This window comes from Acipenser ruthenus, chromosome 11 (genome assembly GCF_902713425.1).
Source record: "Acipenser ruthenus chromosome 11, fAciRut3.2 maternal haplotype, whole genome shotgun sequence".
NCBI lineage: Eukaryota > Metazoa > Chordata > Actinopteri > Acipenseriformes > Acipenseridae > Acipenser > Acipenser ruthenus.
The window spans coordinates 3,907,347-4,045,594 of NC_081199.1; the positions used below are offsets into that span (position 1 = coordinate 3,907,347).

General features: G+C 42.6%; 18 protein-coding genes and 1 non-coding gene across 22 annotated transcripts in view; 4 read left to right on the top strand and 15 right to left on the bottom strand.

The window, feature by feature from the left end:
• The first annotated feature begins 670 nt into the window (after positions 1 to 670).
• Positions 671 to 9,881, top strand: LOC117426248 (P2X purinoceptor 2-like). 2 transcript variants are annotated; one of them, XM_059032925.1, is made up of 12 exons: positions 671 to 1,098; positions 2,434 to 2,569; positions 3,268 to 3,339; positions 4,533 to 4,608; positions 4,698 to 4,794; positions 5,303 to 5,383; positions 5,788 to 5,920; positions 6,352 to 6,482; positions 7,071 to 7,156; positions 7,265 to 7,330; positions 7,784 to 7,861; positions 8,340 to 8,453. In XM_059032925.1, the coding sequence occupies exons 1-11, from the start codon at positions 959 to 961 to the stop codon at positions 7,825 to 7,827; spliced, it is 1,062 nt and encodes a 353-aa protein (XP_058888908.1). In that variant the 5' UTR covers positions 671 to 958; the 3' UTR covers positions 7,828 to 7,861; positions 8,340 to 8,453. The 2 variants fall into 2 exon arrangements, with proteins under 2 accessions (XP_058888908.1, XP_033899546.3); XM_034043655.3 differs by having other exon boundaries at positions 673 to 1,098; positions 7,071 to 7,161; positions 8,340 to 9,881.
• A 2,234-nt stretch (positions 9,882 to 12,115) lies between these two features.
• On the bottom strand, positions 12,116 to 33,813 carry LOC131739368 (DNA polymerase epsilon catalytic subunit A-like). The gene is made up of 49 exons (XM_059032926.1): positions 33,418 to 33,813; positions 32,314 to 32,449; positions 31,962 to 32,042; positions 31,785 to 31,829; positions 31,546 to 31,638; positions 31,238 to 31,392; positions 30,882 to 31,026; positions 30,418 to 30,498; positions 30,102 to 30,209; positions 29,784 to 29,894; positions 29,384 to 29,469; positions 29,126 to 29,245; positions 28,913 to 29,045; positions 28,475 to 28,588; positions 28,056 to 28,268; positions 27,730 to 27,837; positions 27,277 to 27,405; positions 27,077 to 27,179; positions 26,542 to 26,688; positions 25,936 to 26,081; positions 25,400 to 25,545; positions 25,138 to 25,230; positions 24,709 to 24,853; positions 24,474 to 24,631; positions 24,102 to 24,297; positions 23,765 to 23,979; positions 23,425 to 23,527; positions 22,997 to 23,077; positions 22,771 to 22,893; positions 22,178 to 22,402; positions 21,256 to 21,468; positions 20,768 to 20,911; positions 20,323 to 20,463; positions 19,812 to 19,965; positions 19,610 to 19,716; positions 19,329 to 19,505; positions 18,713 to 18,936; positions 18,218 to 18,438; positions 17,875 to 18,079; positions 17,453 to 17,626; positions 16,917 to 17,042; positions 16,666 to 16,798; positions 15,931 to 16,141; positions 15,251 to 15,382; positions 14,384 to 14,577; positions 13,964 to 14,164; positions 13,578 to 13,703; positions 13,192 to 13,281; positions 12,116 to 13,064 (listed from the first exon to the last, which is right to left on the bottom strand). Exons 1-49 carry the CDS (start codon positions 33,489 to 33,491, stop codon positions 12,942 to 12,944), a joined length of 6,909 nt encoding a protein of 2,302 aa, XP_058888909.1. The 5' UTR covers positions 33,492 to 33,813; the 3' UTR covers positions 12,116 to 12,941.
• A 431-nt stretch (positions 33,814 to 34,244) lies between these two features.
• LOC117426574 (peroxisomal membrane protein 2-like) lies at positions 34,245 to 37,735 on the top strand. 2 transcript variants are annotated; one of them, XM_034044278.3, is made up of 6 exons: positions 34,374 to 34,479; positions 34,770 to 34,879; positions 35,855 to 35,971; positions 36,230 to 36,392; positions 36,979 to 37,098; positions 37,213 to 37,735. In XM_034044278.3, the coding sequence occupies exons 2-6, from the start codon at positions 34,875 to 34,877 to the stop codon at positions 37,279 to 37,281; spliced, it is 474 nt and encodes a 157-aa protein (XP_033900169.1). In that variant the 5' UTR covers positions 34,374 to 34,479; positions 34,770 to 34,874; the 3' UTR covers positions 37,282 to 37,735. The 2 variants fall into 2 exon arrangements, with proteins under 2 accessions (XP_033900168.1, XP_033900169.1); XM_034044277.3 differs by lacking the exon at positions 34,770 to 34,879 and having other exon boundaries at positions 34,245 to 34,479.
• Positions 37,736 to 39,345: 1,610 nt separating this feature from the next.
• On the bottom strand, positions 39,346 to 41,558 carry LOC131739371 (polyubiquitin-B-like). The gene is made up of 2 exons (XM_059032930.1): positions 41,302 to 41,558; positions 39,346 to 40,508 (listed from the first exon to the last, which is right to left on the bottom strand). The coding sequence occupies exon 2, from the start codon at positions 40,486 to 40,488 to the stop codon at positions 40,018 to 40,020; it is 471 nt and encodes a 156-aa protein (XP_058888913.1). The 5' UTR covers positions 40,489 to 40,508; positions 41,302 to 41,558; the 3' UTR covers positions 39,346 to 40,017.
• Positions 41,559 to 43,990: 2,432 nt separating this feature from the next.
• On the bottom strand, positions 43,991 to 46,090 carry LOC131739369 (polyubiquitin-B-like). The gene is made up of 2 exons (XM_059032927.1): positions 45,950 to 46,090; positions 43,991 to 45,153 (listed from the first exon to the last, which is right to left on the bottom strand). Exon 2 carries the CDS (start codon positions 45,131 to 45,133, stop codon positions 44,663 to 44,665), a length of 471 nt encoding a protein of 156 aa, XP_058888910.1. The 5' UTR covers positions 45,134 to 45,153; positions 45,950 to 46,090; the 3' UTR covers positions 43,991 to 44,662.
• Positions 46,091 to 48,438: 2,348 nt separating this feature from the next.
• LOC131739370 (polyubiquitin-B-like) lies at positions 48,439 to 50,528 on the bottom strand. The gene is made up of 2 exons (XM_059032928.1): positions 50,371 to 50,528; positions 48,439 to 49,565 (listed from the first exon to the last, which is right to left on the bottom strand). Exon 2 carries the CDS (start codon positions 49,543 to 49,545, stop codon positions 49,075 to 49,077), a length of 471 nt encoding a protein of 156 aa, XP_058888911.1. The 5' UTR covers positions 49,546 to 49,565; positions 50,371 to 50,528; the 3' UTR covers positions 48,439 to 49,074.
• A 3,884-nt stretch (positions 50,529 to 54,412) lies between these two features.
• LOC131739372 (polyubiquitin-B-like) lies at positions 54,413 to 56,716 on the bottom strand. The gene is made up of 2 exons (XM_059032931.1): positions 56,358 to 56,716; positions 54,413 to 55,562 (listed from the first exon to the last, which is right to left on the bottom strand). Exon 2 carries the CDS (start codon positions 55,540 to 55,542, stop codon positions 55,072 to 55,074), a length of 471 nt encoding a protein of 156 aa, XP_058888914.1. The 5' UTR covers positions 55,543 to 55,562; positions 56,358 to 56,716; the 3' UTR covers positions 54,413 to 55,071.
• Positions 56,717 to 59,530: 2,814 nt separating this feature from the next.
• LOC117426288 (polyubiquitin-B-like) lies at positions 59,531 to 61,365 on the bottom strand. Its single transcript, XM_059032929.1, has 2 exons — positions 61,105 to 61,365; positions 59,531 to 60,307 (listed from the first exon to the last, which is right to left on the bottom strand). The coding sequence occupies exon 2, from the start codon at positions 60,285 to 60,287 to the stop codon at positions 59,817 to 59,819; it is 471 nt and encodes a 156-aa protein (XP_058888912.1). The 5' UTR covers positions 60,288 to 60,307; positions 61,105 to 61,365; the 3' UTR covers positions 59,531 to 59,816.
• A 3,778-nt stretch (positions 61,366 to 65,143) lies between these two features.
• Positions 65,144 to 67,387, bottom strand: LOC131739375 (polyubiquitin-B-like). The gene is made up of 2 exons (XM_059032934.1): positions 67,082 to 67,387; positions 65,144 to 66,288 (listed from the first exon to the last, which is right to left on the bottom strand). The coding sequence occupies exon 2, from the start codon at positions 66,266 to 66,268 to the stop codon at positions 65,798 to 65,800; it is 471 nt and encodes a 156-aa protein (XP_058888917.1). The 5' UTR covers positions 66,269 to 66,288; positions 67,082 to 67,387; the 3' UTR covers positions 65,144 to 65,797.
• A 2,484-nt stretch (positions 67,388 to 69,871) lies between these two features.
• LOC131739373 (polyubiquitin-B-like) lies at positions 69,872 to 71,922 on the bottom strand. The gene is made up of 2 exons (XM_059032932.1): positions 71,665 to 71,922; positions 69,872 to 70,859 (listed from the first exon to the last, which is right to left on the bottom strand). The coding sequence occupies exon 2, from the start codon at positions 70,837 to 70,839 to the stop codon at positions 70,369 to 70,371; it is 471 nt and encodes a 156-aa protein (XP_058888915.1). The 5' UTR covers positions 70,840 to 70,859; positions 71,665 to 71,922; the 3' UTR covers positions 69,872 to 70,368.
• Positions 71,923 to 74,484: 2,562 nt separating this feature from the next.
• LOC131739374 (polyubiquitin-B-like) lies at positions 74,485 to 76,479 on the bottom strand. The gene is made up of 2 exons (XM_059032933.1): positions 76,267 to 76,479; positions 74,485 to 75,472 (listed from the first exon to the last, which is right to left on the bottom strand). The coding sequence occupies exon 2, from the start codon at positions 75,450 to 75,452 to the stop codon at positions 74,982 to 74,984; it is 471 nt and encodes a 156-aa protein (XP_058888916.1). The 5' UTR covers positions 75,453 to 75,472; positions 76,267 to 76,479; the 3' UTR covers positions 74,485 to 74,981.
• Positions 76,480 to 79,097: 2,618 nt separating this feature from the next.
• Positions 79,098 to 81,314, bottom strand: LOC131739376 (polyubiquitin-B-like). Its single transcript, XM_059032935.1, has 2 exons — positions 81,059 to 81,314; positions 79,098 to 80,252 (listed from the first exon to the last, which is right to left on the bottom strand). The coding sequence occupies exon 2, from the start codon at positions 80,230 to 80,232 to the stop codon at positions 79,762 to 79,764; it is 471 nt and encodes a 156-aa protein (XP_058888918.1). The 5' UTR covers positions 80,233 to 80,252; positions 81,059 to 81,314; the 3' UTR covers positions 79,098 to 79,761.
• Positions 81,315 to 83,818: 2,504 nt separating this feature from the next.
• Positions 83,819 to 85,932, bottom strand: LOC131739377 (polyubiquitin-like). The gene is made up of 2 exons (XM_059032936.1): positions 85,760 to 85,932; positions 83,819 to 84,960 (listed from the first exon to the last, which is right to left on the bottom strand). The coding sequence occupies exon 2, from the start codon at positions 84,938 to 84,940 to the stop codon at positions 84,473 to 84,475; it is 468 nt and encodes a 155-aa protein (XP_058888919.1). The 5' UTR covers positions 84,941 to 84,960; positions 85,760 to 85,932; the 3' UTR covers positions 83,819 to 84,472.
• A 3,337-nt stretch (positions 85,933 to 89,269) lies between these two features.
• On the bottom strand, positions 89,270 to 91,294 carry LOC117428251 (polyubiquitin-like). Its single transcript, XM_034047126.3, has 2 exons — positions 91,139 to 91,294; positions 89,270 to 90,339 (listed from the first exon to the last, which is right to left on the bottom strand). The coding sequence occupies exon 2, from the start codon at positions 90,317 to 90,319 to the stop codon at positions 89,849 to 89,851; it is 471 nt and encodes a 156-aa protein (XP_033903017.2). The 5' UTR covers positions 90,320 to 90,339; positions 91,139 to 91,294; the 3' UTR covers positions 89,270 to 89,848.
• Positions 91,295 to 94,642: 3,348 nt separating this feature from the next.
• LOC117426989 (serine/arginine-rich splicing factor 9-like) lies at positions 94,643 to 98,868 on the top strand. Its single transcript, XM_034045287.3, has 5 exons — positions 94,643 to 94,778; positions 96,535 to 96,711; positions 97,078 to 97,253; positions 97,500 to 97,672; positions 98,189 to 98,868. Exons 2-5 carry the CDS (start codon positions 96,554 to 96,556, stop codon positions 98,405 to 98,407), a joined length of 726 nt encoding a protein of 241 aa, XP_033901178.1. The 5' UTR covers positions 94,643 to 94,778; positions 96,535 to 96,553; the 3' UTR covers positions 98,408 to 98,868.
• On the bottom strand, positions 98,466 to 102,570 carry LOC117428506 (glutamyl-tRNA(Gln) amidotransferase subunit C, mitochondrial-like). The gene is made up of 5 exons (XM_034047600.3): positions 102,229 to 102,570; positions 101,913 to 101,963; positions 101,110 to 101,279; positions 100,776 to 100,879; positions 98,466 to 100,543 (listed from the first exon to the last, which is right to left on the bottom strand). The coding sequence occupies exons 1-5, from the start codon at positions 102,415 to 102,417 to the stop codon at positions 100,482 to 100,484; spliced, it is 576 nt and encodes a 191-aa protein (XP_033903491.3). The 5' UTR covers positions 102,418 to 102,570; the 3' UTR covers positions 98,466 to 100,481.
• Positions 102,571 to 102,751: 181 nt separating this feature from the next.
• trnak-uuu (transfer RNA lysine (anticodon UUU)) lies at positions 102,752 to 102,824 on the top strand. Its single transcript has one exon. It is a non-coding gene; the product is annotated as a tRNA-Lys (tRNA).
• Positions 102,825 to 103,023: 199 nt separating this feature from the next.
• Positions 103,024 to 105,368, bottom strand: LOC117428507 (TP53-regulated inhibitor of apoptosis 1-like). Its single transcript, XM_034047601.3, has 2 exons — positions 104,753 to 105,368; positions 103,024 to 104,462 (listed from the first exon to the last, which is right to left on the bottom strand). Exons 1-2 carry the CDS (start codon positions 104,897 to 104,899, stop codon positions 104,385 to 104,387), a joined length of 225 nt encoding a protein of 74 aa, XP_033903492.1. The 5' UTR covers positions 104,900 to 105,368; the 3' UTR covers positions 103,024 to 104,384.
• A 2,445-nt stretch (positions 105,369 to 107,813) lies between these two features.
• The window catches only part of LOC131739378 (small G protein signaling modulator 1-like), a 36,221-nt gene continuing 5,786 nt past the window's right edge, over positions 107,814 to 138,248 (bottom strand). The window contains exons 3-26 of one of the 2 annotated variants that reach the window (XM_059032937.1): positions 131,925 to 132,000; positions 123,579 to 123,741; positions 123,139 to 123,291; positions 122,902 to 122,969; positions 122,323 to 122,468; positions 121,745 to 121,876; positions 121,295 to 121,419; positions 120,776 to 120,843; positions 119,422 to 119,585; positions 118,567 to 118,696; positions 117,391 to 117,606; positions 116,704 to 116,830; positions 116,002 to 116,066; positions 115,688 to 115,833; positions 115,336 to 115,464; positions 114,873 to 115,055; positions 114,349 to 114,420; positions 112,784 to 113,455; positions 112,413 to 112,537; positions 111,967 to 112,049; positions 111,754 to 111,863; positions 111,343 to 111,439; positions 110,820 to 110,987; positions 107,814 to 110,423 (exon numbers count right to left, since the gene is read on the bottom strand). In XM_059032937.1, the coding sequence (XP_058888920.1) occupies positions 110,335 to 110,423; positions 110,820 to 110,987; positions 111,343 to 111,439; positions 111,754 to 111,863; positions 111,967 to 112,049; positions 112,413 to 112,537; positions 112,784 to 113,455; positions 114,349 to 114,420; positions 114,873 to 115,055; positions 115,336 to 115,464; positions 115,688 to 115,833; positions 116,002 to 116,066; positions 116,704 to 116,830; positions 117,391 to 117,606; positions 118,567 to 118,696; positions 119,422 to 119,585; positions 120,776 to 120,843; positions 121,295 to 121,419; positions 121,745 to 121,876; positions 122,323 to 122,468; positions 122,902 to 122,969; positions 123,139 to 123,291; positions 123,579 to 123,741; positions 131,925 to 132,000 (3,507 nt within the window). In that variant the 3' untranslated portion in view covers positions 107,814 to 110,334. The remainder of the gene's footprint in view (positions 110,424 to 110,819; positions 110,988 to 111,342; positions 111,440 to 111,753; positions 111,864 to 111,966; positions 112,050 to 112,412; positions 112,538 to 112,783; positions 113,456 to 114,348; positions 114,421 to 114,872; positions 115,056 to 115,335; positions 115,465 to 115,687; positions 115,834 to 116,001; positions 116,067 to 116,703; positions 116,831 to 117,390; positions 117,607 to 118,566; positions 118,697 to 119,421; positions 119,586 to 120,775; positions 120,844 to 121,294; positions 121,420 to 121,744; positions 121,877 to 122,322; positions 122,469 to 122,901; positions 122,970 to 123,138; positions 123,292 to 123,578; positions 123,742 to 131,924; positions 132,001 to 138,248) is intronic. The other variant, XM_059032938.1, reaches the window with a different exon arrangement.

Consider the following 138,248-nt stretch of genomic DNA (forward strand, 5'->3'; position numbering starts at 1 on the left):
TCGTATGGAGGTGATTTCTAGTGCACAGTCTGAAGAGAGTAAAGTAAAGCAAATGGGTCTTTATTAAAACAGAGGCTTGAGCACCTTGAAATCTGACACATTTAGTGCGGCTCTTTGAGGGCTATGCTCCCTTCCCTGGATCCTGCTGTGATTAGCTGATATATATATATCAGTGTTTATTATTAAAAACAGTTTTCTCTTATGTTCTTATTTTTAAATGATAAAATGGAGCTCCGAACAATTTCCAGATTAAAAACAACAGCAGAATCTGCAGATTTAGATCTACACATAGAGACTGGTGTGCTGCAGTACTGCCTTAATCATTTAAATACAAAAACACAACATTTTTAGGCTAAATGTGTGCACTGGTTTGACAATAGCATCATTACTCGTCTGTGTTGCGTTGCTCAAACTGTACACCTGGCCTGACAATAAGATTACATTTGTTGTGTGTGTGTGTGGAAGTGAGTAAGACATTTCTCTGTAGAGTCTCATAGAAGTGTGTGCTCCGTAACTAGACCCCTCTAAGACTAATTGTAATTTATTACAAGTGGATTATTATTATTAAAAATGACTCTTTTGATTGCACATTACACATCATTTATGGACAGCCTCAATACTTTCGATATGTTTGTTTTATGCTTCACTTTGATGTATAATCAGACAACATGTTTAAACAAAAACCTAGACTATTAGTGCTCCCTGAGGATCAAGACTGGGAACTGCCTTAATGGAAAAAAAGGATGCCTTTCATGTCATCAAACCCTTAAATAGAGCTGGGAGGAGTGGTGGTGGGGAACCACAGGCCAATCTAAGTGGGGAGGAAAGGAAGGAAGAGAGAGAGAGAGAGAGAGAAGGGAGGGAGTGACACACACACTTTCAGAGTACCTAAGAACCATCGACACAGCATCCCCACTGTTGGATAAAACAAGAGGATTTGAAACAAAACGCAGCAAAGATGGGTCTGAAGGGCGTAGTTGTGGAATGTTTTGTGGGATTTTGGGATTATGAGACTGCAAAGGTAATGGTGGTGAAGAACAGGCCCTTAGGAATTATCTATAGGTCTGTGCAGTTCCTCATTGTCACCTATTTCACATGGTAAGTGAGCTTGTTTCATTACTTCAGAGGTTGAGGAGAATCTACCCAACGCTCGCATTGTCACTTCAGGAGACTAGCTGCCACTCTGGGGTACCAACTGGTAGATAACTATGAGAAACTTCTGGAAGATACAGCTACTGAGCAACAACTGCAGTGCTTTTTAATACAGGTCGTGTGGTTTATTTTTATTTAATGGTTCCCAATAGAGGGCTGCTGGTTTATACTAGTCTGGTTAGAAATTGTATTAACTGGTTGCCCTGCAAGCCTTGAGTGGATTATGTCTTGTTTTTAAACTGGAAATGGTCTCCGATGAGATTCTGTGAAGTTGGTTACCATGGCTACAGTTATTTTCCTTTGTTTACACGTATTTCCAGTTCAGTCCCAAGTGTGCACATTAATAAAGTCGTTTTATTAAATTACTTTCGGTTCGTGTTGTGTACTCCTTTTGGGTTATATCTTCAAATGCTTCATTTTCAAATCACTGTGAAGTCCTGAACCTTCAAATGTCATTTGAACCCATTCATGCATGGTGACCTCACATGGGGACAGATACGAAAAAAAACCTCTCTCCTAGTCTTTATATGGGGACACATGGAAGACGCGAATGCACGATGGATGCCATCTAAAGCAATGGAAAAAAATTGAAAACATTTTTAATGGAAAATACATTTATTATGTGTCCAAAGCTACTTTTTTATCAGCAATTTTCAATATTTCATGCATGAAAGGGTCCAATTCCCTTTTTTTTTAACATTTCCCAAACTATTGTTTTTTGTATTATTATTATTATTATTAATTCTGTTCCTCCAATAGTGAGTTATCATTTTGCTTTGAAATCTGCCTTTACCTGGCTTTGAGCCGCTTTGAACTAAGTGCCTAAGTGCCGGGACTGCTCCATTCAAATCATGTGACAATGTGACCTTTGAAAATAAAAAAAAGAAATGAAATGGCTTTTGAAACTACTTTCTCTTTAATGAGCTAAAGTGGGATGTTTTGGCAACAGAAGGGAATTGAATTCACTTTCTGACTGTAAGGAGTCTGAAGAGAGCGGGATTGTCACTCAGAGTTTGGAAGGAAGATCATTCTTAATTGCATTCTACCTGATCTACATGATGTATACGACCTCATACAGAATTCCATTTGGGTTTGTGCAATGCTCCCCATTAGACCTGCCACTGACTTAGGCATGTTTTCACTGATTACAGTAATGCAGCTTAATGAAGTATTGAAACAGGGAGGAGGAGGGAGGCAGTAAGGAAGAGACTGAAACCAATTTAAGGTTGAACCCCTGTCTACACGCCCTCGCCCTCAGTCAGACTGTGCCTCCCCTCACAGGTACGTGTTCATCATTCAGAAAGCCTACCAGGAGATTGAGACGGGTCCCGAGAGCTCTATCTACACCAAGATGAATGGGGTCGCCTTGTCAGGGGACACAGTGCAGGATATGGTGGAGTATGTCAGACCTTCAGAGGTGAGAACGCTGACCCGGTCGCCATGTATTACATGTTTTGCTCCATGAACAGCTGAAGTACATTGTACTGTATATCACGTGCACATGCATGTTTCCCCTGTATTTGAACGTCAGTCGACTCGTATTTGTTTTGCCTCTAGTTTCTTTATAATTAAAAGCTTTCTCGGCGCATGTGTGTTATTTAAGATGCACATGGCTGGCTTTGTGAAGAGTCTACTCATTGCATCATTCTCATCAATAATTACCTTTAAAGGATATTGCTCGCTGATCACACTTCTACAGGGATTTCTCTCCATCTTTAACAGTCTCCATCACTGGGCATATACTTATGGCCAGATTTACACCAAAATCAAACCTTTCTTTTATGAAATAAATTAATCTGTTTTTATTACAGTAACAAACAATCATCTTGACTTAATTCGTTAGCTTCTACTGGTTTTGTTACGGAAGCAAATTGCACTTTGGGGAAGTGATTTAGTTAAGGTGCTTTGAGAGCTCATTTCACTGATAGGCAAAGAGGTGCAACAGCCTCTCATTTCAGTGATTGCGAGCTCCATTTAAAGGGAAGTGGGCATTAGAAAAGGCAATCTTACATTGTAATTGCTTGAAGCAATATTAATTCATATTACATGATCAGAGACAAATTCTGCAGAAACGCTTGATAATGCTTTCCTGCTTTCGCTGTGTTTCAATCTCAGGGCGGTGATGTCATCAGCGCTATTCTGCGGAAAGAAGTGACTCATAACCAGAGACAGGGTGTGTGTGCTGAGGTGAGCTGCCCGCGGTGAAGCTAGTGTGGCAGTCCAGCCAAAAAGACATACTCTATATCAACTACGTTCCCCTGATATTCATATTGTATTATTATCAGTTGTTGATTTTGCTTAGATCCTCGTTTGCCATGCCTACCAGCTATTACAGCAAACATTGTGTCTGAAATATAAGCATTGCACTCTGCACACAAGCCCGTAATTGACAATTAAAAAATGTAACACATGGTGGACACATGGTAAAGCATAGGTAAGCATTATAAAGAGGGGTATGGTAAAGGATATCAAAAACATGGTAAATCATTCTAAACTATAGTAAATACTGTGCTAAACTTTTTAACATACTTTTCAGAAGCAATAGTTGGTAAGCCAGGCTATTGATCTAAGCAAACAGCAATAGAGAGTCATTGTTTAGCCCCTCCAGCGCTGGTCTCAAATGACTGACTGTGTGACCTTTGCACTTCTGAAAGGGCTGACATGGTAACATGGGTTCCTACCGCTCCCTGATCCCACGAAGCTACAGGTGGAGGTGCTGACATCACCCTCCAGCTCCTCAGAACAGCAGCTTTCTCAAAAATCCTTTTAGCCAGGATCGAAGTGCATTTCACAAAACCCACGGCTGAAACTCAATCTTAATGATCCAACGATCAGGGGCTAATCAGATTCTCTGAACACTCCTTGTGATCTGATTTAGTGTTTAACAAGAGAGGGTGGAGATCATATTAGGGCTCTCTTTCCACTTTCTTCAAGCAAGTCTTTACACTTTCTGTTTGAAAATAGACAGCGAATTTAGTTGGACACTGTGAAGACCACAGTAACTCTTTCACTTCTGGATGATTTGTCCTGCTGGGATAAAACACATCGGGCACTCTAATAAATCCAGCTGTGACTTTTCCAAAATAACCTCACTTCTCAGTTGCTGGTTGAATGTTTCTTATTCAGCATATTGTGTTGCATCAATATGTGGTTAGTCACTGGATCAGCAAAACTAATTCCCAATTCTATAATAACTATAAAACTAAATTAGCCTGATATAATGCATTTTATTTGCTAAAGATTTATCGTGGAGTACTACTACTACTACTAATAATAATATACCATGCATTACACAGCACTCATCTGACTATGTACACCTTTCTGGAAACAAAAGCAGCAAACAAACGGTTTAAAATGTAGCGAATGTTTTTGTTTTTCAGCATTTTAGTGTTCCGGGTGCTAACTGCACCGAGGACTCGGACTGCACCCCTCAGGAGATCGGCATGCAGGGAAACGGTAAGGGCCTGAGCCCCGCATGAATCTCAGATGCCAGCCTGAGAACGCGCTCCTTGGTGTAGCGCTGCTAACAGTCTTTGTGTCCTCAGGTAAGAGGACTGGGCTCTGCGTGCCGTATTACAATCAAACCTTCAAGACCTGCCAGATCAAGTCCTGGTGCCCCATCGAGGAGTTTGCAGCTGTCAGGTAACTCCTGGACTCAGACCCCAGCTCTGCCCCTCTCTCAAACCCTGTCTCCACTGACACAAGCACAACCCCAGGCCCTCCCCGTGCACTGCATTTCCAATTACTTCATTGCAGACTTACAGGTCAGCCTCCCTGCGTGACCCTGTGTGCAAGCCTGAGTCCGGGACACGTGCCACAGGACCCCACTGAAAATGAGGTGTTGTACCTCTGAGGGCTATCCTGTCGAAATAGCAATACATTGCTATGGACTGTATTGCATGTATGAGTTACAGTACACCAGTAGCTATAAATAAATCAATAAATAAGATACAAATACCTACTTAAAACGCAAAGCAATGGACCTTTTTAGGGTGGTTCCTTTCTCATTATTCCAATGCAATCCCTAAAGCTGACGCAAGCTGATTACCACAGGTCCAAGCGGCCTGTGCATATTATGTGGCCTTTTGTAAAACTCAGTAGGCCTGCATCCCTGCAAACTCCTTGCTAATGCCTCTTATTTCCCTCCCAGGGAGCCAGCGCTGAAGGAGGCGATCAACTTTACTGTATTCATCAAAAACACTGTCCACTTCCCCAAATTCAGAGTCCTCAGGTGGGAGGTTCGCTTGATCCTTTGGGTTTGAAGGGGTTGCTGTGTGAATGAAATGCATGTACTGGCAACAACAGTTCCAGGATGGTAATGGGTGCTGTATTGTGTGTATCGTATAGTGAACCTGTAGAGGATCTCATAGTGATATGGACGAGACTCAAAACACATACAATAAGTTTATATTATGTCAGTTTTTGTTATCAATTACAAGCGCTTTTCATCTGTACTGGAAATGTCCCACCAGCTAACAGATCCATTTCCAAAATAACACCTAACATAACATACAGGAGCTTATAGAGATGCTGATTGTGAGCTTGCTGTAATATCGTACTCAACATGCCAGTTCAACAAGGTCTCAGCTGGTAAGACAGCTGGCACCCTGCCTGACACTGACTTTCTTTCTCCAGAGGAAACACCAAGGGAAAAAAAAATCTGCATTCCTGCACTTACAACGCAGTCACTAACATCTACTGCCCTGTCTTCACCCTGGGGTACATTGCAAAGCAAGCGGAGGAGAATTTCACTGAGCTGTGTGAGACGGTACGGTCTGTCATTCCCTCATCTTTCCCAATCCAAATACAGACAGATACACTGACAGAGGTCTTTAGTCAGTCAGCTCCTTACCCTTGACAGGGAATTGGTCACCTGCCCTGCAGGCTGATGGACAGACAGACAGGACTTCACTCTCCAGTGAAGTCTACTAGAAATTGTGATCGTAGACTGTCAATGCAGTCAGTGTTTTCGCCAATTACTATAAAAAATGGTATCTGATATTATATTATAAAGCTATGCACCATGCTGCATCAAATCAAAAAGCAGTCAAGAGTCTTACGACAAAGATATTGTGAAACATGAATTTGGAATGGAAAGAAATGAAGCTATACTGTTGAACTTCAGCCAATGGAAATCCAGGATACTGTCCCTATTGAAATGGGGTCTCTGCCAAACTCACAGCACGTTGTGTCCCGCAGGGAGGGGTGATCGGCGTTTTCATCAACTGGAAGTGTAACCTAGACCTGGACCCCTCGGAGTGCTACCCCCAGTACGCCTTCCGACGACTGGACCTGCGCAAGGACCTGATCTCCTCTGGATACAACTACAGGTGAGAGCCTCGCCAAGGCCCAGGCAAATCCCAGGCAAGGAGCTTCGTTAATAATTCAATCAGTGGAAAGGGCCTTGAGGCTGCAGATCAGAGCACTTAGTTACATTTAGACTGCCGTCTTAAAACAATGTCAAGGAAGGTGCTGACTTAAGCGAATTTAGAATTAAATGATGCACAGAATTCAAAGGACCAATGGACTTCTTTTCTGGGCCATTTGGTTAATTGGTGTGTCACAGCAGAGGAGTTCGGTTTTAAGAACATGGTAATCTGCTTTTGCCTGCATCTTACAAGAGCTTATGATTTTTAATTTCTCTGTTTCTAGTCAGTTCATCTCACTGAGGACGTGACATTTTTTTTTTTTTTTTGATGTCTAGATCCTGAGATCATTTATCTCATGATCTCAACATAATGGTTTTAAATGTTGAATTCTTTAGTTAATTTAGCTCCTGATCTTTACATAACACATTTTTTATCCCTTTATGAGCCACTGCATGTTCCTCACTCTGTTCCACGGCTGTTGGCGATGGTTTAGTTAGCCCAGCTGGCTGATTGTCCCGTTGGCTGATGTTTTCGGGGTTGCGTCCGCAGGTTTGGAAAGTACTACAGCCGGAATGGCAGCGAGTACAGATCTCTGGTCAAGGCTTTTGGGATGCGAATTGATGTCATTGTCCATGGTGAGGTATGCATTTTGAAACATTTTGGGTTGAATTAAACACAGTGCTATGTATTCACTAATTGAATTTGAATAATAGATTTGAATTCCATTCTTTTTCTTCATTTAGGCTGGGAAGTTCAGCATCATCCCAACAATCATCAACATGGTCGCCGCTATGACATCTGTAGGGATTGTAAGCTTGCTTTCTGCTGAATACTTTTAATATCTTAGTTTTAGAATGGAAGTCCCTCGTGATGTTGTGCCCTTATTTATTATTTCATTAACCCTTTCATGCATGACGACCTCATATGGTGACGGATAAAAAATCTCTTCTAGATGCAAATGCATGATGACCTTATATGAGGACGTCATTTTTTCCTCATATAAAGCAATGGAAAATATGTTTATTATCTGTCTAAAACTACTTTTTTCAGCTATTTGCAATATATCATGCATGAAATGGTTTAATAGGGTACTGTATATTAACTAACCATTCACAAAAAAAGCAACCCACATTTATAAATGTGTTTGTTCTGTAAGCTTGTTGTTAGCGGTTAATAAACTCAAAAAGTGACTTTTAAAATATAGCATGCCCTTGGGTTCAAAGTCCTGGGTTGACATCACAGTCCTCTTTGTTTTTGTACAGTGCTCCTTCCTGTGCGACTGGATTTTACTGACATTTATCGATAAGAACGAGATTTACAGCGACATGAAGTTTGATGGGGTGAGAAACTGCGTCACTGTGTGCGTTGTGATGTTTCCAATCCTACAGAAAACACACAACTCTAAAATACCAGACTGCTGCCCAACCACCATATAATCTATTGACATTGAAGTGCCGTGTGTCCCTGTGGAAATTCAGCTTTCTGTTTTAGTGTTCTATGACAGATCTCCTGTCAAATTGGTTTCCTTATTAAGCAGTTACTGCAATGTTAGATTAAAAATAAATAGCAAAGAAAAAAATCCAGTTTGTTCAGTTATCTTTCAGATTTATTCATTGCTGGTTTTGTAAGATCAAGACTTTTCTAAGTTCTTCTAAGAAGCAAAAAAAGTCCTTATAAAAGTTTAGTATAGTAAAAGCATAGCAAAGTGTAACAAAGCATAGTAAAAGCATGGTAAAGCATAGGGAAAAATCCCAGAGGGTTGGTGTCTTTGGATTTCCAAATTGAACCCCTAAAGCTGCCGTCTCTCTCCCCTTGCAGATCACCAGTGACCCCAGTCAAGAATTGGCCACAGAGAACACAACAGTGAGCCAAGACTCGACCCACACAGACCTCTCTGATAACGTCCAGCTCTGATCACCCCATGGAGACCTCTGTCTGCTCACCTGGACCCTGCTTAACCCTTAGAAATCCCTAAAAACAGGTAGCAAAGAGCGGACAGGCACAGGAGTCAGGAGGGCACAACAGCAGGGTGGGACAGCGTGGGCTGATTCCTGGGGGGTGTCTTGGTCCCATAAAGGGGAAAGGGTCCAGGACAACGCTAATGAATCAGGGAAGACGTCCCCACGTCTGATTAAGAACTTAAGATAATGTCCTGTTGGACTGTCAGGTATTTCTGAATTGTGTCCCTCCACTTCAGTAATTTTATTGTGCTACAAATGTATTAATAACAGGTGAAGTTTGGGAGACTGTAGCTTTCTAATAGTGTTTTCGGCTCGTTGGACATTCTGTTTTCCAATCCGTAAACTCGGTAGTCACAATACTTTGGGCACTATGGCGGATATTGTGCCATACTTTAGAGTTGAGAATGTGTAAAGGCTCGGATTTTAAAGGCTTTTGGTCCACATTCAATCAAAAACTATGCAAAATATATAAAAAGATTTGGCCCCTTTAATTTTGTCTTTAGTGCATGAGTGCGTGTATTATAAATACCTGTATTCTGAATGTTTCATTGTCCAGAGTACTTTCTGCATATGAAAATGAGACATTTATACAGCAAAATGATCAAGTGAAAGATACATCTGTTCTGTAAGCATATTATTTATTATATATGTTTTTTTGTACAGTTGATTGTAAAATCAAGCAACTTGTACTGTATGTTGGGTTCAGTTTTCTTGCGCCGAGTCAATAGAAAATATCTGCATGAAAAACTGAAATGTTTGGGCTCTGCAGTGAAATACTGGAAATTGCCGAGCCCCTCCCCCAAACTAACTCTTCAGAGAGCAGATTCTGTAAAAAGGTTTGATGCGCTCCGTGGGCGTCCAGCCAGAGCTAATGCAATAAAGAAGACATTTTTCCAACCAAATGAGTCCAGATAATGTGATTTGAGAGAAGTGAAAATCTGTTCGTGCAAACCTGATTAAAGCCAGGGGAGCAATTGATAACCACTAACCCAGGTTTAATGGACAGGGTTTGATTTCAGCCCAGGCTCCGATGACTATTCACCGAACAGGGGAACAAGACGGACTTAACCCCTTGTGGGCCACTAACCATTTTAACCTGGGGAATATTTTTCAATACTTTGTACTGCCACTACCACATTTGTAGCACAATAAGCCATTTGAAAAAAAAAAAAAAAGTTTCTCATTGTGTTTATTATTAAGTTCTATATAATGAATAAAGATAACACATACTAGAAATGATTATTCATTTTAAGAGACATTGCCTAATTGAGTAAGTCGTAGCCAAGATCACTTAATAAATGACAAGGTTCTTTATCAATCAATAATGCCTGCTTCTGAATATTGCTGTTAGTACATGCACACATTGCAATGGAAACTTCATTAAAAAAAAAAGTATTATTTTAAACATATTTGAATTGTGTGTTCTTTTTCTATGCAGTACATAAAACAGTGCCGAGGAACAGAGGTGCTTGGTGGCGTGGAAAACTCATTTTAATACAGAATGCAAGGATCTTCAGTTATACTGCATGGGTGGACTCCTATTGCATAGCAGTTTGATCCATTCCTGGTTTTACTAGGCATTTAATAAGACCCACCTGAACTTGTTCCTGATACACTGTAGCTAATCAAGCTACCTCGAATGGGTGAAACTGCTATGCAATAGGAGTCTTATTTCCATCCCTGTACTGTAAGGAACTAAGTACTGATAGAAATGTCATTGCCAAGGCACACACCATCCCAGCTCCAGAATGCCCTGCATCCATTTAGAGGGGTTGTGAAGGACTCTGAGCTTCTCAGGGCATGGGGTTAGACTTGATGTGTGCACTAACCCTGTTATTGAAAGGTATTGCTAGGAGACTATGGTAAGGTAATACAGAGGTGTGATTTGATTGCTGGGAATTGATGGCTGTAATGGAGTTGTAATTCACTCACTCAATGCCTCTCTTCCCCAAGCTGGCCTGGGTATAGGATGGACTGGCATTAGAAAAACAGAAAATCGACTTCACAAATGAAAATAAAATATCTTGTTTCAAAGAAGAAGAATCGTGTCTCTTCTCAAAAACAGTTTCCCAGGCAGCTCATCTGTGTCTTAGCTGGTCTTGGCAATGAAGCAGCATTCTCTAAACGGGCTAGCTAGACCAACCCAAACCTTTAACATCCACTACCTGTCTGGCCATTGGATTACATTGGATTTGGCATCACCCATGTTCTTATGGCATTCCCTGGGTGCCTTCATTATTCTCGATAGCTGAACTAATACCGTAAAAAAATTTTTACTATACATACTCAGAGACGGAAATAAGACTCCCATTGCATAGCAGTTTGATCCATTGCTGGTTTCCCTAAGAGTTTAATATGACACACTTGTTACCTATACACCGTGGCTAATCAAGCTCATAGTAAAATCTGGAGTGGGTGAAACTGCTATGCGATAGGAGTCTTATTTCCATCCCTGCTTACTTACTCTACTTAATTAAGCTACTGCTGTGAATATTCAAAGGGATCACACCATTATGTCACAATGACAACCAGAAACTGCACAACTAGCACACTTCATACTGGTATTGCAAGTGTTGTTCAGTTTTACCAAACGCTAGGCAGTGTCTGAATCACTCAAGAGCTAATCACTGCATTGATCTTCCTATGTGAAGCTCTGGGTCACTACAGCGATGATTTAAACATAGTGGGTGGATGGAGTGGTTAGACGAGGATAAGGATACAAACCAGACAGCAGTCATTCTTCTTCTCTTTGCTAACCACCTGTGGGAGGCTGTGTTCTCAGCCCTAGCATGCCAATGAGACAGCTCACTCAATTGATCAAACGCAGCATGCTGTGTCACATGTTAGTACAATCACATTATACCCTCTTTAATAATTAACGTCGTAGGGTTTCAGACATGTAGGATAATGTATTTATTTATATCAATTTATAGATAAAGATAAAGTTAAATGTAATGTAATGTAAATGCATAAATTCAAGACAGCTTTTTATTTTGCTCCCCTGAAATGTATTCTATGTGATGAAAATGATCCTGTTGAGATCCACTGTTGAACACAAAGTGTCAATACAGGCAGCCTAACCCACAGCGCAGGTGATAAGAGTGCCCCCCGCTGACCAAACACTGCAATATCAGAGCAGAAGAAGCCTTTTCATTCATTGAATCCCAATAGACAATATGTACACCATGGCCCAAGTACAGGGGTTGGGCAATAAACATGTGGCATGTTTAAATTATTGTGTCACCCACATGACAAATAAATGTGTAAATACAATTCCTGACACCACAAGAACATTACAAGAGTTTGGGGATGAGAAAAGGCCATTCGGCCCATCAAGGCTCGTCCCTTGTTAACACACCAGTCTCCCTTACTGGGGGAACTCATTTAAAAAGCACAGAATCTCGTCCTCTTTTAATAAATGTTCCCTCTGTTTTAGATTCTATGACATCACCCGGTAGGCTATTCCATGCATTTATAACTGTTTAAAAAAAGTGCTTCCTACCTTTCTGTTCTAAACTTCCTTTTACTCTGCTTCCATTTCTGTTCCTTTGTCCTCCTCTCTGCTAAATCTGAAACAGCGTCAGGAGCCCTTGCAAGTTGCACTTACAAATCACCATGGAAAACAACGATACATGCATTTATTTATTTATTACTCAACTTCAAAAAAATTACAAAGTACTAAACCCGTCCACACTGCGAATCCCAGCAGTCCATCCTCTCTCGCCTGGCACTGCTTCCTCCGGTTGAGAATATTGGTACCCAAAGGGAATGTGTCGTATTTATCACAAATATTATGTTTACTATGAAACATTAAGTGCAGTTTTAAAAAGTTGCAAGATTATTTAGAAATCTTTACAGGTATGTTCAACAAAATATATTGTTTTTGTCTTTTTTTTTTTTTTTTTTAAACACACTGCTTCAGATTAATTCTGAATTCAATATAAAAGGTTGGAGTTTCTTTCAAAAACATGGATCACAAATACAAAAATAAATAAAACAGGTACCCACATTGGAAGCCTTACCAGTGAAAGCTGTTCAATTTGGATAAAGCAGCAAGGCCAGTTACTTAAGGCTTGTACATACAAGCATACATACACAGACATACACACACACACACGTACATACAAGCATACATACATATACACACACACACACACACACACCTTTACATAGAAAACTAGACAGAAATTCCTGCGATAACCCCAGCCTAGGCACTTCAGTCAAGTCTGAACCTCTCCCTTCACCTCAAACCACATTGTACACAGTTGCCAGTCCTGCGCCCAGAAACCAACAATACAAAAAAACATCTGCACCTGTGGTGCTGTGCTTTACACAGATTAGAGCCAGCAGTATTGGCGAGAGCCTCTAAAAAGGGACCAGCTTGCATTACAGGGAAGCAGAACCCCCCTTTCCCAGTTCCAGGGGGCACGCAGCAGTTCCAGGCTGCTCTGTTTGGGGGTCACGCCTTCTCCTTGCCCAGCTCAGGGTTCATCTGCAGCATCCAGTCGATGTTCTCCCGCAAGAAGGGCATGCTGTAGTGAGCAGCGATGTTCCGGAAGACGCCGATCTGCTCGGAAAATCCCTGTGGAGAGGAGAGGAGAGGGGGGAGAAAGGTAGGAGACAGCTTGTCATGACAGTCGCAACTCTACAACCACTGGAAGCAGTTTCACTGTTCAAACTGACAACACCCTGCAAGGTCTGGGTCTCACCTTAATGGACAGGCTGAGGCTGAAGTCTCCGGCACAGCTGCAGTAGATGGGCATGTTGGCCTGCTTGACCCCTTTACACTTCGTGCAGATCTGAGGGAAACAAAAGCACTGGGCTAGCTAGAGTGGAAGTGGTAACTATCTCCGTCTCGCATTCCCCCTCAGTAGACATGTAATGACCTCCAAGTTCTTAATGGGTTTAAATTCCTGGAAGCGAGCAGCCAATTCTCTATTTGTGAGACTAACAGCAGTTTAAATTGACATGGTCCTGTGATGAGTGTCAACTACGGAGCTGGAGTGCGGTATAGCTCAGGTAGTGTGGAGTTGTGCTGTGTGTGGGTGCACAGTGCAGTCCCTGTGTACAGTCTGGCTATAGCTGTGTGACTCACCAGGTCCTGCAGGGTGTAGGTCATGAGCTTCTTCTGCAGAGCCTCCACCAGGGCAGTCTCGATGGCGTCCGTCTCGTACTGCGCCTGGCAGTTAGAACAGAACCACTGCGGAGTCACAACACCATCCTGCACAGAGAAAGAGAGAAACGATAGAGACAAAGGACAAATCAGGAATTGTGTGTAATATTTTATAGATATATTGGTATTTCCACATCACTACAGCAGTGGTAGCCCCTCCCTCATCATCATCATCATCATCATCATCATCATCATCATCATCATCATGATTGGTCTGTTAATAGTGGGTGATCAGGCATGGGGGGTGGGGGGGGCAAGAAAGAAAAAACGGATAGGCAAAGTGAAGGCCGCCCATCTCTGCGCCTCACCTGCACCACCGAGGGGTCCTTGCACAAGTCCAGATCTCGGCAGAAGTTGCAGTGCCGGCAGATGACTTCGGGTAGGATGTAGGACTGGCAGGGGTCCTTGAACTGGGCGTGCTCAGAGAACTCACCCACGTCCACCAGCCGCAGCAGGTCCCTCTTCAGCTTGTTCACCTGATTGGTGATGTTGGAGTCTAAAGACAGCACCTGGGGAGACAAGGAAGACAAACTGCTGTTTTTAACCTTTCAGAAGAACGCATTCTGCAATGTACTGACACTGCATCTTGAAAACAATCCCTGTTATTACTGAATCGAATTAAAACAAATCTCTGGCCTGTCCATCCTGGTTCTATTCTCCAGGTGCACAGATGGTGCTGTGCTGATCTGCTTGTCACGTGTATGGAGCGTTTGTGTGCTGGGCTGTACCTTGCAGACGTATTTGATGAACTCCAGCGCTGGGTTGTTGAGGGGCAGGTGGGATCCCGGCAGCACTGGGAACATTTCCGAGGTCTCTGTGGTGTTCCTGGAACCCGTCACCTTCTTCTGGATCTTCTGGGTGATGGTGAAGAAGTTCTGGGTGAGCTCGCTGGAGACATACTCCTGGGAGAATGTGATCATCCCTGAAGTGAGAAAGAGATTAATTTCACAGTATTGCTACAACATTCACATGCTCCCTATCTTTCAATTCATTAGCATTTTGCTTTAGAGAGCAAGTAGCCTAAAATGTCTAATTTTTTTTTCATTTTACAGTTCCATTACTATTATTATTATTATTATTATTATTTATTTCTTAGCAGACGCCCTTATCCAGGGCGACTTACAATTGTTACAAGATATCACATTATTTTTTTACACATTATTTTTTTTTTTTTTACATACAATTACCCATTTATACAGTTGGGTTTTTACTGGAGCAATTTTAGGTAAAGTACCTTGCTCAAGGGTACAACAGCAGTGTCCCCCACTGGGGATTGAACCCATGACCCTCCGGTCTGGAGTCCAGAGCCCTAACCACTACTCCACACTGCTGCCCGGAGTTTGCAATCAGCAATGTTTATTGGGATGGAACACCCCAATAAGCGGAGCCTCAGGAAGATGAATGTCCAGCATTATATTGGCTACTAAAGGTACACTTCAATTTGGTTCTGTTTAGATTTCCGTTTGAATGAGTGTCGCTTGAGCTTTGAGGTTCAGTGTTCCAGTTCCTCTGCAAAGGAAGGTCTCTGTGTGCCACAGCTCTCAGTTCAGGTTGGTGCTGACTGGCTGATTGCCTGGAAGGGGGGTGTGTCTTACCAGGCAGAGCGTTGCTGTCACCCACGGCCTCCTGGGAAACCTGGCTGCCCCCCCTCCGCTTGATGGGCGTGGCTCCCGGAGCATTGCGGCGTAGCTCCTCCCTCATGCTGTGATAGACAGCTGCGATATAGGCTGGGGTGGGGAGGGGGGGCGAGGAGAGGAGAGGCAGGCAGAGGTTAGGAAATGGGCTCTTTGTTTTGGGTTTTTATTTTGTTAATCACAACATTTTATTTTGTTAATCCCTTGGAAAAGCGTCGATTGTGAATCAAGTTCACTTTAGTTTTCTCCTGTAACTTAATTGAGACTGATTGTTTCATTGATAGTGTAAAAAAAAAAAAAAAATTAAAACCAAAACGCAACAACGAGTGAAGATAAATTGCTTTAATCATAATTAAGAGGAAACTATTTGCAGAACGGGTTAGAACATTTATGCAATGAGTCATTAAGATTTTAAAACCAGGAAAAGCAATTTATCTGAACTTGCTTTTTGTGTTCAGTTTGAATTAAAAATAAGGAGTTGCCTTTTTTTATATTTCTTTTTTTACACGATCAATAAAACACAATCCTAGTCTCAATCAACTTACAGGAGAAAAAAAAAGTGAGTAAGTGCCGTTCACGTTTACATCTGGATTGTTTCATCTAGGTAAAGGGGATGGTTCCAACAGTTGCTGGCAGCCTACCGGAGACGATCATTAGGAAGTAGCTCTGGCAGGACGCGGTCTGAGGCAGGTACTGCATGATGTTCCAGTTACTCTCGATGAGCTCCTCCACATCCTCGCTCTCCAGCTGCTCCTCCTCCTCACCACCAGGCGGCGCTGTCTCTTCATCTTCATCCTCACTGCCCTCCTCCTGCTCCTCTCGCTGTCGGCGTGCTGAGCTGCTCTTGTCCTCCTGCACACCAACACACCAGTCAAACACACACACACTGCCTGCCTGCCTGACTGACTGAGTACAACACCACTGCTCTGTATGCTGTACAGGACAGCGAGGCTTGAACAGCAGGCAATGCATTCAAAAGGAACTAAATTAGGTGCTATACACACTGATTATTATATTGGGATCCTATCGTTTTCTACCTTACCACATTGGCATGATAGACAGTACTGTATCGAGGTTCTCCATATATACATACACACAAAAAAAAGGTTTAGAAATGACCCCTGACATTGCATTCTGTTGTATGCTACCTCTCAATTGGCAGAGAACTGGATTGTACTGTACTGTGTTTTATCGTAAAACGTCTTTCAATTATATGAATTCCAGTTCAGGAACTTGCTTATTGAACTGAACATTCCAGAGGCTAGTTCCAACTAGGTGTGGAATGGAATCTCGCGGTTTGATCAAAGTAAAACGGAGTCCTGAATCAGAACACTCAAACAGCGCCCGGTGCGCCTCAGTGCTCTGCGGTACAGTACCTCTCCGTAGTGCACGCTGGACGGCAGTTTGCCTTTGATCCCCCCGTAGTTTGCCAGATCCATCCAGAGCAGGAACTCCCAACAGCGAGAGAAGGAGATGGAGAGAGAGTGGAAAATCTCCCGGGAATGAATGCTGGGAGAGAGAGAGAGGAAACAATGGGGAAGCTATGTGTCACAAATCAGGAAAAAAGCAACAACCACCCCCAGACCAGGGAGAACTAGCCACGCTAGGTCTTCTGAAGAAGCTGCACCTGTTGGTGATGTAGTCCACGTACGCGATGGCGTCCTCAATCCTTCGTTTCTTGGTGCATAGGATGATGCGGTTGAAGTTGGCATAAACCACAGAGGAACCCAGGCGCCTGAATTCAGCTACCAGCCTGAGAGAGAGAGAGGCTTAGGACAATGCACTTCATCATTACTTCATACATTAAGCTTGCTTCACATGGAATTATCTCCCAGGGTACAGGTGAGCAGCCCTTCCCTCCATCAGCACAGCAATCTGTGTTAGGTGGAGCAGTAACAGGAAATGGACACTCTTGCAAAGCATGGAAGAACCCTCAGCTGTGAGGAGGGAACGCTCTTGAAGAATTTAAATGCAGAAATGGCACAGGGAGCAGAGGTACCGACAACAGAACTACTTTAGAGCCCACCTCACTTCCTCTTACTTAAGTCTTATGGCACAGTCCTGCAACGTGACCACCTACAGTTGAGATGACTAGAGACTAGAAATCGCCCTCAGACCCGACCCCCTCAAGCCCCACTGTTAATAAGGGACCCCTCTACTCACTGCAGGAAGACCTTCTTCATCATGTTGTGCAGGGTGCGGTGCAATGCCGGGTCGTACAGCAGCGAGCTGGGGGAGCGTAGCCAGCGGTAGAAGTGGATCACCTGATTATCAGCGTAGACGTTGTGAAACTGAGTGATCTCCTTCACCCAGCCCACCACCATGCTCTTCAGAATCCTGCAGGCAACCAAGAGAGTGTGCTGCTCAGTCACTGCATACACAGAGGGGTCTGTCTGTCTGTCAGTCAGTCAGTCTAGTGCTTACTGGGTCTACTTTCATAATTGTGAAGGAGATCCATACCCCTCTGGAGTTAATGTAGTCAATGCAGCATCCTCAAACACTATAAAGAAACGTGTGTGTGTGTGTGTGTGTGTGTGTTCTACGCTGTTTCCATGCCTCCCCAGTCCCGTTCCCCAGCTCAGTACCTGAAGGTGTTGGAGCAGAGGGCAGTCTCGTCGTAGCTGGCCAGCGAGCTTGCGCCCTGGTTGCCTGACATCATCTCCTCGAGGGAGGCCTGCTGGATGACGTCGAAGCTCACCCCCATGCTGGCTCCGCCCTCCATGTCGTTGACGTGTTGAGACTGCAGGATGGTGTTGACAGCCAGGCTCTGCAGGTCCAGCTCCACGCACACTTCAAAACACACACACAATACACCAAGCATCAAATACACCATTTAAACATGTCCCTAACAATGCACGCAGAAACAAACACACAGCTATGCAGGCAGGCTGGTAATTAGGCAAGTTGGTAGGTAGGTGTTTGTCTGACCTGTGGAGTAGCAGCCTTGAGTGTTGAGCTCCACAGAGCTCCTCTCCTCGTTCTCCATCACCAGACGACTGTCGTCTGCCTCCTTGCCCCCCAGGTCAGGCCTCGCGGTGGGGGAGAGCCACAGCAGGTGGTTGTGGCGGCGGAGGTGCCGCGCCAGGAACAGGTCCGACCCGAAGGTGGACACATCCTCGGGCAGGTTACCCACCGGCAGGTGAAAGTACCTGGCAGACAAGAGAGGGGACGTGCATTTTCACTTGGGTTTGTTTTTCAAATTCTATATAAAAAAAGGCAACCAACTTTAAAATTGAAGCAAAGAAGCACTTTGATTTAACATACAATAGGTAGCAACAGCTAAAAAAAAAATATGAACATTCAAAAAGAACAGTAAGATCCTACTCTACCGATTCAGATTTCCTTTCAACTCTGTTCTCCTCGATTGTATTTTTCACGGGACGCACTGAAATGAATTGCATTCCTGTCTCTGTTCCTGGTTACCTGGCCATATCAAAGGCCTGCGAGAGGCAGCTGTCCAGGTTGAGGTAGTGCCGCAGCATCCTCCGTGCCCCGTGGCGCTGCCAGTCCAGCACGCTGTAGCTGATCTCGTCCACCACGTGCACCGGCACCACGGGGAACTCCTCCAGCACTGGCATCCCGGCCGCCAGCCGCCGCAGCTCCCAGTTGGACTGCACCGCGATGAGGGTGGGCCCGCGGCGCTCGTCCTGAAAGAGTCGGAGCAATCACCCGTCATGCTGACAGTACAGATCATTCGTTTAGGCTTCTGTGCTGAAATGATTAACGATAGCCGTATTTGGTTTCTGAAAGTCATCAAAAGTAAAATAGGATGTAGTGTAGAAAACCCTTTGATCCACAAAGAGATGCTGGGAGGAAGGGAGGGAGGGGCAGGGGGTTGTAAGAGCCATCAATTAAACTGTGCTTGAGGGAGAGAACCTTGGCTTTATTTTTTTTTTTAAATAAAGCCAGAAAGCAACAGGAAAAAAGAAAAAAAAGAGTTTGTGAGAGAAAGAACTACTAACTAGGTTAAAGTCACAATCAACCAGAGTTAAGACATGATTTAAGAGGATTGTGTTTTATCATGCTGCTGTGCGAGTACCTTGTAGTTGAGCAGTGCCCTCTGCAGAGCCCGGTAGACGGTCTTGGGGTCGCTCTCAGCCCGCACCTCGAAGGTGTGTTTCTCGGGGGGCAGCAGGTCCTCCCCCAGCTTCTCCAGCAGGGCGGCACGCTCCGCAGCGTACAGGGCCGTCAGGCTGGGCATCTGGTTACTGCGGACCTGCGGGGAGGTGAGGAACACACAGGGTTCATGACACTGCCAGAGTCAACTCACAAAATCACCTCCCAACTCCCTTCACTGAGCTGGGGAGAGTTCACACTCACCGTGTCCAAGACGAAGATGCTGGCCTTGCGCTGGGACGGAATGAAGAGTCCAAACAGAGCCTTGTTGCCCTGGCCGTGGTGGTACAGGTAGATGTGACGCACACTGCCTGCAGACACAGAATTATAATGAGCGAGTGAGTCTGGAGTCTTTCTCCTATATCATGCTATTTTAATCCCCTTGTAGTGCCTTGGTCGTGCTCACCTGGCTCCAGGTAGCTGAACTGGGCCAGTGACCTCATTTCAAGGTGCTCTAGGTCAAAGGTGTCAGCCTCCCGGCCGGCCATCTCTCGGGACAGCTGCTTGTTGACCATGCAGACGCAGCCCAGTTGGACCAGGGCTCTGAACAGCAGGGGAACCTGAGAGAAATAACTGAGAGAGTTAGAGAGCCCCCGGAGTACAGAGAAGGACAGACAGAAGCACCATCACAACTTCTTTAGTCCCACTAGAAACGAGCGTCACAACAGAACGACTAATGGTGCAGTGGTGGGCAAGTTCAAGTAAAATACACAAGTGTTATAAAAAGTTTTTGTTTAAATGTAGCAGCTGAATACAAATGTGAAGATTTTGTTTTGAGCCAAATCCTTTAAACAATATACTTGAGGCCAGTTCTGAAACCCAGGCTCTGAAATGTAATTTTCTATCAAAATTGATACAGAACTTTCTTTCCATGCCACAAAACACGTCAAAGATGGACTCCTCCCTGCTGGGCTGACCTGTGTCTCATAGACCCCCTCGATGTCGGGCGCGGAGAGGTCTGCGTTGATCTCGTTGATGTGCTCCTGGTACATCTCCTCGGGCACAGAGTACTGGTACAGGTTATACACCACGTTGGAGCGCGGCAGGATCCGGCTCACCTGAGCGAGACAGCAGCATTGTCACTCACCAGCACCACAGGGTCAGTTCAGAAAATGCAACATTCCATTACTAATTAGAACCCTGCGCATGCGTAATCACTTAAACACAGTAGGAACTTTTCCAATGAATATAGTGACATAAATCACTAAATAAAGCTGTTCTGTATGTGGTCAAGTGTTCATTCTATGCTCCGTCAGTTAGCATGCTTTACCCACATTTTCATCTGCTATGTTGGTAGCACTGCATTTACTATTTATTTTAGTTTTTAGTTCCATGCTGTGTATTCTCGCTCTGCAGGTTCACCTTCTTGTACAAGGCCCCCTCCTCTTGCTTGGGCACTCGCTGGTTCACGTAGAAGACTCTCGGGATATTGAGCTTCATGCAGTGCAGGTCAGAGCCGACCACCGCCCAGAGCTTGAAAAGACCCGGCCGACTCGTCTCTGCTATCTGAGAGAGGAGAGCAAAGACAGAGAGGTTCTGGAAGGGACAAATCGTGAAATGTGCTGAATCTGGGAAATAATCCTGTTTTGAGTCATTAGGAATAAAGATTATTTCGACACCAGTTCAACGCTTTGGGGAGGTTTTGGTAAAGTAGTCCAAAAGTACTGCTAAATCTGGTTGTCAAACCACCATTGTTCAGGGACGGAAATGACTCCCGTTATAACTGTTTGATCCATTCCTAGAAGCTCATATTAAAACCTGGAAGGGGCGAGACGGCTATGCAATCGGGATCTTATCTCCATATCTGTAGTTTATGCGTTGCTCGATAGAAGAGGAGCAGGTAGACGAACCTGCACGATCTGCCAGGGCAGGTCCAGCATGCTGCGGGCGGTTCTCCTGAGGAAGCCGCCCAGCCCCGTGGTCGGGCCGCCCCGGATGGCTCCTCCCCCCGCGGGCTGCACCTCCCCGTCCGCCAGCCTGCGCTTCTTGGTGCGCTCCCGCCGCTGCCGAGCCTGCAGCTCCCACTTCTTCTTGTGATAACGAAGCCAGACCAGCCTGTCCTCCTGCAGAACACACAGAGAGACACAGCGTGAACCACCGACATGCTTCCAAAACTCCATTCACCAATGACCTCTTATTGCATCAGGACTCTTCATGTCTTTAAGCAGATCACCATCTCATGCTAGCAGGTTCCTGGTCGCTAATATATAAAACATATATAAAAGCTAATATATATTTTCAAAGCACCACCACTGCTTCTGAAAGGGAATTTCAGCTTACTGGGCTATATTTTCAAAGCGTCTTTGATTAACTCCTATTTTTTAAAAGAGGTAAAACATCTGTTAATTTTACAAAACCAAACAACTAAATAATATCACCCGAGTTCTGTCAAGTTTGTTTCTCATTTTGCAACATTAAGATACATTTTTCTCCTTTTAACTTAAAGTTAACTAAAGAATGGAAGAAAACGCACAAAAAACATGGCCCTTCGGTTCCTACTAGTGCAAAGAGAAAGGTGACTTTCCCAAGGAAAGTCAAAATCATTTAAATTGTAGGAAAGTAGAATAACTGTTTCTTTAGCTTTATTCCTTTTAGAAAATGTGCACTTGCTTCCAAAAACTTTACCAGACTGTCTGCCTCCCCAGCTGGTGAAAATTTTGTAACCGAACGAAAACGGGTACTAAAGCTGCTTTAGAAAGCAAGGCTCAAGCTTATCGGCGGTGATGCTGACGCTCGATGTCGTGGCCTGGACGGCGGGGCAGGGCTGGTTACCCGTGTGTTCCCGCTGGGCGGGGGTGGCCCCAGGACCTCCCTCCAGGACTGCGTGAGCTCCAGCTCCTGGGACTCCGCCTGGCTCTCCTCCCCCAGAGAGACGCGCTTCCGCTTGGTGCTGATGGGGATGGCGGGCTGCAGGGGGCCCCGCTTCACCCCAAAGTCTTCCACGTTACCCACCCCTCCGCCTTCACTGCTGCTGCCTGCCGGCTGGTGAGACACCACCTAAAAAAAAAAGAAACAAATCTCACAATCCGGCATTCATTTGTACATTGAGTTAGTGCTTGATCTACCCATTCCACCAGGATATTCCGGAACATTTAGTTTTAACCACTGATATATCTGAAATCACATTGGTCAGATCTTACTGTGGGCAGACCCAATTAGTACTTAACCGCAATGGTCAGATCTTACTGGTTCAGCTTCACAATGTAAGCATACCTATTTAAAAAAAAAAAAAAAAAAAAACACCACATGAAAAAAATAACACCTATCACAGACTTTACGTCTGAAGCCGCTTGTTACGGCTAGCTGTGTTCTCAAGACCGCCTGGCTTCCTGTCTTTGCTCTCCAGGTGATGCGGGGGGCTGTACCTGTTTCTTTCCCTCACTGCTGAACAGCTCGCTGATCTTCTTCTGCTTGTAGATGTCATTCTTCTCCAGAAGCTTCTTGTGCAGCCAGTCGGGGTGCCTCACCCTCGGAACGGGGTTCTTTACCTGGGGTCAGAGTGCAAAGGTCAGAAAGGCCCTCAAACTGCTGTGTCCACGCAAGAGCACTAATGAAGGGTTAGTGTTCGAGACGGTGTCCCGTATCTGTTACCTGCTGCAGGGCGGCAGGGATGGTGATGATTTTCTGGATGGCACTGCCCAGCCTCTCAATGTAATAGTTCCAGTCGAGGATCTGCAGGGAGATTTAAGCGATAAGGCATCTGGCCATTGTACAGTGCAGCAGTGCTAGAACCACATCGTGCAAATGAAGGCTTGCAGAGAGTCAAAATAGCATTAGATTGTTTTATATGCAGTTATTTGTTATTGCTAAACTAATTTTGCACTGTATGCATTTGTACACACTGTATGCATGTGTAATTTATGCACTTTATGTAGTGTATGCTTTTTAAATATTACATGCACTTCACATGTGGTTTTAAAGGTTTTTAGTAGGGGAGCTTGTAGGTTGACTAACTGGACAATACATTTGAAAACAAATAAAAGAGATGGGTGGGGAGGGGGGGTGATGAGAGGACTCACAGTGCGGATATCCATTTCATGCAAGGCAGGGGTCTTCAGCCACTTGCGCAGATAGTGCTTGCGGACGCTGGGCTCTGCCTGGAAGATGGCCAGCGGAATGGCTCTGCAAGAGACACAAAATCAGCACTTCAGATACCCCCCACCGGCACACAACTTTCATGAGAAAAACATTTGAGAGAGACCAGACGGGTCAGATAACTATCTACCGTTACCCGCAGCATCCCAAAAAAAGGGCCATTTAAAAACAAATGGAAAAACAAAATCGTCAAGCTAATCGAAAGGAGCCTGACTGCGTCTGTGTCGGCATGTTGGCAAAGAAGGGCCTGGCAGCAAGCCTTGCCTCTCTGTGACGGGCGAGCCCTCCGGTTTCCTGGCGATGATGTAGCGGCAGCTCAGCCCGGCGTCCTTCACCATCTGGTCACCCAGGAACTCCGCCAGCCGCTTGGCCGTGCTGATGGACGTGGACTTCTGCTCTCCGTAGTCCTCCAGCCGGCGCGACATGGAGCGGTTCTCTGAGATCAGCTCGAACAGCTCCGCGTCCGGCATGTTGGCACCCTGGAGAGAAACGTGCCGTTAATAAAACCAGGGCTTCCACCCGCCGACGGGATACTGTTTCACAGCTCCAGCGGCCCTCGTCTGACTAACCCCCCCAGCCCCGGGTCGCTGTGCCGGGATACCTTGCTGTAGAGCACGTCCAGCCAGTAATCTGCCACCATGGCCACGGAGGCGTAGACCTCCTCCAGCGTGGTGCCCTTGAGGAAGGCCTCGAACACGGAGGACTGGAAGATCTTGATAAGCTGCAGCTCCCCCCTGCGCTTCACCTCGAAGCCCTTGAGCTCAGCCAGAGAGCCGTCCTCGTTGAACACAGCGTACCTGTGAGGAGAAACAGCAGAGACTGACAGCCCACTTCACCCACGTGTAATGGGCAGTGTTGTACGATGCACCAGAAGATCAACCACAACAGTGACAAAGAAAACCTTTCAGGTCTAAGCACTGCGCACCTGTGTACAGCCCCCCCCACTCTCCAGGTCAATGCATCAGTTTCCTACCTCTTCTTCAGTTTCTTGCCCTCCTCCTTGGAGGCAGGTAGGATCATGGCTAGGTAAGGCCCGTCCACCTCAAAGAAGATGCTGTTCTCTGAGCGAGTCTCGTAAGTGAGCGAGGCCGGGTCCTTCAGTTCCTGGTACTGGTGATTGGTGAAGCCCTCCTGAGAACGACAGAAAGCGGGTAAGAGAGGGGGCAGAAATTGATCCTTGCTGACACTAAAAGAGGTGGTCTACCTACCTTGACCATGATGTTCAGCATGGCTCCAGGGTAGGAGATCGTCACCTTGGGCTTCTTCTCGTTGGTCGTCTTGACAACGAAATTCTCAGGGAAGGTGTTGGGGAGGACGCACCAGATCCCGTCTGTATCCAGCTCCAGGGGTCTCCTGGCAGGCCGGGGATTGAGAAAGCGAGAGGTCAGAAAACCCATCCATTTATTTCAGATGTTATTTTGAAGAGGGGACAGTCATCTGGCTCAGGTCACACTTTTCACATTACAACTGAACAGCAGTGTAATCTGCATAGAAAACCACCTCCACACAATTTGGGACAGTAGGCACGGGTATCCTTTTTAAATTTAGTGCATTCAGCTGACCTAGGAGGAGATACAGAATACAGGATTGCTTTCCCACCTCCCTCCCAGCAGGGGCGATGCCGGACAGCGCCTTACCCAATCTGCTCCACCAGCTCCCTAGCCTGTGTGATGATGTTGGCTCCAGTGTGGCACACAATCCCAGCCATCTCCATGGAGTACCAGCGTGCCCTAGGGAACAAAACACACAACAGCAACTTCAGTGCAAAAATCTGAAAACAAAATCGCATGCATTTGTTTTATACTGTAATGCTGGACCGTGTGATGGGGCGAGTATATTAAGTGTGTAGAATTGTAATTCTCTGTGTGGGAGCAGTTCTAGCCATCACAATCCCCGTACCCCTTTCTCATGACGTAGCCGTAGAAGGAGTTGAGGATGCACTTGTGAGCGAGCTGCAGGGACTCGTAGAGGATCTCCATGTTCTTGCAGCGCTTCACCTCAGCAGCGTCCCCGCTCTCCTGGGCCACAGACAGCTTCTTCCACACCTGAGGAGTGGGGCACGGACAGGGTTCAGATCAGTCAGACAGACAGGCAGGGTTCAGATCAGTCAGACAGACAGACAGGCAGGGTTCAGATCAGACAGACAGGCAGGGTTCAGATCAGACAGACAGGCAGGGTTCTGATCAGACAGACAGACAGGGTTCAGATCAGACAGACAGAGTTCAGATCAGACAGACAGACAGGGTTCAGATCAGACAGACTCACAACTACAAAACAGGACACCAGCCCAGCAGCCTAATTGGTTCTCTCATCTATTTTTTTTATTTGTATTAAGTAATTATTCAAAAAAAAAAAAAAAAAATCACAAGAACTAACTTTTGAAAAGGTGTTTTCTGCCCCTGTGAATGCTCTCTACCGATCTGCCCCGGCAGTACCTTGTGCAGCCCCTTGAACTCGTAGCGGCGGTCTCTGAAAGCGCGCACGGTGTCCACGTAGAAGGAGTTCTCCCGCTGGCAGATGGTGGTGACGCGCTCCTCCAGCCGCGTGGTGCGCACCTTCTTGTAGGCCTTGCGGCAGTAATCTGGTAGGAAGAAGCACAGATCATATCAAACTGCTGACAGGGGCCCATACAAGGAATCCGTTTGAAATAAAAGCACAATGTAGTACTTGTTACTTCAGAAAGAAAACGACTTGTTAATTGTTAGTAAATTTCAGTAACTGTGCCAGCATGTCATGCCGGTTTAGTTGGAGTTTGTTTTGGCAACCAATAAAAATACTGGATATTTTAACGTGCCTGCTAAGAATAATAATAGTCAAGGTTAGTTTGTTAAAGCAGATGTTTCTGTCCTGAAAATACATATTAAAAAAAAAATATTGTATAACTTAAGAGCAAAAAATATATATGTGTAGTGCAAAATTTAAATGTGATATTAATGCCATGTCCATGTACACCCGACTTTACTCAAGGTAAGATATATTGCACACTGTGACATTGTTATAAATGATGGGATTTGAAGTTTACAGGATTCCCAGCGTCTCACCTCCCAGCCGCTTCTTCTCGTGCCTCGCCTGCTCCTCGCGGTTCAGCTCGTGGAAGGCCCGGGGGCGCCCGTTCGGGAAGAAGGGCGGGAACTTCTCGGACTCCAGCTGCTGCTGAATGCGGTGGTACTCACTGCGTGACGCGGGCACTGAGCGCAGGGGAGAGGAAGAGGACAGGGGTGAATTACAGTGCTCTGGAAACACACTGGACAGCAGGGCCTGGAGACTGCAGTGCTCTACACACACACACACACACACACACACACACACACACACACAGGCAATGTTCAGACTGCCTCAAACATGAAGCAGTTGAGACTCAATGCTCACGCTACCCTTGTGATAAGACTGCCTTGAAAGGTGGTTTTGAGTTACGGACACCAGAAACAGGACAGAGATCTTCGCAACAGCCACACTGAAATTTGACAGTGTTTTCGTTTGTGCAGCTTATGAAGAGGATCTTACCCCCACCTTTAAAAGTGTTCCTGGCCCACGGGTGTGTCTTACTGTGTGGATTAAAGCTCTTCTGGCACTTACTGTACTCTCCTCTCCATTGCCATGCCATCTTCCTCTGGCAGTTGGCTCCAGGTTTGTTGAAGTCACAGGCGGCACAAGTGGCCTCGTCCACCATGGCAGAAGGCTGTGGAAACAGGAAACATTGCAACGAACCATTCCCCAGCGGTGAGAAAACACAGCTCCCCCAGCCCCCGTCACTCCACACCGACACCCTGCCCTACCTGCAGCCGGTTGGTGAGGATGATATTGGGGTACATGGCCCCCACGTCGAGATGGTAAATGAGGGGACACTCGATCCTGTTGGGCACCTCCTTCAGAGAGACCAGCTTCTTCTTAATCTCCTCGCACACCTGCGAGGGGGAGCAGGAGACCCAGTTTAAACACACTTTACAAATCAAACTTCTCAACAGCAGCCCCCTGACGCTCAGTTGTCAAAGAAAACATGTATTATTTCAAGATTAAGGTTGTATTGTCACTTTTTATTTCTTGATTAGAAATGTCACTCACAAATATTTTTTTCACAAACACCCATCAGAGTTTTTACTTTATTACAGCTCAGAGTTGAGGGTTCAGTTAGGGTCCTGTACTAGGTGGGGTGCTGTATTAACTCCAGTTTTGCTGGTTCTGGGGCGGGGTCCTGATCAGGGCCGGGTGTTATTTGGGGTCTCACTCGCCTCGTCCAGGTTGGTGACCTGCTCCATGGGGATGCTCTCCTCCTCCTCGATGGCGTGCCGCAGGGTCTGCTCCACTCGCTGCAGCAAGAAGTCGAAGGCGGCCGGGTTCTGAGGGACAGGAAACAGCTTTTAAAAATCAGTGCTCTGGAAACCAGAGCCAGACCAGGCAGTCCGAGCACCGTGAAGAGGGAACTGCCTGCTCATACTTTACTAATGTCGTTCAACAGATGTACAAAACACAAAATGTTACAGTTTCACAGACGAACACAGTAACTGATCAAGGGTATCAAAGGTACAGCGATGGGTTTGGGGGCTTGGGGAGCTACCATTTTGAAGCGGCAGGGGATGTCGCTGCGGAAGACCCCGGACTCCAGCGCCTCCACGTGGCCCCCCACGTAGGTCTCAGAGTCCAGCACGTGGCCGTCGTCCGTCAGCTTGTTGAAGACCTGCTCCTGCTTGTTGGGGAAGACGATGTTGGCGTGGAAGGCCTGGACCATCAGGAGAGCCTCACACAGGGTGCCAGAGCCCTTCCGCAGGACCTGTGAGGGACCAACAGGGACACGGTCACAACACAGCCCTGTGCGCTTTCAGCACACTGGAAAAACCAGGAAACGTGAGAGTGCTTTCAACCCCATCAGGAAACGTGTTGGATTTTTCCCCCACCCAATTGCTTTGGTGCATTCAATCAAGTGCCCCCTGATTATTCTTCTGTTCTGTGCATGGATACAGAGGGACCAAGCGTTACCTCATCAGGCTCCATAGGAATGATGGTGCACAGCGCGAAGATGAAGGGGTGCACGTACTTCATGTACAGGTAGTAGGTGGCAACAGCATCTGACACCGAATAGGTCGCCAATGTCTGAAGGGGAGAAATTCAATAGGGAATTAGGAACTCTCGAGCAGGGTTCCAATTCTAATTCCTTTTTAAAATAAATTCCAAATTCCAATTCCTATTCCTTAAAATAATTTTAAAAAAAGTTGGAATTATAAATTTTATTTGAAGCCAATTTAATTGACTGACAGTGACTTCAAGTTAAATAATTTGTTGCCACTGTGAAAAGCTCATTTGAACAGAATACTACCAATTGCAGTTTTGATCAGTGATGTGTTGGAATTGATTAAATGGGAATGGGAACTGGAATTGAAAAGGAACTGGAAAATAAAGAAGTCTCAAACCCCCTACCTGCGGCTGCTCCGTGGCCATGCGGCACATTTCCTCCGGGTCCAGCTCCACGGGGTCGTAGCTCAGCTTGGCCTTCGCTGCCGCCTTCAGGTTTTGACTGCCCACCGGCAGATAGCTGTCTCGCTTCACCCACCTGAGACACACAGCAATTGCATTAGAGAAACACAGCGGAGCTACAAAGCGCTGATCCAGCCCCAGGCTCTGGGACCCTACCTGAAGCAGTCCATGTGAATGGCTTGGCTGGCCTTGTACTCTCCCTGGCTGTCCTTCTGAAAGCCGATCTCGCGGTACATGTCAAGGCCGTGCTGTGCTGCCCGCGTCTCCACAAAGGGCCTGAGAGAGAGAGAGAGGCAGACAGAGGCAACGACCACCATTAACAGCACAGTAACTGATGCTTCCCAAGACCTCTTTCTAAGCATCTGATTCAACACAGTAGATATATATAGACAGGATTACAACCAGCCTGCTCACCAGTCGAAGAAGTCTCCATTGTAGGTGACGAAGATGTTGGGCTTGGTCTCGTGGATGTGTTCAAACCATCTCTGAATCAAACGGGCCTGAAACCAAAAGGACAGGAGCAGAGGTTATACTGCACTTACGCATGAAGGCCTACACAGTGTCCATTGGACCCAATGTAAATACACTGCAGCTTCTCTCCTTTGCATTGCTCTCTGCCCTAACATCGCTGTACGAATAGCACCAATCCCCCGGTCAAGTTTCGATTGAACTTTACTAGCAAGAATACCGTCTTTGGGTAATTGAATTAGTATTATTTATTTATTTATTTTTCCCCAGACAGAACACAGAAATATGAATAAGGAATCTTTAGCACACCACAGGACTAACAACATCATATGTTGTCTAAACTCACCTCATCAGGCTCATTAAACACAGTGAAGGGGCCCTCGTACTCTGGTTTGGGGGTGAACTCAAAATCCTCAATATCCTCCGACACAATCTCACGGTTTGTGATCAGGTAGCCCTGTCAAAAACAAACACACATGAGTTCCCTTGTTATGTATAGATAGCTTTTTAGACAGCTGACTTGTGACTCTATCCTGGAGTTCTGACAGATGGAATGGTGCTGGTTTCACTGTACCCAAGAACTCAACAGTGAGTCGTGCCACATTAGGAGCAGGGAAGAGGCTGCATTGAAAGCAGTGATGTGAAGTGGCTGACCAGCGTTTACCTGTCCATCAATCATGTATGACATCATCATGATCTGGTCGCTCTCCGCGTCGGGGAACTTCAAGGGCAGCTTGGTGGTCTCAATATCGAACGCCAACACGACCGGGTCCTGCAAGGGGCGACACGCAGTACCAATCTCATTCAAAAGGGCACGCTCCCGCCAACTTTAAAATCTGTATTATTAACTCCATCTCATCCAGATTACAAAAACGATTTGTTGAAAATCTCAGCTGAACATCCAACATTAGTCATTCGCTCAGTAGCTCTTTATCATGCAGTCAGGGAGCAGCTGACTCTGTGATGTCATAAACACTCACCGGCCGCTCCACCAAGTCATCCCTGCGCACAATCTCTGGGGGGTAGGCGCTGCCACGGTAACGCACGTTATACCAGTGAGCCTGCCCGAGACAACCGAGAGTTAATCACACTGCAATGAACAATTTCCTTAGCTCCTGTTAACACACCAGTTCATATGCAGTGAGATCCTAATACCTGCTGCACAGGGACTAACAGTGTAGTACTGTGGTAAGATAAGTGGGCTTTAGAGTGAAAGGGACATGACAAAATAAAAAGAACAAACAAAAAAAATACTTCATTAAGCTAATGAGATGTAAGAAAATGTAATTAGGTGTAATCAGTCATTTAGTATACTCCTACAGTTTGCTATCTGAAACAAAGCTCTTTCATTCGACGTCATTTCAAAGTAGAAAAGAAGTGGGGTTCTAATCCGGTGTGGCACCGCTACGGGCATCTCGTGGTTGTTTCTGTGGAGTCCTCTCACCACGTGGATCTTCAGGTCGATGGACAGCCGCACGTGGTAGGGCACGTCGTACTCCCGCAGGTCCACAACGTTGTCCAGCTGGTCGGTGATCTTTTTGGAGGGGCCATCATCGTCCAGGGTAGTCATGCTGCCCCCTGCCAGCGCACTGAATAAACACAGGACACGATACAGAGAGCGAGTCAGGGAGGGCTGGACTTGGATTCCAGTTAATCATGCCACAGTCGTGTTTTCATACCGCCAGCTGGAAACGTACATTAAAAAAACCCTAACATATTGAGTAACCTCAATCTTGTACTGGTGTTAACCGCGCAATCCTTACTGGTCTTGTGAATAAGAAGCAGCTCCTCGCTCTGTACCTGGACAGCATGGCGGTGTAGGCATCGTTGGATTTCTCGCGCTCCCGGTTCTTCCTCACGGCTGGAGAGATCTCGCGCCTCACTTTGATGAGGTCGTCGACGGTGTTGAAGGACAGCTTGACGTAGTTCCTCTTCAGACCCACCAGGTGATTGGGCTGCGGGGAAGCGACAAACAATCGTCATACCGAGTAAGGCACTGCCTACGAGGGATGAACTGCTCCCTACACACCCTACAGCAGGGGGAAGTGACTATAGCCAGGTCTGTGTCTAATATAGTTATTTAGTGACACACAAAAGCCCAGACTCACCAGATCCAGGTCCTCCTTGGGCATGACCTCCAGCTTGGCGATTTTCCCCTGGTACTTCTTAGAAAGGAAGGAGATCACCTCTCTCTCGCAGCCCTGCAGACATTTAACCTCTGTAACTTACTGCATACAGTCATGAAAAAGCAATGACAGGAACAGAGAGAAAACATAACAGGGCTCTGAGATTTATCAGTATGATATATAAACTCTGGAGTGAATGAAAAGGGATGAGCGACACTCACCTTCTTAGTTGCTATGTAGAAATAGGGTTTAAAGGGAAGTGCAACCTAAAAAAAGAGCAGACACTGTCAGCACACAGAAACTCTTTACAATGGAAACAATTAGAAATACATTCGGTAGCACTACACCACTTAAAGAGAAGTAGAAACAGTGTCACTTGAAGAGCAGTGATCAGTTACCTTAAACCTGCTGCCGTCCTCCTGAATGAAGTAATAATCGACGGCACTGACCATGCGTTTGTCATCGTCTAGGATCTCCGTCTGAAAGGAAACAGAGAAGCTTGATCAGGGACGAGGATCTCTCAGTCAGATCTAAGAATTCTGAACCAAACTCCAGATTAACAGCACTGTACATTCTCAGATCCTGATTCAGACAGCAGGGACGGGTCAATACTTTACTAGGAGATGTACAAGTAATGCCAGCTGTGGTTGTAATAACTCAGTAGCAGGCACTTATACTACATCAATGATCCAGCACTGTGTCAAGGGGGCATCGGAGGTTGTAAAGGCCAGACTATAGAGCTCAGTGTACCGGGTGCATGTTGATGAGCCAGCCTGTCTTCTCTCCTGGATCTTTCATCCTCTCGAAGCCGAAGCGAGCGTCCATCTCGTCTGTGAACTGACTGCGCTCCAGCCGCTTAAGAGCGGACATCGCCGAGGCATCATCCCTGCAGGGGGGGGGGGGGGGAGAGAGAGAGAGAGTGGAAAGGGTTAACCTACCTCTGAGGTCATCTTCACATCACATACAGCACATCACAGAGTGGAGTGGACCTTCCCTGCAGGAATCATTCTTATTGGGTGCATCTATACACCTTTATGGGCCAAATGGGTGGAGTGGGCATTTGGTGGTACTGTTGAACTAGTGATGATAGACCAAACATATGAATAAAATACATTAAAAAAAGATGGAGATTGCAAGCAGTTTGACTCATTGCAGGTTTCAATACGAGCTTGATAAGCCACAGTGTATAAGTAACAAGCTGAGAAGTGTCTTATTAATCTCATAGTAAAACCAGGAATGGATCCAACTGCTATGCAATGGGAGCCTTATTTCCAGCCCTGTATTGTACACACACCTGCTGAAAGTGTTGCCAATTTTCCAAAACAACCAAACTTTATTCATTTTCAACTTTACTGTCAGGTTCATTCCTTAAACGTGTATCTTTACTGTAAGTGAACTGCTCTTAGTCAAACTCGCTCTTAAATTGAACTGTATTCTTTATTTTGCTCTTATTTGAATTTGATCTTTTTTTTTTTTTTTTTTACTGATTTTGCTGTACTTTATAACTGCTCTTATCTGTAAGGTGAGATTGTGTAATGTGACACTTTGTAACAACTGTAAGTCGCCCTGGATACGTGCTTCTGCTAAGAAACTAATAATAATAATAATAAAACACCATACGTTTTTAAAATGAGTCTGAATAATTTGCTTTCTGGCTCAGGGTGACAGGCAGTGTTACAGCTAAAACAGCTTTGTGGGACTGTAAACCAACTGGCCTGTCAACAAGGTGGCGTGCACTACAGAAGAACAATGAATTATGTTTTTGTATTGTAAAACTTGCAGAAGCATGACTAAAGTACACAGCTACACATAGTCTGCAATTCGGTTATAAACAAATAAACGCTGGTCACGTACTGCTGGTTTTCCTGGTCTCCGCTCTGGCCCCTGTCCCGGTCCGCTTTGAATCTTCCGCTGTTTTGCAGAACCATTATGTGTTGATGTTAGCCTCGCTGCCCTGTCCGGATTCTTACTCGCTGTATCCTCAGCAAGCGTCGTTATCATCCGTGCTCTGTATATCTGCCAGTATGTTGGGGTCACACAGCACTATACCAGGCAATGCTCCCGATCTACCAAATACTGTTATAGTCTGTTATAGCGGAATGGTGGCATTCCACAAACCCACGTCTCCGACCCCAGCTCTAGAACTGTGGTACCGATTCGACAAGCAGCTCTTTTTAAGTTTTGCACTCTGACTCTCTCTTTGCAAAACTTGGCGCGCTTGTCATCACTTCCCGCGAGAAGCGGTGGTGCAAGACCGCGCGAGTTTTGTTCTAAGCACCGCCTAACCGCACCCAATCCCGCCTCACGCGCCGGTTCTATGACGTCAAACCAATGGAGATGAAGAAAATCAACGCTGAATCTCCAAATCCCACCCACTTTACTCTCTGACGTCAAGAGTCTCCGCCTTCTGTCAAATCATTTTAAGTCACTGGTATTTACGATTTCAGTTTTTAAAGAGATAGAGACCTATTTAGCACCAGCAAGGTTTTGAATATAATAACGCCACGCAACCCCAAACATTATTTAGTGATCATTTTGTTTTTTATTTTGAATATTAACAACAATAAAACAGGAAACAATATAAATGACCTAATTTTCAAAATGCCTGGAGTTATTTTGCTGCAGATATCGAGCAGGGTGCTTAGTATTGGTAATTACGGTAAAGGTTGCTGCTGTATCTGAAAGTGTACGGTTGAGTGGGCGTGTGTTCCCTGCTCGCATTTCCGAGTGACCAGCACCAGGCTGCCCGACTTGAATTTGACTTTTTCAACACTGTTGTTTATTGTGTGATCCGAGAGCCCGGACAATGCCCGTGGAGTCGATACCGGTGCGCGACCCTGCCTTCTACCAGCGACTGCTGCAGCAGTACCTGCTTTTGCTGAAAAAGTACCCGATCCTCACCAAATCTGTAACCAGGTGAGGATTTTGGGGGGGGTCTGGGTTTCGTTTGTTTTGTTTGTGTTTAGAGTGGCAACCCGAGATTGGAAATAAGAGCATATTTATAAGGCAGCGTTTTTTTTGTCAAATGCCTTTTCTGTCTCTAGTACCGTGTGTGTTCACTTTTCCTTTGAGTGTACCATTGCACGTGCTGTAATTGCTTTTTTGATCGAGTTTAGAGGATAGGCATCGTGGGTGCAGTGCATCCAGGAGCTCTGCCTCGGCTGTAGAGTCACACTACAGTGACACATTCTCCTGTGTGTACCCAGCACCGACTATACAGCAAACAGAGATACGTGGCAGTGCTGTCCCTGTGGATCTAGCGGTTCAAACAGTCGAGGTGACGGCTTTCCTGAAGCATATAGAAGGATGCAATGGGGTGAGCTTGGTCACACACACACACAAAACCTCCTACCCATGGGACACTTGGGGCGCTGATGCATTGCATGCAATGTACCAAAAAAAGGTACATAACTAGGCTACGGAGGCCCCACGCTAAGTTGTCGCATTTTCCAGATTGAAGATTGAAATAATATATTTTTTTTAATATCAGTTTAGACTTGGTCTTTGGGTGTTCAGTTATGGCATTCCAGCAGCAGGGTGTTTAAGCCTACCTGGGCGCTGTACTCCACATGCCCAATCAGATCCCTCATTGAGATCCGCCTCGCTCTGTTAGCTTAACAGCGGTTAGTGATTCACCCGAGGAGGGGTAGTTGAGCGCAGCACACTCTAGGTCATGTTCACGCGACTTTTTGTCTAGTGCAAGAAATCTGTGTTAATTATTCAATTAACGATGTTCACCAACCTATTTTCTTACTTCTGCACAGGAATGGGTTTCTCTGCGTGTTTCTTACAATTTCTTAGACTAAAGAGAAGGAGATGTGATCCCTTTTATTGGACTAACTGAACAATAATTAATCACAAGCTTTCAAGACCTCAAAGGTCTCTTCTTCAGGTGAAAGTAGGAAAGAGAGATTGGTGTTACAGTTTATTATAATTTTGGAAATTCCAATGTTCACTCACAATTGCTTTGCTGGTTCAAGACGATGAAACAAAAAAAGAATTGCTTTAAACTTTCAAAAGCATTTGAACCCCTCCCCTAAAGCTTTCGAAATTGTAGCTGAGCCATGTGTCTGCCTGGGGTTTAGCTGCTCTATCGGGGAGAAATATCATTGATTGCAAAGATCAGGTAGGATCAGTGAACCTGGCGTACTCAGACTGCTCACAATGGAAGTCTTGTTTGCATCCCTGTCTCTTTATACACAGAGGGCTTCACTGCCCAGTGGGTCAGTCCCCAGCTTTTCCCTGTGCTACGGAATAAATAATCCATGAAAGCTGTGCGTTGTCTCCCCAGCGGGATCCTTTCGGCTTTGGGAAACCTGCTGTCGCAAGGCTTGCGGAGGAGAGGCAAGGGGTCCAGTTTGGGGAAAGGCCTGGAATGGTTGGGACCGGCCCGCTTTGCAGCCTATGGGTAAGGTATTAGACGTTGATAACATCAATTAATTGATTGTTCAGTCTCCAGTGGGCAGGCTTGGTGGTTGATGGGTAATCCATGACCTATACTGCTGACTTTCAATTTTAAAGCGTGTTTTATTTGTTCAGTGTCTGTTATTGTATAAGATGTCATCTCGTGCGGTTTGTATTTCTAATGAAGCTACATTTTCAAAGTGAATATGGGATTGCTCCACGCATCAGTCTGTGCCTCTCTCTCCCTTCCCCTGTCTCCCAGACTGTGTGTCACCGGGCCTGTCAGCCACTATTTCTACCAGTGCCTGGAGCTGCTTGTCCCCTCCTCGGCCTCGCACTGTGTCCTGAAGAGGCTGCTGCTGGACCGGCTCATCTTCGCCCCCGCCTTCCTCCTGGTCTTCTTCCTGGCCATGAACTTCCTAGAGGTGAGACGCCTTCCTCCGGGAAACAAATTCCACGCAGACATCCTACTCGTCTAAATAGTTCCCCATAAACGAGGCTTTGCTTAAGAATCAAATAAAAACGCCAGTCTTGTTTTTCCTTAACTTTCGTCCTTGATGCCTTTGGGGTTAAGAATAATACATTATAATTGTATGGGAGAGAGAGAGAGAGAGAGAGGAGGAGGAGGAGGAGGAGGAGGAGGAGGAGGAGGGGCTCACAGCTACAGTGTGGGATCCTGTAGTTCTCCCAAGGGAGAGGGGTCTATTGGCAATACAAACTGTGTACATTCAAAGTCCACTGAGATTGGGAAGTTTACCCTCTATCTCAAAGAAAAAGTACACAGTGCAACAAACTAGGAATGTTATTGTGCAAGGGTTGCTATTCCAGAAGGAAGACTTCTGTTTTATGTGTGTGGAGTACCTGTACCATTTTGGCCAGGCTGCTTGTGTAAATGCGTGTCGCAATGAGTTATTGGACTTTGTTAAAAGGGTTTATTGATTTTGGACTTATCCTCTGGTTGCCCTGTGTCTCTCGGGCTGCAGCCTTCCTGACTGTGTCACTGTGTTACAGGGTAAGAGCTGGGCTGCATTCCAGAACAGGGTCAGGACTGAGTACTGGTCAGCCCTCAAGATGAACTGGAAAGTGTGGACCCCGTTCCAGTTTATCAACATCAACTATGTACCTGTGCAGGTAGGCACTGCGGTAGGGGGAGGGAGGGCCATGGGGTCCTCTTATTTTGTGAGAGCCCACGCTGTTCAGTAATGGCTCACAGAACGTGACAGCATGATTCTCTTTTCTGTGCAGTTCCGGGTCCTGTTTGCCAACCTTGTGGCCTTGTTTTGGTACGCCTACCTGGCCTCAGTGAGGAAGTGATGTCACCAGCACCTGCACCAATCAGACGGAATAGAGGTTTTGAAGCGTTTGTGCAAAGCCTGGTTTTAACAGCCAGCTCTCCGGGGTTGAAGGGTATTAATACACAAGACAGCCAAGAGCCTGGGGTACCAGCACGCTATCAGAAACCTAGCAACAGTAACTAACGACAACTGACTGTGATGGTGAAGTGGGCCGTTCTCTCCTGAATATCAGGGGTATCAAACTGGCCCAATTAACACTATGGGCAGGAACAGAAACCTGGAGGGGAATGTGGAATTGGAAAAATCATTAGATAAACTAAATATGGTTTTGTGCCATACTGAAGAATTATGGGAACTGTAGTTAACTGACTGGCTAACAAAGATGTCTGGTATTTACAAATGTAAGTCCCCTCTTTCTATTTTTTAGGTAGGTGTTTCTTATAAAATGTTAATAAAAACAGTGACTGCCTATACATTGCAGATTTCATTTAATATCTTCTACGGACGTTTGGAAGCAGGTTAAAAGTGTTGCGTGCCCCGTGGCTAAAACTACCTTTGAGATATAAATCAACTATATAAACAAGGACTGCCTTATTACTGTATGAAAAGGTAAACTAAACTATGTAGGGATAATTAAACTACGCCCAGTCATATAGTATAAGATTTTTAATGATGTTATGGTGTTACAGCTGTGAAATCTGACTTGTATATAGTTTACTTGCACCATGTTTCAGTGTGCTCACACAGGCTCTCCACCAGCTCCAGCTGCAGTTTACCATCCAACCTGCAGCCAGGTGTGACACGAAGGTCACACATCATGATGTCACAGGAAGTGTTTGTGTGGAACTGTGTTTGGAGAATGCAAACTGCTGTCTTCACATCACGCTCACCGATGTTTCAGCTTTGAGTTTCATACTTTACTGCCGTTTCTTCTCAAACTTCATAAATACACAAATACAGGTAGCTAAACCACTGTTATTAAACTAGAGGCTCATTTAGGCTGATTTGCGTTCATTCCAAAAAGGTTAATAAGGTTAGCCAATGAGAGGTTTAATGTCATGGGGTTTCAAATATCCCTTGTTTACCAGGTGACGTGTGAAAGTTTCTGTTTTCGTTGTGGGCGGCGCTGTGTAAAAGGTTCATATTTGTTGTTATACTGAGATTGGAAAGTCAGTTTGTGTTTCTCTGTAAAGGTCAGGCCAGGTAAGCAGCATGAATCACACTCAAGAGCAATCCTCTGGTCCTACCAGGGAGTTTCCACACTTAGATTGGAACATTTCTGTTTTACATCTTTCAAATTGTTGTCAATGGTATAACACATCTTCCTAATGTATGCACTCTACTGTGTTGCAAAGTTACTTTGTCCAATATATATATATATATATATATATATATATATATATATATATATATATAGAATCATACTTTACTGCCGTTTCTTCTCAAACTTCATAAATACACAAGTAAACACTCCTGCTTCTGAGATAGCGTGTGTGCTGAAGTTGTTGCTTGAACTACCACAAAGCGACCACAGGGTGGCAGTCATTTTCTAGAATTGAGAAAGATAATGCGTGAACACACAGGCATTGATCATAACATAACTCTGCGTTTGAGAAGAGCCCATCTTGAACTCAAGCAGTGCTCCATTTTATGTGATACTAAATATACATTTTGATTTGGTGATGCTATTAGTAGTAGTAGTAGTACTATTATTATTAGTAGTAGTAGTAGTTGTAGTAGTAGTATTTTAAATGGTAAACTTTAAAGAGTGGTGTTCTGATACATGACGTATCAGGTTGTAATTCAATATTACATCCAGGGCTCTGTTCACTTTAAGGACTATTTTGTTAAGAGCTGTTTATCTAAAGATTACTTAAAACCAGGTTTACAGTTCATGACCACCTTTTCAACGAGGATAGATGAGAAGTTAATTCTGATTTATAAAATTAACCATTCAACAAGTTCTGTGTATACCCACCCCACCCCCCCAGACACATACACCCCACCCTACCCCACACACCCACCCACCCCACACACCCAGACACTCAGTCACATCAGTAAGAGTCAACCCTGATGAAACAGGTTCAGCCTTTTTAAATTTTTAAATAGTTTTTTTTATTTAATTGCAAAGCTATACACAAATAAAACGTTACACACTCAAAAGATATCATTTTTAAAACAGGGACACATTATTAATTGTTACGATCTTTGACACCCAGCAGATGAGCCACGTTTAGGAGAGCTGCATGGCCCTGATCAGCTGAATCTCTCAGTAGTGAGAGGCGAAGGCGCTGACATCACAATGCAGTTGGCGTCTGTCCAAAGCTCTAGTTGTGCCTGCTTTGGGAAGTGATACATCAAGACAATCTTCTGATTCTGCATTAGAGCCTGGGGCTGCCATAAGAGTAGAAAAGGACAATACCAAGATTGCCTCCCCTGGAAACTGGCTGCCAGCCCGGCCAATGGGATTGTGCAAACTAGCAAGCATTCACAACTTTTTTTTTTTTTTTTTTTAAGGTGATCTTTTTAAACGGTTGTGCTGGGGGATGCCAACCACATTATAGAGCTCCTTAGCTTAGGGAATGCATCAAGTATTTTAATACACAAACAATAACTTAAAAAAAACAAGAAAAACAAATTGTCATAAACTTAAGGATAATCAGTAGTGCTGTAATTATGCTTTTATAAGATCAGGTCCATGGTGTAATTCAAACATGATAAGCATCTCTGGAAGGCACTGGACGCAGCGCTGCGCTTAGCCTCCTCTCAGACGCAGGTTCAAGGTGATGGTAGTATTGGGGCTGATGTTGTAATCCTCCAATTTCCTGCCGTCCTGAAGTGTCTTGGATTGACAGACGAGCACCTGTTGCTCCGGTGGAACCCTTTCCACCCGATAAACCTTCTGCCGGAACTCGGTGACCGTCTCCCCCGGGAAGATCTCGTATGTATGCGTCTGGCCCTTGTCATTCCGCAAGAAGACTTGCATGGACTTGGGCTCGGTGACCAGCACCAGCACGGTGTCTCCGTGCTCCAGCCCGCACTCGCTCAGCCGCCTCCCCTCGTCTTCCAGCTCTTTGCGCCCGTTCTTCTGCATCGCCAGTTTCTGCCGGAACGCTGGAACACTGACCCGACGCTCGATCTCCTGCTTCAGCTGCCCCACTGTGGCGCTGGGATCCATTTCCACGGGGTAACAAGTCCCCGTCAAGGTCGTGACTTTAATCTGCATCTTCACTTCGAGGATAAGCGCTGCGGATGGGAGAGAAAGAGAATGAAGATGCGTTCATTATTTAGATCTGCGGAACGGGCGATCAGTTGCTATCATCTCATTTAGTTTAGGTTTTTCAGTTCAGGAGAAAATATGTTTACTATTACACTAGCCTGCCTCCCAGTCTCTCAGATCGAATCCCTATTACATTCCGCCTCCCAGTCCCTCAGCTCTACCAATAAGAGCCAGTCCCTTAAGTCTACGCAATAAGTCACACTGCTTCCCAGTCCCTCAGCTCTAAGCACTAAGCCAAACAGCACCTCAGCCTCTCTCTTCTGTAAAATCATCTAAAGGAAGAGCGCACAGGACCGCGCTGCCTCCGCTATAGTGACTCCCGGACTGTATTACATGTTCTATTCGGATTCAGGGACACTAGTAATTGACAAAGGCTTTGATTTTAGAGTTTAACCCGATAAAAAACGATTCAACCCCAAAATATAGCTATTAGTATTATAACGTATTTAATGTGTAACTATTATAGAACAAAGTTGCTTCATAGAGAGATATATTACAGGTAATTACATCATCATTCAAAATACGTGAATCGATATAGCACATTCAAATCACATTGTAATTATAACTAATATTGTGATATTTTGAAATAAATGTAATGGTGTAGTATAGGCTACTTTTAGACACATCTACTCTTTTAGTGCACATGCCCAGCCTACTGCCTTTCCAGTTTGTTAACTCTAAGGTGTTACAATACATACTTTAAGAATACATTTAAAATAATAATAATAATAACGGTAATAAAAATCTCACACTGCATACCTTCGAGTTAGACGGTGTTGTCTCTCGTGCGGTAATGTAATATTGACGGCGGGTTGTATTGTTCTCTCTCTTAGTTTTTCTGCTCCCAGTTCAGTTCAGGTGCGCTGTTTCAGGTCCTTCTCTCTGCCCTGTCCGCTATTCGCCTCTGGGTTTTAAACAGTTGAATTCCTCTTAGCTCCGCCCTCTTGTTTGCATCACGTGCTGGAAGATTCGGTTTTCAAACGCAGCAAAGGCTTTCGGTTTCCAATTCCCCGGCCGCTCTGTGTCTGAAGTCCGGGATAACGTTATGACACCTGAACAGTGGAAATGACGCAGAAGATAGCTGAGGTTTTCAAACACTGTATTTCAGCTTTACTTTTTAGTGTTATTATTATTTTTTATTTTTCATTACATGTATTCATTTAACTATACACACGATTTAATTATTATTATTTATTTCTTAGCTGATGCCCTTATCCAGGGCGACTTACAATTGTTACAAGATATCACATTATTTTTACATACAATTACATTATTATTTTTACATGCAATTATCAATTTATACAGTTGGGTTTTTAATGGAGCAATCTAGGTAAAGTACCATGCTCAAGGGTACAGCAGCAGTGTCCCACACCTGGGATTGAACCCACGACCCTCCGGTCAAGAGTCCAGAGCCCTAACCACTACTCCACACTTCCTTTCTTCAAAACGAGTCCACTATTTCAACCTAGAACAGGGTCCCCGACACCAAGGTGCCAAAGGTATGAACAGGCTTTATTTTTAGCCATAGTGTTTGTCTGCTTGACTGTGTCATAGTTTGATCTCATATTTAAAAGCAGTATTGAGTCGATGCAGCTGTGTGATGCATCATCATAGTGGAGAGGACTGATCTGTACTCCAGTATGATCAAGATGCATTTCCCAGCTTATATAGAAGCTCTCAGGGCACCTGACACAGTGCACAGGTTTTTTTTTTTCCACAGACTACATTTCTTTTAGTATTCCTGGCTATTTTATGACTGAGGATTTGAAGTTTTTAAAGGTTTTCCGACACAGAGAGGAAATGCAAAACAGCCAAGAGGGGAATTCCTGATGCGAGCCGTCACAAATACCAGCAGATACCTGCTGAGCAGAGGATGACGTCATCGTGCACGGAGCCCTGATAAGCAGGAGAAAGAAAACGGAAACAGAACGTGCTGAAGAAGCAAGCTGAGACTTGTACAGGTGAATGCTGAAGTGGATATGAGTCTGCAGCTGATATCAACTTATAAATATATATGGTGGTGTCTGATTAGCTCAAAAACTCCAGGGTGTTAAAATATGGTCTATTATACTTAGTAGATATTTGCATGACATGTCAAGTAGTACTTTACAATTAGAAGGAAAGTGTTAAATTGATGCCTATAATTGTTATTAGAGTTTCATGCAGTTTTGCATTGGTCTTATACCCCACGCCACTAGTATTCATTGTGTACCATTTACCTTTAGTCAGAGATAATACGTGTATCACCACTTGTTCCAGGACTCCGGGTGACCCTGGGGTATGCAGGGTAGGTGCAATCCAGGGCTATCCCCGCTCTGTAAAACACTGATCACATCCAGTGTCTTTACCCCTGTGCGGAGGTTCCTCAGATCACCCCTCAGGTAGCTAAACCACTGTTATTAAACTAGAGGCTCATTTAGGCTGATTTGCGTTCATTCCAAAAAGGTTAATAAGGTTAGCCAATGAGAGGTTTAATGTCATGGGGTTTCAAATATCCCTTGTTTACCAGGTGACGTGTGAAAGTTTCTGTTTTCGTTGTGGGAGGCGCTGTGTGAAAGGTTCATATTTGTTGTTATACTGAGATTGGAAAGTCAGTTTGTGTTTCTCTGTAAAGGTCAGGCCAGGTAAGCAGCATGAATCACACTCAAGAGCAATCCTCTGGTCCTACCAGGGAGTTTCCACACTTAGATTGGAATATTTTTGTTTTACATCTTTCAAATTGTTGTCAATGGTATAACACATCTTCCTAATGTATGCACTCTTTACTGTGTTGCAAAGTTACTTTGTCCAAAATATGATATATATATATATATATATATAATCATACTTTACTGCCGTTTCTTCTCAAACTTCATAAATACACAAGTAAACACTCCTGCTTCTGAGATAGCGTGTGTGCTGAAGTTGTTGCTTGAACTACCACAAAGCGACCACAGGGTGGCAGTCATTTTCTGTAATTGAGAAAGATAATGCGTGAACACACAGGCATTGATCATAACATAACTCTCTTCATTTGAGAAGAGCCCATCTTGAACTCAAGCAGTGCTCCATTTTATGTGATTCTAAATATACATTTTGATTTGGTGATGCTATTAGTAGTAGTAGTACTACTATTATTATTAGTAGTAGTAGTAGTAGTTGTAGTAGTAGTATTTTAAATGGTAAACTTTAAAGAGTGGTGTTCTGATACATGACGTTTCAGGTTGTAATTCAATGTTACATCCAGGGCTATGTTCACTTTAAGGACTATTTTGTTAAGAGCTGTTTATCTAAAGATTACTTAAAACCAGGTTTACAGTTCATGACCACCTTTTCAATGAGGATAGATGAGAAGTTAATTCTGATTTATAAAATTAACCATTCAACAAGTTCTGTGTATACCCACCCCACCCCACCCCACACACCCAGACACTCACTCACATCAGTAAGTCAACCCTGATGAAACAGGTTCAGCCTTTTTAAATTTTTAAATAGTTTTTTTTATTTAATTGAAAAGCTATACACAAATAAAACGTTACACACTCAAAAGATATCATTTTTAAAACAGGGACACATTAATTGTTACGATCTTCGACACCCAGCAGATGAGCCACGTTTAGGAGAGCTGCATGGCCCTGATCAGCTGAATCTCTCAGCAGTGAGAGGCGAAGGCGCTGACATCACAATGCAGTTGGCGTCTGTCCAAAGCTCTAGTTGTGCCTGCTTTGGGAAGTGATACATCAAGACAATCTTCTGATTCTGCATTAGAGCCTGGGGCTGCCATAAGAGTAGAAAAGGACAATACCAAGATTGCCTCCCCTGGAAACTGGCTGCCAGCCCGGCCAATGGGATTGTGCAAACTAGCAAGCATTCACAACTTTTTTTTTTTTTTTTTTTTTTAAGGTGATCTTTTTAAACGGTTGTGCTGGGGGATGCCAACCACATTATAGAGCTCCTTAGCTTAGGGAATGCAGCAAGTATTTTAATACACAAACAATAACTTAAAAAAAACAAGAAAAACAAATTGTCATAAACTTAAGGATAATCAGTAGGGCTGTAATTATGCTTTTATAAGATCAGGTCCATGGTGTAATTCAAACATGATAAGCATCTCTGGAAGGCACTGGACGCAGCGCTGCGCTCAGCCTCCTCTCAGACGCAGGTTCAAGGTGATGGTAGTATTGGGGCTGATGTTGTAATCCTCCAATTTCCTGCCGTCCTGAAGCGTCTTGGATTGACAGACGAGCACCTGTTGATCCGGTGGAACCCTTTCCACCCGATTAACCTTCTGCCGGAACTCGGTGACCGTCTCCCCCGGGAAGATCTCGTATGTATGCGTCTGGCCCTTGTCATTCCGCAAGAAGACTTGCATGGACTTGGGCTCGGTGACCAGCACCAGCACGGTGTCTCCGTGCTCCAGCCCGCACTCGCTCAGCCGCCTCCCCTCGTCTTCCAGCTCTTTGCGCCCGTTCTTCTGCATCGCCAGTTTCTGCCGGAACGCTGGAACACTGACCCGACGCTCGATCTCCTGCTTCAGCTGCCCCACTGTGGCGCTGGGATCCATTTCCACGGGATAACAAGTCCCCGTCAAGGTCGTTACTTTAATCTGCATCTTCACTTCGAGGATAAGCGCTGCGGATGGGAGAGAAAGAGAATGAAGATGCGTTCATTATTTAGATGTGCGGAACTATAGGGCGATCAGTTGTTATCATTTCATTTAGTTTAGGTTTTTCAGTTCAGGAGAAAATATGTTTACTATTACACTAGCCTGCCTCCCAGTCTCTCAGATCGAATCCCTATTACATTCCGCCTCCCAGTCCCTCAGCTCTACCAATAAGAGCCAGTCCCTTAAGTCTACGCAATAAGTCACACTGCTTCCCAGTCCCTCAGCTCTAAGCACTAAGCCAAACAGCACCTCAGCCTCTCTCTTCTGTAAAATCATCTAAAGGAAGAGCGCACAGGACCGCGCTGCCTCCGCTATAGTGACTCCCGGACTGTATTACATGTTCTATTCGGATTCAGGGACACTAGTAATTGACAAAGGCTTTGATTTTAGAGTTTAACCCGATAAAAAACGATTCAACCCCAAAATATAGCTATTAGTATTATAACGTATTTAATGTGTAACTATTATAGAACAAAGTTGCTTCATAGAGAGATATATTACAGGTAATTACATCATCATTCAAAATACGTGAATCGATATAGCACATTCAAATCTCATTGTAATTATAACTAATATTGTGATATTTTGAAATAAATGTAATGGTGTAGTATAGGCTACTTTTAGACACATCTAATCTTTTAGTGCACGTGCCCAGCCTAATGCCTTTCCAGTTTGTTAACTCTAAGGTGTTACAATACATACTTTAAGAATAAATTTAAAAAATAATAATAATAACGGTAATAAAAATCTCACACTGCATACCTTAGAGTTAGACGGTGTTGTCTCTCGTGCGGTAATGTAATATTGACGGCGGGTTGTATTGTTCTCTCTCTTAGTTTTTCTGCTCCCAGTTCAGTTCAGGTGCGCTGTTTCAGGTCCTTCTCTCTGCCCTGTCCGCTATTCGCCTCTGTGTTTTAAACAGTTGAATTCCTCTTAGCTCCGCCCTCTTGTTTGCATCACGTGCTGGAAGATTCGGTTTTCAGACGCAGCAAAGGCTTTCGGTTTCCAATTCCCCGGCAGCTCTGTGTCTGAAGTCCGGGATAACATTATCACACCTGTTTGTTTCACAGTTTCAATGCAATTAACATCAACACCATAACGCATAATCATACTGAGCCCTAACCACTACTCCACACTTCCTTTCTTCAAAACGATTCCACTATTTCAACCTAGAACAGGGTCCCCGACACCAAGGTGCCAAAGGTATGAACAGGCTTTATTTTTAGCCATAATGTTTGTCTGCCTGACTGCGTCATAGTTTGATCTCATATTTAAAAGCAGTATTGAGTCGATGCAGCTGTGTGATGCATCATCATAGTGGAGAGGACTGATCTGTACTCCAGTATGATCAAGATGCATTTCCCAGCTTATACAGAAGCTCTCAGGGCACCTGACACAGTGCACAGGTTTTTTTTTTTTCCACAGACTACATTTCTTTTAGTATTCCTGGCTATTTTATGACTGAGGATTTGAAGTTTTTAAAGGTTTTCCGACACAGAGAGGAAATGCAAAACAGCCAAGAGGGGAATTCCTGATGCGAGCCGTCACAAATACCAGCAGATACCTGCTGAGCAGAGGATGACGTCATCGTGCACGGAGCCCTGATAAGCAGGAGAAAGAAAACGGAAACAGAACGTGCTGAAGAAGCAAGCTGAGACTTGTACAGGTGAATGCTGAAGTGGATATGAGTCTGCAGCTGATATCAACTTATAAATATATATGGTGGTGTTTGATTAGCTCAAAAACTCCAGGGTGTTAAAATATGGTCTAATATACTTAGTAGATATTTGCATGACATGTCAAGTAGTACTTTACAATAAGAAGGAAAGTGTTAAATTGATGTCTATAATTGTTATTAGAGTTTCATGCAGTTTTGCATTGGTCTTATACCCCACGCCACTAGTATTCATTGTGTACCATTTACCTTTAGTCAGAGATAATACGTGTATCACCACTTGTTCCAGGACTCCGGGTGACCCTGGGGTATGCAGGGTAGGTGCAATCCAGGGCTGTCCCCGCTCTGCAAAACACTGATCACATCCAGTGTCTTTACCCCTGTGCGGAGGTTCCTCAGATCACCCCTCAGGTAGCTAAACCACTGTTATTAAACTAGAGGCTCATATAGGCTGATTTGCGTTCATTCCAAAAAGGTTAATAAGGTTAGCCAATGAGAGGTTTAATGTCATGGGGTTTCAAATATCCCTTGTTTACCAGGTGACGGGTGAAAGTTTCTGTTTTCGTTGTGGGCGGCGCTGTGTAAAAGGTTCATATTTGTTGTTATACTGAGATTGGAAAGTCAGTTTGTGTTTCTCTGTAAAGGTCAGGCCAGGTAAGCAGCATGAATCACACTCAAGAGCAATCCTCTGGTCCTACCAGGGAGTTTCTACACTTAGATTGGAACATTTCTGTTTTACATCTTTCAAATTGTTGTCAATGGTATAACACATCTTCCTAATGTATGCACTCTTTACTGTGTTGCAAAGTTACTTTGTCCAAAATATGATATATATATATATATATATATATATATAATCATACTTTACTGCGGTTTCTTCTCAAACTTCATAAATACACAAGTAAACACTCCTGCTTCTGAGATAGCGTGTGTGCTGAAGTTGTTGCTTGAACTACCACAAAGCGACCACAGGGTGGCAGTCATTTTCTGTAATTGAGAAAGATAATGCGTGAACACACAGGCATTGATCATAACATAACTCTCTTCATTTGAGAAGAGCCCATCTTGAACTCAAGCAGTGCTCCATTTTATGTGGTACTAAATATACATTTTGATTTGGTGATGCTATTAGTAGTAGTAGTAGTAGTAGTAGTACTATTATTATTATTATTAGTAGTTGTAGTAGTTGTAGTAGTAGTATTTTAAATGGTAAACTTTAAAGAGTGGTGTTCAGATACATGACGTTTCAGGTTGTAATTCAATATTACATCCAGGGCTCTGTTCACTTTAAGGACTATTTTGTTAAGAGCTGTTTATCTAAAGATTACTTAAAACCAGGTTTACAGTTCATGACCACCTTTTCAACGAGGATAGATGAGAAGTTAATTCTGATTTATAAAATTAACCATTCAACAAGTTCTGTGTATACCCACCCCCCCCCCCCCCCAGACACATACACCCCATCCTACCCCACACACCCACCCACCCCACACACCCAGACACTCACTCACATCAGTAAGAGTCAACCCTGATGAAACAGGTTCAGCCTTTTTACATTTTTAAATAGTTTTTTTTATTTAATTGTAAAGCTATACACAAATAAAACGTTACACACTCAAAAGATATCATTTTTAAAACAGGGACACATTAATTGTTAAGATCTTTGACACCCAGCAGATGAGCCACGTTTAGGAGAGCTGCATGGCCCTGATCAGCTGAATCTCTCAGTAGTGAGAGGCGAAGGCGCTGACATCACAATGCAGTTGGCGTCTGTCCAAAGCTCTAGTTGTGCCTGCTTTGGGAAGTGATACATCAAGACAATATTCTGATTCTGCATTAGAGCCTGGGGCTGCCATAAGAGTAGAAAAGGACAATACCAAGATTGCCTCCCCTGGACACTGGCTGCCAGCCCGGCCAATGGGATTGTGCAAACTAGCAAGCATTCACAACTTTTTTTTTTTTTTTTTTTTTTTAAGGTGATCTTTTTAAACGGTTGTGCTGGGGGATGCCAACCACATTATAGAGCTCCTTAGCTTAGGGAATGCATCAAGTATTTTAATACACAAACAATAACTTAAAAAAACAAGAAAAACAAATTGTCATAAACTTAAGGATAATCAGTAGGGCTGTAATTATGTTTTTATAGATCAGGTCCATGGTGTAATTCAAAGATGATAAGCATCTCTGGAAGGCACTGGACGCAGCGCTGCGCTTAGCCTCCTCTCAGACGCAGGTTCAAGGTGATGGTAGTATTGGGGCTGATGTTGTAATCCTCCAATTTCCTGCCGTCTTGAAGCGTCTTGGATTGACAGACGAGCACCTGTTGCTCCGGTGGAACCCTTTCCACCCGATAAACCTTCTGCCGGAACTCGGTGACCGTCTCCCCCGGGAAGATCTCGTATGTATGCGTCTTGCCCTTGTCGTTCCGCAAGAAGACTTGCATGGACTTGGGCTCGGTGACCAGCACCAGCACGGTGTCTCCGTGCTCCAGCCCGCACTCGCTCAGCCGCCTCCCCTCGTCTTCCAGCTCTTTGCGCCCGTTCTTCTGCATCGCCAGTTTCTGCCGGAACGCTGGAACACTGACCCGTCGCTCGATCTCCTGCTTCAGCTGCCCCACTGTGGCGCTGGGATCCATTTCCACGGGGTAACAAGTCCCCGTCAAGGTCGTTACTTTAATCTGCATCTTCACTTCGAGGATAAGCGCTGCGGATAGGAGAGAAAGAGAATGAAGATGCGTTCATTATTTAGATGTGCGGAACTATAGGTTGACCAGTTGTTATCATTTCATTTAGTTTAGGTTTTTCAGTTCAGGAGAAAATATGTTTACTATTACACTAGCCTGCCTCCCAGTCTCTCAGATCGAATCCCTATTACATTCCGCCTCCCAGTCCCTCAGCTCTACCAATAAGAGCCAGTCCCTTAAGTCTACGTAATAAGTCACACTGCATCCCAGTCCCTCAGCTCTAAGCACTAAGCCAAACAGCACCTCAGCCTCTCTCTTCTGTAAAATCATCTAAAGGAAGAGCGCACAGGACCGCGCTGCCTCCGCTATAGTGACTCCCGGACTGTATTACATGTTCTATTCGGATTTAGGGACACTAGTAATTGACAAAGGCTTTGATTTTAGAGTTTAACCCGATAAAAAACGATTCAACCCCAAAATATAGCTATTAGTATTATAACGTATTTAATGTGTAACTATTATAGAACAAAGTTGCTTCATAGAGAGATATATTACAGGTAATTACATCATCATTCAAAATACGTGAATCGATATAGCACATTCAAATCTCATTGTAATTATAACTAATATTGTGATATTTTGAAATAAATGTAATGGTGTAGTATAGGCTGCTTTTAGACACATCTAATCTTTTAGTGCACGTGCCCAGCCTACTGCCTTTCCAGTTTGTTAACTCTAAGGTGTTACAATACATACTTTAAGAATAAATTTAAAATAATAATAATCTCATTTAAAAAAGGTAATACAAAATCTCACACTGCATACCTTCGAGTTAGACGGTGTTGTCTCTCGTGCGGTAATGTAATATTGACGGCGGGTTGTATTGTTCTCTCTCTTAGTTTTTCTGCTCCCAGTTCAGTTCAGGTGCGCTGTTTCAGGTCCTTCTCTCTGCCCTGTCCGCTATTCGCCTCTGGGTTTTAAACAGTTGATTTCCTCTTAGCTCCGCCCTCTTGTTTGCATCACGTGCTGGAAGATTCGGTTTTCAAACGCAGCAAAGGCTTTCGGTTTCCAATTCCCCGGCCGCTCTGTGTCTGAAGTCCGGGATAACATTATGACACCTGTTTGTTTCACAGTTTCAATGCAATTAACATCAACACCATAACGCATAATGATACTGAACAGTGGAAATGACGCAGAAGATAGCTGAGGTTTTCAAACACTGTATTTCAGCTTTACTTTTTAGTGTTATTATTATTTTTTATTTTTCATTACATGTATTCATTTAACTATACACACGATTTAATTATTATTATTTATTTCTTAGCTGATGCCCTTATCCAGGGCGACTTACAATTGTTACAAGATATCACATTATTTTTACATACAATTACATTATTATTTTTTGCATACAATTACCCATTTATACAGTTGGGTTTTTAATGGAGCAATCTAGGTAAAGTACCATGCTCAAGGGTACAGCAGCAGTGTCCCCCACCTGGGATTGAACCCACGACACTCTGGTCAAGAGTCCAGAGCCCTAACCACTACTCCGCACTGCTGCCCAAGCCAGTATTGTCTTGTTGTAAAAGTCAGTCCTTGCAAGGTCTATCTGTCTATCTATCTATCTATCTATCTATACAGCTTCTAGTACTGCTTTACAGATTGTTGTGAATTTTGTCCACAGTACCAGTAGATTGCAGGTTGATTGCTGAGCAGGGAGAGAACATGTGTCTGTATCCACGGACACTCTTACCTGCGTGCTCAGGGTAACTCCAGATCTCCTCCCTTTCCTCAAAACCACAGCGAGCTGACACTTACCTTTTCCTAGCCTGATGCTGGAAACCCCCTTGCACGATTATCTGCACTTATTTTTAGACCAGGTATTTATAATGCTTTTAAACAAATACTATAGTGAGAAGAATGCAAATAATATTTGTCTGCTTGACTGCGTCATAGTTTGATCTCATATTTAAAAGCAGTATTGAGTCGGTGCAGCTGTGTGATGCATCATCATGGTGCAGAGGACTGATCTGTACTCCAGTATGATCAAGATGCATTTCCCTGCTTATACAGAAGCTCTCAGGGCACCTGACACAGTGCACAGGTTTTTTTTTTTCTTTTAGTATTACTGTTTATGATGATTTGAAGTTGTTTTAGGTTTTACTTTAATTAAGTTGAGTTCTTTCTTGATTAACCAGAATGGGAAGCCAGATTAGTGTCAACATCTCAAGGGCGTTCTGGAATACAGCAGAAGCACACAATTCAGACCAGCGACAAGCACAGCCAATCACACGCCAGCACAGAGAGGAAATGCAAAACAGCAAGAGGGGAATTCCTGATGGCCCCGTCACAAATACCAGCAGATACCTGCTGAGCAGAGGATGACGTCATCATCATCAATACATTGAAAGCTATTGAAACACAAGAAGAAAACGGAAACAGAAAGTGCTGAAGAAGCACAACACTTAGTACAAGCTGAGACTTGTAGAGGTGAATGTTGAAGTGAATATGAGTCAGCAGCTGATGTCATATATACATTTATATATATATATATATATATATATATATATATATATATATATATATATATATATATAATAGTGTGTAGGGTGAAGAGTACCGTTTTATAGGCTCAAAAACACACTCCAGGGTGTTCAAATATGTTTAATACTTTCTTATGAGATATTTACATGGCATATCAAGTAGTACCGTTCAGTATAAAGTGTCCTGGGGTATGCAGGGTAGGTGCTTAAAGCAATCAGGGCTATCCCAGCTCTGTAAAACGGTATTCAACTCCAGTGTCTATACCTCTGTGTGGAGGTTCATCAGATCCCCCCTTAGTTGCCTAAACCACTGTTATTAAAGAGGCTCATTTAGGCTGATCTGCGCTCACCGATGTTTCAGCTTTGAGTGGACATCATACTTTACTGCCGTTTCTCCTCAAACTTCATAAATACACAAGTAAACACTCCTGCTTCTGAGATAGCGTGTGTGCTGAAGTTGTGGCTTAAATTAACAAAGTTTAAGTAATTGAGAAAGATAATGCGTGAACACACAGGCAATGATCATAACATAACTCTCTTCATTTGAGAAGAGCCCATCTTGAACTCAAGCAGTGCTCCATTGTATGTGATACTAAATATACATTTTGATTTGGTGATGCTATTAGTAGTAGTAGTAGTAGTACTATTATTATTATTATTATTATTAGTAGTAGTAGTAGTAGTAGTAGTAGTAGTAGTAGTATTTTAAATGGTAAACTTTAAAGAGTGGTGTTCAGATACATGACGTTTCAAGTTGTAATTCAATGTTACATCCAGGGCTCTGTTCAGTTTAAGGACTATTTTGTTAAGAGCTGTTTATCTAAAGATTACTTAAAACCAGGTTTACAGTTCATGACCACCTTTTCAACGAGGATAGATGAGAAGTTCATTCTGATTTATAAAATTAACAATTCAACAAGTTCTGTGTATAGCCCCATCCCTCCTCCCTCACCCGCACCCCATTCCCACCCCCCAGCCTCCACCTCACCCCCCACCTCACCCCCCATCCCCGACCCCCCAGACACACACTCACATGTTCAGTAAGAGTCAACCTTGATGCAACAGATTCACTTTTTTTATAAATTTTTATTTCATTGCAAATCTATACAAAAGTAAAACGTTACACACTCAAAATATATCATTTTTAAAACAGGGACACATTAGCTGTTACAGACAGGTGTTACGATCCTTGACACCCAGCAGATGCACCACATTTTCACAGAATCACTGCAACAGGAGAGCTGCATGGCCCTGATCAGCTGAATCTCTCAGAAAAGGACAGAAAAGGAAACGGGCTGCCAGCCCGGCCAATGGCATTGTGCAAACTAGCAAGCATTCACAAGTAAGTGCAAGAAAGGTGGTCTTTAACGTTTGTGCTGGGGGATGCCAACCACGTTATATAACCCCTTAGCTTAGGGAATGCAGCAAGTATTTTAATACACAAATAATAACTTAAATGAAACAACAAAACAAAAATGTCATAAACTTGTATATATATATATATATATATATATATATATATATATATATATATATATATATATTTTTTTTTTTTTTTTTTGGGGGGGGGGTTGTTTACAGTATGTTATGTAAATGCTAAACAATTAAGTCATACGCAGCTCCACAGTCACTGTATTAAGGATAATCAGTAGGGCTGTAATTATGCTTTTATAGATCAGGTCCATGGTGTAATTCAAAGATGATAAGCATCTCTGGAAAGCAATGGACGCAGCTCTGCGCTTAGCCTCCTCTCAGACGCAGGTTCAAGGTGATGGTAGTATGGGGCCTGATGTTATAATCCTCCAATTTCCTGCCGTCTTGAAGCGGCTTGGATTCATAGAGGAGCACCTGTTGCTCCGGTGGAACCTTTTCCACCCGATAAACCTTCTGCAGGAACTCGGTGACCGTCTCCCCCGGGAAGATCTCGTATGTATGCGTCTTGCCCTTGTCGTTCCGCAAGAAAACTTTAAAGAGTGGTGTTTAGATACATGACGTTTCAGGTTGTAATTCAATCTTACATCCAGGGCTCTGTTCAGTTTAAGGACTATTTTGTTAAGAGCTGTTTATCTAAAGATTACTTAAAACCAGGTTTACAGTTCATGACCCCCTTTTCAACGAGGATAGATGAGAAGTTAATTCTGATTTATAAAATTAACCATTCAACAAGTTCTGTGTATACACACCCCACCCCCCCCAGACACATACACCCCATCCTACCCCACACACCCACCCCACCCCACCCCACCCCACACACCCACCCACCCCACACACCCAGACACTCACTCACATCAGTAAGAGTCAACCCTGATGAAACAGGTTCAGCCTTTTTACATTTTTAAATAGTTTTTTTTTTTATTTAATTGTAAAGCTATACACAAATAAAACGTTACACACTCAAAAGATATCATTTTTAAAACAGGAACACATTAATTGTTACGATCTTTGACACCCAGCAGATGAGCCACGTTTAGGAGAGCTGCATGGCCCTGATCAGCTGAATCTCTCAGTAGTGAGAGGCGAAGGCGCTGACATCACAATGCAGTTGGCGTCTGTCCAAAGCTCTAGTTGTGCCTGCTTTGGGAAGTGATACATCAAGACAATCTTCTGATTCTGCATTAGAGCCTGGGGCTGCCATAAGAGTAGAAAAGGACAATACCAAGATTGCCTCCCCTGGAAACTGGCTGCCAGCCTGGCCAATGGGATTGTGCAAACTAGCAAGCATTCACAACTTTTTTTTTTTTTTAAGGTGATCTTTTTAAACGGTTGTGCTGGGGGATGCCAACCACATTATAGAGCTCCTTAGCTTAGGGAATGCATCAAGTATTTTAATACACAAACAATAACTTAAAAAAACAAGAAAAACAAATTGTCATAAACTTAAGGATAATCAGTAGGGCTGTAATTATGCTTTTATAAGATCAGGTCCATGGTGTAATTCAAACATGATAAGCATCTCTGGAAGGCACTGGACGCAGCGCTGCGCTTAGCCTCCTCTCAGACGCAGGTTCAAGGTGATGGTAGTATTGGAGCTGATGTTGTAATCCTCCAATTTCCTGCCGTCCTGAAGCGTCTTGGATTGACAGACGAGCACCTGTTGCTCCGGTGGAACCCTTTCCACCCGATAAACCTTCTGCCGGAACTCGGTGACCGTCTCCCCCGGGAAGATCTCGTATGTATGCGTCTGGCCCTTGTCGTTCCGCAAGAAGACTTGCATGGACTTGGGCTCGGTGACCAGCACCAGCACGGTGTCTCCGTGCTCCAGCCCGCACTCGCTCAGCCGCCTCCCCTCGTCTTCCAGCTCTTTGCGCCCGTTCTTCTGCATCGCCAGTTTCTGCCGGAACGCTGGAACACTGACCCGTCGCTCGATCTCCTGCTTCAGCTGCCTCACTGTGGCGCTAGGATCCATTTCCACGGGATAACAAGTCCCCGTCAAGGTCGTTACTTTAATCTGCATCTTCACTTCGAGGATAAGCGCTGCGGATCGGAGAGAAAGAGAATGAAGATGCGTTCATTATTTAGATGTGCGGAATCGTTTTATTGTGCTGGAGGCTACGTTTATTTTAAGTTTTTTCAGTTTGGGAGAAAATATGTTTACTATTACACTAGCCTGCCTCCCAGTCTCTCAGATCGAATCCCTATTCCATTCCGCCTCCCAGTCCCTCAGCTCTAACCAATAAGAGCCAGTCCCTTAAGTCTACGTAATAAGTCACACTGCTTCCCAGTCCCTCAGCTCTAAGCATTAAGCCAAACAGCACCTCAGCCTCTCTCTTCTGTAAAATCATCTAAAGGAAGAGCGCACAGGACCGCGCTGCCTCCGCTATAGTGACTCCCGGACTGTATTACATGTTCTATTCGGATTTAGGGACACTAGTAATTGACAAAGGCTTTGATTTTAGAGTTTAACCCGATAAAAAACGATTGAACCCCAAAATATAGCTATTAGTATTATAACGTATTTAATGTGTAACTATTATAGAACAAAGTTGCTTCATAGAGAGATATATTGCAGGTAATTACATCATCATTCAAAATACGTGAATCGATATAGCACATTCAAATCTCATTGTAATTATAACTAATATTGTGATATTTGGAAATAAATGTAATGGTGTAGTATAGGCTACTTTTAGACACATCTACTCTTTTAGTGCACATGCCCAGCCTACTGCCTTTCCAGTTTGTTAACTCTAAGGTGTTACAATACATACTTTAAGAATACATTTAAAATAATAATAATAATAACGGTAATAAAAATCTCACACTGCATACCTTCGAGTTAGACGGTGTTGTCTCTCGTGCGGTAATGTAATATTGACGGCGGGTTGTATTGTTCTCTCTCTTAGTTTTTCTGCTCCCAGTTCAGTTCAGGTGCGCTGTTTCAGGTCCTTCTCTCTGTCCTGTCCGCTATTCGCCTCTGGGTTTTAAACAGTTGAATTCCTCTTAGCTCCGCCCTCTTGTTTGCATCACGTGCTGGAAGATTCGGTTTTCAGACGCAGCAAAGGCTTTCGGTTTCCAATTCCCCGGCAGCTCTGTGTCTGAAGTCCGGGATAACATTATCACACCTGTTTGTTTCACAGTTTCAATGCAATTAACATCAACACCATAACGCATAATGATACTGAACAGTGGAAATGACGCAGAAGATAGCTGAGGTTTTCAAACACTGTATTTCAGCTTTACTTTTTAGTGTTATTATTATTTTTTTTATTTTTCATTACATGTATTCATTTAACTATACACACGATTTAATTATTATTATTTATTTCTTAGCTGATGCCCTTATCCAGGGCGACTTACAATTGTTACAAGATATCACATTATTTTTACATACAATTACATTATTATTTTTTACATACAATTATCCATTTATACAGCTGGGTTTTTAATGGAGCAATCTAGGTAAAGTACCATGCTCAAGGGTACAGCAGCAGTGTCCCCCACCTGGGATTGAACCCACGACACTCTGGTCAAGAGTCCAGAGCCCTAACCACTACTCCACACTTCCTTACTTCAAAACGATTCCACTATTTCAACCTAGAACAGGGTCCCCGACACCAAGGTGCCAAAGGTATGAACAGGCTTTATTTTTAGCCATAGTGTTTGTCTGCCTGACTGCGTCATAGTTTGATCTCATATTTAAAAGCAGTATTGAGTCGATGCAGCTGTGTGATGCATCATCATAGTGGAGAGGACTGATCTGTACTCCAGTATGATCAAGATGCATTTCCCTGCTTATACAGAAGCTCTCAGGGCACCTGACACAGTGCACAGGTTTTTTTTTTTTCCACAAACTACATTTCTTTTAGTATTCCTGGCTATTTTATGACTGAGGATTTGAAGTTTTTAAAGGTTTTCCGACACAGAGAGGAAATGCAAAACAGCCAAGAGGGGAATTCCTGATGCGAGCCGTCACAAATACCAGCAGATACCTGCTGAGCAGAGGATGACGTCATCGTGCACGGAGCCCTGATAAGCAGGAGAAAGAAAACTGAAACAGAACGTGCTGAAGAAGCAAGCTGAGACTTGTACAGGTGAATGTTGAAGTGGATATGAGTCTGCAGCTGATATCAACTTATAAATATATATGGTGGTGTCTGATTAGCTCAAAAACTCCAGGGTGTTAAAATATGGTCTAATATACTTAGTAGATATTTGCATGACATGTCAAGTAGTACTTTACAATTAGAAGGAAAGTGTTAAATTGATGCCTATAATTGTTATTAGAGTTTCATGCAGTTTTGCATTGGTCTTATACCCCACGCCACTAGTATTCATTGTGTACCATTTACCTTTAGTCAGAGATAATACGTGTATCACCACTTGTTCCAGGACTCCGGGTGACCCTGGGGTATGCAGGGTAGGTGCAATCCAGGGCTATCCCCGCTCTGTAAAACACTGATCACATCCAGTGTCTTTACCCCTGTGCGGAGGTTCCTCAGATCACCCCTCAGGTAGCTAAACCACTGTTATTAAACTAGAGGCTCATTTAGGCCGATTTGCGTTCATTCCAAAAAGGTTAATAAGGTTACCCAATGAGAGGTTTAATGTCATGGGGTTTCAAATATCCCTTGTTTACCAGGTGACGTGTGAAAGTTTCTGTTTTCGTTGTGGGCGGCGCTGTGTGAAAGGTTCATATTTGTTGTTATACTGAGATTGGAAAGTCAGTTTGTGTTTCTCTGTAAGGGTCAGGCCAGGTAAGCAGCATGAATCACACTCAAGAGCAATCCTCTGGTCCTACCAGGGAGTTTCCACACTTAGATTGGAACATTTCTGTTTTACATCTTTCAAATTGTTGTCAATGGTATAACACATCTTCCTAATGTATGCGCTCTTTACTGTGTTGCAAAGTTACTTTGTCCAAAATATATATATATATATATCATACTTTACTGCCGTTTCTTCTCAAACTTCATAAATACACAAGTAAACACTCCTGCTTCTGAGATAGCGTGTGTGCTGAAGTTGTTGCTTGAACTACCACAAAGCGACCACAGGGTGGCAGTCATTTTCTAGAATTGAGAAAGATAATGCGTGAACACACAGGCATTGATCATAACATAACTCTCTTCATTTGAGAAAAGCTCATCTTGAACTCAAGCAGTGCTCCATTTTATGTGATACTAAATATACATTTTGATTTGGTGATGCTATTAGTAGTAGTAGTAGTACTATTATTATTATTATTATTATTATTAGTAGTAGTAGTAGTATTTTAAATGGTAAACTTTAAAGAGTGGTGTTCAGATACATGACGTTTCAGGTTGTAATTCAATGTTACATCCAGGGCTATGTTCACTTTAAGGACTATTTTGTTAAGAACTGTTTATCTAAAGATTACTTAAAACCAGGTTTACAGTTCATGACCACCTTTTCAACGAGGATAGATGAGAAGTTAATTCTGATTTATAAAATTAACCATTCAACAAGTTCTGTGTATACCCCCCCCCCCCCCACCCCCCCCCCCAGACACATACACCCCATCCTACCCCACACACCCACACACCCAGACACTCACTCACATCAGTAAGAGTCAACCCTGATGAAACAGGTTCAGCCTTTTTACATTTTTAAATAGTTTTTTTTATTTAATTGTAAAGCTATACACAAATAAAACGTTACACACTCAAAAGATATCATTTTTAAAACAGCGACACATTATTAATTGTTACGATCTTTGACACCCAGCACATGAGCCACGTTTAGGAGAGCTGCATGGCCCTGATCAGCTGAATCTCTCAGTAGTGAGAGGCGAAGGCGCTGACATCACAATGCAGTTGGCGTCTGTCCAAAGCTCTAGTTGTGCCTGCTTTGGGAAGTGATACATCAAGACAATATTCTGATTCTGCATTAGAGCCTGGGGCTGCCATAAGAGTAGAAAAGGACAATACCAAGATTGCCTCCCCTGGAAACTGGCTGCCAGCCCGGCCAATGGGATTGTGCAAACTAGCAAGCATTCACAACCTTTTTTTTTTTTTTTTTTTCTTTTTTAAGGTGATCTTTTTAAACGGTTGTGCTGGGGGATGCCAACCACATTATAGAGCTCCTTAGCTTAGGGAATGCGTCAAGTATTTTAATACACAAACAATAACTTAAAAAAAACAAGAAAAACAAATTGTCATAAATTTAAGGATAATCTGTAGTACTGTAATTATGCTTTTATAGATCAGGTCCATGGTGTAATTCAAAGATGATAAGCATCTCTGGAAGGCACTGGACGCAGCGCTGCGCTTAGCCTCCTCTCAGACGCAAGTTCAAGGTGATGGTAGTATTGGGGCTGATGTTGTAATCCTCCAATTTCCTGCCGTCTTGAAGCGTCTTGGATTGACAGACGAGCACCTGTTGCTCCGGTGGAACCCTTTCCACCCGATAAACCTTCTGCCGGAACTCGGTGACCGTCTCCCCCGGGAAGATCTCGTATGTATGCGTCTGGCCCTTGTGGTTCCGCAAGAAGACTTGCATGGACTTGGGCTCGGTGACCAGCACCAGCACGGTGTCTCCGTGCTCCAGCCCGCACTCGCTCAGCCGCCTCCCCTCGTCTTCCAGCTCTTTGCGCCCGTTCTTCTGCATCGCCAGTTTCTGCCGGAACGCTGGAACACTGACCCGACGCTCGATCTCCTGCTTCAGCTGCCCCACTGTGGCGCTGGGATCCATTTCCACGGGATAACAAGTCCCCGTCAAGGTCGTGACTTTAATCTGCATCTTCACTTCGAGGATAAGCGCTGCGGATGGGAGAGAAAGAGAATGGAGATGCGTTCATTATTTAGATGTGCGGAATCGTTTTATTGTGCTGGAGGCTACGTTTATTTTAAGTTTTTTCAGTTCAGGAGAAAATATGTTTACTATTACACTAGCCTGCCTCCCAGTCTCTCAGATCGAATCCCTATTCCATTCCGCCTCCCAGTCCCTCAGCTCTAACCAATAAGAGCCAGTCCCTTAAGTCTACGTAATAAGTCACACTGCTTCCCAGTCCCTCAGCTCTAAGCACTAAGCCAAACAGCACCTCAGCCTCTCTCTTCTGTAAAATCATCTAAAGGAAGAGCGCACAGGACCGCGCTGCCTCCGCTATAGTGACTCCCGGACTGTATTACATGTTCTATTCGGATTTAGGGACACTAGTAATTGACAAAGACTTTGATTTTAGAGTTTAACCCGATAAAAAACGATTCAACCCCCAAATATAGCTATTAGTATTATAACGTATTTAATGTGTAACTATTATAGAACAAAGTTGCTTCATAGAGAGATATATTACAGGTAATTACATCATCATTCAAAATACGTGAACCATATTATAGCACATTCAAATCACATTGTAATTATAACTAATATTGTGATATTTTGAAATAAATGTAATGGTGTAGTATAGGCTACTTTTAGACACATCTACTCTTTTAGTGCACGTGCCCAGCCTACTGCCTTTCCAGTTTGTTAACTCTAAGGTGTTACAATACATACTTTAAGAATAAATTTAAAATAATAATAATAATAACGGTAATAAAAATCTCACACTGCATACCTTCGAGTTAGACGGTGTTGTCTCTCGTGCGGTAATGTAATATTGACGGCGGGTTGTATTGTTCTCTCTCTTAGTTTTTCTGCTCCCAGTTCAGTTCAGGTGCGCTGTTTCAGGTCCTTCTCTCTGCCCTGTCCGCTATTCGCCTCTGGGTTTTAAACAGTTGAATTCCTCTTAGCTCCGCCCTCTTGTTTGCATCACGTGCTGGAAGATTCGGTTTTCAAACGCAGCAAAGGCTTTCGGTTTCCAATTCCCCGGCCGCTCTGTGTCTGAAGTCCGGGATAACGTTATCACACCTGTTTGTTTCACAGTTTCAATGCAATTAACATCAACACCATAACGCATAATGATACTGAACAGTGGAAATGACGCAGAAGATAGCTGAGGTTTTCAAACACTGTATTTCAGCTTTACTTTTTAGTGTTATTATTATTTTTTATTTTTCATTACATGTATTCATTTAACTATACACACGATTTAATTATTATTATTTATTTCTTAGCTGATGCCCTTATCCAGGGCGACTTACAATTGTTACAAGATATCACATTATTTTTACATACAATTACATTATTATTTTTTGCATACAATTACCCATTTATACAGTTGGGTTTTTAATGGAGCAATCTAGGTAAAGTACCTTGCTCAAGGGTACAGCAGCAGTGTCCCCCACCTGGGATTGAACCCACGACACTCTGGTCAAGAGTCCAGAGCCCTAACCACTACTCCGCACTGCTGCCCAAGCCAGTATTGTCTTGTTGTAAAAGTCAGTCCTTGCAAGGTCTATCTGTCTATCTATCTATCTATCTATCTATACAGCTTCTAGTACTGCTTTACAGATTGTTGTGAATTTTGTCCACAGTACCAGTAGATTGCAGGTTGATTGCTGAGCAGGGAGAGAACATGTGTCTGTATCCACGGACACTCTTACCTGCGTGCTCAGGGTAACTCCAGATCTCCTCCCTTTCCTCAAAACCACAGCGAGCTGACACTTACCTTTTCCTAGCCTGATGCTGGAAACCCCCTTGCACGATTATCTGCACTTATTTTTAGACCAGGTATTTATAATGCTTTTAAACAAATACTATAGTGAGAAGAATGCAAATAATATTTGTCTGCTTGACTGCGTCATAGTTTGATCTCATATTTAAAAGCAGTATTGAGTCGGTGCAGCTGTGTGATGCATCATCATGGTGCAGAGGACTGATCTGTACTCCAGTATGATCAAGATGCATTTCCCTGCTTATACAGAAGCTCTCAGGGCACCTGACACAGTGCACAGGTTTTTTTTTTTCTTTTAGTATTACTGTTTATGATGATTTGAAGTTGTTTTAGGTTTTACTTTAATTAAGTTGAGTTCTTTCTTGATTAACCAGAATGGGAAGCCAGATTAGTGTCAACATCTCAAGGGCGTTCTGGAATACAGCAGAAGCACACAATTCAGACCAGCGACAAGCACAGCCAATCACACGCCAGCACAGAGAGGAAATGCAAAACAGCAAGAGGGGAATTCCTGATGGCCCCGTCACAAATACCAGCAGATACCTGCTGAGCAGAGGATGACGTCATCATCATCAATACATTGAAAGCTATTGAAACACAAGAAGAAAACGGAAACAGAAAGTGCTGAAGAAGCACAACACTTAGTACAAGCTGAGACTTGTAGAGGTGAATGTTGAAGTGAATATGAGTCAGCAGCTGATGTCATATATACATTTATATATATATATATATATATATATATATATATATATATATATATATATATATATATATATATATATAATAGTGTGTAGGGTGAAGAGTACCGTTTTATAGGCTCAAAAACACACTCCAGGGTGTTCAAATATGTTTAATACTTTCTTATGAGATATTTACATGGCATATCAAGTAGTACCGTTCAGTATAAAGTGTCCTGGGGTATGCAGGGTAGGTGCTTAAAGCAATCAGGGCTATCCCAGCTCTGTAAAACGGTATTCAACTCCAGTGTCTATACCTCTGTGTGGAGGTTCATCAGATCCCCCCTTAGTTGCCTAAACCACTGTTATTAAAGAGGCTCATTTAGGCTGATCTGCGCTCACCGATGTTTCAGCTTTGAGTGGACATCATACTTTACTGCCGTTTCTCCTCAAACTTCATAAATACACAAGTAAACACTCCTGCTTCTGAGATAGCGTGTGTGCTGAAGTTGTGGCTTAAATTAACAAAGTTTAAGTAATTGAGAAAGATAATGCGTGAACACACAGGCAATGATCATAACATAACTCTCTTCATTTGAGAAGAGCCCATCTTGAACTCAAGCAGTGCTCCATTGTATGTGATACTAAATATACATTTTGATTTGGTGATGCTATTAGTAGTAGTAGTAGTAGTACTATTATTATTATTATTATTATTATTAGTAGTAGTAGTAGTAGTAGTAGTAGTAGTAGTATTTTAAATGGTAAACTTTAAAGAGTGGTGTTCAGATACATGACGTTTCAAGTTGTAATTCAATGTTACATCCAGGGCTCTGTTCAGTTTAAGGACTATTTTGTTAAGAGCTGTTTATCTAAAGATTACTTAAAACCAGGTTTACAGTTCATGACCACCTTTTCAACGAGGATAGATGAGAAGTTCATTCTGATTTATAAAATTAACAATTCAACAAGTTCTGTGTATAGCCCCATCCCTCCTCCCTCACCCGCACCCCATTCCCACCCCCCAGCCTCCACCTCACCCCCCACCTCACCCCCCATCCCCGACCCCCCAGACACACACTCACATGTTCAGTAAGAGTCAACCTTGATGCAACAGATTCACTTTTTTTATAAATTTTTATTTCATTGCAAATCTATACAAAAGTAAAACGTTACACACTCAAAATATATCATTTTTAAAACAGGGACACATTAGCTGTTACAGACAGGTGTTACGATCCTTGACACCCAGCAGATGCACCACATTTTCACAGAATCACTGCAACAGGAGAGCTGCATGGCCCTGATCAGCTGAATCTCTCAGAAAAGGACAGAAAAGGAAACGGGCTGCCAGCCCGGCCAATGGCATTGTGCAAACTAGCAAGCATTCACAAGTAAGTGCAAGAAAGGTGGTCTTTAACGTTTGTGCTGGGGGATGCCAACCACGTTATATAACCCCTTAGCTTAGGGAATGCAGCAAGTATTTTAATACACAAATAATAACTTAAATGAAACAACAAAACAAAAATGTCATAAACTTGTATATATATATATATATATATATATATATATATATATATATATATATATATATATATTTTTTTTGGGGGGGGGGGGTTGTTTACAGTATGTTATGTAAATGCAAAACAATTAAGTCATACGCAGCTCCACAGTCACTGTATTAAGGATAATCAGTAGGGCTGTAATTATGCTTTTATAGATCAGGTCCATGGTGTAATTCAAAGATGATAAGCATCTCTGGAAAGCAATGGACGCAGCTCTGCGCTTAGCCTCCTCTCAGACGCAGGTTCAAGGTGATGGTAGTATGGGGCCTGATGTTATAATCCTCCAATTTCCTGCCGTCTTGAAGCGGCTTGGATTCATAGAGGAGCACCTGTTGCTCCGGTGGAACCTTTTCCACCCGATAAACCTTCTGCCGGAACTCGGTGACCGTCTCCCCCGGGAAGATCTCGTATGTATGCGTCTTGCCCTTGTCGTTCCGCAAGAAAACTTTAAAGAGTGGTGTTTAGATACATGACGTTTCAGGTTGTAATTCAATCTTACATCCAGGGCTCTGTTCAGTTTAAGGACTATTTTGTTAAGAGCTGTTTATCTAAAGATTACTTAAAACCAGGTTTACAGTTCATGACCCCCTTTTCAACGAGGATAGATGAGAAGTTAATTCTGATTTATAAAATTAACCATTCAACAAGTTCTGTGTATACACACCCCACCCCCCCCAGACACATACACCACATCCTACCCCACACACCCACCCCACCCCACCCCACCCCACCCCACACACCCAGACACTCACTCACATCAGTAAGAGTCAACCCTGATGAAACAGGTTCAGCCTTTTTACATTTTTAAATAGTTTTTTTTTTTATTTAATTGTAAAGCTATACACAAATAAAACGTTACACACTCAAAAGATATCATTTTTAAAACAGGAACACATTAATTGTTACGATCTTTGACACCCAGCAGATGAGCCACGTTTAGGAGAGCTGCATGGCCCTGATCAGCTGAATCTCTCAGTAGTGAGAGGCGAAGGCGCTGACATCACAATGCAGTTGGCGTCTGTCCAAAGCTCTAGTTGTGCCTGCTTTGGGAAGTGATACATCAAGACAATCTTCTGATTCTGCATTAGAGCCTGGGGCTGCCATAAGAGTAGAAAAGGACAATACCAAGATTGCCTCCCCTGGAAACTGGCTGCCAGCCCGGCCAATGGGATTGTGCAAACTAGCAAGCATTCACAACTTTTTTTTTTTTTTAAGGTGATCTTTTTAAACGGTTGTGCTGGGGGATGCCAACCACATTATAGAGCTCCTTAGCTTAGGGAATGCATCAAGTATTTTAATACACAAACAATAACTTAAAAAAACAAGAAAAACAAATTGTCATAAACTTAAGGATAATCAGTAGGGCTGTAATTATGCTTTTATAAGATCAGGTCCATGGTGTAATTCAAACATGATAAGCATCTCTGGAAGGCACTGGACGCAGCGCTGCGCTTAGCCTCCTCTCAGACGCAGGTTCAAGGTGATGGTAGTATTGGAGCTGATGTTGTAATCCTCCAATTTCCTGCCGTCCTGAAGCGTCTTGGATTGACAGACGAGCACCTGTTGCTCCGGTGGAACCCTTTCCACCCGATAAACCTTCTGCCGGAACTCGGTGACCGTCTCCCCCGGGAAGATCTCGTATGTATGCGTCTGGCCCTTGTCGTTCCGCAAGAAGACTTGCATGGACTTGGGCTCGGTGACCAGCACCAGCACGGTGTCTCCGTGCTCCAGCCCGCACTCGCTCAGCCGCCTCCCCTCGTCTTCCAGCTCTTTGCGCCCGTTCTTCTGCATCGCCAGTTTCTGCCGGAACGCTGGAACACTGACCCGTCGCTCGATCTCCTGCTTCAGCTGCCTCACTGTGGCGCTAGGATCCATTTCCACGGGATAACAAGTCCCCGTCAAGGTCGTTACTTTAATCTGCATCTTCACTTCGAGGATAAGCGCTGCGGATCGGAGAGAAAGAGAATGAAGATGCGTTCATTATTTAGATGTGCGGAATCGTTTTATTGTGCTGGAGGCTACGTTTATTTTAAGTTTTTTCAGTTTGGGAGAAAATATGTTTACTATTACACTAGCCTGCCTCCCAGTCTCTCAGATCGAATCCCTATTCCATTCCGCCTCCCACTCCCTCAGCTCTAACTAATAAGAGCCAGTCCCTTAAGTCTACGTAATAAGTCACACTGCTTCCCAGTCCCTCAGCTCTAAGCACTAAGCCAAACAGCACCTCAGCCTCTCTCTTCTGTAAAATCATCTAAAGGAAGAGCGCACAGGACCGCGCTGCCTCCGCTATAGTGACTCCCGGACTGTATTACATGTTCTATTCGGATTTAGGGACACTAGTAATTGACAAAGGCTTTGATTTTAGAGTTTAACCCGATAAAAAACGATTCAACCCCAAAATATAGCTATTAGTATTATAACGTATTTAATGTGTAACTATTATAGAACAAAGTTGCTTCATAGAGAGATATATTACAGGTAATTACATCATCATTCAAAATACGTGAATCGATATAGCACATTCAAATCTCATTGTAATTATAACTAATAGTGATATTTTGAAATAAATGTAATGGTGTAGTATAGGCTACTTTTAGACACATCTACTCTTTTAGTGCACATGCCCAGCCTACTGCCTTTCCAGTTTGTTAACTCTAAGGTGTTACAATACATACTTTAAGAATAAATTTAAAATAATAATAATAATAACGGTAATAAAAATCTCACACTGCATACCTTCGAGTTAGACGGTGTTGTCTCTCGTGCGGTAATGTAATATTGACGGCGGGTTGTATTGTTCTCTCTCTTAGTTTTTCTGCTCCCAGTTCAGTTCAGGTGCGCTGTTTCAGGTCCTTCTCTCTGCCCTGTCCGCTATTCGCCTCTGGGTTTTAAACAGTTGAATTCCTCTTAGCTCCGCCCTCTTGTTTGCATCACGTGCTGGAAGATTCGGTTTTCAGACGCAGCAAAGGCTTTCGGTTTCCAATTCCCCGGCCGCTCTGTGTCTGAAGTCCGGGATAACATTATCACACCTGTTTGTTTCACAGTTTCAATGCAATTAACATCAACACCATAACGCATAATGATACTGAACAGTGGAAATGACGCAGAAGATAGCTGAGGTTTTCAAACACTGTATTTCAACTTTACTTTTTAGTGTTATTATTATTTTTTTATTTTTCATTACATGTATTCATTTAACTATACACACGATTTAATTATTATTATTTATTTCTTAGCTGATGCCCTTATCCAGGGCGACTTACAATTGTTACAAGATATCACATTATTTTTTACATACAATTACATTATTATTTTTTACATACAATTATCCATTTATACAGCTGGGTTTTTAATGGAGCAATCTAGGTAAAGTACCTTGCTCAAGGGTACAGCAGCAGTGTCCCCCACCTGGGATTGAACCCACGACACTCTGGTCAAGAGTCCAGAGCCCTAACCACTACTCCGCACTGCTGCCCAAGCCAGTATTGTCTTGTTGTAAAAGTCAGTCCTTGCAAGGTCTATCTGTCTATCTGTCTATCTATCTATCTATCTATCTATCTATCTATACAGCTTCTAGTACTGCTTTACAGATTGTTGTGAATTTTGTCCACAGTACCAGTAGATTGCAGGTTGATTGCTGAGCAGGGAGAGAACATGTGTCTGTATCCACGGACACTCTTACCTGCGTGCTCAGGGTAACTCCAGATCTCCTCCCTTTCCTCAAAACCACAGCGAGCTGACACTTACCTTTTCCTAGCCTGATGCTGGAAACCCCCTTGCACGATTATCTGCACTTATTTTTAGACCAGGTATTTATAATGCTTTTAAACAAATACTATAGTGAGAAGAATGCAAATAATATTTGTCTGCTTGACTGCGTCATAGTTTGATCTCATATTTAAAAGCAGTATTGAGTCGGTGCAGCTATGTGATGCATCATCATGGTGCAGAGGACTGATCTGTACTCCAGTATGATCAAGATGCATTTCCTTGCTTATACAGAAGCTCTCAGGGCACCTGACACAGTGCACAGGTTTTTTTTTTCTTTTAGTATTACTGTTTATGATGATTTGAAGTTGTTTTAGGTTTTACTTTAATTAAGTTGAGTTCTTTCTTGATTAACCAGAATGGGAAGCCAGATTAGTGTCAACATCTCAAGGGCGTTCTGGAATACAGCAGAAGCACACAATTCAGACCAGCGACAAGCACAGCCAATCACACGCCAGCACAGAGAGGAAATGCAAAACAGCAAGAGGGGAATTCCTGATGGCCCCGTCACAAATACCAGCAGATACCTGCTGAGCAGAGGATGACGTCATCATCATCAATACATTGAAAGCTATTGAAACACAAGAAGAAAACGGAAACAGAAAGTGCTGAAGAAGCACAACACTTAGTACAAGCTGAGACTTGTAGAGGTGAATGTTGAAGTGAATATGAGTCAGCAGCTGATGTCATATATACATATATATATATATATATATATATATATATATATATATATATATATATAATAGTGTGTAGGGTGAAGAGTGCCGTTTTATAGGCTCAAAAACACACTCCAGAGTGTTCAAATATGTTTATTACTTTCTTATGAGATATCTACATGGCATATCAAGTAGTACCGTTCAGTATAAAGTGTCCTGGGGTATGCAGGGTAGGTGCTTAAAGCAATCAGGGCTATCCCAGCTCTGTAAAACGGTATTCAACTCCAGTGTCTATACCTCTGTGTGGAGGTTCATCAGATCCCCCCTTAGTTGCCTAAACCACTGTTATTAAAGAGGCTCATTTAGGCTGATCTGCGCTCACCGATGTTTCAGCTTTGAGTGGACATCATACTTTACTGCCGTTTCTCCTCAAACTTCATAAATACACAAGTAAACACTCCTGCTTCTGAGATAGCGTGTGTGCTGAAGTTGTGGCTTAAATTAACAAAGTTTAAGTAATTGAGAAAGATAATGCGTGAACACACAGGCAATGATCATAACATAACTCTCTTCATTTGAGAAGAGCCCATCTTGAACTCAAGCAGTGCTCCATTTTATGTGATACTAAATATACATTTTGATTTGGTGATGCTATTAGTAGTAGTAGTAGTAGTAGTACTATTATTAGTAGTAGTAGTAGTCATAGTAGTTGTAGTAGTAGTATTTTAAATGGTAAACTTTAAAGAGTGGTGTTCTGATACATGACGTTTCAGGTTGTAATTCAATATTACATCCAGGGCTCTGTTCAGTTTAAGGACTATTTTGTTAAGAGCTGTTTATCTAAAGATTACTTCAAACCAGGTTTACAGTTCATGACCACCTTTTCAATGAGGATAGATGAGAAGTTCATTCTGATTTATAAAATTAACAATTCAACAAGTTCTGTGTATAGCCCCATCCCTCCTCCCTCACCCGCACCCCATTCCCACCCCCCAGGCCCCACCCCCCAGGCCCCACCTCACCCCCCACCTCACCCCCCAGCCCCGACCCCCCAGACACACACTCACATGTTCAGTAAGAGTCAACCTTGATGCAACAGATTCACTTTTTTTATACATTTTTATTTCATTGCAAATCTATACAAAAGTAAAACGTTACACACTCAAAATATATCATTTTTAAAACAGGGACACATTAGCTGTTACAGACAGGTGTTACGATCCTTGACACCCAGCAGATGCACCACATTTTCACAGAATCACTGCAACTGGAGAGCTGCATGGCCCTGATCAGCTGAATCTCTCAGAAAAGGACAGAAAAGGAAACGGGATGCCAGCCCGGCCAATGGCATTGTGCAAACTAGCAAGCATTCACAAGTAAGTGCAAGAAAGGTGGTCTTTAACGTTTGTGCTGGGGGATGCCAACCACGTTATATAACCCCTTAGCTTAGGGAATGCAGCAAGTATTTTAATACACAAATAATAACTTAAATGAAACAACAAAACAAAAATGTCATAAACTTGTATATATATCAGGTCCATGGTGTAATTCAAAGATGATAAGCATCTCTGGAAGGCACTGGACGCAACGCTGCACTTAGCCTCCTCTCAGACGCAGGTTCAAGGTGATGGTAGTATGGGGCCTGATGTTATAATCCTCCAATTTCCTGCCGTCTTGAAGCGGCTTGGATTCATAGAGGAGCACCTGTTGCTCCGGTGGAACCTTTTCCACCCGATAAACCTTCTGCCGGAACTCGGTGACCGTCTCCCCCGGGAAGATCTCGTATGTATGCGTCTTGCTCTTGTCATTCTGCAAGAAGACTTGCATGGACTTTGGCTCGGTGACCAGCACCAGCACGGTGTCTCCGTGCTCCAGCCCGCACTCGCTCAGCCGCCTCCCCTCGTCTTCCAGCTCTTTGCGCCCGTTCTTCTGCATCGCCAGTTTCTGCCGGAACGCTGGAACACTGACCCGACGCTCGATCTCCTGCTTCAGCTGCCCCACTGTGGCGCTGGGATCCATTTCCACGGGATAACAAGTCCCCGTCAAGGTCGTGACTTTAATCTGCATCTTCACTTCGAGGATAAGCGCTGCGGATGGGAGAGAAAGAGAACGAGGATGCGTTCATTATTTAGATGTGCGGAACTATAGGGTGATCAGTTGCTATCATCTCATTTAGTTTAGGTTTTTCAGTTCAGGAGAAAATATGTTTACTATTACACTAGCCTGCCTCCCAGTCTCTCAGATCGAATCCCTATTCCATTCCGCCTCCCAGTCCCTCAGCTCTAACCAATAAGAGCCAGTCCCTTAAGTCTACGTAATAAGTCACACTGCTTCCCAGTCCCTCAGCTCTAAGCACTAAGCCAAACAGCACCTCAGCCTCTCTCTTCTGTAAAATCATCTAAAGGAAGAGCGCACAGGACCGCGCTGCCTCCGCTATAGTGACTCCCGGACTGTATTACATGTTCTATTCGGATTTAGGGACACTAGTAATTGACAAAGACTTTGATTTTAGAGTTTAACCCGATAAAAAACGATTCAACCCCAAAATATAGCTATTAGTATTATAACGTATTTAATGTGTAACTATTATAGAACAAAGTTGCTTCATAGAGAGATATATTGCAGGTAATTACATCATCATTCAAAATACGTGAATCGATATAGCACATTCAAATCTCATTGTAATTATAACTAATATTGTGATATTTGGAAATAAATGTAATGGTGTAGTATAGGCTACTTTTAGACACATCTACTCTTTTAGTGCACATGCCCAGCCTACTGCCTTTACAGTTTGTTAACTCTAAGGTGTTACAATACATACTTTAAGAATATGAAAAAATAATAATAATCTCATTTAAAAAAGGTAATACAAAATCTCACACTGCATACCTTAGAGTTAGACGGTGTTGTCTCTCGTGCGGTAATGTAATATTGACGGCGGGTTGTATTGTTCTCTCTCTTAGTTTTTCTGCTCCCAGTTCAGTTCAGGTGCGCTGTTTCAGGTCCTTCTCTCTGCCCTGTCCGCTATTCGCCTCTGGGTTTTAAACAGTTGAATTCCTCTTAGCTCCGCCCTCTTGTTTGCATCACGTGCTGGAAGATTCGGTTTTCAAACGCAGCAAAGGCTTTCGGTTTCCAATTCCCCGGCCGCTCTGTGTCTGAAGTCCGGGATAACATTATGACACCTGTTTATTTCACAGTTTCAATGCAATTAACATCAACACCATAACGCATAATGATACTGAACGTTGGAAATGACGCAGAAGATAGCTGAGGTTTTCAAACACTGTATTTCAGCTTTACTTTTTAGTGTTATTATTATTTTTTTATTTTTCATTACATGTATTCATTTAACTATACACACGATTTAATTATTATTATTTATTTCTTAGCTGATGCCCTTATCCAGGGCGACTTACAATTGTTACAAGATATCACATTATTTTTTACATACAATTACATTATTATTTTTTACATACAATTATCCATTTATACAGCTGGGTTTTTAATGGAGCAATCTAGGTAAAGTACCTTGCTCAAGGGTACAGCAGCAGTGTCCCCCACCTGGGATTGAACCCACGACACTCTGGTCAAGAGTCCAGAGCCCTAACCACTACTCCGCACTGCTGCCCAAGCCAGTATTGTCTTGTTGTAAAAGTCAGTCCTTGCAAGGTCTATCTGTCTATCTGTCTATCTATCTATCTATCTATCTATCTATACAGCTTCTAGTACTGCTTTACAGATTGTTGTGAATTTTGTCCACAGTACCAGTAGATTGCAGGTTGATTGCTGAGCAGGGAGAGAACATGTGTCTGTATCCACGGACACTCTTACCTGCGTGCTCAGGGTAACTCCAGATCTCCTCCCTTTCCTCAAAACCACAGCGAGCTGACACTTACCTTTTCCTAGCCTGATGCTGGAAACCCCCTTGCACGATTATCTGCACTTATTTTTAGACCAGGTATTTATAATGCTTTTAAACAAATACTATAGTGAGAAGAATGCAAATAATATTTGTCTGCTTGACTGCGTCATAGTTTGATCTCATATTTAAAAGCAGTATTGAGTCGGTGCAGCTATGTGATGCATCATCATGGTGCAGAGGACTGATCTGTACTCCAGTATGATCAAGATGCATTTCCTTGCTTATACAGAAGCTCTCAGGGCACCTGACACAGTGCACAGGTTTTTTTTTTCTTTTAGTATTACTGTTTATGATGATTTGAAGTTGTTTTAGGTTTTACTTTAATTAAGTTGAGTTCTTTCTTGATTAACCAGAATGGGAAGCCAGATTAGTGTCAACATCTCAAGGGCGTTCTGGAATACAGCAGAAGCACACAATTCAGACCAGCGACAAGCACAGCCAATCACACGCCAGCACAGAGAGGAAATGCAAAACAGCAAGAGGGGAATTCCTGATGGCCCCGTCACAAATACCAGCAGATACCTGCTGAGCAGAGGATGACGTCATCATCATCAATACATTGAAAGCTATTGAAACACAAGAAGAAAACGGAAACAGAAAGTGCTGAAGAAGCACAACACTTAGTACAAGCTGAGACTTGTAGAGGTGAATGTTGAAGTGAATATGAGTCAGCAGCTGATGTCATATATACATATATATATATATATATATATATATATATATATATATATATATATATATATATATATATATATATATATATATATATATATAATAGTGTGTAGGGTGAAGAGTGCCGTTTTATAGGCTCAAAAACACACTCCAGAGTGTTCAAATATGTTTATTACTTTCTTATGAGATATTTACATGGCATATCAAGTAGTACCGTTCAGTATAAAGTGTCCTGGGGTATGCAGGGTAGGTGCTTAAAGCAATCAGGGCTATCCCAGCTCTGTAAAACGGTATTCAACTCCAGTGTCTATACCTCTGTGTGGAGGTTCATCAGATCCCCCCTTAGTTGCCTAAACCACTGTTATTAAAGAGGCTCATTTAGGCTGATCTGCGCTCACCGATGTTTCAGCTTTGAGTGGACATCATACTTTACTGCCGTTTCTCCTCAAACTTCATAAATACACAAGTAAACACTCCTGCTTCTGAGATAGCGTGTGTGCTGAAGTTGTGGCTTAAATTAACAAAGTTTAAGTAATTGAGAAAGATAATGCGTGAACACACAGGCAATGATCATAACATAACTCTCTTCATTTGAGAAGAGCCCATCTTGAACTCAAGCAGTGCTCCATTTTATGTGATACTAAATATACATTTTGATTTGGTGATGCTATTAGTAGTAGTAGTAGTAGTAGTACTATTATTAGTAGTAGTAGTAGTCATAGTAGTTGTAGTAGTAGTATTTTAAATGGTAAACTTTAAAGAGTGGTGTTCTGATACATGACGTTTCAGGTTGTAATTCAATATTACATCCAGGGCTCTGTTCAGTTTAAGGACTATTTTGTTAAGAGCTGTTTATCTAAAGATTACTTCAAACCAGGTTTACAGTTCATGACCACCTTTTCAATGAGGATAGATGAGAAGTTCATTCTGATTTATAAAATTAACAATTCAACAAGTTCTGTGTATAGCCCCATCCCTCCTCCCTCACCCGCACCCCATTCCCACCCCCCAGGCCCCACCCCCCAGGCCCCACCTCACCCCCCACCTCACCCCCCAGCCCCGACCCCCCAGACACACACTCACATGTTCAGTAAGAGTCAACCTTGATGCAACAGATTCACTTTTTTTATACATTTTTATTTCATTGCAAATCTATACAAAAGTAAAACGTTACACACTCAAAATATATCATTTTTAAAACAGGGACACATTAGCTGTTACAGACAGGTGTTACGATCCTTGACACCCAGCAGATGCACCACATTTTCACAGAATCACTGCAACTGGAGAGCTGCATGGCCCTGATCAGCTGAATCTCTCAGAAAAGGACAGAAAAGGAAACGGGATGCCAGCCCGGCCAATGGCATTGTGCAAACTAGCAAGCATTCACAAGTAAGTGCAAGAAAGGTGGTCTTTAACGTTTGTGCTGGGGGATGCCAACCACGTTATATAACCCCTTAGCTTAGGGAATGCAGCAAGTATTTTAATACACAAATAATAACTTAAATGAAACAACAAAACAAAAATGTCATAAACTTGTATATATATCAGGTCCATGGTGTAATTCAAAGATGATAAGCATCTCTGGAAGGCACTGGACGCAACGCTGCACTTAGCCTCCTCTCAGACGCAGGTTCAAGGTGATGGTAGTATGGGGCCTGATGTTATAATCCTCCAATTTCCTGCCGTCTTGAAGCGGCTTGGATTCATAGAGGAGCACCTGTTGCTCCGGTGGAACCTTTTCCACCCGATAAACCTTCTGCCGGAACTCGGTGACCGTCTCCCCCGGGAAGATCTCGTATGTATGCGTCTTGCTCTTGTCATTCTGCAAGAAGACTTGCATGGACTTTGGCTCGGTGACCAGCACCAGCACGGTGTCTCCGTGCTCCAGCCCGCACTCGCTCAGCCGCCTCCCCTCGTCTTCCAGCTCTTTGCGCCCGTTCTTCTGCATCGCCAGTTTCTGCCGGAACGCTGGAACACTGACCCGACGCTCGATCTCCTGCTTCAGCTGCCCCACTGTGGCGCTGGGATCCATTTCCACGGGATAACAAGTCCCCGTCAAGGTCGTGACTTTAATCTGCATCTTCACTTCGAGGATAAGCGCTGCGGATGGGAGAGAAAGAGAATGAAGATGCGTTCATTATTTAGATCTGCGGAACGGGTGATCAGTTGCTATCATCTCATTTAGTTTAGGTTTTTCAGTTCAGGAGAAAATATGTTTACTATTACACTAGCCTGCCTCCCAGTCTCTCAGATCGAATCCCTATTCCATTCCGCCTCCCAGTCCCTCAGCTCTAACCAATAAGAGCCAGTCCCTTAAGTCTACGTAATAAGTCACACTGCTTCCCAGTCCCTCAGCTCTAAGCACTAAGCCAAACAGCACCTCAGCCTCTCTCTTCTGTAAAATCATCTAAAGGAAGAGCGCACAGGACCGCGCTGCCTCCGCTATAGTGACTCCCGGACTGTATTACATGTTCTATTCGGATTTAGGGACACTAGTAATTGACAAAGACTTTGATTTTAGAGTTTAACCCGATAAAAAACGATTGAACCCCAAAATATAGCTATTAGTATTATAACGTATTTAATGTGTAACTATTATAGAACAAAGTTGCTTCATAGAGAGATATATTGCAGGTAATTACATCATCATTCAAAATACGTGAATCGATATAGCACATTCAAATCTCATTGTAATTATAACTAATATTGTGATATTTGGAAATAAATGTAATGGTGTAGTATAGGCTACTTTTAGACACATCTACTCTTTTAGTGCACATGCCCAGCCTACTGCCTTTCCAGTTTGTTAACTCTAAGGTGTTACAATACATACTTTAAGAATACATTTAAAATAATAATAATAATAACGGTAATAAAAATATCACACTGCATACCTTCGAGTTAGACGGTGTTGTCTCTCGTGCGGTAATGTAATATTGACGGCGGGTTGTATTGTTCTCTCTCTTAGTTTTTCTGCTCCCAGTTCAGTTCAGGTGCGCTGTTTCAGGTCCTTCTCTCTGCCCTGTCCGCTATTCGCCTCTGGGTTTTAAACAGTTGAATTCCTCTTAGCTCCGCCCTCTTGTTTGCATCACGTGCTGGAAGATTCGGTTTTCAGACGCAGCAAAGGCTTTCGGTTTCCAATTCCCCGGCCGCTCTGTGTCTGAAGTCCGGGATAACGTTATGACACCTGTTTGTTTCACAGTTTCAATGCAATTAACATCAACACCATAACGCATAATGATACTGAACAGTGGAAATGACGCAGAAGATAGCTGAGGTTTTCAAACACTGTATTTCAGCTTTACTTTTTAGTGTTATTATTATTTTTTTTATTTTTCATTACATGTATTCATTTAACTATACACACGATTTAATTATTATTATTTATTTCTTAGCTGATGCCCTTATCCAGGGCGACTTACAATTGTTACAAGATATCACATTATTTTTACATACAATTACATTATTATTTTTTACATACAATTATCCATTTATACAGCTGGGTTTTTAATGGAGCAATCTAGGTAAAGTACCATGCTCAAGGGTACAGCAGCAGTGTCCCCCACCTGGGATTGAACCCACGACACTCTGGTCAAGAGTCCAGAGCCCTAACCACTACTCCACACTTCCTTACTTCAAAACGAGTCCACTATTTCAACCTAGAACAGGGTCCCCGACACCAAGGTGCCAAAGGTATGAACAGGCTTTATTTTTAGCCATAGTGTTTGTCTGCTTGACTGTGTCATAGTTTGATCTCATATTTAAAAGCAGTATTGAGTCGATGCAGCTGTGTGATGCATCATCATAGTGGAGAGGACTGATCTGTACTCCAGTATGATCAAGATGCATTTCCCAGCTTATACAGAAGCTCTCAGGGCACCTGACACAGTGCACAGGTTTTTTTTTTTCCACAAACTACATTTCTTTTAGTATTCCTGGCTATTTTATGACTGAGGATTTGAAGTTTTTAAAGGTTTTCCGACACAGAGAGGAAATGCAAAACAGCCAAGAGGGGAATTCCTGATGCGAGCCGTCACAAATACCAGCAGATACCTGCTGAGCAGAGGATGACGTCATCGTGCACGGAGCCCTGATAAGCAGGAGAAAGAAAACGGAAACAGAACGTGCTGAAGAAGCAAGCTGAGACTTGTACAGGTGAATGCTGAAGTGGATATGAGTCTGCAGCTGATATCAACTTATAAATATATATCGTGCCGTTTGATTAGCTCAAAAACTCCAGGGTGTTAAAATATGGTCTATTATACTTAGTAGATATTTGCATGACATGTCAAGTAGTACTTTACAATAAGAAGGAAAGTGTTAAATTGATGTCTATAATTGTTATTAGAGTTTCATGCAGTTTTGCATTGGTCTTATACCCCACGCCACTAGTATTCATTGTGTACCATTTACCTTTAGTCAGAGATAATACGTGTATCACCACTTGTTCCAGGACTCCGGGTGACCCTGGGGTATGCAGGGTAGGTGCAATCCAGGGCTGTCCCCGCTCTGCAAAACACTGATCACATCCAGTGTCTTTACCCCTGTGCGGAGGTTCCTCAGATCACCCCTAAGGTAGCTAAACCACTGTTATTAAACTAGAGGCTCATTTAGGCTGATTTGCGTTCATTCCAAAAAGGTTAATAAGGTTAGCCAATGAGAGGTTTAATGTCATGGGGTTTCAAATATCCCTTGTTTACCAGGTGACGTGTGAAAGTTTCTGTTTTCGTTGTGGGAGGCGCTGTGTAAAAGGTTCATATTTGTTGTTATACTGAGATTGGAAAGTCAGTTTGTGTTTCTCTGTAAAGGTCAGGCCAGGTAAGCAGCATGAATCACACTCAAGAGCAATCCTCTGGTCCTACCAGGGAGTTTCCACACTTAGATTGCAACATTTCTGTTTTACATCTTTCAAATTGTTGTCAATGGTATAACACACCTTCCTAATGTATGCACTCTTTACTGTGTTGCAAAGTTAGTTTGTCCAAAATATATATATATATATATATATATATATATATATATATATATATATATATATATATATATATATACATATATATATAATCATACTTTACTGCCGTTTCTTCTCAAACTTAATAAATACAAAAGTAAACACTCCTGCTTCTGAGATAGCGTGTGTGCTGAAGTTGTTGCTTGAACTACCACAAAGCGACCACAGGGTGGCAGTCATTTTCTGTAATTGAGAAAGATAATGCGTGAACACACAGGCATTGATCATAACATAACTCTCTTCATTTGAGAAGAGCCCATCTTGAACTCAAGCAGTGCTCCATTTTATGTGATACTAAATATACATTTTGATTTGGTGATGCTATTAGTAGTAGTAGTAGTAGTAGTTGTAGTAGTAGTATTTTAAATGGTAAACTTTAAAGAGTGGTGTTCAGATACATGACGTTTCAGGTTGGAATTCAATATTACATCCAGGGCTCTGTTCACTTTAAGGACTATTTTGTTAAGAGCTGTTTATCTAAAGATTACTTAAAACCAGGTTTACAGTTCATGACCCCCTTTTCAACGAGGATAGATGAGAAGTTAATTCTGATTTATAAAATTAACCATTCAACAAGTTCTGTGTATACCCACCCCACCCCCCCAGACACATACACCCCACCCTACCCCACACACCCACCCACCCCACACACCCCACACACCCAGACACTCACTCACATCAGTAAGAGTCAACCCTGATGAAACAGGTTCAGCCTTTTTAAATTTTTAAATAGTTTTTTTTTATTTAATTGGAAAGCTATACACAAATAAAACGTTACACACTCAAAAGATATCATTTTTAAAACAGGGACACATTAATTGTTACGATCTTCGACACCCAGCACATGAGCCACGTTTAGGAGAGCTGCATGGCCCTGATCAGCTGAATCTCTCAGTAGTGAGAGGCGAAGGCGCTGACATCACAATGCAGTTGGCGTCTGTCCAAAGCTCTAGTTGTGCCTGCTTTGGGAAGTGCTACATCAAGACAATATTCTGATTCTGCATTAGAGCCTGGGGCTGCCATAAGAGTAGAAAAGGACAATACCAAGATTGCCTCCCCTGGACACTGGCTGCCAGCCCGGCCAATGGGATTGTGCAAACTAGCAAGCATTCACAACTTTTTTTTTTTTTTTTTTTTTAAGGTGATCTTTTTAAACGGTTGTGCTGGGGGATGCCAACCACATTATAGAGCTCCTTAGCTTAGGGAATGCATCAAGTATTTTAATACACAAACAATAACTTAAAAAAAACAAGAAAAACAAATTGTCATAAACTTAAGGATAATCAGTAGTACTGTAATTATGTTTTTATAGATCAGGCCCATGGTGTAATTCAAAGATGGTAAGCATCTCTGGAAGGCACTGGACGCAGCGCTGCACTTAGCCTCCTCTCAGACGCAGGTTCAAGGTGATGGTAGTATGGGGCCTGATGTTATAATCCTCCAATTTCCTGCCGTCTTGAAGCGGCTTGGATTCATAGGTGAGCACCTGTTGCTCCGGTGGAACCCTTTCCACCCGATAAACCTTCTGCCGGAACTCGGTGACTGTCTCCCCCGGGAAGATCTCGTATGTATGCGTCTGTCCCTTCTCGTTCAGCAAGAAGACTTGCATGGACTTGGGCTCGGTGACCAGCACCAGCACGGTGTCTCCGTGCTCCAGCCCGCACTCGCTCAGCCGCCTCCCCTCGTCTTCCAGCTCTTTGCGCCCGTTCTTCTGCATCGCCAGTTTCTGCCGGAACGCTGGAACACTGACCCGACGCTCGATCTCCTGCTTCAGCTGCCCCACTGTGGCGCTGGGATCCATTTCCATGGGATAACAAGTCCCCGTCAAGGTCGTTACTTTAATCTGCATCTTCACTTCGAGGATAAGCGCTGCGGATCGGAGAGAAAGAGAATGAAGATGCGTTCATTATTTAGATGTGCGGAATCGTTTTATTGTGCTGGAGGCTACGTTTATTTTAAGTTTTTTCAGTTTGGGAGAAAATATGTTTACTATTACACTAGCCTGCCTCCCAGTCTCTCAGATCGAATCCCTATTCCATTCCGCCTCCCAGTCCCTCAGCTCTAAACAATAAGAGCCAGTCCCTTAAGTCTACGTAATAAGTCACACTGCTTCCCAGTCCCTCAGCTCTAAGCACTAAGCCAAACAGCACCTCAGCCTCTCTTCTGTAAAATCATCTAAAGGAAGAGCGCACAGGACCGCGCTGCCTCCGCTATAGTGACTCCCGGACTGTATTACATGTTCTATTCGGATTTAGGGACACTAGTAATTGACAAAGACTTTGATTTTAGAGTTTAACCCTATAAAAAAACGATTCAACCCCAAAATATAGCTATTAGTATTATAACGTATTTAATGTGTAACTATTATAGAACAAAGTTGCTTCATAGAGAGATATATTACAGGTAATTACATCATCATTCAAAATACGTGAACCATATTATAGCACATTCAAATCTCATTGTAATTATAACTAATATTGTGATATTTTGAAATAAATGTAATGGTGTAGTATAGGCTACTTTTAGACACATCTACTCTTTTAGTGCACGTGCCCAGCCTACTGCCTTTCCAGTTTGTTAACTCTAAGGTGTTACAAAACATACTTTAAGAATATGAAAAAATAATAATAATAATCTCATTTAATAAAGGTAATACAAAATCTCACACTGCATACCTTAGAGTTAGACGGCGTTGTCTCTCGTGCGGTAATGTAATATTGACGGCGGGTTGTATTGTTCTCTCTCTTAGTTTTTCTGCTCCCAGTTCAGTTCAGGTGCGCTGTTTCAGGTCCTTCTCTCTGCCCTGTCCGCTATTCGCCTCTGGGTTTTAAACAGTTGAATTCCTCTTAGCTCCGCCCTCTTGTTTGCATCACGTGCTGGAAGATTCGGTTTTCAAACGCAGCAAAGGCTTTCGGTTTCCAATTCCCCGGCCGCTCTATGTCTGAAGTCCGGGATAACGTTATGACACCTGTCTGTTTCACAGTTTCAATGCAATTGACATCAACACCATAACGCATAATGATACTGAACGTTGGAAATGACGCAGAAGATAGCTGAGGTTTTCAAACACTGTATTTCAGCTTTACTTTTTAGTGTTATTATTATTTTTTATTTTTCATTACATGTATTCATTTAACTATACACACGATTTAATTATTATTATTTATTTCTTAGCTGATGCCCTTATCCAGGGCGACTTACAATTGTTACAAGATATCACATTATTTTTACATACAATTACATTATTATTTTTTACATACAATTATCCATTTATACAGTTGGGTTTTTACTGGAGCAATCTAGGTAAAGTACCATGCTCAAGGGTACAGCAGCAGTGTCCCCCACCTGGGATTGAACCCACGACACTCTGGTCAAGAGTCCAGAGCCCTAACCACTACTCCGCACTGCTGCCCAAGCCAGTATTGTCTTGTTGTAAAAGTCAGTCCTTGCAAGGTCTATCTGTCTATCTATCTATCTATCTATCTATACAGCTTCTAGTACTGCTTTACAGATTGTTGTGAATTTTGTCCACAGTACCAGTAGATTGCAGGTTGATTGCTGAGCAGGGAGAGAGCATGTGCCTGTATCCGCGGACACTCTTACCTGCGTGCTCAGGGTATCTCCAGATCTCCTCCCTTTCCTCAAAACCACAGCGAGCTGACACTTACCTTTTCCTAGCCTGATGCTGGAAACCCCCTTGCACGATTATCTGCACTTATTTTTAGACCAGGTATTTATAATGCTTTTAAACAAATACTATAGTGAGAAGAATGCAAATAATATTTGTCTGCTTGACTGCGTCATAGTTTGATCTCATATTTAAAAGCAGTATTGAGTCGGTGCAGCTGTGTGATGCATCATCATAGTGGAGAGGACTGATCTGTACTCCAGTATGATCAAGATGCATTTCCTTGCTTATACAGAAGCTCTCAGGGCACCTGACACAGTGCACAGGTTTGTTTTTTTTCTTTTAGTATTACTGTTTATGATGATTTGAAGTTGTTTTAGGTTTTACTTTAATTAAGTTGAGTTCTTTCTTGATTAACCAGAATGGGAAGCCAGATTAGTATCAACATCTCAAGGGCGTTCTGGAATACAGCAGAAGCACACAATTCAGACCAGCGACAAGCACAGCCAATCACACGCCAGCACAGAGAGGAAATGCAAAACAGCAAGAGGGGAATTCCTGATGGCGCCGTCACAAATACCAGCAGATACCTGCTGAGCAGAGGATGACGTCATCATCATCAATACATTGAAAGCTATTGAAACACAAGAAGAAAACGGAAACAGAAAGTGCTGAAGAAGCACAACACGTAGTACAAGCTGAGACTTGTAGAGGTGAATGTTGAAGTGAATATGAGTCTGCAGCTGATGTCATATATACATTTATATATATATATATATATATATATATATATATATATATATATATATATATATATATATATATATATATATATATATATATAGTGTGTAGGGTGAAGAGTGCCGTTTTATAGGCTCAAAAACACACTCCAGGGTGTTCAAATATGTTTAATACTTTCTTATGAGATATTTACATGGCATATCAAGTAGTACCGTTCAGTATAAAGTGTCCTGGGGTATGCAGGGTAGGTGCTTAAAGCAATCAGGGCTATCCCAGCTCTGTAAAACGGTATTCAACTCCAGTGTCTTTACCTCTGTGTGGAGGTTCATCAGATCCCCCCTTAGTTGCCTAAACCACTGTTATTAAAGAGGCTCATTTAGGCTGATCTGCGCTCACCGATGTTTCAGCTTTGAATGGACATCATACTTTACTGCCGTTTCTCCTCAAACTTCATAAATACACAAGTAAACACTCCTGCTTCTGAGATAGCATGTGTGCTAAAGTTGTGGCTTAAATTAACAAAGTTTAAGTAATTGAGAAAGATAATGCGTGAACACACAGGCAATGATCATAACATAACTCTCTTCATTTGAGAAGAGCCCATCTTGAACTCAAGCAGTGCTCCATTTTATGTGATACTAAATATACATTTTGATTTGGTGATGCTATTAGTAGTAGTAGTAGTAGTAGTAGTAGTAGTCGTAGTAGTAGTAGTATTTTAAATGGTAAACTTTAAAGAGTGGTGTTCTGATACATGACGTTTCAGGTTGGAATTCAATATTACATCCAGGGCTCTGTTCACTTTAAGGACTATTTTGTTAAGAGCTGTTTATCTAAAGATTACTTAAAACCAGGTTTACAGTTCATGACCACCTTTTCAATGAGGATAGATGAGAAGTTCATTCTGATTTATAAAATTAACAATTCAACAAGTTCTGTGTATAGCCCCATCCCTCCTCCCTCACCCGCACCCCATTCCCACCCCCCAGCCCCCACCTCACCCCCCAGCCCCGACCCCCCAGACACACACTCACATGTTCAGTAAGTGTCAACCTTGATGAAACAGATTCACTTTTTTATAAATTTTTATTTCATTGCAAATCTATACAAAAGTAAAACGTTACACACTCAAAATATATCATTTTTAAAACAGGGACACATTAGCTGTTGCAGACAGGTGTTACGATCCTTGACACCCAGCAGATGCACCACATTTTCACAGAATCACTGCAACAGGAGAGCTGCATGGCCCTGATCAGCTGAATCTCTCAGAAAAGGACAGAAAAGGAAACGGGCTGCCAGCCCGGCCAATGGGATTGTGCAAACTAGCAAGCATTCACAAGTAAGTGCAATCATTTTTTTTTTTTTTAAGAAAGGTGCTCTTTAACGTTTGTGCTGGGGGATGCCAACCACGTTATATAACCCCTTAGCTTAGGGAATGCAGCAAGTATTTTAATACACAAATAATAACTTAAAAGAAACAACAAAACAAAAATGTCATAAACTTGTATATATATATATATATTATTTTTTGTGTGGGGGGGGGGGGGGTTGTTTACAGTATGTTATGTAAATGCTAAACAATTAAGTCATACGCATTTCCACAGTCACTGTATTAAGGATAATCTGTAGTACTGTAATTATGCTCTTATAGATCAGGTCCATGGTGTAATTCAAAGATGATAAGCATCTCTGGAAGGCACTGGACGCAGCGCTGCACTTAGCCTCCTCTCAGACGCAGGTTCAAGGTGATGGTAGTATGGGGCCTGATGTTATAATCCTCCAATTTCCTGCCGTCTTGAAGCGGCTTGGATTCATAGAGGAGCACCTGTTGATCCGGTGGAACATTTTCCACCCGATAAACCTTCTGCCGGAACTCGGTGACCGTCTCCCCCGGGAAGATCTCGTATGTATGCGTCTTGCCCTTGTCATTCCGCAAGAAGACTTGCATGGACTTGGGCTCGGTGACCACCATCACCACGGTGTCTCCGTGCTCCAGCCCGCACTCGCTCAGCCGCCTCCCCTCGTCTTCCAGCTCTTTGCCCCCGTTCTTCTGCATCGCCAGTTTCATAAACGCTGGAACACTGAACCGACACTCGATCTCCTGCTTCAGCTGCCCCACTGTGGCGCTGGGATCCATTTCCACGGGATAACAAGTCCCCGTCAAGGTCGTGACTTTAATCTGCATCTTCACTTCGAGGATAAGCGCTGCGGATAGGAGAGAAAGAGAATGAGGATGCGTTCATTATTTAGATGTGCGGAACTATAGGGTGATCAGTTGCTATCATCTCATTTAGTTTAGGTTTTTCAGTTCAGGAGAAAATATGTTTACTATTACACTAGCCTGCCTCCCAGTCTCTCAGATCGAATCCCTATTACATTCCGCCTCCCAGTCCCTCAGCTCTAACCAATAAGAGCCAGTCCCTTAAGTCTACGTAATAAGTCACACTGCTTCCCAGTCCCTCAGCTCTAAGCACTAAGCCAAACAGCACCTCAGCCTCTCTCTTCTGTAAAATCATCTAAAGGAAGAGCGCACAGGACCGCGCTGCCTCCGCTATAGTGACTCCCGGACTGTATTACACGTTGTATTCGGATTTAGGGACACTAGTAATTGACAAAGACTTTGATTTTAGAGTTTAACCCGATAAAAAACGATTCAACCCCAAAATATAGCTATTAGTATTATAACGTATTTAATGTGTAACTATTATAGAACAAAGTTGCTTCATAGAGAGATATATTGCAGGTAATTACATCATCATTCAAAATACGTGAATCGATATAGCACATTCAAATCTCATTGTAATTATAACTAATATTGTGATATTTGGAAATAAATGTAACGGTGTAGTATAGGCTACTTTTAGACACATCTACTCTTTTAGTGCACATGCCCAGCCTACTGCCTTTCCAGTTTGTTAACTCTAAGGTGTTACAATACATACTTTAAGAATACATTTTAAAATAATAATAATAATAACAGTAATAAAAATATCACACTGCATACCTTCGAGTTAGACGGTGTTGTCTCTCGTGCGGTAATGTAATATTGACGGCGGGTTGTATTGTTCTCTCTCTTAGTTTTTCTGCTCCCAGTTCAGTTCAGGTGCGCTGTTTCAGGTCCTTCTCTCTGCCCTGTCCGCTATTCGCCTCTGTGTTTTAAACAGTTGATTTCCTCTTAGCTCCGCCCTCTTGTTTTCATCATAATGCTGGAAGATTCGGTTTTCAAACTCAGCAGACTTTCGGTTTCCATTTCTCCGGCCACTCTGTGTCTGAAGTCCGGGATAATATAATCAGACCTGTTTGTTTAACAGTTTCATTGCAATAACTGCCCTATTAGTTTGTATTAATAATGTGTACACATTAGGTGATTATCCGCCCCCGGGACAGTGTGTTCATGAGTTCGGGATGAAAGTAAACATAGGTGGTTAATCTGGCTCCATTTCATCAATGTTTATAAAATAAGCATTTATCAAATCAAGTTTTCACATAATGAACACGGTATTGACATAGACTAGAGCTGTCCAATCATTTTGGCTGAAAGATTCATGCCCAGAGAATTCTTAAAGAGCCATGACAACAAAATCCCCTAATGAAAAGAAAAGGTTTATCTGGACCTGGCAGTGTTTCTGTGTGTGTGTGTGTGCGTGCGTGCGTGATTGCGTGCGTGCTTGCTTGTGTGTGCTCTTTAAACAGGTCACATGTTCAGACACCTACACAACATCTGTTGTTGCACTTTGACTTCCTTCTCCCAAAAACTACCAAATAGCGAACCTTCACCTCTGAATCAAGAATTAACACTCCTATTGCATAGCAGTTACACCCATTCCAGGTTTTACTAGGAGCCTGATTAGCCACAGTGTATAGGTAATCAGCTCAGGTGAGTGGAATGGATCCACCTGCTAGGCAATGGGAGTCTTATTTCCATCCCCGCATTGAAATGTTTGTCAAAGATGACTTTCTTTGTACTATTTCCTATAACGCATGTGATGTAAGATGGATTCAAGTGCTGCTCATGAATTAATATGGATATCTTGACCTGGACTGAAAGCCTTACTTAGTAAGCACTGAAGCTGAATGCTTTGTCGTTGTGAATCTTGTCCACAGTACCAGTAGACTGCAGGTTGATTGCTGAGCAGGGAGAGAGCATGTGCCTGTATCTGCGGACACTCTTACCTGCGTGCTCAGGGTAACTCCAGATCTCCTCCCTTTCCTCAAAACCACAGCGAGCTGACACTTACCTTTTCCTAGCCTGATGCTGGAAACCCCCTTGCACGATTATCTGCACTTATTTTTAGAACAGGTATTTATAATGCTTTTAAACAAATACTATAGTGAGAAGAATGCAAATAATATTTGTCTGCTTGACTGCGTCATAGTTTGATCTCATATTTAAAAGCAGTATTGAGTCGGTGCAGCTGTGTGATGCATCATCATGGTGCAGAGGACTGATCTGTACTCCAGTATGATCAAGATGCATTTCCCTGCTTATACAGAAGCTCTCAGGGCACCTGACACAGTGCACAGGTTTTTTTTTTTTTTCTTTTAGTATTACTGTCTATGATGATTTGAAGTTGTTTTAGGTTTTACTTTAATTAAGTTGAGTTCTTTCTTGATTAACCAGAATGGGAAGCCAGATTAGTATCAACATCTCAAGGGCGTTCTGGATTGCAGCAGAAGCACACAATTCAGACCAGCGACAAGCACAGCCAATCACACGCCAGCACAGAGAGGAAATGCAAAACAGCAAGAGGGGAATTCCTGATGGCGCCGTCACAAATACCAGCAGATACCTGCTGAGCAGAGGATGACGTCATCATCATTAATACATTGAAAGCTATTGAAACGCAAGAAGAAAACGTAAACAGAAAGTGCTGAAGAAGCACAACACTTAGTACAAGCTGAGACTTGTAGAGGTGAATGTTGAAGTGAATATGAGTCAGCAGCTGATGTCATATATACATTTATATATATATATATATATATATATATATATATATATATATATATATATATATATATATATATATATATAAATGACCACATTCCGGCGCCTCCTTAAGACTCACCTCTTCAAAGAGCACCTGTAGAACTCCTCTGTTTGTATCCTGGGACACTATCACCCTTCATGTAAATGTGCTTTATTTTGCTCTTATCAGCCCCTATTTTACTGCATTTAATCCTGTACTTCAGAATACTGTAATCTGCCAAGTTTTTAACCTGTAGTACTTTGTATTTAATCACATCCTGATGTAACTATCACTATTTAATCATATCCTGATGTAACTATCACTATTACCTGCTGTATTATTGAATTGTGGTTTGTCAAACTTGTACTTTACTTGAACAAAAGTTATTGTATTTCTTGCTCTTATTGTATTACTTGTATTGTAACGCTTGAAATGTTTTTGCTTACGATTGTAAGTTGCCCTGGATAAGGGCGTCTGCTAAGAAATAAATAATATATATATATATATATATATATATATATATATATATATATATATATATATATATATATATATATATATATATATATATATAATAGTGTGTAGGGTGAAGAGTGCCGTTTTATAGGCTCAAAAACACACTCCAGGGTGTTCAAATATGTTTAATACTTTCTTATGAGATATTTACATGGCATATCAAGTAGTACCGTTCAGTATAAAGAGTCCTGGGGTATGCAGGGTAGGTGCTTAAAGCAATCAGGGCTATCCCAGCTCTGTAAAACGGTATTCAACTCCAGTGTCTTTACCTCTGTGTGGAGGTTCATCAGATCCCCCCTTAGTTGCCTAAACCACTGTTATTAAAGAGGCTCATTTAGGCTGATCTGCGCTCACCGATGTTTCAGCTTTGAGTGGACATCATACTTTACTGCCGTTTCTCCTCAAACTTCATAAATACACAAGTAAACACTCCTGCTTCTGAGATAGCGTGTGTGCTGAAGTTGTGGCTTAAATTAACAAAGTTTAAGTAATTGAGAAAGATAATGCGTGAACACACAGGCAATGATCATAACATAACTCTCTTCATTTGAGAAGAGCCCATCTTGAACTCAAGCAGTGCTCCATTTTATGTGATACTAAATATACATTTTGATTTGGTGATGCTATTAGTAGTAGTAGTAGTAGTCGTAGTAGTTGTAGTAGTAGTATTTTAAATGGTAAACTTTAAAGAGTGGTGTTCTGATACATGACGTTTCAGGTTGGAATTCAATATTACATCCAGGGCTCTGTTCACTTTAAGGACTATTTTGTTAAGAGCTGTTTATCTAAAGATTACTTCAAACCAGGTTTACAGTTCATGACCACCTTTTCAATGAGGATAGATGAGAAGTTCATTCTGATTTATAAAATTAACAATTCAACAAGTTCTGTGTATAGCCCCATCCCTCCTCCCTCACCCGCACCCCATTCCCACCCCCCAGCCCCCACCTCACCCCCCACCTCACCCCCCAGCCCCGACCCCCCAGACACACACTCACATGTTCAGTAAGTGTCAACCTTGATGCAACAGATTCACTTTTTTTATAAATTTTTATTTCATTGCAAATCTATACAAAAGTAAAACGTTACACACTCAAAATATATCATTTTTAAAACAGGGACACATTAGCTGTTACAGACAGGTGTTACGATCCTTGACACCCAGCAGATGCACCACATTTTCACAGAATCACTGCAACAGGAGAGCTGCATGGCCCTGATCAGCTGAATCTCTCAGAAAAGGACAGAAAAGGAAACGGGGTGCCAGCCCGGCCAATGGCATTGTGCAAACTAGCAAGCATTCACAAGTAAGTGCAAGAAAGGTGGTCTTTAACGTTTGTGCTGGGGGATGCCAACCACGTTATATAACCCCTTAGCTTAGGGAATGTAGCAAGTATTTTAATACACAAATAATAACTTAAATGAAACAACAAAACAAAAATGTCATAAACTTGTATATACATATATATATATATTTTGGGGGGGGGGGTTGTTTACAGTATGTTATGTAAATGCTAAACAATTAAGTCATACGCAGCTCCACAGTCACTGTATTAAGGATAATCAGTAGGGCTGTAATTATGCTTTTATAGATCAGGTCCATGGTGCGCTTAGCCTCCTCTCAGACGCAGGTTCAATGTGATGGTAGTATGGGGCCTGATGTTATAATCCTCCAATTTCCTGCCGTCTTGAAGCGGCTTGGATTCATAGAGGAGCACCTGTTGCTCCGGTGGAACCTTTTCCACCCGATAAACCTTCTGCCGGAACTCGGTGACCGTCTCCCCCGGGAAGATCTCGTATGTATGCGTCTTGCTCTTGTCATTCTGCAAGAAGACTTGCATGGACTTGGGCTCGGTGAGCAGCACCAGCACGGTGTCTCCGTGCTCCAGCCCGCACTCGCTCAGCCGCCTCCCCTCGTCTTCCAGCTCTTTGCGCCCGTTCTTCTGCATCGCCAGTTTCTGCCGGAACGCTGGAACACTGACCCGTCGCTCGATCTCCTGCTTCAGCTGCCCCACTGTGGCGCTGGGATCCATTTCCACGGGATAACAAGTCCCCGTCAAGGTCGTGACTTTAATCTGCATCTTCACTTCGAGGATAAGCGCTGCGGATGGGAGAGAAAGAGAATGAAGATGCGTTCATTATTTAGATCTGCGGAACTATAGGGTGATCAGTTGCTATCATCTCATTTAGTTTAGGTTTTTCAGTTCAGGAGAAAATATGTTTACTATTACACTAGCCTGCCTCCCAGTCTCTCAGATCGAATCCCTATTCCATTCCGCCTCCCAGTCCCTCAGCTCTAACCAATAAGAGCCAGTCCCTTAAGTCTACGTAATAAGTCACACTGCTTCCCAGTCCCTCAGCTCTAAGCATTAAGCCAAACAGCACCTCAGCCTCTCTCTTCTGTAAAATCATCTAAAGGAAGAGCGCACAGGACCGCGCTGCCTCCGCTATAGTGACTCCCGGACTGTATTACATGTTCTATTCGGATTTAGGGACACTAGTAATTGACAAAGACTTTGATTTTAGAGTTTAACCCGATAAAAAACGATTGAACCCCAAAATATAGCTATTAGTATTATAACGTATTTAATGTGTAACTATTATAGAACAAAGTTGCTTCATAGAGAGATATATTGCAGGTAATTACATCATCATTCAAAATACGTGAATCGATATAGCACATTCAAATCTCATTGTAATTATAACTAATATTGTGATATTTGGAAATAAATGTAACGGTGTAGTATAGGCTACTTTTAGACACATCTACTCTTTTAGTGCACATGCCCAGCCTACTGCCTTTCCAGTTTGTTAACTCTAAGGTGTTACAATACATACTTTAAGAATACATTTTTAAAAAATAATAATAATAACGGTAATAAAAATCTCACACTGCATACCTTCGAGTTAGACGGTGTTGTCTCTCGTGCGGTAATGTAATATTGACGGCGGGTTGTATTGTTCTCTCTCTTAGTTTTTCTGCTCCCAGTTCAGTTCAGGTGCGCTGTTTCAGGTCCTTCTCTCTGCCCTGTCCGCTATTCGCCTCTGTGTTTTAAACAGTTGATTTCCTCTTAGCTCCGCCCTCTTGTTTTCATCATAATGCTGGAAGATTCGGTTTTCAAACTCAGCAGACTTTCGGTTTCCATTTCTCTGGCCACTCTGTGTCTGAAGTCAGGGATAACATAATCAGACCTGTTTGTTTAACAGTTTCATTGCAATAACTGCCCTATTAGTTTGTATTAATAATGTGTACACATTAGGTGATTATCCGGCCCCGGGACAGTGTGTTCATGAGTTCGGGATGAAAGTAAACATAGGTGGTTAATCTGGCTCCATTTCATCAATGTTTATAAAATAAGCATTTATCAAATCAAGTTTTCACATAATGAACACGGTATTGACATAGACTAGAGCTGTCCAATCATTTTGGCTGAAAGATTCATGCCCAGAGAATTCTTAAAGAGCCATGACAACAAAATCCCCTAATGAAAAGAAAAGGTGTATCTGGACCTGGCAGTGTTTCTGTGTGTGTGTGTGCGTGCGTGCGTGATTGCGTGCGTGCTTGCTTGTGTGTGCTCTTTAAACAGGTCACATGTTCAGACACCTACACAACATCTGTTGTTGCACTTTGACTTCCTTCTCCCAAAAACTACCAAATAGCGAACCTTCACCTCTGAATCAAGAATTAACACTCCTATTGCATAGCAGTTACACCCATTCCAGGTTTTACTAGGAGCCTGATTAGCCACAGTGTATAGGTAATCAGCTCAGGTGAGTGGAATGGATCCACCTGCTAGGCAATGGGAGTCTTATTTCCATCCCCGCATTGAAATGTTTGTCAAAGATGACTTTCTTTGTACTATTTCCTATAACGCATGTGATGTAAGATGGATTCAAGTGCTGCTCATGAATTAATATGGATATCTTGGCCTGGACTGAAAGCCTTACTTAGTAAGCACTGAAGCTGAATGCTTTGTTGTTGTGAATTTTGTCCACAGTACCAGTACATTGCAGGTTGATTGCTGAGCAGGGAGAGAGCATGTGCCTGTATCTGCGGACACTCTTACCTGCGTGCTCAGGGTAACTCCAGATCTCCTCCCTTTCCTCAAAACCACAGCGAGCTGACACTTACCTTTTCCTAGCCTGATGCTGGAAACCCCCTTGCACGATTATCTGCACTTATTTTTAGACCAGGTATTTATAATGCTTTTAAACAAATACTATAGTGAGAAGAATGCAAATAATGTTTGTCTGCTTGACTGCATCATAGTTTGATCTCATATTTAAAAGCAGTATTGAGTCGGTGCAGCTGTGTGATGCATCATCATAGTGGAGAGGACTGATCTGTACTCCAGTATGATCAAGATGCATTTCCCAGCTTATACAGAAGCTCTCAGGGCACCTGACACAGTGCACAGGTTTTTTTTCTTTTAGTTCTTTCTTGATTAACCAGAATGGGAAGCCAGATTAGTATCAACATCTCAAGGGCTTTCTGGAATACAGCAGAAGCACACAATTCAGACCAGCGACAAGCACAGCCAATCACACGCCAGCACAGAGGTGAAATGCAAAACAGCAAGAGGGGAATTCCTGATGCAAGCCTCAAAAGGATGATGTCATAATGCACAGAGGGTTGATGCAATACATTGAAAGCTATTCAAACGAGAAGAAAACAGAAACAGAAATTAAGTAGTACAAGCTGTTGAAGTGGATTTGAGTCTGCAGCTGATATCAAATTCCAACAGGCTGTCAGGGAGTGCACTCCAGGAATGGAAGTACTACCCTGTGGAATCGGACTCTGTCCTTGTAAACAGCCTGCTATACGGAACAGCACACCATTAAGACCTGTATGCTCATTCCAAACTGAAGACCATCTGTGTACCTCTATTATGACCAGCTCCCTGTTAAAACCATTTTACTATGGGGTTGATTTGATCGACCTGTACCCCGCTGGGGTAAGCCACAGCTGGATTGTATTGGGGGCATTTTAAAGCACTCGGGATTTGCCTTGGATTGCATCAAGCACATATTCATGAGTATCCCTGGCTCAACCCTAAACACAGATGGTGGATACAATCAGGGGGGATTTCCCAGGGCTGTAAAATGCTATAAAATGACAGCTCTGAACAAACTATCCCTTATTCATTATTCCTTTCATGTGTGCTATTCATTCAAATGTACTGCCAAGCTGCAAAGGAATAAACCACATCTCTATTGATTACCCATGCTAGTATAACTGCGACGCTGCACTGCTCACACTACTGCAAACCATTTCCTGTCAACCGTGCAACTGCAACCAATGGGGGATGCGTGCCATTCAAAAGCTGCTACTGCTGGAGAAGTGAAGGAGTGCAGCTGTTTGATGTCGTGACTCTCAATGTGGCCAGAAGATGTCAGGTGTCCTGGCAGCTAAACCTGCTGGAGCCGCTAATCAATCTGGCATGCTTTCTGATGAAACAAAAGTGCGCTGAGGGCTAACTGTGTTTTTTTTTTTATATATAAAAGCATGGTTCAGAATGCACGGTCTCCACCTAGTGGCTGAACATTTGAATTATCAATTGAACAAAACCAATGGGACAACCAGTAGTATCTTCTACTAGACAAACTGCAACGTATAAAAGTAGTCTGGTGGTTGTGGTAGCATTTCCTGCAATACTGACACGTGGCTCAGTCTTCAATAAGGTAATGCACTTTAAAAAAATAATAATAATTTTGGACAAGAGCTTAATTGCTGGTATTTGTCCCAGTAACTAATTGAAATCAGGCACCTCTCCAGCACCCATCTGTTTACCTGTGTATGAGATGTTGCCTAGGGTTTTAATTATAGTGCCTATCCTCATAGTCTCAGAGTGGTTTTTACCAAATAACAAAACAAACTAAAATTGTGATAAATATGGGCAATGTGTGCAGTGGTTGCATAAAATATTTGCACGATGATAACCCTAGGATCTTGTCCATCATTTGTTTCCTACACCTGTTAAGTTGAATTACTTTTTGTTCAGCTTCCTTTTTTAAAAAAAATATATATATATTTTGATTACATTTTTAAATAATATACATGCAATCTTACAATAGAAACATTATATATAACTTTAACATTTATATATGTAAACATCTAAACCCACAACGCATTCCCATACCTTCAGTGATAATTATTACATACTTGTACATATACCACAGTTTATAACCACATTGCATCTGTAAAGAGTAAACACTGATTCACAGTCTGCAAAGACCATAAAGATATGTATTAGCTGAAAGGAAGCAGTTTATATATCAATTTGGAGGTGGAGGAGAAAATATGGAGATTTGGTAGTTTTGAAATCTTTATAAAGATGCAAATAGGGGTCCGTGTCAAACGATAAGAGGCGTATTTACGGAATAGTAAAATGAGGGCGGTGACACGCACCATCTTCTTTATGACCTCTGAGGAGGCGGGCGAAGGGAAGAGAAGGCGGCCAGGCTTGTATTTCCTGCTCCGGGGGAAGCGAGAGCCTACCTGAGAAGAGGATCACTAATAAACATACGAAACAGACACAGGTAGGAGAGAAGATTTGTAATAAAAACGACCGAAATGCACTAATAACGAGTGCTAGTCAGTAGAAACCGCACGCAAGGAGTTATTTCCGACGACTGATCGGAGTAACGTAACCCGAAGTAAACCTTAACAAAGGATATAACTAACGAATGAAGGAAGGAAGGCGGCGATTCAAAAGTGAAACTGTTTTTAATTACGGTGTGCAAAAAATGCGCTCCCCTCTATCAATTAGCAAAATAAAACACGAGCCTAGAATGATAAGCACCCGTTGTATTAAACACGGGCCAGTCCGGTTTCCCTTTCTGGGTAAAAACACGCTTTCCGTGCGGCGTGCTTCTTCCAAACAACATCTCCGGAACTGGTGGGTCAGAGTCGATGGCAAGGCCGAGAAATTCCCGGGGTGCACACAAGCGGTTTTTTTTTTCATAAACAATAGCTTATCTACAGTTAGGCGCGGGGCACATTTTAATACTTAAATACGGTTACTGTAATGCTGTAGTAAGTATTTTAAACCTTAGTTTGAAGCCTTGTGATAACATTGTATTTTTAATCCATAGAAACACGTGGGGGAGGGGAGCTGTATGCAGGCACGGCCGTGCAGAACCCCACCATTTTATCAATACCCAATTGGTTGTAGTAGTCGACGTGCTTATAATATAGCTGTTTACCTTGGTGTTTAAATTGCACCTTTCGTTGCTGTTTGTGTTTGTATGGTAGTTTAAACAAGATTTTAACCTTTTGTACTGTCTCCAACATATCTTCAAAGTATACAAGGCTAAAGGTAACGAAATAAATACATACAGTACAATAGATCACAAGGCTGACACACTAGTTGTAGGTTGTACCGTTGTTCTTGACATTAAAATAAAACGAATAAAGAAATAGGTGGATGAACAAACGGTACCAATACTGCCTTCCTCCTTCCTGTGCAGTGGAATGCATTCGTCTTTTGCAAGGTGTTTTTGTTCAACGTGTGGCTTTTTATGATTTGACAATTCATAATCCTTAATTGAATGGTTTTTTTTTTTCCTTCAAAAACATTGTTGCAAAATGTATTTATGCAAATATTGCTTGTTGAAAAGGTGCTCAAAGCTGGTCCACTTCTGCACTGGAGTTTCAATAGTCTGGGATATACTGCATTAATCCTGCTCCCTGCCTGTTGTGTGTAATATGTATATACCAGCGGGACTCAACAGAAAAGAATTAACTCCAATAAATATAACATTTAAATAAACAAAATTCATTCAAAAGTTGTGCATGCTGATGCACTGGGGAGGCCAAATCAAGACTGATCCTCAGAGCCAGCATTGCATGATAATATAAATACAAGTTTATATAAGATATTAATTAGAATTAATAGATTTAAAGATAAGTAAAAATGATGTCACAATAAATAGAACACCATTACATCATGTAAGAATAAATCATGGATTTGAATATAAACTAACAAGTAGTTGTCATGATGCCAGACACCTATAAATACCTCCAATAATTTGATTCAAACACATGCTCCCTTAAAGATATGTACAACATATTGAAACGTTGGGCAGCTGGCTCTTTGATCTAATATATATATATATATATATATATACACACATATATACACAAACAAATGTGTAGTGGGCACAAATGTGAATTGTGAAAGAATGTGGGAAACTGCCAACTAGGAATTAAAAACTGAGATGTTGAAGTGGTAAATGATCAAACTGAAAACATGGCTTGTATGGTGCATCAATCACCCCACACCTTTGTAAACAGGGCAGGTCCCAGCTGAACCATGGGGGATGGGAGAATCTACGTGGGGAACCTTCCAGCTGATGTGCAGGAGCGTGACGTGGAGGATCTCTTCTACAAGTATGGGAAGATCCGGGACATTGAGCTGAAGAACAACAGGGGCACCATCCCTTTCGCCTTCGTCCGGTTTGAGGACCCAAGGTAAGAGTGCTGGGGGGTGAGACATGAGGGGCTCTGTACAGTACATTGCAAAGTGTCAGGCTTGGTCTGGTGGTTGTTGCAGTCCATTCAGTGATTGGAACAATGACCTGGGCTGGGATAGAGCCACAGGATGGACGTCACTGGTCTAACATTTGGTATCTAACTAGTGCAATGGGAATTCCTTAGTCTTGGAGAGGGATGTAAACATTTATGAGAATACATTTGCAGTGGTAAAAGGAAATGGGAAGGGGAGCAGCCAGTAAACGTATTTTCAACAACACCACTTTTATAATGAGAACCGTTCCTATATCTTGTTAATCATACAACCCATGCAGTGGATTTAATTTATTTTTCCCCTCTCTTTAGGGACGCAGAGGATGCAGTGCATGGAAGGAATGGGTATGGCTTTGGAGACTCCAAGCTGCGTGTGGAGTACCCACGTTCTTCATCCTCTAAATTTAATGGCCCTATGGCGGGGGGAGCTCCCCGGGGCAGGTTTGGACCCCCGTCTCGAAGATCAGAGTTCCGGGTCATAGTTACAGGTGTGTACTTGAATTGATGGGATTCATCTTCTCCCTGTCTTTGAAACTTCTTTTGCATGGACATTTTTAAACTGCAGGCTGTGCAATTGTTCTTCGGTCTTCTCGAGCAACTAGTTGGAGACATATCTAGCCAACAACCACTTCAACAGGTCTACCTGACTTCTAGGCACTTAAATACAAATGTGTTGGCACAAGAGAGGGGCTCTCATGGAATTGGTCTCTTCACCCCCCCCCCCCCCCCCCCAGGTTTACCCCCGTCTGGGAGCTGGCAGGACCTGAAGGATCACATGAGGGAGGCTGGGGACGTGTGCTTTGCTGATGTGCAGCGTGATGGGGAGGGTGTGGTGGAGTTCTTGCGTCGGGAGGATATGGAGTACGCACTGCGCAGGCTGGACAGGACCGAGTTCCGATCACACCAGGTCAGTGGAAATGTCATGCTTGCTGTGTGAGGCACATGCTGTGCTTTGTCAGCCTATTCAAAGCAGTTAGTGTCTTGGTTTTTTATATAAACCATCTACAAATGATTTTTGCATTTAGTAATATTCACCTTTCTAATACAAACAAACTATTTAATAACCCATAACTATTGGTCAAACACAAGCAATTCTTCTAACGTTTTATGTATAATATTGGTTGGTGGGGGGCAGATTAAACATTAATTTTTCAGTTTTGGAAATGGGTTATTTGCTAGTTCTGTATGGGGAGTAGGATACAGGTTGTTAACTTATTTACTAAATAAAAGCTTATTCAAACCCAAGGACGTTGACCCTAGTGTTTTAGCAAAGTTATTGTATATACAAGTATGAGTCTTTCAGAGGGTTAGACTTTATAATCTGATCAAATGATACATTTCCACTGGATACAAGCGGCTAGTCCTTCATTTTTAATTACCCTGACCCTGCTGTGTTAACTGTGAGTCCTCTCCTGACCTGCAGGGGGAGACGGCTTTTATCCGAGTCCATGGCGAGAGGAGTTCAAGCTGGGGCCGCTCCCGGTCCCGGTCTCGCTCCAGATCTAGGGGTCGATACTCCCCGTACCAGAGCCGGGGGTCTCCTCGCTACCAGTCCCCTCCGCCCAGGCGACGCTCTCTGTCCCGTCACAGCCCCCCCCCAGCCCGGCAGCGCAGCAGCCCCCCACCCCGCCACTACCGGTAAAGAGCAGAAGCAGGACGGCAGCAGCTGGAGGGTGGCTTTGTTTTTGTGGGAGAAGGGATTTTTTTTTTTTTTTTTTTTCTTAATTTTATTTTTTTGGGGGGGCTGTCAGTAATTTACATTCCACTATCAGGGTTGTCCCTCAGAGGCTCCAGTCGCTATCCAGGAGCCAGATATCTTTCCCTTTAGTTTGCTTCAGAGGTTGATTTGTGTGTGTATAATAGATTGCATTGCTTTGACCTCTATGGATATCCAACGTTTTGGAATAAAGTATCACAGCTTCTGAAATGGACACAGGTATGGGACACAGAACTCTCCCCTCTTAGAATCTGGCGTTGTCTCATTTTTAGGACAATCCTGTCTCCTGGATGGTGGCTGTTGGCTTCTGTCTCTAGACACTGAAGTGCTGTGTTATATTTTAGTTTTTTTTTTTCTTTTTAAATAAAAAAACAAAACATTTTTAATATTTCTCAAGTTTTTTTATTTGTACTAAAGATAAATGTTTAGGGGGTGTAGGTCTGTGTAAGCAGCGTTTCAATTTCCAGTAAAAGGAATACAGCAGTCCGTTTCATATCTGGACCAGAGTTAGGGCAGATATGTAAAAAGTCAGATAAATGAATCCTGATTTAAATACCATTACACAACTGTAACAATTACTATATTTACACAATTATTGTTTTGAGATTCAGCTTTTATTAGGGAGTGCCCCTAAATCCCTTGTTTACAAAGGTACAGGGTATTAATGCTTGTGACAGGGCAGCCATGTGGGTGCGTGCAATTGCTGCTGAGTGACAGGCAGGAGATCGAGACGGAGGTTGAAATTGATACGCCCCGCAGGCAAACAGGATTTATTTACATATCAACACACTGAACCGCCCAGGCGACACTACCAGCAACGGTAGCATCCACACACACACACGTTGGTAAACTGCAGCTTCTTTAGCCCAGTTGGCTTTGGTTTTGCCTATACCTTTTTTTATACCTGCTGCCCTGCTGGAACACACCTACCTGCTGATTAGATTCCACACCTGGTAATCACACACAACAGGCAGGCTCTCCCAGGAGCGTCAGGTACTTCATTAATTACAATAAATCCACTCTACTTAGAATATGCATTTACACAAAAAACCCTCTTCATGTGAAGGGCTCCTGCCCTGCCACAGTGCTGTGTACACTTGCAATGGTGTCTGGTCATTTACACAGTAGCAAAATGCATAGGTTTACGCGGGCGGGGGGGGGGGGGGGACAAAACGTGCTTTTGCTTTCCTGTAGCCATGTTGCATTAGCGCTGTGCATGTGGGTGACGTTGCTGAAGAGCTTGATGACGGTGGATAAACACGACGGGCAGCTATGGGATGGGCAGGTACACAGCGGATTACTCTACACGTGATTTGCTCACTAATAAAATCTGTTTAAGAAAACCGCTAGGATTGTGTAGGAAGAACCTGCAGTTTTTATAATTATTTTTAAAGATTAAATCACACAAGTTGGCATTTATCAATTACATTTTTTAAGTCAATTAATGAAATCTGGCTAAAATAAATATTGAACAAACGCTAAATAAACACCTTTTTAAAAATAAAAAAAAATCTGTCTGCCCTGGTATTTATTTTTTTAATGTAGATTACATTTTGTTCTTTACTGAAGATTTTGGAAAAGACTAATTGGTTTAAAAGAATGTTGAAATTACAACCCTTCATTGCTGTATATTTTATTTCTGCTTGGATGTGCCACTGATGGGAGTCCATCAGTTGCTAGCAGTTTCTATCAATGAACGGGTATGCAGCCTGGATTCACGAAGCACTGGATACCAGCAATCACTCCCTTTTCTTTTTCTTTTTATTTAGTAGAGTCTTTTTTCACTATACATCTGGATTTTTTTTTTTTTTTTTTTACATATTAATGTATGGGACATAATACATTTGTGGGTTTTTCATCATAGTTGTCCGATATCTGTTGCATGGGTATTGTACTGAATTTGAACAGTGTAATTGTCATTCCTCTGCTGGATAAATTCCTAAGATGATTAACCTTCAGACTAAGTTGCCTGAATGCAGAAACTTGATTCTGGATCCAGTCACAATTCAGAGTTCTTCAGTAAACTGCTTCTTTCATCTCGTTCTGGTAGGGGGATGTTCCCTGAAAGGGAAACGCCAAGCTGTCAGTCTGCTGGGAATTTGTTTTGTATTGCATGGCAGATTAGTCTGGCTGTATCCTTAATTACACATTCAAGGTGTTTGTAAACACATCTAATTCATTCTGTAAATGCTGAAACAATTACATTTAAAACAAAACAACAATGCAGGAAGCATTTCTTATTTAATTCTTTTTTATAACTCCCAACTATTTCTCCTTGTGCTGGATTTCTCACCTGGTGGGGCCACAAAGTATTCCTCCACAGTGCGTCTGGAGGTACGTAGCAGCTGTTCTGCACAGTCCCCTTCCCTCACACAGTCCTGCTGCAAGTACAGCTGCCTGCAAGAGTACCAGGTATACATTTTAGTGATGAACAGTACTGAGCAGTGTACACAACACATTGAGCAATTCAACGGACACTGCAAAATTCGGTTAAATCAATTGAAATATAAAAGGTCCTTGTTTTTCACCTGCCTTCCTCGAGCACCACATTGTTATTCAATAGTCATACCAGGTGTAGTCTTCCACTACCTCTTTCACACACTTGTGTTCCTCGCTGCACCTCTTACCTGTCCTCAAGCACAGAATCCATAGGCTCCACCCCCTCAGTGTCAACAACATGGAGCTGATCAGCAAATCGGATTGCTTTCTCCAGCCTAGCCACACCCTCTTGGTTCCTGAAATCCACCAACGCTAGACGCTCCAGTCGATCCACAAGATCTGGGGACACCCTAGTAACCTGGGGAGGGGTGCAGTGTCACCATTGCACATACAGCACACATCAGTACATGCTGAAGTGGTCTGTCTTCACCTACGTGCATAACAGACCTAGACAAACTAAGCCAGTTACTTACAGTTGAATGGATGTCCTGATAATGATAAATTGCAGGTTTTATTTGTAAATGTTGAAAACATAATAAATGCCATATTTGCATTTGTTGTCCTTTTTAACTACATTCTTCTTACTGCTGAAATGTTCATTATAAGGGCCATTCTGTGTCCCCACAGTGCAAGTGGATTCTGAATGCCTCAAGAGCAAACCCTTACCCAATCAAATAAAGCATTGTTTTTCTAATACACCATAACATCATTTTCTTGAGCTTTTTATACATGAAATAAATATCTGAATCATTACTATCTAGATTAAGACCAAGATAGTTCAGAAATGCTCAGAATTTATCAAAACAGTAATTCCATGAAAATGGACCCTACACTGGTATGTCAGTCCCCAGTAGTTTGATCATCAAACGGTCTTTAGTCTAAGATGACTTGTTTAATCCTCATAGGGTGTCTCATAGCCAGTGTTGGTAACAGTATAATTAAATAGCCTTATCCATTCAGGTTATTATATTTTTAGAGACGCAGACCTTACCGGGGGAAGCTGGCTCTCGCTAACCGGTTCCCATGTCGGGCTCTGAGGCACCTGTAAATAAACAACACAACTGTAACTGAGACCCAGAAGGTTCAAAACCTAAAATGACTCTCCAAACGCAAGAATATATTATTATACATTCACTTTTAGATTAGATTTGCGGACCTTAGACTGTTAGTATCACAACATCACAATTATAATAGATTATATCAAGGCTAAACCTATTATTACAATTTACTTAAGGGGTTAACAAATGTGTAGCTTTAAACTTTTAAGAGATATAATCGGTTTACGTTCAGTTTTACAGCTTGCTTACCTTTGTTTTGGAACCGTCAGTGGTGGAAGCTGTGTGATGTAACCGACAGCACAAACGAAGACTCCAGCCCCCTGCAACAAACTCTCCTCCAGGACATCTAAGAACTCCACACCGCGGACTGGCAGGCCTCAATAACAACTTCGAGCGTGAACCGCTAAAAATCAGGAATCTCAAAGATTTGGATGACATTCCAAACACTACTCCAGTATATCATAAATAAATATATTCAACACATCACATCCATATATATATTCATTCATTAACAGGATCCTAAGTTTCCCTACTAGCACGTTTACGAGAAACCATGCAGCAGTTGAGCGACCCCTAGCACAGATTGAAGTAGGGCAGGATGTGCTTTTAAAATAAATATATAAACCGATGTCCACACTTGCAGAACAGAACGAATTCTTGTAATGTTTCTTTTTTCCCTAATCGTTTGCTCTCAACGATTTTACTCTAGAAATATTTAAACATTACATTATATTGTGGGATATATGGACCCCTTTCGGTACTATATGTCAGAGCCCGGATAGCTCAGTCGGTAGAGCATCAGACTTTTAATCTGAGGGTCCAGGGTTCAAGTCCCTGTTCGGGCGGTTCATTTTTATAAAAACAAATAAAACAATTACAATATCATACAAAAATCGATTCAAACTTCTATAAAATACATTCTCAACTAATAATGCACAATATTCAAGTGAAAAAACAATCTGAAACCGCTTGGGTTACATTTCACAGCAGTACTTTAATTTCTCCACAAGGGGCTGCAGTTTTACAAAGACAAAAAAACTCAAGGGCTGTCAAACTCAAACCTTGCGGTCTTTTAATGAGAATCACAAACACAAATAACATGTTTACATTTAAGAGTGCCTTAAAGAGGTCAAGCACACTTAATTTTTAAAATATTGATGCTAAATGATAACAGCAAAAGTACCAGGATGTGACACATGACTGGCTGGCAGGCTATTTTACAGCATAATGATATGCAAAAGAAAAAAAACACATCACAGCAGCAGCAGGTAACAAACCTTTATTGGTGAGAAAAGTCACTCTACACACACACACACACTCCCATCTCTCACATCTGGACAAAACTGAGATCGCTAGTAATTAAATGTTAAAGGCATGGTAAGTGCAGGCAATGTTTTATTATATTGTTTTGTTCCAGTTAGCAAATAAACATGTATTTATCAAAGCACCATTAGATCCTAAATCTGTCCATACCTATTCTGTTAAAAGCGAGAGTGAAAGCGCCGTTGTTCCAGCAAACCAGAAATATTAAATATTGATTGAAACACCTAGCTCTCGACCTAATGCCAGGACACTACTGAACACGTGTCCTGCACCTCTCAGGATGCAAGGCATTGCTGATGAGACCGTGTAGTTCACCGGTTTATCTCCAGCAGATAAACGAGGGTTTTCTAATAAAACGTTTGATAATATCCAAAACTGTGCATGTGTGATGGTGTAATGTAAGTGCTGTGTGAAGTGGATTGCTGTGTGTGTGTGTGTGAGATCGGGGTGTGTGTGTGTGCAGAACATTTGTTTGTGGTACACTAATATTTTATGTAAAACATTATCACAAAAACACAATCTGAAACAAAAAATAAATAAAATCAGAGTTAACATTATGTGTACAAGGACTGGGAAATATCAATTACAAATGTAAACAACCCAGACAAATAACACAGCCTGTTGGTAAACAGACACCAAGGAACCAAATCTTAAACAGGATCATAGAACATTGCAGCTTTGAAATGGGGACGACTCCAAATCCGGGCTACACAATAAAAACGACATTTAATAAGCATTATCTTTACTTTCTATTTTTAGAAACAGTCTCGTATTGTTCTGTTTGAAAGATCTTGGGTCCACAACACAGCAGGGCTCCTCCACAGAGCGTCAAAGAAAGAATACATGGTCCTATATAGGGGTCTCACTATGATTCTATACAGCTAACATTATGTACAAAACAGTATTTGCATTAACAACGTTTTTCTTCTCGATTCTTCACATGCAATTAACAAGACCTAACAGGACAGTCTTTACAATGTTTTAAACCCTGAAATCAACCCATTCAAACTGATGTCCACTGGGGCCAGTCTGGAGGACTGGCTTGCTGAAATGTTTTGCTGGGGGTCGCTTAAATGTCAAAGTCAACTTCCAGGTTTCTCCTTGTTGGGTCCCATGAACTCGACCCCTTCAATCGGGATGTCCTTGTCTTTGATGGCTTTCTGTAATTGGATAAATACATTGAAAATCAATTACGGTCACAATAACGGCAATTCTTATAAACAACGACACTGAACAGTAAGCAATGTTAACGCAGTCCACGATTATCGATGTGGGTGTGTTACATACAGCAGAACTTGCTGTATATATTTTTTTAATGTGGTCGTTCTTGGCATTCGGTACCTTGTGAGCAAGTCTAGTATCGACACAAAGATAAGCATTTTTTTTAAGCATAAGGTTAAAATAATAGCTCCGATGCTGTGAAGTGTTCAATAATAACCGCACTGTTTACCTGCACACACTGTTGGTAGTTTTTGAACATTTCAATGCAGGGATCGCCGCTCCGATCTCCCTTGAGAAACTTTTCTGCAAACCAGCGGTTAAAACACTGATCGTATTCCCGTTTGAGCTCCGTGCATCCCTCCCCTACACTGTTCATCCTCGGGTACAAAACAAGAACACACACCAACAGACACTTCCGCAAACCGCAGTTACCGACACAATCGAAAAGGGCTATTCTCCCTCTCCCTCTCCACACAAATGACCTTTCAAAATGAATGGAATTCCCTTCCCCAGGTGAATATTCAATGTAACCTGGTTAATAAATCTACTACGTGTTTATAGTGGGGCTTTTTTACCAGCTAGAAAACCACGTGGTGTGTAAAGTGACCTCTAGCGGAGAGTCTCTTTGTTATGACGTATAATGGATCTCCGGTTGCATTAAAAGGGACAGAACATCTACAGCGGGTGTTTCTTTATGAGGCACATTCGTATACATTAAACAAGCGTTTATAATATGAATGCTATTAAAGGCGTACAATAATATAAAGGCAACAGACCTACAGTGCTACTGATCAATGTCTGCCTGTCATCTTCCTGCATTTTAACAACGTGTTTACTGTATCAAATGCAATGATTAATATAACTGTACACCCCAGCTAGTACCTGTTGCACGCCTATGAAGCCCTCCCGTAAACTTGACCTCTTTAATGTTCCTCCGGGCCATGCTTCTCCCGTGTTTAATGTTCATGGGTTGTCTACTCCCATGTATGTTTGTTAAATGAAACTACATTCCTTGGAGTCTTTGTGCAATATATTACCACTGCTAACCACGTCTAAACACGTCCTTGTCTCTCATAGCATCACTACATCTTCACAAGCCCTGTCTTATTGTTTTACCGTTGAGCTGATTTTTTAAAATATAATTATTTTCACTCCCTTTGCAGCAAAGCATTTCAAGTAGGGTGACCATATGACTCCATGTTCAAAGGACCAGTTCAGGCTTTTAAACTTGCACCACAATGCATTCTGGTAAGTGTAGTCCAGCTGTAAATTGTACCAGAATGCATTGGGGTGTGAGTTGAAAAGCCTGGACTGTCCCAAACTGTCCCAGTGAACATCGAGTCACATGGTTACCCTAGCACAGGGTTTCCCAATCCTGGTTCTGGGGCCCCAGTGTGTCTTCTGGTTTTCATTCCAACTTCAATTGCTTAATTAAACCCTTAATTTAAATAATAATGTGCTTAATCGGACCTTTTAATTGTTGTCAGCTCCTAAAAAGTTGCCTTAAGTTACTTATAAAATTGTATAGTTAACTTGAAATCTCCAACTGTTTAACCGCTGAAAACAATCTAAAGGCCTACTTAAAGTAATGGATAGTTCAATTAAGGAAGTGAGAAGTGAAAACCAGAAGGCACAGTGGGTTCCCAGAACCAGGGTTAGGAACTCTGCCCTTGAAGAGAACGGCTGCTGTGCCTGTGTGGGTAAATGACTGCCATTGTCATCTGTGGCTGCTTGATAAGGACTTGACTGCAGTTCCTTCTACAGCTCCTCTACTCTGTATTAACATTAGTTAGAAAGTAAACTGTGCAGTCTGTTGCCCAGGCGCAGGGACACAAGCCAGCTCTTCCCATCTTGAAAGCAGTTCAGCGATTATGCCACTCTTTCCAAGACAAACAGCACACGCCTGCTCCTACAGACAGCAGCATGGGCTTCCAAAATAAACTTTGTTAAGCAAAACTGAAATTAAAAAAGGACTGATCAATTCTTTAAATAAATAAATAAATAAATAAATAAATAATGCATAAAGGGACTCGAAAAACACACACATTGAAATAAGTGAAAAAGCTATTGAAAAAAATAACAATTACATGTTTATTGTTTTTTTTTAAATACATTGACCATTTAATATATACTTATATATTTAGATTTTTGTATATATATATATTTTGTGTTTCTGAACAACCATAAAGAACAAACAACTGAGCTCTAGAAAACACGGGTTGTTGTATTTTTTTTTTTTTTTCTTGTTTTTGGTCACAGAGTAATTAGAGCATCAGAACCTGCACATGTTTCCAGAAGGTTGCTGTGATGGAGAGTTGGACAGCAGTGGTCAGGATTGCTAACCCGTTTCCACATTTTCAGAGTCAAAAACCAGGACGCTTTTCTTTTCCCCTTCAATTGGCGCCGTAACAACCCTGAAGCTGTTAAAATAACTGTATATAAACTCGAACCTTAACCCTATCTGCAAGATCACTGATTTCGGAACACTTCAAATCTTTGCAAACAAAAAACACAACAATAGGCCATCAGGTGGCACGCGTCTCCACTAAATCCAATTTAAAAATTGCTGTTCCAATTTGCCAAATTAAAATGCTACAGTCGATACTGTTTGAAAATCAATGGGAATTGGCTTCTATCGCACTCACACATTGAAAGCACGATTGAGAGACACCCTTAACTTCAAACACTTCAGTAGAAGTGAATTAGACAAACGTTTCGCCTCGTGCTTTCAGCAGTGTGCTGTACTCTGATTAAGGCACAAGTTGAATCGTGTGTCTGCTTCACTTTGTTTCTACTGATAAAGCACTCCTTGCACTGAAGCAAGTCTTCACTAGTAAAGCTGACCTCAAGTCTCTTTTATCCAACTCTCCCCACACTTTGTTCTGTCCTCGTATGCAGTACATGGGAAACCAGAGAGCACAGGGATTCCCTTCCAGCTGTACGGACCTTTTGAAAATGCAACATGACAACACGATAATCTAGCAAGCTGCAGCATGGCACATCTTGTATAGTACAGAGTGCTCCACAGAATAAGGATTAGCACAAAAAGAAACACCTTGTTTCCTTATTCTTCTATTTCCTTTTTAATTCGGAAAGCATAGTTCACTTTTACATCATATATATATTTGTGTTTATTTGTTTCCTTTTATACACAGACACTGGTTAAATATATACCAGATATAATGTTTGCCACAAAAGAGATTTTATATAATATATATATATATATATATATATATATATATATATATATATATATATATATATATATATATATATATATATATATAAAATCTCTTTTTTTAAAATTACAGTACAATTCACAAGCAGGATACAGAGACACTTTCTGAAAATGTACAATAAAATCAGACGAATAAAAAAAGAAGAATAATAAATACATGTCATTGAAAACACTGGCACTTTGAACAGTACATTTATTTTTTCTGACCGAGGATACTTAAAGATGTTCTGCTAACAATACTTTCTCTTTAACACGATGAAATGTGTCTCTTGTGTTTGTGGTAGAGCAGCCGGCACTACAAGCATGCTAGCTGTACTGCAGTGTCTATATCGCAGTAACTCTGTCGTGTAGCAGATTTCTTTTTTTTAACTGAACACATTCATGATATGAAACACGTATTGTTTTTTATCAACTTTAGCTACAAAATGAGAGCTGAATGAGCTGAAAGTTTCCTGAATACCAGAAGGATGCTGCTTAACCAGTCCCTTATTTTAACTGTACTGGAAAGACAAAATCCAGATTACTCATTATAACAAAAACAGCATAAAAACTTATCTGATGATGTCAGAGGAACACATAGCTTTCGTATCTGATGATGTCAGAGGAACACATAGCTTTCGTATCTGATGATGTCAGAGGGACACATAGCTTTCATATCTGATGTCAGAGGAACACATAGTTTTCGTATCTGATGATGTCAGAGGAACGCATAGCTTTCATATCTGATGATGTCAGAGGAACACATAGCTTTCATATCTGATGATGTCAGAGGAAGCTTTCAGAAGAAATACAACACTAGCATAAGATACTGTAGTCCATCTAACTCTAAAGATAAAGGGGATGGACACAAGGTTGTGTGTGAAGGGACTGCTTCTCACATGACTGATTATGCAAAGGGAATCCCGATGCGTTTGCAAGAAATAAAAGCTGCATCTCCCAGTAGGAGATCTGTTTGTCACAATGAGAAAGAAAGCAGATTTGACAGACTTTGACAGAGGGCTTTTTTATCCTGCACCTTCTTTTAGTGAACCGCTAAACATTTTGGAACTTAAAAAAAATAAATAAAAAAAATAAAGCCGATTGATTTTTAACATCAATACAAATAACTCAATACAGGGATCGGAGACTCAGCTAATACAATATAAAGAGCTCAGTAATTGGACACCTATGGGCAATAAATCATTAGCATTATATATAGTGTATTAGAAAACGCTTCAGTCTGCTAGCTGGAAATGACTTTCTAGTTTTTAACCTGTCTGAATCGATCGAACCCACACGAGACACTCTGGTCACAGGCTGCCTCTCCCGACCTATCACTCTGGTACTAGATGTGTTCTGACATTCCCCCCAGCTTGAATGATCTGTCAGTCTCTAAGTGGAATGTTGAAGTGTTTTGGCACATTGTCCTTTCTTTATTAAAAACAGGGTTTCATTTGTGTGATTTACAGAATCACTTCTGCTACCTTTCATTTAGATTTCACTGACATCTCCAGTCGGTATACATTACACTCAGCTCCCCACCTCCTCTCCCTTCATATGTCCAGTGGCACCTCTGTTTAGCACATATAAATCCAGGTGAAGATACACTGTTACCTCAACACAATGATTACATTTGTGTGAAGCTGGGGTGAGAGTATGTGCTTCACTAGAGGATAATATGAACTAGTCTTTCCAGCTTGCATGTCTGCTTTTACAACCTTGTTACAGTGCCACCTAGTGATGAAGGACACATAAAACACGAGATGCCTACGGGAATAGAGAACGGAATTTTCCAGATTCTGCGCACCACTCTCAAATCACTGCCTTGCACTCCACACAAAGGCATGGCGTAGTTACGTTTGTGCAGAAACTCTTTATTCTTGTGTGTAAAGTTTAGTATCACCACTAGATTATCCTCTAAGGAAACACATACCCACCTTATACAAATAAAATACAACACACTATATAGTACTAAGATATTGCCACAAATGTTGAGCGGCAATGGTGAAATCCTAAACTCTGTCTTGGTGGGTAAACACTGAAACAATGAACTAATGACGTTTCTAATTGAACAATAAAAGAACACTCAGGACTGTCCATGAACTGCAATCTGAGGACAGCGAAAGCAACTGAAAGAGTCGCTCGACATGCAGTCTCATCCACAGTCCTTCTCCCTCCCCTCAAATCTGCAGCACTGCTGGACACCCATGTGATCTTTATTGCTAAACCACTTCATGGCTTGGCAGTGCTATAGAACAGAATCCTATTCAGGTACTCTAGAGAAGGAGTTCTCTATAAACCCCCCCCCCCCCCCCCCCCATGCGATGCGATACAGAAACCTGACTGATATAAAACAGGCACCACTGAAGGTCCCCAGCTCTCACTTACTGGATGTTCAGCGATACAGTGTTGCAGTAAAACGTATATAACGGCAGAGGTGGCTAAACCTGGCTCTCTCTGATTTATACAAGGGATCCGTTACTGTGGCCTCTGACGCTGGCGCGCTGACAGTGAACAGAACGAGAGAAGCCGGTGCGAGGATGAAGGATGTGATCATGAGTGTGTTTGTAGAGCTTCGTTGTCGCGCACCCCCTTCACTTGTTCTCGATGAGCGTCTGCACTTTGTAGACCAGGTCCCGTGCCAACGTCAGCACACGCTTGCTATTGTGGTGTTCAGCCATTTCTATACAGAATTTAAAAAACAGAAAATCACTGTATTACATGAATCCTTTCACCAAGAGACCAGCTGGTAAACAATCGCTATTATCAGTTTCTATAAATCCAATATCGACTTTGAATTTATAACAGCACCCATCTGGTAATATCTGAAGCAGTGTAAGGCACAAGGTTTAGTCAAAATTATTCTTCAAGGAAAAACAGGTTAAAAATGGTGTGTTGAAATTACAACGGTTATACTTCGGCTTTCTAGATTGTCAGTGCATGCCAACCCCATATGTTCCAGCCTATATATTCACTTTTGTGTACCAATAAAGGTATCTCCTTACCTGATCTCACTTGATCTAAACTTTATTAGAACCCTCAGTGTCTATTATCCTATTCAGCAAAGCGTTTGTCTCACCGTTGAAGAACTTGATGATGTCGGTGAAGTCCATGTTGTTTTCCAGGATGATGTCTCTGTACATTTCCACCATTGCCAGAGCGATGAAGAGCACAAAGTGGGTCGATGATGTGTGCTTCGCAGCCCAGATAGTCTCCCACACCGAGAACACATCATCGTACACCAGCTCTGCACAAAACACAAGCACAGCGGAGTCCCGGTGATCAACTGCTCTCCTTCATCATCCAGCCCTTCACTACTAACCAACGCACTCCATTCATGGGCACGCTAACACATATTGTTGCTATATTTGAGCAAATGTGTGTTCTGTTGACACAGCATGATCCCCATGCCAGTAACTGCTCAGCAGTGCATGGGGCACGGAACATGAATTCACTGTGTTATTAGCCTCAGCTGGAATTCAACATTTGCTATCAAGGCTTATACTAGGCAAGCACCCGTCGATTTAAGGGCAATCGATGTCCTAATTGATACATGTCGGTGAACTGGAGGATGACACTTAAGCAGACAGCCCTGGCATTACCTCGTTTGAAGTCCAGAAGGAACCAGCGGTAGCAGAAATAGAAATGTGTGTAATCCCCATTCTGGTGCATCAGCTCAAAGAGTTCCGAGTCCAGGATCTAAGAAACAGGCAGGCGAGCCGTGAGCACGGCACCACAACTCAGTCTGGCTTTTTACTACTTTACTGCTATATTTCTATCAATCTGGTCAAACATCAGCACACTAAGATGTATTTATGTTATTTAACTTTTAATACAATCAGAGTAAGTTATCGGGTTAAAGAGAATTTAAAGAGCTAAAGAGAATTTAAATAACAAGCAGATGCCAGTTAAAAACGCTCCAATGTATTTTTACAGTAGCCTGTGCTCAAACGAGGGCAATGGCACTTAATGTGTTAAAAAGGGCAAGCGCAGAATCCAGGCCTCCTCCTCACCTGGATGAGGGAGCGCATGTTGGCGAAGTGTGTATCCATGGCTCCTCCGTGAGGGAAGTTGTGGTTCATCCTCTTCATGAGCTCCGTGAAGCAGCTGAAGGCCATTGCCTCTAAAACACCAAGCAGAGACACTCTGAGGGGGCTGCCGGGGGGCCGGGGGTAGTGTATTATTAATAACAGATTACTCATACTCATACCACACAGGGCACTCACCGTCATCTAGAATGACCAGCAGGGGAGCTAACAGGTCGCACATGCCTTGCACATACCCAATCTCCAGGTGCTGCCAGATGTAGCTACCAAAACAAACCCCAAAACATCAACACAGAATGAATGGGTTAGAATTAGAATGCAACGTCCATAGAATCATTCAAATAGATTGGGGTCTTTCCCACTGATCTAAATAGTGACCTAAATCTTGCTGAATAATAGGACCCACCCTTTGCATATTTTACAGAGGCACATGTTACATGTGTGATTTTCAGAACCTTGATACGCAAAGGGCCCTGTATTAATAATGCAAACAGTGATGATCATTTGATCATCTCCATTGTGTTTGTAACCAGCACAGGTGTGTGTTTGGAGCTGGGATGCATGTATATCAGACGGTTACCCGATGCTACGCTATAGAAAGAAGGGCTGCTTGCTGGAACTGTTACCTGCACATGATGTTGCGCAGTTTCTCCAGATTGGCAGGAGTGAAGTACCAGTAGTTTCGGTCGCACCTCTGCACGTCTTTCTCGATACGGTGCAGGTTGATCGTGTACATGTCCAGCAGCTCTTGCTACAATAAAATGCGAGAAAATAAAGATAAAATGTAATTTTTTTAAGGACGATTGTAGATCGTGCATTATGAACAATTTCTGGGTGATACCTTTTGCATCAGATAAAATATGTATAAAAAGATATATATGCACACTAGCTTTCCAGACCACTTAAGTCTCTTAAGCTTGAAAGTTTCATGAAAAATAAAGAAACGAGCAAAAATAAAAATGAAAGAAAGGTGAGGAAGGAAAGCCAAGGCTCTCACAGAGTAGGTGACCCCGATGGAGGAGACGGGGGACGTGGCTTCGGTTTTACCCTCCGCTCCCACAGCCAGCGAGACAAACTGGGGGAACAGGCTCTCCATTTCAGGCTCCTCAGAAAGGTTGTCCTCGCTGCCCACCAGGCTCTGCTTCTCAGCCTCCTCGTCCACCTGCATCTCCAGCACAGGCAGCCTGGCCACCTCCCCTGGGGGAGGCCCCTCCTCTGAGGGCAACCCAGTGGCGGACAGCAGGTCCTCCGAGCTCGCGTTGGTGGTCAGACTTTTCTCAGCCGGCCGGGTCTCTTCAGCAGCCCCTTTGGAGACAGGAGGGACGGTCTCTTCAGTCACCTGACCCCGATCGGCATCTTCTGTGCCCTGAACTGGAGTCTTCTTGCTGGGGTTGGCTCCCTCTTGCTGCTGTGGTTTGGTCAGTGCTTGCGGAGGCTGCTGTCCAGATGTTTTAGCTGCGGACTCGGTGCCGGCACCGCTGTCCTCGATGCTGAAGCTGCGGTCGGAGAATCCGGAGGTGATGGAGAAGTTCCGGGAGGAAGGGTGTCCGGAATCGGGGGAGCAGGTTTCGTTGGGGACGGCTCCGTTGGGACGTTTGGCTGCCTTGACGCTCTCCTCGGCCCTCACCTCCGTCTCCATCTGCTCCACCTCCTCTGCAGACTCGAACACCTGTAAAGGGAAGCAGTCAGCTCTGGTGATCAGAGGGCAGTGGGAGAAGAGGGCTGAGTTCAAGAGTAATAGACTGTAGATACATGAGTGAGTCTGAATCAGTGATGAGAAGCTGTGTGGGTTCTTGGATGCCGAGTTTGAAAAAGCTAAATTGGATTCTCATTCCTTTGGCATTACAAGGCAGGCAGCGCCTAGTGACTCAACAATTTAAATGAAGATAATCTAATAGCCAGACTTTAGCAATCAAGACTATTGTTATAAATTAGGTTATTTATGTTTTATTTTGGTTGAGATGGCAGGCCATCATATCTGCTGGCAGTTTTTTTTAGCGAGTGCACATGAAGGGACATAAATAAACAAGCAGACAGCAGCCTCTGTAGAAGAAGGGGGTAATTGGATTTTTCAGGAACTCTGCACACATCAAAAGGACGTAGGGAAGTTGAAACAGAGAAAGAGCTTTAAAATGGAGCTGGGTTCTGTGTCAGCCAAAAGATGACCCTGATTTACCAGCAAACAAATAAATGAGACGTAAAAGTAAATCCATTTCCAAGACCCTAAATGCAACATTACAGCTACCAGTACCATAAGAAAACAGAAAGAGCCACAGATTTATTAAAATCTGAAAATTAAAAGGTGTTGCCCTTTATGCATCGTGTTCAATATAACCAATAAGGTTAGATTATAATACCCTCAAGAACATTTGCAAAGAAATGCCCCCAACAACATGGTGCCTTCAGAAACAAGCACCGACAAGATGGGAGATCGAGGAAACAAAACAGAACATAATTAGGAGTTGCTCTCTTCTCCCAGCAACAGCACACGCACATGCAGTTCCCCTTCTGACTGGCTCAGCATGGAGCCACCATCACTAAGCAGAGTGGAGGCTGGTTTACCTGCGTGCTGCTGCTGGAGTCGCTCTGCAGCCGCGCATGGCTCTGTCTGTCCGAGCTGCTGCTCTGGGAAGACTGGCACCGGACACCAGAGGAGGAGAGTCATGCAGAAGAGAAGGAAGATAGATAGAAAGAAAAAGTGAGATTGTAGCTGATTAAAGATCCCGTTCCCCAGAGGGTTGTCAGGTAGAGTAAAAGCTAGTGGCTGCTTAACAAAATGAGTACAGGCTAATGAATATGGCCTCATGTTTGTAGGACTTATCGGTCCTATCAGTCCCCTTGCATAAAGGTATCTATACTGATGTGAACAAAGACTTTCCACATGACAATAAATAGAGCGTCAGGGATGGAAATAAGACTCCTACTGCACAGCAGTTTCACCCATTCCAGTGTATACGTAACAAGCTCAGGTGTGTCTTATTAAAACCAGGAACAGAGGAATGGCTCACACTGCTATGCAATGGGAGTCTTATTCCCATCCCTGCACCGGTATTGTACAGACAAGGCTGCAGTCCTGCGTTTCTCACCTCGTTGCTGACGGTGGAGTCACGGTGCATCATCTTCTGCATCGTGCTGTCCAGACTGGCTCCCGAGGAGCACTTTGCGAGGGCGGCGGCGTGCTGCTCCTTCTCCCGCTGGCGAACGATCGCCTCGCAGCCCAGCCACTCGCTCATCGTCTGCTCATAGCAGGCACGCATCTGGTCATCCACCTGCCGAGGGGAGCCGAGAGGGGCACAGTTACTGGATAGATCGATAGCCAAACCCGTTCATTTTTAACTGCTGGTTTGTTCTGGATATTTTCCCAAGTAGGAACTGCTTCTTTAAGCATCACGCCTTTTTTGTGGATCTCATTTTCTTAAAATAATAAATAAAAGCCCAGATCTTGATTTCAGTTGCCACACGATTTCAGTTTCATTCTTTTTTATTTTTTATTTCAGTTGACACTTAGTGAAACGTTGACACTCAATGTAAATACAAACCAGCACAGACCTCTTTCCGGTCATTCTCCGACATCCCGAACTGGTAGTGCCCCAGCAGGAAGGGCCACACCTCCCTGCGGATTGTGGGTTCCACCCCTCCGAAGTAAACCAGCCGCAGCAGCTCCTGCTCCTCATAAACCTGTCAGGGGATAGTGTAGGGCGTCAAACAGCGGAGGGGAACACAGACAGCACACACACACACACACACACACACACAAGTACAAAGCACAATACAGATACTCTTTGACATTCTGAAAAGTTCCACAAGTATAAACAGACAGTGGATCCGCTTAGCAGGCAGTTATCTTGTGCTGGCTAGTCTGCCAGTGCCGGATGACGGGGGGGATTTGAAAGGCTCCCACCTTACAGTCCTGGAGGTATTTCTGCCACATCTTTGCCGTCAGCCCCCCGCCGGCCTCGTGTGGGACGTCCCGGTCCACAATGGTGTGGTTCACCAGCGCTGACAGGTGCGTGCGCACAGTGGACATGTGACGGCAATACGCAAGCCCTAGAAAACAGCAATATGAATACATAAAAAAACAGGTACAGATGCATTAAACGCTTGTTAATGCTGTTCTTCTTGACAAGTTTTTAAAACCCCACCTAGACCATTGTCTAGACCAAGCACTTTACCCCCACCTCTCTTCTATTAAAACATGTCAAATGCGAGACGTACAGCCGTAGAAAGCCCTGGAAATGATCTGATACTTCATGTTGTCACACAGCATCTTCAGCGGGGCCCTGGAAATGGGAGACAAACAAATAACTTTTCATATTTTCAGCAAATGCAGTATTGGACCTCTCACTACCTCTAATACAGTTCAGCCGGTTTAAAAAGTAAGTAGCGGGGTTCTGAAACCTACAGCTTTACCCGTCCCCATGTGTCGCTACAGTTGCTACAATAACGTACCTGTCATTCTTATTGTCATTGTTAACATCCTGACAACTTTTTACACTTAGAACTTTAAAGTCTGTTTCAAAATATCCACTCTAGTGCACTGATAGTGTAAGGATTATTGCCCACGTTGTCAAACAGGTAAAACAGTAAATCACAATCGGAACAGAAAAGCCAGAGCACTTTACGTTACGTTTTTTAAAATCGCTCTTCCTGCAGATCTCAAACCCCAGTGCACTAGAGCGGCCATTTTGAAAGGAGCTTTAAAGTTATAAGTGTAAAAAGTTGTCAGGATGTTAACAATGAGGGGACATATAACGTAGAACGCTATATTTATCGGAACCCCGCTACTTACCTCTAAGAACAGCCTGGTGTGTTTGAATCTATTTAATCTATTTATTTGGACTTCTCCACTTTTACATGCATGCTTTTCATGGTGGATAGACTAAGACAGACAGGATGCTACAGTGCTCCAGTCCCTACCTTTCATGGTTGCAACCGTTTGGAGGCACTGCGTCTGAGGAGCCATTTTGGGAACAGGAAGAGCAGGAGGACTTCCTGGCAGTGGGGTGCCACAGGGCCGCACCCTGCTCCATGAGGTCCTGCGATACTAAAACACAAATCAGAAAAACACCATATTACTTCAAATCGACATTCATCAAATTGAATGCAGATGGCAAAAAAGCAAACCGAAAAAATTAGAATTAAGCCCAATAAAACTGTGTGAAAATCTTTCTCGTGTTAAAAATCGATCACGACAAGTTAATAATAAGAAAAGAAAAAGTTTGTCAGCATGATTTAGGCTAATAAGCAGATTAAAGGTTGTGAGATTTGTCTGAATTGTATTGGAGGGCGTGCAGTCAAACCTGGATTAACAAACAGTATGAAAGGACCACTGGTTTACAGTAAATCCCAGTCTACATTTTCAATGTTTTAATCACCTACACACAGAATCAAAAACACCCTGAGGGCGTCCCTTGAGCAGGTTGGACTGCTGCTGGAAACGAGAGAGACGGAGAGAGAGGTGATTGGTGGAGACAAATATGCAGCTGATATGAGGAAGCCTGTGATTGGTTGAGATGGCTAGAGAACACACCCTGCGATTGGTCGCTGAAGCAGTCAGAGAAAGCGCTGGGCAGCAGCTAAACATGAGAAAAAAAACAACATTACAGCCATGCTGAGTCCTGCTGGGGTCGGGTGCAGGAGGCTGGCTGCTCCTGCCAGAGAAACTGGAGGAGCGTTTGGGGATGACCAGGATCCGACCGGCAGGAACACGCCTAGGGGGGCGTCTCCGGAGGTTCAGGGAGAGGGAGTGGGAGAGGGAGAGGGAGGAGGGAGGGGGACGAGGGTGATGATGATGATGATGAGGGCGATGGGTAATGGTAACTGGAGGCAGGAAAATGGTAAGAAGCATTAGACGGAAAACTAAAAAACAAAACATCATGAGAACAGACACAACACAGAGCATGTTGAATACATTACAGATTCAAAATGCACAGCACTGGGTGACCAGAGCTCAAAATCAAATTACAAACTCGTCACGCACCATAAAACAGGATACGGAGAATGAGAAAAGCAAACAATAAAACCAGGGCTGCAGAACAAAAGCTTAAACAATATCAATACGAAGACATCTCCACGACATGATGTACAACCAGAGTGCCTAAACAAAGCCCTGCAAACGTGACGTGCATTGATCTGACCAGTGTGGAGGTAACAGTACTAGGGTTACAATGCTCTCCATTAAACTGACTTGGGCTCGTTGTGTTTCTGCAATTCACAATGGGACAAGCAGAGGGATTTTTACCATTCCAGTGGTATTGCCAGTGTACAATCTAGCCCCTGTGTGGCTTGTTATTGTCAGAGAGCATTGTGTTGTAGATGGTTGCTTTAATCTTTTTGTAGTCAATGAATTAATCCAGAACTATTAAAAACACACTCTGAGGTTACAGTATAAGAACCAGTGCTGGGACCAGCATCGATTTTCACGTTTGAATGCCCTTTCAAAATGTAAACTAACATCTGAATATTGTTTGATCTATAATTTGGACAAATGACAGTAAATGACAGTACACCACATTCCAATCTCTCAGGAGTAAAATAAACCTGCTTCCCAATCATAGGAGAGAAACAGTCCTGTACAGTAGAATATCTTTTTGATACAAATCATTTATAAATTCTGCTATATGGACGAATACTGTATGAACATTTTTCCCACTGAATACATTTTAAGCAGTGTTTGATTCAATATTTAGTATTTGTCCCAGCACTAAGAAATGCATGAACCACCAGCACTGAATAGTTGCTAGGCAAAGATGTTGAGAAGGGACATATAACTGAGCCTACCGAACTCGGACTGGCTGCCTGGGAAGAGGATCCTGAACACGTAGTCCGTGGCTTCCTCTTCCTCCTTGTCGGACACAGACTCCGGGGATCCTTGTGGACTTCTGTTTCGCAGCTTTGGGAAAACCTTCCCCTGCGGAGAAACACACAGCAGAGCCTTTCACAGGGAGCACAAGTCAATCCATTTGGGGGCTGCCGCTTTTCATGAAACACCACACAGCAGTGTTGGAATACGAAGGGTCGGCACAAAAGGAAAGCAGTGAAGAGTTGAATCTGGGGTTGTGTTAATTTACTGAGCCTTTAAGCACATGAGTTATTTAAAAAAGTAAAAATCAGGGTTTCCTTGGTGAAGATGCTGTACAGAACAGTTATTTATCAGTGACTGCTGAAAGCCCTGCATGGAGTGTAGTACAGCATACATACAGTACAGCACAGATCGCTTCAGGCTAGCTCATTATATAACGTGTCGGACAGCATTCGTCTTTCAACTCCAATTCCAGCAGCAGCTCGGTGCTCCCTCTCAGTCTTACATCATTACTGCTGGGCTAAAAGACTCCTTCGGTTACAAATATTACTTACAGAAAAGACGAAAACGGACGGGGTAGCCCCTGGGACAATGTCTGACTTTTTTAAACTCCAGAACACGAGGAAGGAATATTTTAACTCGTGGTGGGATCTCATTTAGCGCTGAGCAAATATGTGCAAAGACTCTCAATTCCAGGGATGGAAATAAGACTCCTATTGCATAGCGGTTTGATCCATTCCTGGCTTTACCAAGTTTAATGAGACACACCTGAGCTTGTTACCTATACACTGCGGCTAAACAAGCTCACACATAGTAAAACTCATAGCCTCTACCTTTCCCCGCTGAGACCAGAGCGGAGGGTCAAGCTGTCCGCGAGGAAGGAGCCCGTTCTCCAGGCAGGACAGGAACTGCAGGAGGTGCCCCCCCTTCGGGAATCGCAGGGGGGGGCGCTGGATCCCATCCTGACTCACCAGCACCACTGTCCCACCGCTGTCCACTGAAAAAAACACAGCAGCCCAGCGTTTAAAAGCTATTGCTAAACCACATGATAGTATGGCCGTTGGGCAGAATGTTAGCTTATTAAATACAATGAAAGTTTAACAGTGCGATATTGCAATACAACAATTCGCTAAAAGTATTTCTTTTTTTTGTGTTTGGTAACAGAAAATGGTTTTCAAACTTGTATTTCAATAGATTATACTCTGTTGCCAGGCTTCCTATATATATCAATAGTTAACCAGGACGTGATACATCATTAACCAGGCTGGGATAAGCAGTTAGCCAGGCACTTGTAAGCTGTGCATAGTGAGGCTCCAGACATGTAATACTGTACATGTCAGACCTAACATTAACTACAAATAAACATTATTAATATGTAACCAATAATTGCATGCATGCCACCTTATATAACTTATGTAAATATTGCAACATGTATATATTACAGAAAAATATTTAATTCCACTTGACAGGACAATAACATTCATTGTAAAAAAGATAAAATCTTGCGACCAGTAAATTTGTGTTCCAATCCCCCAGCGACCCGGATAGACATTTATACAAGAAAATCCAATCACAGCAGATGGGGCTCTCTTTTGTTACTTGCAAATGTCAAGGAAGCGGGCGCTACAGTGAATAGGGTAATTAGATGTGGATCTGCAGAGAGAAATACTGTTCTAATTGTCTTTGTGAGAGAAGACCTGGCATCTCTCCTATACTGCTGCATGCCAGCAATATCAAACAGGAATCAAAAAACACATTAGCAGTGATGACTTTTTATATGAAATTGCTCCACGTCCAGATTTTCTTTTGTGACTCTGCGGAGTCTTCTAAGAATACTGGCCGCTTTCAGCTCTGGGATCAGGTTTGAATCTATCTGGGACGACATCTGGCATTTAACAATCTAAACCGTGTGAGCGTTACTGAGTGCACAGTGGTTACCGTGTTTGCCTCCTGCAGGGAGTACAGTTTGCACTATCATGGACTAGCTCTGCAGAGTGCTTTGCAATGACTCTGTTACTGATAAAACATCACATAAACAGTGTGAAGTGTAAAGCTCCCCTCTGTTTCTACAGTACAATGATGCACCAGCAGTTGTGATACTTCAGTATACAGTCATCTTCAATTCAGTTCAGTTGAAACCCATGATTATCTTTGATGCAAATGCACATGGGGGCATAAGGTACATACCCAGCTGGTGACAGTGCAAATACACAATCTCTTCCAGACGGATGGTCATGGCATAGTCCCAGTAAACACTGAAGGAGATATAAATATACATACAGATTCAAAAGCTTCATTATTGTTAACTAACTATCTGCAAGAACTCAAAACACAGGGATTGTCATTATATATTAAATGCATTCTATTTCCTAATTTGAAAAAAGTTTGAATACATAAATAATGTAATGGCAGTGCCAGCTACAGAAAGCTACAGGTAAGACATCTCCACTGGCCAGCCGTGCAAAGGGACATTTCTAAACAAGTCAATGCATTTGTTTGAAAAGAGAAGGGAAGAGCCAGTCTACCCCAGACTGATGAAGCTGGAGTTAAAATGCACAACCCGCTCTGCTTACATTACAAAATAAACACAGTTCCCATTGTCTTAATGGCATATGGGAAATGGAAATCTTCCCAGCACTTAGACTGAGGCTGCCTGTACCAGTGCAGCCGTACACACTCGGACATGTCTTGTAGTTAAATGCTCACCTCTTCTCATAGTCTAAATCTCCCACAGAGCTGTTCATCAGCTGGTTGGGTGTCCACTTCAGGGTCATGATGTCTGCGGTCTGGTGGAGAGACAGGTACCCCGGGATGGCTTCCATATCGTCTCTCTGGTAATGAAATTACAAAATACATCGTGGATGTGATCAACCATACGACTGGTGTCTGATTTACACAAGTGCAGAGACTCCAGTGCTTACTCTATTACAAACAGTGGATCGATTGTGGCTGCCCGATTTAAAACAGAACATCTTAATAGGAATAATATATGATATTGTAGTAGTATAAATATCTCAATAGTGTGGCTCTGAATCCTGTAGTATAAAGATCTCAATAGTGTGGCTCTGAATCCTGTAGTGTGAAGATCTCAGTAGTGTGGCTCTTCAGTGCAGAGATGAGCGCTGTGGTAAACCGCGTGGATCCCAGTGTGCGTACCGGCTGGACCAGGACGTTGTTCTTGCCAAAGAGCAGCGTGGCCCTGGAGTTCTGGTGCAGGGACTCCACATAGTCACGGGCTGAGGGGGAGAGACGGTCATCCATACTACCACTGGAGTGCCTCTTCTGGATCTTAACAAAAGGAACACAATATTTACTCAGTTCCGTTCAATCTCTCCATCTGAAGTCAATATTTGGAGTTAAACAGTAAAAGATAAATTACAGGAAGTGTGATTACAGCATCATTACTAAATTAAATAAGTCATGCCGTATCCTTCCAGCACAGTGGAAGATAAGACCCTTTATTCAAAATCTATTTCTGGAAAGAGGAAGTGACATCTTAGGTAACATTATGACTACCAATAGGAGTGAGTAAAACGGCACTAACGAGGGATTCAATCCCCTGTATAATAAGGAACATCAAGAAGGTCCACACATGATCTGGATGCACTGCAGTACACAGCGTCAGAACAAGGACTCTCCTCAAGTAAGGGACTAGACCACAGAGGTTTACATAATGTCGTGTTTAAGGAACCGCAGAGATTGTGCCAGGGTTTGAAGCTGCAGTGCGCACTCACACAGAGAGCAGGGCGCTTGGTGGGAGAGTCCTGCCGGCAGTGACCGCTGTGAATGCGGTGTCTCTGGACCAGCTCGTCTGCAGAGGGGTCCGTCCAGAAGTGATCCGCTGTCTTCATCTTGGTGTACTCCAGGGCACAGGGGCCCACTGAGGGAGCAAATGCAAAGGCATCATTGATACACCCACAGCAAGGAGATGGGGCATGAGGGGCTGGTTTAACCTAGTTTGGGAATGATCAAGAACTCTTTAGTTTAAAGCCAAGATCACACTAAAACAACCGCTTGGATTAAAACTTGAATCTCTTGGCTTTATTCATCTAAATCAACACTGTCTCTCAGCCTTTCGGGTCTAGGTAAGGACTAGATCACACAGTCCACCAGTGCCCCAGCTTTAACTACTAGACTACATTGCTTCACAGTCCAGCTACAACCACAAGGCTCCTGCCTTCAAGTCCTAAAGCTCAAACTACTAGATCGCACTCTCTGACTCTCGATCGTTCAGCCCCCCACTTGGCCCCCCCACTGGGCAGAACTGCCTCTATGTGGCAGGATATACATCTAATAGAACTGTTCAATGTTACCCAACAAGGATGCAAGTATTGGTCCGTCCACTGGGTCCATCAGCACAGCCTCCTTCTCATAGAACTTACTGGGGAAAAAAGAATGGCGCACAATAAAAAGTCACTTGTTTTTAAAATGACTTGCCTGTCCCCGTCCCCCCCCCAAAAGAGATCAGACACAGCGTTGAGGACACCAGTGTGCCTCACTAATCCCCCCCCCACCCCACCCCACCACCCCATACACCGAAACACACCTACCTGCTGTTCTCCACTAGGTAGTGGACGATCTTGTCCAGAACTTTTTCGATGAGGGCTGTGCGGATCCATAGATGTTTGATGACCTGAGGAGGCACGCAGGGCAGTTTCTGCAGCTTCCGAGTACTATCAGGATTCAAGGGGATCTGGTTCCTCCTGCAGCAACAGGATTGAAAAACAAAGTAAAAGAAAAGAGCAAGTCCAGCAGGCCCCCCATCTCACTGGTTACATCTGGTTTTAAACAATGCAGGATTTAGAAGCTCTACCAGTACAGCACCTAACAAGCAAGCTGTAACAATCCCTACTAATATGTATTACAACCTCATTCAGGCCCTGGGACCACACATGTGGAGATGTGTTTTAACTCATTGAATAATCTCATGGTCCATGCAATCGTAACTCATGCAATTGTATCAGTGGCGGTGGAAGATAAACGTATTTACTTGCTCTCGATGATCTGCTCCAGCTCCTGTGCCTTCCTGCAGAGTTCGTCAGCCAGAGGGAAGCTCTTCCCCACCTTCATGAACAGCGCTGCGATCTTGTTGCTGCGGAGGAACCCGGCAGCCCGTCGCTTCAGTCCGTGCAGCACACACGCTTCCACCGCAGCTGAGAGGGCACCAAACACACACCCACAGACACTCACTTCATCTGAGGGGAACCACTGACATCACAGGAGAGGGGCTGGACTGATGCTGCTCACGTGAAGAAGTGTGGAAGTGATCACCAATTAAAATAATGTCCTCTGCACAACACAATAAAATATAGTTATATTGTCTTTCGTCAATAGCTACTTTGAATTATTTGCCACTTTTTGCAAGGTGTTGCAAACGACTCATTTCCCAAGCAACACAGTCGCGCTATCAGATGATGGTTCATGACACAGAAGAACACATTAGTCTACGATTCACTCTTTTCTGTACAGAGAAAGTTAACTGTGAAGTTCCCTTTCCTGGTAAATGAAACCCATACCATGCTCCTTCCCTCCTTCACAATCAATACCACCCTTACAATATTGTTAATGTAACAGCAGAGTGATCCAGCAGTTTACCTGCAGCCTAGGGCGTTAACCCTTTAGTTCCTAGCGCACACAGTTGTGCAGAGCAGTTTGATCCATTCTTGGTTTCACTACGAGTTTAATAAGATTCACCCGAGCTTGTTACCGATACACTGTGGCTGATCAGCCTCATAGTAAAACCTGGAATGAGTGAAACTGCTATGCAATAGGAGTGTTCTTTCCATCCCTGAATTAGGAATGCAAATCCCTTTTCTAAATGACTTCATCTGAAAAGATCTTTGGGCAGAGATTGCTTAATAAGCTAACAGGGAGTTCAAGATGAGTTCTCATCAGGGTCTGTGAAACAAGCCTTAAATGTGCATCAGTTCAGGCAATGGGATGCAGAAGCTCCGATAGTATAACATTTCCATGATGATCGACTGCATCGCTCAGGAGAAGCAAGGAATGGGACAAGGTCTTTTTTGGTGCTACAATGCAGTGCAAAACAGACTTGATGCATGGCACAAATGCATCTCTGCTGCATATCTGTGTAGTTATCGAAAATAATCATTCTGAATGTAGACGTTCTTTATGAGACATACGCAACTGTGAAGTATGACTGTGCACATACTGTGGCTATGTCAAATGCATCTTCTGGTTTACTAACCTAAAAGGACAAATCCCTTTAAATTTCAGTCTGTACCAGTACTGTGTTTTTGTTATTACAATGGAGCAAAAAAGGCAACATTAATAATAAAACCCTTCTACTGGCACAAACACCATTGAAGTTACATAATTACTCTACAAAAAACTGCAATAGCAGGTACACTGAAGCCCAACTGCACAGGTACATCAATGTGAACTGGAGGTTCCTCGTATGGGGAATACACAACAAGCAGTTACAATGTAAAAAAGGAATCCAGTTCTGATTGATATGTACAGAATGAGCTGCCCCAGACTTTCAGAATGACTCATTTACTTGACATTTCTCTGCTGTCACCAGTCAGATTAATCATCTATACTATCTTTCTATCACAAGATAAAAATCCACAGTTCCACATTCACAGTGCGAGGAGCAATGCACCTCATCCAGCAGGGCTTCATTTAGTTTTTTAGTGTGATTGCTCCTGACAAAGTAAAACAATAACACAATGACAAAGTAATGCTTGTCACTCATTGTAACGTGCAGCGGTCAAACTGCCCCTTTATCCACAGCAAATAAGAGATGAGGAAAAGAAATGTCAAGGTCAAACAGAAAATGGTACAACTGATTCTTACAGAACGATGCTGGATGCTGTTACACAACTGCCCACTTAATTGCACGCTATCATTTAACAATTGGTTTCCTTATTATCTTGAATGAAGTATGCCTTAGAACACCTGTGCAGGAACGCTATCTTTATTCTAAGACAGGGTGATGCTGTGCCTGTTCTGTCTAGTGTACTTAATTACACCCACACCCAGAGAGAGAGAGAGAGAGAGAGAGAGAGAGAGAGAGAGAGAGAGACTGCTGCTGTTGCCATGGAAACCCCACCTGATGGCACCCAAGAAGAAGACCCTGAGATAGGTACAAGAGAGAGCTGGTTGAGGTTTGGCTTATTGGTAAATTCACCCTGCTCCATTTATACAATTCACCATTCGGTACGGCTATAAACAAATGATTTGTTATTGAAAAACCATGTAGTCTACTGTCCTGTGTAAATAGGGCAAAGCTATACAAACAGACATTTGTTAGTCCACAGCAGTCCTCTTATATATTCTCTACAGCTGACAAAGACTGGTGTGATACAAGCCCACAGTTCAATCAGAGTCCTGGTTGTGTTGAAGCAGGTTTTTTGTAGGTGGGAATGCTAGCTACAACTTCCCACTGCGCTAGACCTTAGATTTAGCCCTCTAAGATCCGCTTACATTTGAAATGCATTTGAAAACCTGGAAAAAACACACAGTTAAAACCGCAGTCTAACTGAAAGACGAGGTGGTTTTCTGTACATATTTATCAACAGGATTTTTTTTTTTCATATGGGTGATGCATTTAATGAACAGATGCTTGAAAATGGTCGAGTGCGATGCTGCCCTATCAATATTCTGTGCAAGTCCACAGAAAGACGCGCCTTTAATGATCTTTGCTGGTACAGATTCAGAGACAGAAAAAGCACTTCTCTGCCCAATGATGAAGGCTTAATGAACAGGTCGTGTGGAGCTTACACAGTGCTTTCAAGCTATCACCACCAGTCAAAACCAGACCAAATACATCAGAGAAAAACAGGAGCTGTTGTAACAGATGGGCCAATAGCCAAAAGGCACCCCGGACATTTCTGAGTGCCCAGTTATCAAGGCTGCTATTGCTGCTCACTCCAACAGACCAAAGATTGAGTCCTCAATTCAATTTATCACAGAGCTAATGACAACCAGCAATTTTTCCAAATAAGCATTCATCACCACCACCCCCCCCCCCCCCAACAAAAGGCAGACACATCAACTATAATAAGTGCCTGCAATTGCTGTGCTCTGTAAGAGCAGCTGTCGTCTGAAGTGAATGACATCAAACCGCAAGGATTATGTACAGAATAGGCCGGCGAGCAGGTGGGGGGTTCTGATTGGGCGCTAAAAATAGCATCGGCCAATGAGGCGTTGCCTGGAGGGTGCAGCTGGTTTGCATCCAGGTTTAAAAACTGTACTTTCTTTTTTAATAAGGGGTTGTTAAAATGTGTACTATAATGCAAATCCTTCCCGAAGAAAGAGAATGCCAGTGCAGCCGCACTAAATACAAAAAACCTACAGTGAAAAGAGCTCAGTGAAAGAGCATGTTTAATGGCGGTGTTAAGATATGTTTAGATCATTAAAATATATCCCACGTTATTAAAAGAACTAATTCAGTTAGCATCAGAGGAATCTGGCATCTCTATTGTGAACCTGGTTGACAGAAACAGCCCATGAAGTTCAGAGTACTGTTTTTTCATGTAAAAAAGGCACCTCCTGTCAATTTCTGTTTGCGTTAGTATCCTCATTTAGTACACTTTGCACACTGGTATGCTACTTTAATAAGGGAAGAAAAGGTGGAGGGCATGTTTTTAACGGTGCCTGCAGCAAAAGGGCAGGCAGCTGTGCTTGACATTTTCACTAATTGTGTCTCCCAACAGAATCAAGCTGAACCCTCGCTTCCTGGGGCTTCTTAAATGATTTAGTAATCACGTCGTCAGTGACTCCCCCGTGCGCTGTCAGAGAGCAATCTGGGTGTTTTTAATCTGCCCCTTTAACAAGGAATCAGCCATCAGAAAGCCCTTCTACTGTATTTACATGCCATCACAAAGGCTATGGGACAAAGCAGATCGCTGCATCAGCAGGCGAGCGAATGCAAGCTACAAACTGAACAAGGTATTATTAAAAGACGTTATTACCAGAGCCATGACCGAGCTTGAAGAAGTAATTCACCTCTTACTGCTGCATGCAGTTTACTGTGTAATGAGCAGTCTGAAATGGAGGCGTGTCGTAGGCTCTAATTATACAACACTCTATAATTGAGTTCCCATTGCAAGACTCTCCAATCTGCAAAGTAATCTCCTGCAATCCCAAATGTTATTTAAACGCCTTACAATTCAACGCTTTTCGTATTTAAAATCACTAGAATTATTTTGACTGTTGCCTCTTTACTGATGAGATGGCTAGGCTCTCAGCAATGGCCACATCAACACAGATTTCAACATGGGGAGGATGAGAGCAGCTCTAGCATCCATTATGCATGTGCACAATAACAAAAAAAGGTGGCATGTTCTCAAGGTCATTCCTTAATAAAAACTAGCATGCAACGCTTGGATAACAGCGTGTGCACTGACCACCTCATAGTCAATAATTAAGTATTTATCACAAGACGCACAAAACAATTATTTGTCAGCTTCAACCCTGACTCTTTTTTCTTTTTTGCCCTCATGTATTTTGCAATGACTGCTGGCATGAGAATGCATTCTTCAAACAACTTTTCACACAATGAATCAAACCCACTGCCTTTACACGGCAGCCCAGCGTTTTAACCATTGAGCTTCTCAAACCTACCTTCTGCATTACTCTGAAGTCTACTGAACCCAGACTTACCACCGGATATACTAAGACTGTCATAGAACCAGCTTCATACATTTTACTCAAAACTGCAGTCATTTCTCCAGTCAAACATTATGAATGGGTCTTTCTGTTTAAATTAGGCACCAACACCTGCTCCATGTATTCAAGGACAGCGCACTAGCAAGCACGCTGCATACTGCTGCTCAGCTCCACATAATAAGCAATATCTTTCTTATCAGCTTTTGGACAGGACACAAAGCCTACCAGATGGAGCATTTTAATAACTAATGTATGTCCTGTTAATCTCTTAGCAATTATTATGTGCAAAATACAGCAAAATTAAAAAATGTATAAATAGCTCCCGGATATTACAGTACAAGCAATATAAACCTGCGTTTTGTCTTAGCAGCTACAATCATTCTCATTCTACACAGAAGGAAGCTGAAAACAGCTGTAATATCTCCCTTCTGTTCTGACAAAGCTGAACCTCTTTTGCTCATATTTTGCAACTGCACAGTTCCTTGAGCCAGGGGAAACAATTGTGCATGACCCAAAACTGAGCCTATAACCATTTAAAACACAAGGGAAAGGTTTATCAAGGTCTGTACACCTGACATGAACCTTCTCAATTGCTTTGTACTGCTTTTGTAACATTACAAGTTTTCACAAGGTCGAAGACTGAATCTTTGCCTAGCCTTGCTCAGATTGCAAGATCCATCTAGGACACAATCCAAGGCGTCTGATTGTCTAAGATAGCACCTCCTTATAAAAGTTTGCCACTGTATGGTATTTTTGCTGTTTTATCATGCTTTTCTGCTAGCTATACTATGCATTTACCACAGTGTGCCATGTTTACTACTATGCTTTACCATACCTCTCTACTCTGGACAATGGTTAAAGTCCAGGGCTTGTAACCAGACGGTCCCCGGTTCAAATCCCACCTCTGCCACTGACTGACTCACTGTGTGACCCTGAGCAAGTCACTTAACCTCCTTGTGCTCCATCCTGCGGATGAGATGTTAAATCAATGTCCTATTGTAAGTGACTCTGCATATAATGCACAGTTCACAGCCTACCCCTGTAAAGCGTTTTGTGATGGTGGTCCACTGTGAAAGGCGCTATATAAAAATAAAGATCATTATTATTATTACTATGCTTTACCATGCTTTCACTGTACTTTATTACATTTTGCTATGCTGTTACTCTGGTACACTTTTATTAAGGATGTTAGGAGAGAGGGAGGTGTGCTGGCTGTAATGTACAGGCAGGGAGAACAGCGAGTAACTGGTGTTTGATCAGCTGGTGCTATTTTTAATGAACCGTGAAAACACCTAGAGCAGAACAAATAAACCAGGCGCTGTGAGTGGATCGCGAGGAGGAAGTTACAGGCAGCAAGCGTCTGCCCACCAGAGCCCATGGAACCAGCAGTGGGTAGCTGCGAGTCTTCTGGAGAGTGAATACTGTGGGAAGGGGGAGTCGAGGGAAGACCCCTCACCTAGAGTACAGCTTTAACCCCCCAGACTCTGTGTCCATCTCTTTCCACTCCAATATCTCCACGGGGAGTTCATTAAGAATTATCGGTTTACTGCACTATTTCATTTTGGATAGATAACAGCTACAATACTTTTAAAAAAAGACTTGGAAAGACATTCAGTATTTTTAAATAAAAAGTAAGTGATTTTGTTTACAGAGACACCTAGTGGGTAGCCGTGTTTGAGGAATCACACACATGGGTCACTTCAGAACCTATTGTGCTATTGGGGGAAATCACTGTGCTGTAGTGGGGTGTCCAGCAGTTTATAAAGGCTTCCTAGATAGGCTCCACTCTATTCCCAGAATGTATGGAATATCAATATACGCAGTTTTTAGCGCCAGGACTTTAAAAATCCCAGAGAAGAATAAGGAGGCAACAGCATCTTAAAATATAATTAAGCACTACTACCTTAAATCAGAATATACCAATACCACCTTAAAGAGACTTCTGTATCAACATGTGAAACACTGTGAACATGATAACATGTATTGCATATGGCTGTACAGTGTTTAATTATTTACATAAGGGAGTGTATATATATATATATATATATATATATATATATATATATATATATATATATATATATATATAAAATCAAATGCAGTTGTTTTAAAAAGAAACTTGATTCCCATGTACTTTAAGAGGTTTACAATGTACTGTTACAATAAGCTTGAAAACCTATGTAAACAGCAAGAGCATAGTTCTGAAAGTGGCTAGAACACTGTTTATACACCAATTATTCAATAATTACTGAATGATCCATATTAAGTGCTATTCATTGTAAAGGCAGCCTTGTATTGTCATGGCTTTTGACAGGTCTACTTGCTTTACTCCAGGCAGCCAGCGCTTTCTCACAGCTGGGGAGTATTTGTTGAAAAGGAGGGGGGGTTGACTTTGTACTCAGCTCTTTCTCACAGCTGGGGAGTATTTGTTGAAAAGGAGGGGGGGTTGTCTTTGTACTCAGCTCTTTCTCACAGCTGGGGAGTATTTGTTGAAAAGGAGGGGGGGTTGACTTTGTACTCAGCTCTAATATAATATTAGCAGCTGGGTAGCTGGCAAGTTGCTGGGCCCTATTAAAATACTCTAGAAAGCACTGGATCAACACCTGCAGCTTTCATAATTAACACATCACTTCAAGGGTTTTCATTTCACAGGAAAAGGGTGATAAAACTGAGCACAAGCATAATAATTATGTCCATCCGTCACTTGATAAAAATGGTAAGTATAAAACGCACGATTGGGGAGATTTAAACAAAACTGAACCACAGCAAATGGGCTTTACATTATTTATATTCTGTTCGTGGTTTGTGATATATTGAAGGAACATCAGCTTCAATAAGCTGTCATTTGGAACACTGCAGTGGATGAATCTCTGTAAGGCATTCTTTTTTTTAATAAATATAGTCTTGACATAATGTGATTCAATATGCAACACATTATAATGTCTTTTAAAAGTTTCACTTTTATCAAGAGCTATCTACAACAAATGTACACAAAACTATTTCAGTAGATTACTTTTTACCTCTGGGGCACATCCAGTTGAAATATATAAGCTGATAACATCACTGCATCCACCAGACTCCTTTAAAACCCTTTCTGTTAATTAATTGTTGTCGAATGGTATCAGTTTAATGTAACGGGGGCATTTGATCTAAATGATCTGCTTGTTTCTATTGATTTCACTCATTAAACATCTCCTGTGGAAATCCAGTGAAAGCTAAAGTGATACATTGCATAGGTTGAATTTAGGTTAATATGCTAGCCTAGAGTGCTTGGGGTCACACAAGCAATACTATAAAATGCCACTACTAGAGACCTGGGGCCATATTTTCAAAGCATTTACTTCAGTCTTAATGAACTCCTATTTTCTGAAAGAGGTCAAATGCCTGCTCATTTTACAGCACTAGAACCAAACAACTACATTCTAGATGTCAAGTTCTCTTCAGCCCTCACACGCCGTTTGTTCATCATTTTGTACCATCAACAGCATTTTGTCTTCAGAAAATAGGAGTTAAAGACTTGAGCAAACGCTTTGAAAATATCACCCGTGGGTTCATATCTGCATCTGGCCACACGTGAACAGAGTTTGGTTTCAGATATAAACAAACAGCTGCTCCTTCAGCCTGGGTAATATAAACAATAGGACTGAAATATATCAGAACCCTTTCCAGGTTCTATAAAGACAGGTTCCCTGTGACTCACCGCAGAATGAAACAATGTGGCTGCTGTCCTCGTGCACAAACTTCCGAGTCACTGCCTCCTCCATGATCTGCTTCACCTGGAAATGAAAACAGCACAGACGCTGATCAGCGGCCTGACGCTTCATGCGCTTCTGAAATAAGACAGAGGCTCCTCAACAATGAGGTTATACCCTGAGGGGGTCTCCTGGAAAAGCTGGGTAACCCCCAGTTTAATTCTCTTTAGAGAACATATCATTGCACCCTGTTGCCAAATTAATGCCATTTTCTGAAAACTGAAATGTTTCTCGGTTAACGAGTTTTATCTGGAATTGTCAAAGCAATCATTCTTACAGTAGTGTTTCAGATGTATTTAACCTACCAGTAATCAACCAACCTCCAATTCGGATCAATTTTACCAGCCTCAGATATATAATTGATCATAGTCACTGGGCTATGCAGCTTCAGTCACTCATTTCATAAAGTTGAGAGAAATACAAATGCATTTGTTTGGTGTGGTTTTGTATGCTCATAACTACTGCTGGACTATATTTATTCTAAATGATTTTGTAATTATCTACAGCATTTTAGAAGAGAAAAGGCCAAGCCATCTCACAATGAAAATCAAAACTCACTGGCATTTAGCAGATACAGTGCATAACACTGTTCAGCGGTCAGCTACCTTGGGCGGTTATCTAACTAGACCTTTAGACCTTCCAGTTGGACTGTCTCCTTCTCTGGATAAAAGGAAATGAAAAGCTCAAGTCTCATCTCACATTAAAACTTGCTTGATTCAATTAGGTGGAAAACCTCAAGGCAGCTTATCTGAAAGCCGCTTTGATAGAGTCAGGGTGATTCCAAGCTTGGTATGTGAGGGCATATGAATAATCTACAGTAACTAGACTCATTCAGCCAATAGGATTCTTTGAAGGGGCTCAATGAGCAGCGATTAAATGGACATTGTGAAATTAGCAAAGCTGTGCTTGCCCAGGTGCACGCTGGTTTAAGACCAGCTCTGTTAGACCCCTTGCCGTGCTCCAAGCTGCACAGACCTCCAAACGATGGACTCATACTGCAGATCACAGAAACGTCAGATTGAAAAAGTTGTCCTCTAGCCAGTTGACGTCAAAGCCTTGCCTTGTGTCTGCAGGTCAGAATTTTAAATAAAGAATGAAATGCAATGTTTCTATGTCTTTTTGTTGGAAGCCTACTGTTGCCAGCAAAAGTGATGGCTTGTATTTAATGGAAACAAGGCTTTTTTTTTCTCTACGGGACTAGCGGACAATGTCAAATTGCAGCAGAGCTGCACAGTAATTCAGACGTAGCAGCAGGGTGGCATTTTATACACAGGGGCTGAAGCTGACTGATACATCCCCTACTGCCTTCCCTAACAGGAAATAACAGCAGCTATTTACAGTCTAATGAACACTTAACTCCTTGGGTACCATCCGGTCCTTCCTAATAACACTGCAGGATCAGGATTTGTGTTTGGTTCAGACAGGCATGCAACTACATTAGTATGGAAGGAGTGGTCTGTAAGGAATCGTATGTATGTATGTATTATAATAGATTTTTTTGCAACTATATATTATTATAAACTTGATAACCTTCAGTAAACAGAGCGATGGTGCACATCAAGGCAGGAACGGCTGTTTTTCAGCTCCAAATGATTACCCAGCATGGCGTTGACCTCTCTGCACCCAGAGAGTGAAGGCTCTGTGTTATATTCCATCTGAAAATGAATGACTCACGGGCCACGGGGAGTGTGGGGGTGTGTGTGTGTGTGTGTGCGCGCGCGAGTCTGTGTGTGTGTGTCTACAGCTCCCAGTCTCCTAAATGGAATTGGGCTGGATATTATAGCTGTGGAGATTAGTTTGAAGGATCTGAATGTCAGAGGTTTCCGTGTTTCATCAAAGCACAGCGCTGAAGGCCTGCTGTGAAGGAACCTGGGGGGGGGGGGGAGATGAAAAGCCCTCAAAGCAGGGAAGCAAACACCGAATAACAGTTTTAGATGGAGGTGGGTGGTGGGATGTGCCCAGGGTAAGCATATGCTACTTTACAATTTATTTATGGTGTCATTTTCTTTTCTTTCCAGATGCAGTCGTATCAACAAAACATAAATAACCTAGAAGCAGTTTTGAAGTGCAGAGCAATGCTGCTCACTTGCAGAGCTTATTTGCCCCACTCGCTGTACAATATTCAGTATACAGATTCATGAAATGATTACTAGAGACATCTTCCTTGATCTAAAAGCATCTTCATATTCTTAAAGCCTCATGTCATTAATGTTAGCGACAGTGTGATTCTGGAAGGATAGTGGAAGTGTTAAAACCTAATGAATTGTTGTATAACTGAGCTGAGCCGCAGGGCCTGTTCTTTGATGTGACTGCACTGCATATTATAGGATAAATCATTCCAAACGGTACAATATAAGAGATTTAGTTAAGGCGTTTGCTTGGGAGCTGCAAGGCTAATTCATGCACAGTTCAGTTTTACAGGTACAGTTGTATATACAAACCACCCACTATGGATTTGAAGCAGAATTGATCTAACAGCTCCTCCGAGATTAAAGGCGTTTGCTTGCATTTCTTGGCTGTTTACCTCTGACAGCTGCCAGAGGATTGTTCTGCTGATAAAGAGAGATCCTGAACCACGTGTGAATGAAAGAGACATTCACTTGGCTTTCCGTGGAGCGGATCACTTCTCTGAATACACCAACAGGAAAGCAAGGTGATGACTGTAGCCAGATGATGACTTATGAGCCCATCTGCTATAATATAATGATGGAGATAATAAACTATGCAATTATGAACTTACAATATATTATCTGTCATGCGGATAGGTAATTATAACATGACCTCAAGTAGTTTATGTTTTTTCTCAGAATTTTCTAAAATGGAAGACAGACAGTCTCCTGCACAATAGTAATTATTATCATAAAAGGATCACAATTCTAACTTTGGTACTGTGCTGCAAATTTAATTTCTAGCAGTCAGACTGGCACTTTGTTAGGATTTCTGTTTTTTGTAGTACGCTGGGGTGAACTACTAAAGGCAGGCAACACTTCATCCCAGTCCTTTAGCTCTAACCACTAGGCCACACTGCCTCACACTCCCTTGGCTCTAAGCACTAGGCCACACTGCCTCACACTGCCTCACACTCCCTTGGCTATAAGCACTAGGGGCCTCATTTATGAAAGGACACTAAACATTACGATGCATCATAATTGCAAGTAGTGTGCGCATTCATGATTTCCGTATTTACTGTAGCAGATGCACGGCACACGTTAGGCTCGCTACTTAATGTGCACGTTACAGCTACATTTAGTGCCCTTTCGTAAATGAGGCCCTAGGTGTCATAGCTAAAGAGTTTTAACAATTTACTACAAGTTTACCGTAGGAAAATGTCATGGTCATTTTTTTTTTTTTACACGATTGAAATCACTTCCAGTCACGCTGAGTTCCGTCTCCCTCGCTGGGATCTGTATCCTCGGTTTACCAGCTCTCTGGGATATCTGGGATATCTGGCCCTTGCCACTGGGAGACATTGAGGCAGACAAGATGAAGCCATCCCCACTGATCTGCACCGATGGCTGAGAAATGACTGCCAGCTAGGCTGGGTCCTATCACCTATGATGTTGCCAGCAAAAAAAAAACCATGGGTCTTAAAACATTTGTTTGGATCTACATTTACTGTATGAGCTTGGGGCTATAAGGATCATGTCTTTGTTAGGAGGAATGGTACAGAGCGATCAATAACTCCAAACCCTAACCGCAATGTCACCGTCCCGTGAAGTGATGTTTAGAATCCTCATTTCAAGAGCAGGAAGTGACACGTTGCTCACTAATGAGAACCTGTGAGCCAAAGCAGAGGAAAGCTGTTCTACCAATACATTTACTGTAGAATTAATCCTGCACTGCTGGGGCCAAAATAACACAGCAGGTACCCCAGTAATTAAGGGTTAGAGTAACAGACTTGAAATGAGGGAGAACAAGCTTTTAGGTTATTATAACATTATTATTTTTACCTTTATATATACATGACAGTGGGCATTTAACCAAGAAACCAAACTCTCAGCCTTAGCTAATTCTGTTTACAAGCCAGTCCCTCGTATGAATTTGTTCGACCAGCTGAGTTGAGTCATTGTAATGTGAACTATGCTGTGAGGGGGTAGGCTGTAGAAGCACCGATGACTAAAATAAATAAATAATAAAATGTCAGTGAGTTGTCACACTGCAGGTTTTTTCAAGCACATCAAAATGAAATTTATAATTAAAGTTCGGGAGGAGGGTCAGACACCAATCTCCGCATCACCAAATTGAATCATTCAATTTACACATTAGCTAATTAAATTGTTAGCACTATAAATACCCTCTTCACTTATCTCTCAGTTGCGTTTTGATTTCATCGTAACCCACCACCTCCCCATCTCCACCTTTCTTAATAACAGTTTTTATGTTTTATCAATGGGAGTCTCAGCCTCGTCCAGTCGGCCAGGCAGCGAACCCTCAAACCAAGTTAGGTTTGATGCCAAATGAATGTGTATATACAGCATACTTTTCTGTAAAATCGCATACTCCGCATTCTCTACAATAAATATTCGTACTAAAACGTTTTGTGATTGGTGTTTGGCTCTCCCTCTTTCCTTATAAAACCATGTCATGTTAAGCTGTTCAAACTTTTTGTACCTGCCACCCCAGGATCTCTGCAGGGATGTAAGTTCAATGCTGGGAACGCTGGGAACGCTTTCATATTGTGACAGTACCAGTGGGACCCCACTGGTGCTAAAAACTGTGTTTAAAAAGAGTCCAAACGTATTTGATTCATCAAAACAGGCTTGAAAAGTGCACTGAACAGGGCTTGGGAGTTTTCCTACAGCATGCCTCAAGTCTGTCCCAGAGCAGGGGTGAACAATGTGGGTCTGGAGGGGCCCTTTCACTGGAGGTTAAATTGGTTCAATAATTTATAACATGGTTGGAAGGTCTGTAAGGCTAACCTCGCCCTCCCCTACTCTAGAGAGGTCTCCAAGCCCACCCGACCCTTCTCAAAGTGAATCTTGCAAAGCTTATCCATTCTCCTCCCATTGACGTTAACAGACTTGACAACTGATCAAACTGTGAACAACCGATTGAATATCCTGACACTGCAGGGAGGTGTGCTGTGTAAGAAGTAAGCATCACAATTGGCTGTCAACGGAGGAGTGTGATTAATTGCTGGTTGTCAGAGTCCTATAATCAGGCCTGTCATCGTTAACTAAATAATAACACAGCCTGCATTGATCATCCTACTGCTTCCAAAGGACAGACTGAGAAAGTTTGGTAACAATTTTGAATTATTTGAAACCCACAATGCTTTTAGGGTGGTACATGGAAACAAGGCATTAGTTAACACACAGTCCCCCCAAAACACACACAGCGGTTAATAATGTTATATAATCCAGTGGTAGTGGTTATGCAAGGCTTTCTAAAATACACGTTACAGCTACTGTCTGCAGCTCAGCACCCTTCACAACCAATCAGACTCCACTCACAGTAAGGGCTGAAGATGCCTGCAGACCAGCAGACCAGCAAACCAAACCTAGCTCTCTGCTTCAGCAAAGATACATGCACCTACCAAACTCAGCACTCGGTATGTTCTGGAGCAGACGGGATGTGCAGCCGTCTAGTTTTGATGCGCAAACATGGGAATTGTATATAGGTATGCATCATATGTAATATAACATACAGATGATGCATACCTAAATACAGAAGAATCTCTCCAACGGTATTTACATACAAGTAAAATAAAAGTATTCAGTGGATTTCAGGTGGGACCCCCTCAGCCCTCGTTCAAGGTTGTGGGTCGGCAGAACTCCATCTCATCAAGGTGCGCTGATGGTGGAAGTTACCTATAAGCGAGGGATGTGAGATCCGGGTTTCAAACCCCCGAATGCAGAAAAAAAATTATGAAGGCTGAACATGAAGCATGTTCCATACTGGTAAGAAAAGTTTAGCAAATTCACTTATAAACAGCAACAATACAAAAACAAGATTCACACAGGTGATATGTGACTTCTGTGCAGATTGGACTGTAGATTACAGACTGCAGTAGGCTCTGGATTGACATTGGCAGGAGAGGAGACTGGGCTTTACAGACTGGTTTCATGGTGCAGATAGTGATTCGGCTGCAAATGCACAATAAAGACCATGCACAAAATGTGCATGTTATCCTCATTTGCATTGGGAAGCAGCCAAAATAAAAGGTTGTCCTGTATCCTAGGTAAAAATCCTATTCAAAGAAACAGCAATTATAACATCCGGCCACTGAGGCTGTGGTATTGTCCATTAATAACTGAAATTGCTGTAATGTA

Bases quoted from the DNA above. Each gene is read 5' to 3' on its own strand.
- LOC117426248 (XM_034043655.3), top strand. From the start codon at position 959: ATGGGTCTGAAGGGCGTAGTTGTGGAATGTTTTGTGGGATTTTGGGAT. The intron at 5,384-5,787 runs GTGGGAGGTTCG...TTCTTTCTCCAG, and splicing joins CCCAAATTCAGAGTCCTCAG to AGGAAACACCAAGGGAAAAA. The intron at 7,331-7,783 runs GTAAGCTTGCTT...GTTTTTGTACAG, and splicing joins CTATGACATCTGTAGGGATT to TGCTCCTTCCTGTGCGACTG.
- LOC131739368 (XM_059032926.1), bottom strand. From the start codon at position 33,491: ATGGTTCTGCAAAACAGCGGAAGATTCAAAGCGGACCGGGACAGGGGC. The intron at 29,246-29,383 runs GTGAGCAGGCTG...TCTCTCTCTCAG, and splicing joins AATGGAGACTTCTTCGACTG to GCCCTTTGTGGAGACGCGGG. The intron at 29,046-29,125 runs GTAGGGTCCCAG...TGTGTGTCTCAG, and splicing joins ATTCACATGGACTGCTTCAG to GTGGGTGAAGCGAGACAGCT.
- LOC117426574 (XM_034044277.3), top strand. From the start codon at position 34,370: ATGCCCGTGGAGTCGATACCGGTGCGCGACCCTGCCTTCTACCAGCGA. The intron at 35,972-36,229 runs GTAAGGTATTAG...CCTGTCTCCCAG, and splicing joins GCCCGCTTTGCAGCCTATGG to ACTGTGTGTCACCGGGCCTG. The intron at 37,099-37,212 runs GTAGGCACTGCG...TTTTCTGTGCAG, and splicing joins TCAACTATGTACCTGTGCAG to TTCCGGGTCCTGTTTGCCAA.
- LOC131739371 (XM_059032930.1), bottom strand. From the start codon at position 40,488: ATGCAGATTAAAGTCACGACCTTGACGGGGACTTGTTACCCCGTGGAA.
- LOC131739369 (XM_059032927.1), bottom strand. From the start codon at position 45,133: ATGCAGATTAAAGTAACGACCTTGACGGGGACTTGTTATCCCGTGGAA.
- LOC131739370 (XM_059032928.1), bottom strand. From the start codon at position 49,545: ATGCAGATTAAAGTAACGACCTTGACGGGGACTTGTTACCCCGTGGAA.
- LOC131739372 (XM_059032931.1), bottom strand. From the start codon at position 55,542: ATGCAGATTAAAGTAACGACCTTGACGGGGACTTGTTATCCCGTGGAA.
- LOC117426288 (XM_059032929.1), bottom strand. From the start codon at position 60,287: ATGCAGATTAAAGTCACGACCTTGACGGGGACTTGTTATCCCGTGGAA.
- LOC131739375 (XM_059032934.1), bottom strand. From the start codon at position 66,268: ATGCAGATTAAAGTAACGACCTTGACGGGGACTTGTTATCCCGTGGAA.
- LOC131739373 (XM_059032932.1), bottom strand. From the start codon at position 70,839: ATGCAGATTAAAGTCACGACCTTGACGGGGACTTGTTATCCCGTGGAA.
- LOC131739374 (XM_059032933.1), bottom strand. From the start codon at position 75,452: ATGCAGATTAAAGTCACGACCTTGACGGGGACTTGTTATCCCGTGGAA.
- LOC131739376 (XM_059032935.1), bottom strand. From the start codon at position 80,232: ATGCAGATTAAAGTAACGACCTTGACGGGGACTTGTTATCCCATGGAA.
- LOC131739377 (XM_059032936.1), bottom strand. From the start codon at position 84,940: ATGCAGATTAAAGTCACGACCTTGACGGGGACTTGTTATCCCGTGGAA.
- LOC117428251 (XM_034047126.3), bottom strand. From the start codon at position 90,319: ATGCAGATTAAAGTCACGACCTTGACGGGGACTTGTTATCCCGTGGAA.
- LOC117426989 (XM_034045287.3), top strand. From the start codon at position 96,554: ATGGGGGATGGGAGAATCTACGTGGGGAACCTTCCAGCTGATGTGCAG. The intron at 96,712-97,077 runs GTAAGAGTGCTG...CCCTCTCTTTAG, and splicing joins GTCCGGTTTGAGGACCCAAG to GGACGCAGAGGATGCAGTGC. The intron at 97,254-97,499 runs GTGTGTACTTGA...CCCCCCCCCCAG, and splicing joins GTTCCGGGTCATAGTTACAG to GTTTACCCCCGTCTGGGAGC.
- LOC117428506 (XM_034047600.3), bottom strand. From the start codon at position 102,417: ATGTCATCCAAATCTTTGAGATTCCTGATTTTTAGCGGTTCACGCTCG. The intron at 101,964-102,228 runs GTAAGCAAGCTG...GTTTATTTACAG, and splicing joins CTGACGGTTCCAAAACAAAG to GTGCCTCAGAGCCCGACATG. The intron at 101,280-101,912 runs GTAAGGTCTGCG...ACCCCTCCCCAG, and splicing joins GCGAGAGCCAGCTTCCCCCG to GTTACTAGGGTGTCCCCAGA.
- LOC117428507 (XM_034047601.3), bottom strand. From the start codon at position 104,899: ATGAACAGTGTAGGGGAGGGATGCACGGAGCTCAAACGGGAATACGAT. The intron at 104,463-104,752 runs GTAAACAGTGCG...ATCCAATTACAG, and splicing joins ACTACCAACAGTGTGTGCAG to AAAGCCATCAAAGACAAGGA.